This window comes from Anguilla rostrata, chromosome 8 (assembly GCF_018555375.3).
Source record: "Anguilla rostrata isolate EN2019 chromosome 8, ASM1855537v3, whole genome shotgun sequence".
NCBI lineage: Eukaryota > Metazoa > Chordata > Actinopteri > Anguilliformes > Anguillidae > Anguilla > Anguilla rostrata.
This window is the reverse complement of record NC_057940.1, coordinates 9413634-9537838: the sequence shown is the minus strand read 5'-3', so window position 1 is coordinate 9537838 and position 124205 is coordinate 9413634. Positions and strand designations below refer to the sequence as shown.

At 43.9% G+C, this 124205-nt stretch overlaps 1 protein-coding gene across 16 annotated transcripts; it reads right to left on the bottom strand.

The window, feature by feature from the left end:
- Positions 1-40477: 40477 nt before the first annotated feature.
- Positions 40478-98671, bottom strand: LOC135260748 (amphiphysin-like). Of its 16 annotated transcripts, none has more exons than XM_064346254.1 (26): positions 98533-98671; positions 86348-86428; positions 78537-78591; positions 78010-78104; positions 75205-75300; positions 74038-74145; positions 72839-72924; positions 70152-70227; positions 65709-65791; positions 63244-63370; positions 62697-62831; positions 62200-62289; positions 61720-61743; positions 61206-61232; positions 58158-60152; positions 57790-57822; positions 55252-55311; positions 53319-53453; positions 51370-51429; positions 48295-48345; positions 47821-47874; positions 47149-47190; positions 44839-44904; positions 43858-44022; positions 43252-43353; positions 40478-41775 (listed from the first exon to the last, which is right to left on the bottom strand). In XM_064346254.1, exons 1-26 carry the CDS (start codon positions 98599-98601, stop codon positions 41671-41673), a joined length of 4020 nt encoding a protein of 1339 aa, XP_064202324.1. In that variant the 5' UTR covers positions 98602-98671; the 3' UTR covers positions 40478-41670. The 16 variants fall into 16 exon arrangements, with proteins under 16 accessions (XP_064202324.1, XP_064202327.1, XP_064202325.1 ...); XM_064346257.1 differs by having other exon boundaries at positions 58158-60062; XM_064346255.1 differs by lacking the exon at positions 47149-47190.
- Positions 98672-124205: the final 25534 nt, after the last annotated feature.

Below are 124205 nucleotides of genomic sequence, written 5' to 3'. Positions count from 1 at the left end.
TGTCCCGGGCCCTGGAGGAAGGGAGAGGGGGCCCAATGGTCTTTTAAGTTGTGGTAAATATTATTGTCCTGGGCCCACAGATAATATAATAATATCCCCCCACAGCCCCCGCTCCCACCCATCACCCCATCTAACCCCTTCTGGCCACCCCACCCCACCCCACACACACCCTCACCCGCACCCCACCCCCCCAGCACCCCACCCACACCCTCTCCTGCACCCCACCCCCCCTAGCACCCCACCCACACCCTCTCCTGCACCCCACCCTGCCTAGCACCCCACCCACACCCTCTCCCGCACCCCACCCCCCCTAGCACCCCACACACGCCCTGTCCCGCACCGCACCCACCCTAGCACCCCACCCACACCCCACCCCCCTAGCACCCCACCCACACCCCTGTCCCACACCCCACCCCCCTAGCACCCCACCCACACCCCTGTCCCGCACCCCATCCCCCCTAGCACCCCACCCACACCCTGTCCTGCACCCCATCCCCCCTAGCACCCCACTCGCACCCCAGCAGCCCCCTCCCCCAGGCCTGGCATGACCCCAGAGCCTGGAACCCGTGCTCCTCCACCAAACAGGCAGTAAGAAGAGGAGCAGCTCTGTTCGTCCCGGGGCTGTTTGTGTTCCAGCCAGCCCCACCCCCACCCCCGCCCCCGCCCCAGCGTCCCAGCCCCAGCGTCAGCGAATCCAGCCCTCCTGAGCCTTTTCCAGGCATGCCTCTCGCTCGTTAATTACCACCTGAGTCACACTTTAATCACCTCTTTTTCGCACTGGCCCCGGGTCCGGCCCTCCGCGCGGGGGCCCTTGTGCGATCGCACGCGACGGCTGCGCGGCCCGCGTGTGATGTGTTACCGTTACCGCCAAACACGCCAAGCCGCGCTCTCTTTAACCGGCGGGGAGAGTTCAAAGCAGACCGAACCTGAATCACCTGACCGGTCCAGGCAGGTGCAGAGGAATTCCTCCCTCTCCCTCTCTTCCTCTGTTTGTCTCTCTCTCTCTCTCTCTTTGACTTTCTCTCAACAACAAAGTTTGCGGCAAGTTAGTCGTGGACAGAGAGAGAGGCGAAACATAAGTACAATAGGAGACGAGCTGAAGAGCTCGACAGCTGAAACGCTGAAAGCTTTCACTGTGTTTGGGTTGGTTTGTCTGTTGTTTTCGTTTGTTGTTTGTGCTTGGGACCAGTGAAGGGGAAAAGTGAAGATTTTTTTTTAGTTTGTTTGTATGTGTAATGACCTTTCTCTCTCTCTCTACTCTCTTTTTCTTTTCTTCCCTCTCTCTGTCTATCTCGTGTCTCTCTCTTCCTTTCTCTCTCTCTATCTCTCCTACCTCTCATTCTCTCTGCGTCTTTCTCTCTTCTGCATTTATCTCTCTCTCCTTCCCTCTCTCTCTCTCTTTCTCTCTCTCTCTCTCTCTCTCTCTCTCTCAGATGTAAATGAAATTTCTCAGAACCCACTACTGTGGGCCTGCAGCCGTTTCCTAGGCCTGAGCCTAATGAACTTCTCTTTCCACATTAAAAAAAAAGAAGAAAACAGGCAGGGCGTGTCTCTGGGGCGAGTGACGGGGTCGCTTCGCTCTTCCGTGAGGACGCGCACAAGCGGGGCCTGTGTGCGCCCCTGCGTGCAAACTCCGAAAGGTCAGCGGCGGCGCGGTGGCGTTAAAAAACGCCCGAATCAAAGATGGCGCCACTGCCCAATTATCTCCTCTTTCCACGGCCAGAATGGAAGGAGGAGTGGGCTTTCAGAAGACTGTACGTCAGAGTCCTTTTCTCTCTGTGAGAACGCACGCAAAGCTCCGGACCAGAGCTCACCCCCCCCCCCCCCCCGAAAAAAGGTCAGCAGTCACGAGACGGCGTGGAGAGCAGGCGCCCCGGCGAACGATGGCGGCACTCGATAGCCGCCGCCGCCGTCGACAGAACCAGATTGTTGCGTAAGGGGCCGGAGGTGGTTTGCGGCTTCCCTCCTCCCTCCTCCCTCCTCCTCCCTGCTCCCAGCTCCCCAGACCCCGGCTCCCGGTTCCAGGCCCTGGCGGCTGCCCACGCAATCCTCCCTGGCACCAGCCTGGTCGGGACGCAGCTCCCGCTCCGGGGGGAAGAGAGAAAACTTTCCTTTGTTTCCCCAAAATAGAAGGCTTCTCTGGAGCGGCGCGGCCCTGTGGCATGGCTTGGAAGGGGGGGGGGGGGGTTAGGGTCTGTGGGTAGCCGTCACGGAGACCAGCATTGTTTGTGCGTCGTCAGCCCCAGAGGAAAACCTCACTTCCAGTATTGTTTTTTTTCAGGTTTTTCTTCTTTTCTTTTTCCTTTCTTGCGAGTGATTTTGACTTCCGCACGCTGCGATTATTATGTGTTTTTATAAAAAAAAAATTTTTCGCGAGGCTCAGGGAATTTCGGAGGGACGATTCCCATGGTTTTTTTTTTCCGATGTCCCGTCTGCAACGCGTGTGGTGAAGAAGGAAGTGGAGGTTTTTTAGCTGAGGGGGTGGAAAAATAAAGTCACCACTTCACTCGGGAAACTGTGCCTCAAACCAATATCCCAGAATTCAAAGCGGTCCCTCGCTATCACGCAGATTGATATCAGTCGGAATGATGAAATATTTATGGCCAGTTGATTGAGGAAATATATGTATTCCAAAATAAATCCTTTGAAAGTCTAATAGTCTTTCAGCTCTTTTGGTGAATTAGTGCTGAGTTTGAATGGGATTTGAGGCTCATATGGACCCCAGCTGACACAGAAATGTTTGGATGGAAAAACAGAACGTTCTTGTAAATATTCATTTATAGGGCTCCGGTTCTGAGGGATCAAGCTAAGTTTAGTTTCCACGGCCGTTCAAGTTTTCCTTTCTTCACTTCCAGGTTTTTGAACAACTGGGAAAGTAACGAGGGGGGTGGGGGGGGGCAATACGTATGTAAATTAATATCAACAAGCAAGTGATTTACAACATTTTGGGTGAAAGGCTTGATTCCAGTAACTGTGACAGTGCGCCAAGCTCAATAAGTTTTTTTTTACCTTAAAGATCAGTGGCCAGTGTGGACCTTGTAAACCGGAAGACATGCTATTAGTATTTAAGACATTTTTCATTAGAAAAAATGTTTCACAATACATAACAGTTACATCTGCTAGTCTAATTCTTGCATGTATACACAAACAATTTAGTTCAGTGTGCTATATAAACCTTGGAGTTACAACTCTAGTCTATCAGCCAAAATTACATTTTCTTCCTCACAGAACTTTTGTTACTTTTGTAAGAATGTTACTTTTCCATTCGTACACATCTGTGATTCCGGTTATCAGAAACCTCCGAAATTGTTTCCCAAATAAAAGTGAAGGTCGAAGGCGACAGATGAGCAGATTGGAGATTGGACACGGGCCCTTTCCCTCGGGCCTTTCTGTTTTCCTAAGCAATCCGCCTGTCTTTCAGGTTTGAAAATACCTCCGGATCTCAAAAAAAAACGGGCTGTTTTAGCACAGGAGCACCTCATTTGTCCTTAATGACCGAGCGCTGCCTGTGAGCTAATCTCCCCTGTCACCGGCGATCACCGTCAGGGGGCCGGACTTAAAAGAGCCCCCGTCAGCTCCCGTGCACTCGAGATGGAGTAAAAAAAAAAGGGGGGTGGAGGGGGGGGGCGGAGGGGATTTAAGATTTGGCTAATGCCTCATGGGCTGTGTGGGTAGAAGGGTGCTGGGGAGACCTTCTCCCCGTGTGCTGTGATAATGCCTGTGTCCGGCAGGTTTATAGACATTCCTTTATTTCATCAGATCTAATCGGACGGGATGTGTCACCTTGAGGTCCCCAAGGTCAGAAATCAGACCCCCATCCTCCCCCCCCCCACCTCAAACTAGGTCTGGGGCCGTCCGGAATTACTGTCAGAGAAGCTTGTTTTCGCGACCTCTCACTCAGCGGGAATCAAAGCGGGGTCACTCCTCCGGTCTCTGTGAGCATGCGCACGTGTTCCTGCACCCCCTGAAAATGAACTATGTCTTCGATCAACTCTGATGGAGTAGATTTTACACTGATCAAGTATATGTGATCCCTGCTAGCCTAATGTTAATGTTGTTAGTATCGAATCCTCTGCGCGTTTACCCGTTTGTTGGTGTCTGTAAACCTTTTGATCTTTATGTTGACCTTTTGTTCGCCGTGCTTGTTGATTATCTGTGTTTGCCGATAACCTTCCATGTTCAGACAGTTATTGTTATTCATTAATCAGCAAAACTGGTGGTTCATTTTTTTTGAAGCTTTGTTTGTTTTTCGTAAATACCCATCTATGTCTGTCCCTCATTTCTTCCCACAATTTCAAGTCGTAGCGACAGTTTTCCCATTCTACTCGAGGTGTTTTTGCACAGACTCTGAGTATGCAGAGATGTATAAACCCTTAGGTATTTGCATTAACACACACACACACAATTTACACCATTTTTGAGCTGACCCTGGATCATTTTAAAGGGGTTTGGAGGGGTTTGGAGGGGGTGGGGGGGGGGGGCGCAGAGAGGCACCCAGCAGCAGCAGCAGCTGTTGTGTCCGCTAAGCCTCTCCAGGCCTCTCCCCGTGCTCCTGGATTACAGACCATGATCTCATGACCGACGCACAAGGAGCTGCTGCACAGGAGCCCTCTGATGAGGGACCTTCTGTTTGCTCCCCGCCTGTCCAACTGGAGCTCTACAGAGGCTCACCTGCACCGAGGGCTCAGCCCCTGCCTCTCCAGCCCTCCTGCCCTCTGGCAGCAGTACGTTTGGCTTCGGTTTTCTTTCATTTTTTTCTTTTTGTTTGCTTGTTTGGTTTATTTATTTTTCGTTTGTTCTTTTGTACATGCTGCCGAAAAGCAGAAAGCAACCGTCGCTGCAGTGCAGATGTGAGTCTTCTCTCTTTCTTTCTTTCTTTCTTTCTTCTACCTGCAGAGGCCCCGGCAACAGAGGGGAGGAGCTAAAACAGTCGTTGAGTGCGAACGTCAAATTTCGAGAGGTCCTCGGTGAAATCTACACCCCTCTGGTTTCTGTCCCCGCAGTTTCACTGTGGGGATGCCACACGGGCCTGGACTCGATCCCCCATCTGTCACTTAAACATTAAAATCATTTCATCGTTGTTGTTTCCCAATGAACCTTTTTTTTGTTGAGAAAAGTCGGTGGAAATCACTGTCTAGCCGTTCAGGTGAAAACCCAGCTACATTTAGCTGAGAGGTGGAAGTGTTCTAGCCGATTAGGACGAAATGAGGCTATATCGTGGTAAAACCTGAGCTACAGTATATTGGGGGTTAACCAAGTCTATCTCTCAACTCTGGATTTCCACTCATATACTGTAGATGTCTAGATTCCTGCTTTTGCTCACCGGATTCTCTCAACAGACAAAAGTCTAGTCAGTGACGAAATCACAAAAGTAACTCATCAAAAGTGGCACCATCCAAGATATTATTTTCTATTAAAATGTTGTTTCAGACCTTTTTTAATTCCTTTACTTATACAGTATTTGCTCCATCCTCCTCCTGAACGATTGTAATGCTCACAACAATTAGATAAAGCCCTGTTCATGTGAGCAGGAGAAGAAAAAAAAAGAGATGCTTTTTCGATTAAGTTACCACAAACATTACCGTCCGTCCTGACTCCAGAGTTTCAGACAGAGCTTGCATAATAATCTGCAGCATTGTGCTCGTATGGGGCGTGCACCCTCATCACGCTCAAATTAGATTTGCGTAACTCGCTTTGGCCATTTGGAGAATTCAATTTGAGTGGAGACGGCAGCGCAGAGATGGCGGTTCGATATGACCGTGCGTTTGAGTTACAGTCTCGGGGAGGGAGATGTGTTCATGGGGGCTTCTGCAGGGGAACTGACCCCAGATCACTGTATCTTACTGGTTCATCTACTTACTTCTGGGTGGGGATCTCTAATGCTGCTGATCCAGGTTCAGTAAATATTTTAATTATAAAGAAAATAACTCTTTATAAATAACCCTAACCCTAACCCTAACTCATAAGAAGGAACCATTGGGCCCTTGACCAAAGCCCTTAACCCAAAAAAACTGCTCCAGGGTCTTTACCCCTTAACTTTTTCCTTAACTTCACTTATTGTCCTTAACTTTGGCAACTGTGCACAATTTACCGAGTTCAGCAAGTGTCAAGGCCAGCTGTGTTTTTGAAGAAAAGGTGCAATGCTTGCGTTTGCCAGTAACTTACATTTAAGGAAAAACACTGATTGAATACAGGTCACTATTTTCCCCCCCCAGCCTGTTTGAGCCTTACTGGACACCTTCGCTGGGTGTAACACCCCCGCCATAGTCACGTACTGGATGTCCTCTTCCCTTCCTGGGGGGGGGAAGTATTTCACCAAGAGGGGACAGAGAACGATAGATCTCCGTGTTTTTCTGCTTCTCCTGAGTGAGAACAGGCAAGCGGTTTCAGCTCTTCTGGGAATCCATGGCCGTGAGACGCTCGGGAGAGCCAGCGTCCGTGTGGGACCCAGAAAATCAGTTTGTCATCCAGAGACTTTGCCACACACAGGCAGCTGCGTGTGTGTGTGTGTGTGTGTGTGTGGGGGGGGGGGGGTTGTACTTTCTTTGCACTTTTTCCTTACTTTCTTTCTTTCTTTTTTTCGTCGATATTTTTTGTAGCCTTGTTGCTGAATTAACTGCTCTGTAACTGTTGTTTCAATGTAATTTGGCTAGTTTAGATGCCGTGTGTTTCGTACCAGGGCAAAACCTTTGGTTTTGTTCCAGTTATAACCCACAAAACCTGCTACGCATGATGCATTAGTCAGCTAATAAATCTATTTGTCATTAGAGCTAGTTCAGGCCACAGCGCATGACGTTCGGCAGCAAATGAGTCATGCAATTTCATAAAATAACATGGCACCCATTAAATGCAATTTCCTTTTCGCGAATACATCTGTAACATCGCAAATTAGTCATACAAAAATAAACTTCTACCCATATAAAAATAAGCAAACATTTTAAGCCGGGCTCTTGTGGCCGAATAAGCTGATATTGCACAAACCTGCCCCCAAAACACCTCATGTCCCACGTCATTCTTGGAGCCTTCTCTCCTGATTTTTTTTTTTTTTTTTTTTTAGCATTGAGAGCTTTCTTTAATCTGCATAGCCGGTAGTTTGCGCAAGTGTGTTTCTTTAATGAGAAAACAGAATCCTGGCAGTCTTTTTTTGCTTGTCATTACACTACCAGAGACATTATGAAACCCCAAATGGAGCTCTCATTTTTCTCACTAATGTCGACCAATCCCTGCGTTTTTTCACGGAGGGAAAATTGTTTCGATTGGTTCAAATGTGTCGGTGATTGATGGCTTGCTAAAGTTCCACCCATTATGGGGGTCAGTGCCTTCAGCTATCACATATCCAAGGCTGAACATTTTTAATCACACCATTTTTACATTCTGTCTCTGTCTCTGTCTCTCCAGTAGGACCCTTGTAAAGAGCCTCTCTCCGCTGGATCTTTTTCTTCTGGGACCTGCAGCGCTAATGTCGATGGATAACAGCGTCTGCAGGGGTCCTCTTCCCATTGAACACTTAAATTAGATAAATAAATCAGGGCCAACCAGCTTTTTTTTACCCCATAAGACGTCAAGACCAACAAAAACGTCTGACGCCGGGCTCAGCTTCTGTCTCGGACAATGAGGCGGCGTCTTGAACAAATGACACCAGGGAAGAGTTCATGGTCACGACAGGAGAGTTTAAAAGGCAGGTTCAAAAGGTTGCCCCATCAAACTACCCCACCCCCCCGCACCCCTTCCCCGCTCTCTGTATCTCTCTCTCTCTCACACGGACGCACACATACACACACATTAACAAACACGCACTCTCTCACACGGACACACACAATCACCCATGCACACACACACACACAAGCCAAATCTCATGCGCACACACACACACACACACACACACACAAGCCAAATCTCATGCACACACACACACACACACACACAAGCAAACACTCACGCACACATACACACACACTAACAAACAAGCACTCTCTCACACAGACACACACAATCACCCATGCACACACACACACACACACACAAGCCAAATCTCATGCACACACACACACACACACACACACACACACACAAGCAAACACTCATGCACACTCATACACACACACACACACACACACCATGCCTCTCCTTCCTACTAATAGGAGAATTGCGTTTTTACCTAAAGGGCCTGCACACAGTAAAATGGCGTTGCTGGGCTCCGTGCCCTGAGGCTGAACCTGATCAGGGAGTGAAGTGCAGGGTGAGGGCATCATTCAGAGAGCTCCAGAAGCGCATCACTCCCGTCTCCAGCCGAACCTCTCCGTCTGCAGCCAGACAGGCACCAGAGGATTCTTTTTATTTTATTTCTTTTTCTTTTCTTTTTGTACTGTAGATTTGCTTTGCTGCTGCTCTGATACTGCACTGGACCTTGCGGTCCAGGCATTTCCCGTTGTTATCGCTAATTTAAAAAAGGCTGTGTCGTTTACTGTTTTTATTATTTAGCCGTTTGTGCCAGGTTACCACGCACGACCCCCATATGACAGAGTGATTTTATTACCAAGGGTTTATTATTAATTTATCTTTTCATTGTTCTGCTATTTTTAAGCTCTTTAGGCAAAAAACAGTAATAAAAATACTTGCTCTGCTTGCAAGGTAGCAAACTTCCAATGGTGTTAGTTTTGAAAATATCACCTGCAAATGTGAATACCCATGCAGTTGTGAATAACAGCAATAGTAATGTATAACTTTAGAAGCAATAGGTAGTACTGTTTAAAAGATGCTTGGTTTTTTAAAATTCTTTGACCGGCTAGATTTAAGGTGGTTTTGGACTACGGTTTGTCCTGTGTTACTTCAGTGATCTTGCACCAGTGCGTGCCTTTATATCAAACTCATTGAATAACTGGACAATACCAGGAATTCCACTTCCAAATCTGGTAACAAAATTTTTGCACCGTTGCTTAGTTACCCCTTTCACACCAAAAGCGATGCCAGCGAGCAAACGCCGGGAAGCCTGCTGGCAATCTTAAGACACTGTGAGACAGGGGTTAAAGTTCACTCTCCTTGGTCACATGGGCAAACCCAGGGTGTTTCAGGCAGACTGGCGGGTAGCTAGCTCCTCCGTGGCACCAGTCAAGGGCGACCGAGGACAATCGCAGGCCTCTGTGGTTTCGCCCTCGGGAGGCCTGAACAATCTCATACTTTTCATCCTCGATCCGCTGCGCAGTGTGGGCTACAACAAAGGAACCGGTTAGCTTCTTGCTGGCCTTAATTTGGCAAGTGTCGGGGCCCGGTTTATGAGGTCTTTTGCGGGGGGGGGGGGGTGTGGAAATACCCTGGCGCAGTCACAGTCCACGTCAATTACACCGGCTCCTGTGGCCCCGGGCACCGAGGGCAGAAAATTTGGATAATAACCGTCGGTTGTTTTCGACGCGCAATTATGAGACAAAGGTGAGCTTTTCACGGGAGCACAGAGGACGCGGGAGCGAGCCGCGGGCTCCACACAGGGGCATTGTGGGAGTCAAACGCTTGGCCGTGGAGCCAGGCTCGCTTTATTACAGGGGGGAAGAGACGGCGGGAGACTTCAGAGAGAGAGAGAGAGAGAGAGAGAGAGAGAGAGAGAGAGAGAGAGAGAGAGAGAGACACAATGAGGGTTTGATCTGCGTTTTTGTGCCACAAACGATCCCTGCGGCGCATCGGAGGTGCGTTCAGAAACGTATCGCTAACAGAGTCTGAGGCACAAGCTCCACAAAAATCTGCAGTTTTTTAAGAGAATGAATGGCCGCACTTGTGCGTGTGCGTGTGTATGTTTGTATGTGTGCGCTTGTGTATGTCGCTTTGTGTGTGTGTATGTGTGCGTGCGTGCATGTGTGTGCGCGTGCGTGTGCGTGCATGTGTGTGTGTGTGTGTATGCGTGGCTGTGTGTGTGTGTGTGTGTGCATGTGTGTGTGTATGTGTGTGTGCGTGGCTGTGTGTGTGTATGTGCGTGTGTGTGCGTGTGTGTGCTTGCGTGCATGTGTGTGTGTGTGTGCGTGGCTGTGTGTGTGTATGTGCGTGTGTGTACTTGCGTGCGTGCAGCCTCAGTCTTGGCTGAATTGATCAGATGCACATGCAAAAAAAAGACAATACAGATGGGCAAATGGGATGCGATCTGATCAAAGGACACGGCATGCTGTGACAGACTTTGTTCCTCCCACAATGACGGTCTGTCTAAAATGTCTCCGCCCTTGTTGCTGTACTTATTTTTATTTCCCGAGTGAAGTATAGAGAAGATCGAAGAACAAATGACACTGTAGAATATGTCAGTTATATTTTAAAAATCATGAATGAATGCATTACAGATTACTTAAAAAAAACCTTGTGAAGGGTAATTAAACATTAATAAACATTAGTAAATGTGTTATTAAGAAAGAAGCAACACTCCGCGAGGTTACAGTGTGTTGCAATGGGAGCGTGTGTAACTACTGTATATAACAATAGTTCAGAATATAATATTCTGTTTGATATTTGTTTCATGTTGTAAATCTTGTTATTGTTTAAAGTAAATCATTTTTGCCCATATGTACTGTATTCCTTTTGGACAGAAGCATGTGCCAACAAATATATATTAAAGAAGATTGATCAAGTTATTAAGCTTTCTATCAATAATATAATAATTTATTTAATTTATATAAAGCATTGAGCTTAATATTAAGTATTTATAACTGCCCCATATTAATGCACCATATTGATTTACAGTGTTACGCAAAGAAAAAGCGAATGCTTTTCCCCTTAGTTTTTTTTTAATTTTTTTTTTTTACATTACATTACAGGCATTTAGCAGACGCTCTTATCCAGAGCGACTTACACAACTTTTTACATAGCATTTTTACATTGTATCCATTTTATACAGCTGGATATATACTGAAGCAATTTCGGTTAAGTACCTTGCTCAAGGGTACAACGGCAGTGTCCTACCTGGGAATCGAACCTTTTGGTTACAAGCCCAGTTCCTTACCCACTGTGCTACACTCCGTACATGTTTTAGCAGTGCTTAGTGAGGGCAAGTCATATTTGGGGGGAAATGAAGGGCAGGAATGTGTTATTTTAAGGTGAAGAGGAAGCCATACGGCTCTGTGGCCCATTCAAACTGGAAGACTAAAGCTAACTAGGTCTACCAGGGTATAGAAGTTTGATAGGAAAAGCAGGTGTTTTACTGGGAAAAAAGTGCTACTTTTCAAAATCAATATTGCAGTAAAGATAATATTAGAAGAGAATGAAAAAAGAATGAAATAGAAAAATTAAACCAGGCCAAAGAAATCCCTACTCCATCTCTGGTGAAATACATAGGTCTTATTGGTTTGCAATATATATATATATATATATATATATATATATATATATATATATATATATATATATATATATATATATATATACTTTTGAAATGTTACTTTGTTTATGTTTTTCAAAATTTTAAAAAGAATCTGATGCTGTGTATTATGCTTATACTTGTAGTTTCCAACTGAGCTATAGAAAACTCGCATAGTTGGTAATCACACCCTATGGTATCTCACTGTGAAAGACTTAATTTCCCAGAATACACTTTACTTCTAAAGCACCATTATTTTACTCAGCTGGAGTTTAATCACCTTATGACGTATGACTTGGAGTTTATTTCATCTGCATTATATAGTTTTAAAATAACTGTTCACCCAAATCAAGGACTAACCCTTGCATCTCCAAAATATGATCCTAATCTTGTGGCAACCTTAACAGTAATGTGAACCATTTATTTTGTAATCAGAAACTATAAATGAGATGTACACAGTTGATTAATGTCTAAGAGCGCGATCACCGTCTACTTTCATACTTGGGGCTGTGTGTGTGCGCACATTACACGTTTGAGGTTGTGCACTCATTTAGAGGAAGGGAGAAATGAAAAATGAGCTGCTGAAAAAGTGGAGTGGGCCTTACGAGGTGCCAGGTGTGAGCTCTACCTCAGACCCCGACGCGGAGTGGACACGTTACAGAATAAGTACGCCTCGACGGTCAATTAAAAAAAAAAACTTCTTTAATGCATTTCATTTTTCCTGGAAACGGTTTTCTTACTGAAACGAAAATACACGGAGAGCGGGAAGGAATTCAGCCGGATCCCCGGGTGACTCGCCGTCCGCCAATAAAAACAACGGGCCAGGCCCCGTAGATTAACCGTGAGGCAGCAACATGCCCCCCCCCCCCCACACCTCCCAGCCCCCCACTGCTCGTGACACACGGCCCCGATACTGCGCACTGCACTGAGAGGGCTGCTAAGATTACTCTTTAAGGGCTCTCCTCCAGGATAATTCCCAGGGCTTCGCAGATCCAGCCTCATGGGGGGGGGGGGTGGGGGGGGGTGCTCCTGCTGTTACTGATGGGCTATCACGCCACCTCACACATCACCACTTCAGTCTCCTAGCCCTGGATCAAGCCTTTCCCCTCTGGGCCAGGGGTATTCAACTGTGACGTGAGTGCGTACGGGTTATAGTAGGGAGCAGTGCAACATCATGCAACAGTGAAAATTTGAAAATACAATAAAAAACAATAAGGAGAAAGTTAAGAGTGACTGTCAAGCAACTATTTGTTGAATGCAGCTACTGCCAGGTGTGTGAGAACACACAATTGGTTCCCAATTGATGGCGTGTCATTGAGAAATTACACATGGGTTTAGTCAAGCCTAATTTAAACCATGGGCAATCTTCTGTCCTGGAAATATGAGCCAGTTTCCTTTCTTTATTGGAATGGATGTGGACGTATTGCAGTTCCAGCGTGATTGATTGTTCCTGTACATTTATTCATCAATGACTGCGACTCACATCCAGGCGCGGATTACAAAACCCAGAGAGCCAGTCGCTGCTCAGGCCCTGGAGGTACGTTTGACACCACAGGTAAACAGAATTAAACCCTCCGAGAGGAAGTCCAGTTTGCCTTCATAACTAAAGCTCCTTGTTAGCCAGAGGCAAGGTGCCAGGATGGTAAATGGACTGCATTTATATAGCGCTTTTATCCAAAGCGCTTTACAATTGATGCCTCTCATTCGCCAGAGCAGTTAGGGGTTAGGTGTCTTGCTCAAGGACACTTCGACACGCCCAGGGCGGGGTTTGAACCGGCAACCCTCCGACTGGCAGACAATCGGTCTTACCTCCTGAGCTATGTCGCCCCATAGGATGAGGATCTCACTCGTGCAACTTCCAGCTGAGCCCCGTGGCTCGGAGTGGACGTGCTGGTGGGCAATGGAGACCCTGTGGGACCCTCTCATGGGGAAGTGTAGGATAATGGTTATGGAATCGGGCTTGAGCTGGAGGTTGCAGGCTCAAATTCCAATTGGGGCATTGCTGTTGTAAGCTTGAGCAGGCTACCCGACCAGAATTTATTCAATAGTTATCCAAATGTCCAACTGTATTGTACTTAAGATAACTGTCTTTGAATAAATTAAAGAGAGAAAAAAGAATAATACTTTCTATGCATGGTCCAGCGAAATACTAATTCATTTTTTAAGTTTTTTTTTCTTTTCTTTTGCCCCTGCCTGTCATTACAAAGTCCAAAGCCTGTTGCTGCGAGAAAATGAATAACACTTTTTCTTATCCAGGAAAACCTGATACAAGTGTGTGTGTGTGTGTGTGGTGTCAAGCATTATGAAATGGTGTATGCATTTTCAAATTCTTTATAGTCATGAAATGTTCAGCATAATCCCATGAGCATACATTGATGCTTAGAATAAGTTCTTAGAAAGCAGAATACACAATGAAAGGTAATGATCTGGTTTTCTACGAATAGAGTGGGCGGAGTCAGAAAATGTTTGTTTTGTACGATGTTTCATTGAGTAAATACTGGTTTGTCACTATCGGTGCCAACAGTTCACACACAATATCACTGAACAGATTTTTCCTTTGACTCATTAACATTTATAAACTGTCGCCTGAACGCAGTCCAAGCAAAGCAACCAGTAGTGTTAGCGTTTGGACTGTAGTTTGACTTTAATACCAAGGTAAGGCTACAGCATCGTTTTTACATTAATTACCGAGGAGCTCTTAGACTCTCGAGGTAGCCCGATATACTCACCCTGTATAAATACAAACATTACAACTCCCTGTCGTTGGCAAATGTATGAAAATAAAAAGGAAGGATGTTAATAACTATTTCCCTTTGAGCGCACATAGTGAAAATATTCAGTGTTTATTGAAATGTGACATGGTTCATATGAGTTCAAGAGGGACCAAAAGTACTGTTTAATAAAATGTGCTCAAATGAACTAATTGGAGTCGATTTAATGGCCAACATTTTACTGTGCGCCTTTCTCAAAAGATAGAAGCAACATTATGTTTTATACAGCTAAGATACAGACTGAAAGCACGTACATAAAGTACGTCCACGCTCAATCTTGGACAAAACCTGGGCCGTCTTCTCCATTTTAGTTTGAAAAGTTGTCGGTTGCACTGCAGCCTGCGGATCCCTGTTCCTATTGGCCGTTGCTCTTTCCCGAGGCCTAATGAGAAAGCGGACTAGGAAAGGAGAAGCCGCAGCGGCTGGATTTAGCCGATGATCTCAGAGGGGGGGGGTGGGGGGGGGGGGGTTGATTGATCGCAGTCCCACGCCCGCCACATGTGCTGCTGATTTACGTTTCCTCCCCGTCGACGTGGGTGTGGCTGGTGCTTCTGCAACGTATAGGCCGTGTTCCCATAACTGCCGACAGCGGAACCCGTGAGCCGCCCTTGTTCGCACGTCCGGACTCTGAGGATCTCTATGGTAAGAGCGAGGCGTGCGCTCGATTATCCCGTGTCATGTCAGAACGCTTCTCCCGAAGTCGCCCTGTCATGTGGGAGAACTCTCTCTCTGAAGGGGTTCTGTATGTATAACGTACGCGGAATGAGGCGCGATTCCAAAATGCGTTTGTGTAAAAAAAAAAACAAAAAAAAAAACCCATTAAACACAACGAACTGAAATGACCTGTCAAAAAAAAAAAAAAAAAGAGAGATGGAAAGAGAAGCCGTATAAATGATATATGTTCGGGTTTTATGGTGCAATAAAAAAAATACATTTATTTGAAAACTACAGGAAATCACTCAAAGACTACAAGAGGTTCGGTATTTGTCTCGCGTGGGACCTAGATGTGCCTTGCAAAACCAGAGACGAGCCGATCGCAATAATTGAATAGTTGCTTTGAAAGTCGAAATCTTTGATCCCCCGCTTTGATGTTTAGCATTAGTTTGGAGAATATTCCTCTTTATTTAGCTGAACATTGTTGTGGATGTCATCGTGCTTTCCCATTGAAAATGACCAGAGAAAGCACTTGACGTTTGTCTTTTTGAAAAAAAACTACCATTGCCACTGTTTACCACATGCAACAGACGGGACAAAGCAGTGTAGCCAATTAAAACATCAATCGCAGACCTGATCAACCCCAGGCCTCCCTACACAGGCTAAATGCAATGGGGTTGTGAAAGTCTAGAGGAAAATAAAGCAGTTTTTGATTTTTGTACCACTTGGCTTGCATTGAAAAGCAGAATGAAATGCAGTGTCAACGGGCACGGCAGATCTGGTCCTGGGTGCTCCTTTCGACAGTGTGGTACTTTTCTAACTTTTTTTCATTTTTTTTTTTCATAAAAAAGAAAAAAAACTAAGTACTATAGCAGAGGATGGTTAAAAAACGAGAGAGAGAGAGAGAGACATTCATTACAGTTATATACAAAGACGTGCCAGGGATGTTTTTCAGAGTCTACCCTAACCACAGCAAATAGAAGCCTTCTCGACGGTCCTCCCTGGACCGCAGCTATCTTTTGGAAGTTTAATGAGAAGGATGGCCTCAACCAACCAGGGCCCGCATCCTGTGACAGGGAACTGGAACTGGAACTGGAGCGGAGATGGGAGCTGACAGGCAGAGAGAGCAGCTGCGGGAGTCAGGAGGTGGCCATTTTAAGTGCATCCCACAGCATTTATGTCATTTCCTGTGTCCTGCTTTGTTCCCTCAGTCATAATGACAACGTGGGCAAGGCAAAGGCCACGGAACTGAGCCCGGCACTGGAATCCAGAAAAACAAGACTGCAGGGAGAAAAAAGCAGTTAAATCCTCCTTGTTTGCAGTGAGTCTGTAGTTCATATTGATGTATTTAACTCTGATACGATCATACACCACACAGGCACAGACACACACACACACACACACACACTCTCACTTAACCTCAGATTATGTAGGTCCTCTAAAATCACGCAATGCTTACAGCATTTCCTACATTATCATTACCATTCAATTCAACTGTGCTTCAATATAAAGTCTAACGTTTTAGCTTCGTCTGATGAAACAGGGCACGGCTGAGTCTGAGCAGTCATTTCTCCAGTTCTCCAGAGATCTCCAGTTTGGGGGCCCCACTCGCTGAAAGACAGAAAAATTTCCACGGCGGTTTAACCATGACCAGTTACCTACAGACGTGAATGCCAGTGGGGAGAATCTGGTGACTGTCTGATATGTGGCAAGAAGCCAGTGGCTATTAAAATATATATCCTTTATATTACACAGAGAAAACAGACAGACCAAAAAAATATATATATTTTCAGAAAAGAAAACAAATGGAAGCTCTTTCCATGATGATGCTTAAAAATACACCAACCAGAGCTCGTTATTCAGTAGGGTGTTGATGATCGTATCTGTTGGGCATGGTGTATTTGAACAGACAGCCAGAGGACTGACTCATGCAGTTACGCCAGAGTTGCCAACTGTTGCACATTAACCAAGCCGTCCCAAGTTTTGGACTACCCAGATTCGGTTTACTGTTGGTTAGCAAGTACTGCAAAGGTAACACATTCACTAAATAACCAGCAGTTACTAGAATCTTTTTCTTTTCTTTTTTTCAAAGAGGACATGTTTTATGATGAGACTACCTACACTCAAAGCTAAATACTGGGTAGGAAGTCTGGCCAGGAAGTCTTAATGAAATAAAAACCTGTTCAGAGACAAACCAATGAAATATCACAATAACTTTAATCCTGGCGGAGGTTCTTGCTTTGAGGCAATCTCTTTTTTGTGATCATTACTGGAAACGGATTCGCCCAGGAGCACAATGGCAACTTTGTAAATAGTTGCCCTTCTTTTTGTCTCCTAAAGAATCCATCATACAGCACCGTCTGGAATTAGTCCCTCAAAAGATCATGTGCACCGCAAATACGCAGACATCGCTGGGTCAGATCTGTCCGTCTGAGCAGATAAAGCCCCGCAGTCCGCCTGACGCTGTTTTTTCCCGGGGACTCCCGACCCAACCCTTCGGTTCGAGGGCGTTTTTTTGTAGAGCTCGCCTCTCACACACAAAAAAAAAAAACAGAGAAGAATGCCTGCAGGGTCAAGCTATCGATAAGCATCGGGCGCGTGCTCGCGGCGCCAGATAGCATCAAACGTCTCCTCGGCGGCGGCGTGACCGCGGCGTCCAGATTAAATAAATCCCCACGGTTTCGCAAGATTAGGGCGCAAAAGACCCGAAAACAAGATGCATAGAGATGTACGATGTCGACACTGCCAAGAGAGCACAGATAGGATTGTAGAACTATTAAACAAAGAATAGCAAAACATTAGACAAATATGACACATGCAAGCCTTTAATTATGTGATGAAACAATATAATGTTAAATAATATATAAAACAAGATCAAAGCCATTTATAATACACAGAACAATACAAAAATATATCAGACTGGTAAGCCAGTATGAGCTAATACTGCCCGACTACCATGACCACAGGTAAAGGCTGTAACTATATACTCTTGTAAAGACATTTATTTTCTTTAATTGTTTGCAAATTTAGATCCACAAGTCAGGAAGTCGGGAAATCCCCAGAACACAGGCACTGCTGCATAATTTTGCATAATTCAGGCAAAGAAAATAAATATATATTTGAAACCGCAGTGATTTACTGTGTTTTCCTCAGAAGTTGAAGCCGTATCTGATCTTGGCTGACAGGCTTGGCACAGGCACGGAACCCGCCTGCGAGGCTTGTGTAACGAAGGCTCGCTTGGCACTGTCAGTGACAGGATACAGGCTGTTTAGGGCTGAAGGCTAGTGAGTGTGTGTGTGTGTGTGTGTGTGTGTGTGCGCATGTGTGCGCATGTGTGTGTGAGTGTATCAGTGTGTGTGTGTGTGCGTGTGTGTATGTGTGTGTATACGTGTGTTTGTGTGTGTGTGTGTGTGTTAGTGTATCAGTGTGTGTGGGTGTGAGTGTGTGTGTGTGTGCATGTGTGTGTATGTATGTGTGTGTGTGTACGTGTGTGCGTGTGTGTGTGCATGTGTGTATGCGTGTGTGTGTACGTGTGTGTATGCGTGTGTGTGAGTATGTATGTGTGTCTGTGTGTGTGCTTGTGTGTCTGTGTGTGTGTCTGTATTCACTATAAAACATATATATAGGGCTTTCAAAGGATGGTTATGATCTCAGTAGTCAACAGAACAGTTCTAAATGTTTATAAATTGAACAAAAATAAATTTAGTTTTGATCTAAAGTTCCTGCTTAGAAACATTTTTACAACTTACACAACATGCTTCCCCTACCCCTGGGATCAATTTATTCACTCTTCAGATATGAGGAGCGAAATTAGAACCCTACACACACAGATATCTCACGTCCTTTCAACACAGAATTCATTAGCGAATCAGAACGCCGGAAAGCAGTGAGCGAGCATGTGATATTCAACACGCGCGCCGAACGCAGCTCCTGATCCAACCAGCCTGAGGGTAACCGATGACCCATGTCTCTTCACTTCCTCTCGTCTGCGCTAATTAACAAAAACACATCCACCACATAGGGCCATGGACCTCAAAATATTGCTTTTAACTCCGCCCCAAACCTGTTTGTACAACGTCCGAAAAAATAATATCGCCCCGCGGTGACTGTTCAGGGGAAAGAACGCCACCGGAAGGTTCTCCTATTGTTACTGTTCCTCCGTGGAAACAGCTGTCTGAGGCGACAGGTTTATGCCGTGGTTTACCCCTTTCCCCATCACGCCCACACGTACGCATAGCGCGGGCCTGGACTCCGTTCTCATCCCCGTTCTCACGACGCAATGCAGCAATCGCTATCTCTTTTTTTTTCTTTCTTTCTTGGAATGTAAAAAGACGAGAGAGACAGATAGCAAACGTGGGAGAGACGGTTAAAAATAAAAGAAAGTATGATGGTGTGTGCGTGTATGTGTGAGTGAGTGAGGGAGTGAGAGAGAGAGAGAGAGAGAGAGAGAGAATGACTGGAAAGAGAGAGACAGGGAGGGTGCCTTCTGATAAGAAGCTTTGTCTGCTGATTGGCAAAACTGGCTCCAGAGTTGTTTTGGCTGCAGATTACAACACTGTGGTTCAAAGTCCTGTCCTTCAGAGCTTTGATAATGTTGCTGTCTCTAACTCAGAAAACATTACTGCTAATCACATTATGACATCTCTGTTCTCCCTCAGAGAGAACATAAGGAGGACTACCGTAAGATTGAAGATCCTCTCTAAATCTTGCCCCTTTCCATTGCACTGCTCATTACCATGTCCAACCACATAGAAACAATAATAATAAAAAATAAAAATAAAAAAAACAATACTAGTACAATACTATAGTCTGCATGGATGGTGCTTGAACCAATCACATGCCAAGATTTTATATCACACAATTCTTACACACTGCCAACTCTGCCATTATATTTTACTTGAGAGACTACAATTACCTTTTACATTGCCATTTTGAAGTTGAAAAATAGCATAAAAAGACAACTAATTGTATTCATGTTTGATTATGAACAGTTTCTCCAATTTATAAACTGATTCAAAATTTTCAAAGTCATTTCGAGTTGACACTGTCAGATCTGTGGTGCATGCGGTAAGGTTAAAAGGTGGCATCACTCCATTGGAAAGTTTTACCTCAAAACTGACCGCTACTAAATCATTTGAGCTCAATAGAGCACTAATTATGATTTCCCTAATTTCATATGAAATATGATTCAGAAATGCATGCATCATTTGCATCAAATACAAAAATAAACTCAGTGAATTGTTCACCAGGAAGGAAATGACAGTGAAGCAATTAACAGTAACTCCTCTCTGATCACACCGATGTCATTCAGCGAGGTGTCCCATTGGCCGAGCCAGCGCGGATGAGAAGGGGGGGGGGGGCGTCAGAGGTCATCTGGCGCGCCCTCTCGCTGAACTCTGCACGGTGCACCGCTGCGCTTGCCGGCCGAGGGGGGCGACGCGACCTAATGAGAGAGGGGCGGGGCGGGAGGGGGGCGGTCCTGTGCGTTCGCCGTACAGGATACGCAATGGCGGTTCCTTACAGCGTGTGCGTCCCAGCGCCATTCTGTGCGTTATCTGCTCCACCTGCGCTTTGTGACGGGCCACCAAATCCGGGCTGGGACCTCCCCGCCACACCGTAAAACGTCCAGAGTTAATTCAACTCTAGCAGTGTTAATTCAAATCTTAACGGAGAACACTGGGACCATATTCCAGGGTGGGACCAAACATGATCTGTTATGAGTTGAATTAACACTGATGGAGTTGAATTAAGGTTGAACATTTAACTGTGCGGTCTTCTACAGTAGTGTGGCCGACAGACAAGCAGGTGGCGGCGCAGAACTGCGTTGTGGGTACATCTTCTGCGTGCCTGGATGGGCCTGAATTGTGAAAATGAGCCCTCTCTTTCAATCTTTTTGCCAGCAGAGGCCATGTTCGCTGGAACGCACTTTCGCCCACCACATCATCCTCAGCTCGGTCCGGAGCTTTTTCTCAAAATACGGAGCCCACAAGCCACACAGCGGTGCCAGAGTTTACCTACTCCCCGGCCAGTGCGGTTTAAAGCTTCAATAATTGTAAATTAAAAAAAAAAAAAACAATAAATAAATGATTATGCCGTGTGTCACAGGACTGCTCCGTTCAGATGTGTGATAAACAAGCAGAGGTGGTCATGGCAGAAGCTACCTGGCAGCTACTCAGATCGGGACTGTGACAATCCTGTCTGTGAGGTAGCCACCATTATTCAGCAGTAAGCACTGTGCGGTAGCCACTCATTGATTTGAAGCACTCATTGTGTTTTTGCCATGGAAAGTGAACCATTTGATTTACTGAGACAACTCAGTGATTGATAGCGCAGGCTTAAAATCCGCAAGAACAGATGCTGCTTAGTTAATATAGGCTTTTAAAAAACATAAATAAAATCATTATTTTAAAAATATATTATTAGTTAATACATCTGTTGTAAGTAAAAAGTAACTCTTTATTAACAGTGGGTCTTATAGAGCATTCCTAATACTTCTACAATAAGTGCTACGTGATACATATTGCATTATAAACACTCATAGGGATATATGAACGCTATAGTTATCTTATAATTTTTTATAACGTGACATGCCATATCATTACTGTCATGATGCTCATCATTACGCATTTCATAATCTTATTTCTGTTATGATTTGGTTGTAATGTTTATTGACGCTTATGATAAGGGTTATGCAATCCTCAGGGGCAATAAAGGTGTTATGAAAACCCAACAGAGTTCAACCAAGTACAGAAAAAGATCATTCTTGTGGGCATGTGCAGTAGTGACTGTTGGCCACAGGTTTTACATGAGGGGCAGCTACAAACCGTGCAATGCAACAGCAGTCATTGTGATACCATGAGAACCTCTCATGCGTTCTTGCTCTTTTTCAGATGAAGTCCCTCTGACAGCACCGCTGGCCTGAACGGTCGCTCATGTCTGCCACCTGCAGGACAAACAGAGGAAATGTTTTTGAGCATCATGAATAAAAAATGTCCTGTCTACCATACTGTCCTACTGACACATATTACATACTACAGGTTTCAGCAAGAACTCATACCTAAATTCTCAGTGAGGCAAAGATGCATCTTTGTTCTCACGTCTTCTAAGATAATATGGCTAAAAGTATCTGTCAAATGCCAAAAATTGGATGTTAAATTCTGTAAGGCAAATATAGACATTTTCTCTTTCGTTGATCCCTTTTCTAAATAATTATGAGGGAAATACTCAATGATTACACAAGAGACATGTGGTAGCTGGCTTATTTACATTGGCAGGTGCAGGGCATCTGGGGGGGTTTTTGGGCTAAAAGTCGAAGCAGCCTGTGTACTCATTGCTTTCGATAACAGGACATATTCCCAAGGACTGAACCACAAACTTTCCACAATTACTCACAGTCCTTTCAGGCTGAAATGTCAGGACAGGGCGGTGGAGACTGATAAACCGTGCAGACTTGACCATGGTTGAATAAACTGCATGTTGTGTACACTGTGACCGTGATTGGTGCACATTCCAGTCACAGGGCCAAGGTTAAATTCTCTACTGGCGGGTGGCACTGTCTCCACAAGGGAGGGGGAATATCAGCTGTGTAATATGCTAAAAAAGCACACACACCACACACGAAGCACCGTACACTCCTCATGCTGCACACACCACATGCACATGCACACACACACCACACACACGATATGACTTGCGCATACATAATGCCACGCACACATTGTCAGTTTTAAATAATAACACAATCAGCTTGCATCTTCCTCCTCTCTGAGATGCACAGAAAATTATCCAGGTATCTGATATCATAGAATTAAGTACAAACATCAACAGCCCAGTATATAACACAAATAAATGTTGACACATTAAGAAGGAAAGTAACTAAAATGGTTGTTCCTGTTTGCTTACGAGCAACAGAGTACAGAAGCAGTCAGGAAACGGGACCAGCAACTATATTTTACCCTTCGAGGAGACCCTTAACCTACATTCACTCAGTAAATATGCAGCAGTGTGAATAGATGAGATGCTGAATTTACACTGTTCTGCCAGGTAAATAAGTAATTGAATGTAGTGATATTATAGCTCTAACATCCTTCATTTGCCTCTTGCCCTCTGACAATGGCTGTCTGCTTTAAGTGGAGCAGCAGGTGGCTCCTCCCCTGATTAAAATGGCCATTTTGTGAATTTGTGGAGGACGGATAGTCTACTGCAATGATTTGCAAGCTGCAGCCCTCCAATGTTTTCAACAGCTTTTCAACATTTAAGCATTTTAATTTAAAACTTTAACAGGCTAAGTAGCCCAGATATCTTGTTTCCTGGGCTGCTGATTAAAAGGAAAGCACACAAAAACCCTGCAGACCCTGTACTTGTTGAATCGCATTCAACCATTCAGCCTGGTCCAGCATGGGAGCCATTTTGTCTTTTCAGTTTTTTGTTTTTTTTTGTTGGTTAAATTAAGTTAGAGAATGGGCCCCGAGCCACTGAGTATTCTGGATTTATTTTGGCCAACAAATCAGCAACCAAAAAAAAAAAAAAAAAAGGACAAATTAACAGCGCGATAAACTGCCTTTACTGATGAATTAATAGATGATTAACAATGAAAACCAGCACACCCTGTGGCTGTCCTGAACCAGAGTTAGCCACCACATATTTACTGTCATGAGGTTTTAACAAAAGCTGCCCCTTTCAATTTAATGTTTTTCTTTCACTTTTTCAGACCTACCTTCCATCCCACAAGCCTCCACCCCTGTTTAATGGAGTGTAAGTCTGTGATTAGTAAGCTACAGTTCCCAAGGAGGCCCGACGGCTTTATTTCAAAGCAGCGGCTGAAGTAAGCCTCTCCTTCGCAGACATGTTTGAGTAATATTAGGCGGAGCGGGCAAAACACATTCCTCAGAAAATGAAACGGATTGGGCTCGGATCTGGTTAGCCTAGCGGAAGCGGGCACATGCAAGCTACAAAAACTCCCATTCACGGGCGATATTGTTCCATATATTTAGGTATGTAATCCGCTGAGGATTCTGGGAACAGGCGGTGGCACTCAAAGGCCCCCTGGTTGCGTGTACGATGGGGGGGGGGGGGGGTCGGCTTATTGAAATTAAGTCGGGGCCCCTGGGCCCGGTGAGAGGGGCTATTTGTTCAGAGAGCAGTGGGGCGCTGGCTAGCCTTTGATGGGCCCTCGTCTCTTCAGGACACCCTACGCCGGGGTACAACCACACCCGTAGATTGCGGCCATCTCCTAGCAACAGTCGGACCCCACAGAATTTGGGAAGGAGGGGGGGGGCTGGGCGGTGTGGCTAAGTTTGGAGGGTGAGGGGATTCCAGTCGAGAATAGAGACCTGGTACCTCTGGTCTATGGAGTGTAACACAGTTCTCAGGAAAGAGGTAAGTTTGACATAGAGTTTGCCAGTTTGATATAGAGCACATGGAGTATCAGTGGCTGCTAACTGCTGTACAGACAACCGTGATCTATCACACCATCACAAAGGTGGACAGTTGTGACTTAAAAGTGTGGGCCGTGACAGGGCAGGTCACATGACAGCTGCTCCACCAATCACTTCTGGGGAACGGACAGTGAAAGTGAAATCAACGTGAAACCGTGGAACCATAACAAGAAGAATGTTTTTTTTTTTTTCCACTCCACCAAACATTGCAAAATATAATCAAACAGAAGTGATAGAGAGAAAAAAAACATTTGTGTTTGCCCGACGGATTAAAAAAAGATCTCTGCCAAGGAGGGGTAATGTCTCATTGCTTACATCCAGCTCCGATGTGTTTATGACACAAATTGCTCATGAAATAAATACACGGTTTTGACCTTGGAAGAAAATAAACAGGCACCAGCCAACCCTGATGGGATTCTGTTCACATCAGTCACTCTCAAACTTTAAAACGGGCAAACTTTTGCAAACAAAGCCTCAACCCTTGTCTCATAAATGATATCCAAGCTTACACACAAACATACAGCGTGAGTATGAACAAACACACTCACACACAAACAGAAACACGCTTAAACACACACACACGCACACATACAGTAAGCTCCATAATGTCTGGGACAAAGACCAATTTTCATACATTTTGGTTTCACAGTGTAGAAATTAAACTTATGCTTTCCTATCAGAGTGATGGCAAGAGCGAAGTGTGGAGGCCAAAAGGAACTGCCCAAGATCCAAAGCACCCCCCACCCCCCTCATCTGTGAAACATGGGGGTGGGGGTAATATTGTTTGGGCATGTATGACTGCCACAGACATAAGCTCACTTGTCTTCATTGATGATGCAACTGCTGATAGCAGCAGTATGAATTCTGGATTCTAGATAAGTAATCTTTTTATTTCTTAAAAAATCCTGTCATACCTGATTGAACAAGGGTATAAAAAAACACACACACACGCACACACGCACGCTCACAGACATTGTGTCTGCTTTGGCTCGGCTGATGTTGTGATAGGTCTCTGTCAGGATCTCCGCAGGTCATCTCCTCAGCCCTCCAAAACAAACGTGCTTGTTCAGGACACCCCACGCCCATGCCTGGTTCGCTCCCCACCAAAAACAACAACCTCAGGCTGAGGCTTCCTTTCTTTGCTTAGGGTTGCCAGATTTTTGCCAAAACCGGACAGCAGCTTGGGAGCAGGTGGGGAGCCGTTGGAACCAATGGCGGACCGAAGGTAGTTATCGGAACGCATCATGGACCAGGGGTGGTTAAGACGTGAATTCATCACAAACCAATGGTAAATTAGACCGGGAAACTCAGACCGGGCATTATATTGTCCAGTCAGGGCCACAAACCAGACCTGCAGAAATAATTTGAAAACCGGACATTCCTATCTCTACTCCCAGCTTGCACAGCAAACAATCCACTGCTGCTTTCAGTTACAAGTGATCCACAAATGCCTTCTCTGTGTCAATTTTATTCCATGGGACCCACTGGAACAGTGCCTTAGCACATACCAGACCATGGGACCCATCCACCCACTGGAACAGTGGCTTAATACATACCAGACCATGGGGCCCATCTGCACACTGGAACAGTGCCTTAACACATACCAGACCATGGGGCCCATCTACACACTGGAACAGAGTCTTAACACATACCGAACTATGGGGCCCATCCGCACACTGGTACAGTGCCTTAACCGATACCAGACCATGGGGCCCATCTACACACTGGAACAGTGTCTTATAAGATACCAGGCCATGGGGCCCATCCACACAGTGGAACAGTGTCTTATAAGATACCAGGCCATGGGGTCCATCCACACAGTGGAACAGTGTCTTATAAGATACCAGGCCATGGGGTCCATCCACACAGTGGAACAGTGTCTTATAAGATACCAGGCCATGGGGCCCATCCACACAGTGCAAACAGTGTGTGGACAGGATGAACCACCCAGCAGCCCCTACTGCTCTTGTTTCTTGAGGAATCCCAAGCAAGCGCATAATTATCTCCACTGGATGGAATGAGGGACAAACGGACACTTTTTAAAGAGCCACATGCTGCTCTCTCTCTCGCTCTCTCGCTCTCTCGCTCTCTCGCTCGCTCTGTGTGCAGCTCAGAAGGGAGCGGGCCCACCGCTGGTCAGAAGCCTGCTTCAAAGCGCGCCCCAGCCCGTTCCCCAGGACCGCTCCTCCTCTAAAAAACACACGTTCTCGCGGAGGCCAAACAAAGAGGCGACTCTTGTCCGCCTCGCCCGGTCAGGTAGAGACCACCCGGGACGAGAGGAAGGGAAAGAAAAAGAAAAAAATAAAGATAGCATCCGAGGTTTGACAGCGAGGATGCGTTTGAAGAGCATAAAGACCGAATTATGCTTGGGCGTAACTGAAAAAAAAAAAAATGCATCACCGGGAGCAACTGAATTGCTGGCATTGTGAGGGGTGGACTCAGCTGGGTTTACTGGAGGGAAAAACGCAAGTGTCCTAATGAAAAACTGCTTCATGTATGAACTACAGATGTCAGTTATAACCCAGATATTACCCAGATATTACATCTGTTCCTCATCCCCCCCCCTCCAAGAGCTAATGAACGTGCATCTGGAACCTTCCAATCAGCGATGTCTGATTAACAAAAAAAATAATAAATGTCAGTCAGAGTACTTACCCTCTTCGTTTCCACTAATTAAAGCTTGCACCCATTCCATGTGGAATATACTAAAGCTGTGGGAAGGCTATGGGAAAAAAACAGAGTTGATCTACCTCCCTGTCAACTGGCTTCACATTGGCAGTTCCAGCCTGTTTTTTTGTTTGCTTGTTTTTTGTTCATTACCTATATATTTTGCACTTCATAAAATATTTTAAGTGGCCCATGAAATTAATTTGATTACACCAAGAGTACTTATCACTGGTTGAAAAATAACTGGGAAAAACTGGGAAAACAGTCAGTAGTTAGAGTGTTGAGCCCTCAGGTTGCCTGAACAAACCAACTTGCCTTTATGAAATTGCTTATTATTTAAAGTTGAAATAAAGCTGTGGCAAGAAGTTCACAAGGAACCGTTACTATGGCAAGGAAATACATTTCAAGTGCCATTATGTGCAGTCAGCCATCGCCATGCACATCCAGTGATGTTTTACACTTGCCTCTGTATCCTAGAGGTAAATGGTAAATGGACTGCATTTATATAGCGCTTTTATCCAAAGCGCTTTACAATTGATGCCTCTCATTCGCCAGAGCAGTTAGGGGTGAGGTGTCCTGCTCAAGGACACTTCGACAAGCCCAGGGCGGGGTTTGAACCGGCAACCCTCCGACTGCCAGACAATCGGTCTTACCTCCTGAGCTATGTCGCCCCTCCATGCAAGCTCCTCCAACTATGAAAAAGCAGGCCGGAGTCTAAAGAGTTTTAGACGGCGGATCGCATTGCTTTTGATGCGACGCACACTGAAAGAACCAGGACAGGCTGAAAGCCTCAATTTACCAGCGCCATCGCTGCCAAAACAAGTCCCGTCGAGCTGCCGGAGAATCTCGTCTACTCTCACCAGCTCGGAGTTAATGACTGAGCCCCTGGCAAAAGTCAGCCCGCGTGTTAAGAAACCGTCTGTTGGCGTTCTCCCCTGAAAGGGCTGTTTTCTGTCGCTCAGTCAGCGGCGGGGAATCGGAGAAGGTCAGAGCCCCCTTTATGTGATGAATGTCATACCGCTATTAAAACAAGTTCCCTCCTGAGGAGGCAGAGGGACCCCCGACTCAACTGGCGCTGTGTGTGTGTGTGCGTGTGCGTGTGCGTGGGTGTGTGCGCGTGAGTGTGTGTTCATTTTATACATTTTTTTTTTGTTTTACATTACTCTTCATTGCATGGCATAATCTCCATTTTAACTCATTTTAATTCAGGTGATGCTACAGTACACAAATCTCTGTGCGTGTTCATGTACGACAGCATACCCTGAGTTAAAATAAGTTAAATTGGAGATTTTGCCTGAAGTGTAAAAAAATAATAAATGGACACACAAGCGCAGACAAGTGTGGACACACACACACACACACACACCATTTTAGGTTTTGGCATGTAGAAACGGTAAATGAAACGGGCCCTGGCTCCTGAACAGGGGGATCTCTCAGCCCTGCACTGCAGAACAGGGCCCGGTGCACGCAGACTCATAGCAGGACTCATATTGAATCGGTGCTCCTGCTCTAACCTGGCTAGACGGACCCAGCAGGGTCCAGACCCTTGGCCCAGACGGCAGGGGGGGGGGAATGTGGGGGCCCACAGGGGACGCTGGTGGGTAAAGATCAGGCCTCGGTCAGCCACTGCTGGGTCCCAGAACACCAAAAAAAAAGGAAAACCACCCCTGGATCCCCAAACTCATTTAGTCACTGGACAAGTGACATTTAAAAGTTATGTGTGAAATGCAAAACAAAAAACGACCGTGTAGCATGTTCAAATATGGCTGCTTATAAACTGTGACAGGTGATTTGAATCAACTTCAACTGTATGCATTTATTATTAGGCGTATTTATATTTCTTTTTTAAATCTGGAAAAAAGAAAAATGTGCATTCATAACTGATTAGATTGTTTTAACAGATATTTACTGTAACAGATATTGTTTGGAGTCATTAGACTCCAAACAATGTTGCATTCAGGATGTGAATAGCCACTGGCTTAAATTTTGCCATTATTACAGTATCACTTGACTGTTTGCTGGCATGTGAATTGTTCAGCTTAACACACAGCTTTGGCTATTGTAATGTGCCTCTGTGGTGATTATTATTTTAAATTCATAATTTACCTTTGTGCACTGACTTCAAGCGCCGCACAATACCTCTCTGCGGTAAAGCTACGCGTTTAGGGTTTGGACCTTCGTGCGGTTGTACCAGTCGCGCTGTTCATGAACACAAACGGTCGTCTTCAAAGCGTTCGCGTCTCGCATGCGAAATGTCAGCATTTATTGAAACCGGGGGATCAGCACATTGAATGAAGAACGCGTTCGAGCTTTTTGAAGTTTTGGTGGCCGGGGTTCAGTCAAAGAGCATTATCTCTGCAGACTAACAAACGCCGTCTCTTTTTGATGATGTAAGAGTATAATGATCTCTGTCTCCTTCTCCTGCCTGGCCGAACAAAGCTGTGTTCAATAGCCTTTTCAATTCTTCGAGACGATTTCAGTGGCTTTTTTTTTCTCTTCCCGCTGTCACTTAGGTTAACAAGAATGCGTATTTAATTTCAAAAAAAGAGATGACAGCAAAACAAACAGAAAGGAGAAAAATAATTATAAGGGACACTACAACACGGCACCCATAAAGTATTAATGTTCTGCTTTGAAATGTTAATATGAGTGAAAAGTGACTTCATCGCTTTTGAAGAAAGGAAGGAAACAAGGAGAGATACTGAGACAAAGCGAGGTCAGGATTTGGGCATTTGAGTGGTTCGGTCGGTTGAGGGGTTGCCATGAGAGCAGATTGGATCTAACAGCTGAGATGAACCAGGTTTGAATGACCAGGAAGTGACATCACTGGCATACCATTTCATTACATTTTGCCATTTGCTCTCATCTGTATTACATTCTTTGCCAATTTAGATTAAGGACCTTACTTGATTGTACAACTGCAACACCGCAGCCATCAAGCCAACCACCACTGATTTCGGCAAGTCCGTGTCCCTAACCGCTATTCTACACAGCTATCCCAACATTACTGGTTTCCTATGACCATGGGTGAGGTGAGTTGAGCTAGCCAATCACAAGCAGTGACACTCACAAGCTACCAATGGTCTTCAGTCAGAGATACGCCTGTCTACCAATCAAGGGTCGCTATGGACTGTAGTGCTGAAAAGGACAGCACGTACGAAGAGTATAGATACGTTACCCAGTGCAGATGTTACACAATCAAGTCAAGCGACACAGTTGCCACTTGTCCGTGAAGGGCGTGCCGACGTTTATGAAATTTGGGCCGACAGCCCAAAATCAGGTCTACAGCGCACCTTCACAGTTCCCAAGAATGGCATGTGCCACTGCTAGGCCTGTGCAGACAGGGCAGGCTGGGGTAGACTGTGTGAAAAAGAACACCCGGAGAGGCACGAAAGCTTGCCCGCGTACGGTTTTGGTCTGGAACAACTGCCCCCAGTTTGACGCGAGGATTCTAAGCATGATGGCAACGATCCTTTAATCTTCCAGCCAATCGGAGAGCAGGAAAGTCACACTGGCGGAACCGTTTGATCTTCTACGTGAGGTAAACACTGCAGCCGTGGAAACACAGGCAGGGCTTTCAGCATTCACAACCCCACCCAACACCCCCCCACCCCTCTGAAAATTGACTAAAGCCACTGTGAATCAGGATGTCTACCACGCATAAGCTCAAAGATCCAAACACAAGGACAAGTCCAGATTAGCATTATCATTGAATGGGCCTCTTTTTGTATCTGAATTCAAAAGGATATCTGTCACTGGAACACTATTATATTACAGCTGCACGGTATGGCTAGTGTGATCTGAACTTGTTTCTTTACTTTGCATGTACAGCGCATAATAAATAATAAATAATTACTATAGTAAAAAATTATATTAATAATTTTGTTAATTAGCTGGGGAATAGTTCTTTATGTCCTGTCTGACTGGTTCAAAAAAAGAAGGTGTCCTCATTATAAAAATCACATATTCTTTTTGATCAATCAAACAAAAAAGCATGCACATAAACTTACATACACACATGCACATGCTCATGTACGCGGATGCACACATACACACACACACACACACACACACATGTACACATGCATACATGGAAGTTATATTATTTCACTCCTGATAGAAATATGCACTGGCACTTTCACATGTGAATGTAGGGATTTATAACCCCAAGAGCAACAATAAAATTTGATCGTCTTGACCTCTGTGATTGAGATTTGGTGGAAAAACAAAAACAAAACCCCACTTGTATAGGTGCTAACCTTCAAATCCAGAGTTTGCTAGCTAATACAACCGTAAACAGCAAGAGTCACTGGCCTTGCATGTACATGCATACATACCACCTTCAAGCTCAAGATTAGCTGCTACTCAAATCAAAGTCAGGTTATTTTGGCAAGAGGACAAGGCCTTTTCTGTGATATAAGAGCGGGGGGAACAAACCTATATCAAGAGAAGTGTGTTTTCAAAGCACTGGTTTACATAACCAGGCCACTGCAGGGTTCTGCAATAGGATGAAAAAAAAGGCTGCATTTATAACATGTAGCGCTTTATACATAGCACATGTTCATTTATAAACACCAGCCCCCTCCACCCTCACAGGCTCAGCGGGGACATTTAATCTATTTTTACTTTCAGATTCTGGCTCCTCGACTTTAAAGGGAAAGATTTAATAACCTAAGCTAGCTTCCTGCTGCCTGACTTACTTGCCAGTTTTGTGTAAGTAGCACAGGGGATTTTTATCTTTTTTTAAAATGTTTTTTTTTTTTTTTTTCAGGTTCCCTCGCGTTCCCCTCGGCCTTGGCGGATCACCGGCAGGGGGCTACGTTAAATAAACGGGTCCGCAGAGCGCCTGCCACCAGCGGTACCGCAGGAAACATTGTGGCGAGGGTTGGGGGGGGTGGGGGGTGGACCTGTGCTGAGAGTGACCGAACGGATCCGCCCACGGGCAGGCCAGGATGGCGGGAGCCGCGGGATTCTTAAACCCAGCGAACCCCGGGCGCTGTCGGAAGACCGATTAAGGACGTGGAAATGGATTTTCACACAACCATTTCCATTTATTCGTTTTTCCCCCATTTCCCAAAAGCAGAATGGTTTTGGAGGGAAACTGAATAGTGAGTAATATATATCAGAGCGGGCACCTTGAAAAAATTTGAGTGACTGCAGAACAGGAAGAAAAAGAGTTTTTTACGGTTAGTTAAAATAAAAAACAATTCATTGCATGGAAAAAAGGTCCATTAAAGTCTGTCATTGCTTGTGGAAAAAATGCTCTAAAGAATACAGTGATCCTTGAATCATGAATGAGTAGATCAGAATTGACATCTTGGAAGGCTGTTACAAATTTCATGGGAACACTTCATTTCATGGGAGCAATTTTTAAGGCTTCAGCTGTTCCGTTATTATCCAAAATTATGGCACAGAAATCCACCGCATGAACTCTTCCTCTGTATTACATTTCACATCAGCATTCTGCCTGTCTGCCATTTGTAATATTTCACATGACAGGAAGCTATCATACCCTCAGGGGGCTTTTTGGTATTTGGTATACAACCATCAATTTTGTGTAAGCTAAAATATATACTTTTCTGTTGTGTACATATTGATGTAAACTGAATATTTTGTGCACATTTTGTGGTTTCCTGGTTTTGGCTTCAAAATAAAATATTCAATGAATACAGTCGATTCCAAAGCTGTGTGTCCTTACTGCCTCTAAATCACAATGTCGACAAACACATTCTGTCAGTTTCTGGTGGTTTCATCTTCCAACTTGTCTATATTATATACAAATATCTGTCGACTGTGACCCAGAGGTCAGTCAAGTGTAAATGTGTGTGATATGAGCAACAGCAATTTTCAAACACAGTTTACCACTCTACTATTATCATGCAATTAATTGTGCTTTTTAAAACCCAGTTGCATGGACATTTCCTATATTTGTGCCTACTAGCGATTTTCAGAGACAAACTGTGCTCCAAGAGGCAGGTCTCTAATGTCAGGAATCTGCTCTGGGAATCCAAATATAAAATCTGATTGGATGCAACTGTGTCACCTGGTCCTGCCTTCAGCAACCTCACTGGAACAGGGAATACTTTGAAGTGTATTTGAAGTGATTTTTTATTTTATTTTATTAAATCCGACTAACACTTAAGCTAACCCTTATGAGGTAAGGATGGAAAAATAAATAATCTACAGTACTGGAGGTCACTCTGTCAGATATAATCCAGACTTCCATGGGATACAATGCTGCTTGTTAACACGTAGGGAGTAAGGAGTAAAATAAATGCAATGGCATATAATTATTATTTAAAAAAATTTGGTTTAGTTTAAGAATTATTTAAGCTAAAAAGAAATAAAAATTTTTTTGCAACTTCCTGTTTAGTTTTAAAACTCCCATAATGCTGTCTTTTGTCCCCTGCCTGCAGCAATACAAAAAAAATGTGTTGCATTCTGGGTAGTGGGAGAAAGAAAATAATCGACCACTGTCTGTCTTACACGAATTAAATGAAATATGGATGTCATCGTCGTAATGTAATGCTATTTTTCATCACAGCCAGTTGTGTACCTTCGAGGCTTTTAAAATGTTATGAAACCAAAGCACTAACAAAACGCCATGATGAATCTGCGTTTTACACCCTGCGGGAAAAAATAAACCAGATCCCAATGAAACAGCGCATAACTGCTGTCAAGCCATTAGATCCAAGAATTCATCTCATGGCCACCAACTTAGCGGCAGAGTTTTTGTACGTTAGCTTAATGTTTTTTGGGGGGTTTTTTTCCCACCAACTTGGAATTCTGTAGCATGTATGATCAATGATCCATCGTACAAATGACTGCTGAAAATCAGCAGTTGGTGTCAACCGATATTTTCTTTGTCGACCAAAACCGCTCCGGAATGCCTCAGTCGAGTAACATTCATCTGTAATACTCGGTGGAAAACGTCAGTTGTGTTTATATTTGTGTGTGTGTGTGTGTGTGTGTGTGTGTGTGTGTGTGTGTGTGTATGTGTGTATGTGTGTTGGGGGGAATATCATAAATCCATAAGTAGGCCCTACCAGGCAGAAGCTCTAAACAACGTGCCAAAATAACGGTTTTGAGGAAAAATGAAAGCTCTGGAGGAGGGGGCCCCCCAGTAAAAGCGTCTGGCTTTTATACATGCCCCCCCCCCCAGATCCGTCCGCCTCCTCTTTGGGCGCGCCCCCTTCCTGTCAAACCTGCAGGCTGGGGTGGCGCGTCAAAGGGGTAACCCTGGGCGTCCCGCTATCTCGCCGAGGTCAGGAAGCCAAAAAAAACGGGGGGGTCTGGTATGGAAATAATATCCCGCGCGATGCCGGGGACAGATAAAGCTCGAGGAGGAAGGAGAGACTTCAGACCGTGTCATCTCCAAGGAAACCGCGCTAGCGTTCATATTCTGCTTTCTTTTTTTAGAAAGAGAGAAAAATAAAAGAGTGAAAGAAAGAGCAAGGAAGAAGGAGAAAGAGAAAGAAAAGCAGCGTTACTGAAATAAATCAAAGTAAATACCTGACTTTTCATCGGTATACATACACGTTTTGTGGATGTGGGGCACAGGGTCAACCTTGAAGAGAAAATGAACAACCAGAACAAACTTGCCCAGTTTGCTCATTTTTCTTCATGTTATTTTAAACAAACACACGTTGAGAACGCCCCAGAACTGGGGTCTGAACTTGTGAGTGAAACTCTGGGAACCTCCAGGTCACATACATTCATTGGGCCCAGTAATGAATCCATTTTGTTTTCTGTGGTTATTTACTGGCCCTAATGGAACCAGTTCCAGAAAAATCTGTGACTCCAGGGCCAGGGCTGGTAGAATTAAAAGATATTGACGACAAAGATGGATGATTTCAAGAGCCCTTGCTGCCTTTGCTCTGTCTCAGCTGTGACAGTATTCCACACTAAAACTTTGTCCATGATAAACCGCACGTATACAACCGCACATGATACGCTGCACATATATAAGCCATGTCACATATAAAGGCATCACAACCATAGTCTCAACAAAACCCCCCTAAAGAGGACACCTGGAAATATATCAAGATTCCAAATCACAATTTAGGCTTGATGACATGCCGTATTATGCGTCTGTCCTTCTTTGTTTATACTTTTAGCTCATATAGACTTTTAAAAATTTTATGTGGCTTGGGATATATACAGGCGTGTTGCATTGTTGTTTTGATTTGAACAAATCTTAAGTGTGAGAGTATGAGCAAGATGTTTCAGGGTCTTTAAAAGCCAAACCTGTGAACGTCTCCCACCAGAACATTCCACCAGACGTGCTCCGTGCGTCTTTTCAGCGAAAGATAATTAAGAGAAAACTACAACAGAGTGCCGCGTGTGTGTCGTCGAAACAGAGGGGCAGGGGTCTGAGCAGCGGTTATCTCGGTCCTGACAGGGGGATGAAAGGTGGGTCAAAGTTAAAGGATACGATGGTCGTAACCCCCCCCCCCCCTTCCCATCCCCATCCCCCAACCCTCCCCCTCCGAGGTCAAACTTGACCTTTGCCTGAGTTAAACTCCGCCATGTTTTACCATGGTAAACTGCAGAGACTCTTTATTGGATGCCCCCCCCCCCACCCCCCCACCCCCGGGGAGACTTTGGCTCCGAGCCGCCATGCCGCGAACGCGCGGGAGAGATAGCGGCGGTCGAGCCTCGCCGACCGAACGGACAATCAAAGCGCCAGGGTCAGCAGGAGCGTTTGAATGACCTGCGACATTCCAGGAAGCACTGTGCGCCGCCAGGACCTCCCCTCGGGCACGACCAGCGGGTCAGGAGGGGCTGGACCCGGCCAAATACTGAAGCAGCTAACCGAGTTCCCAAAGAATCCAAAATGCGCACACGTACCGTATTTGTTCAGTTACGAGACTCTCCCGAAGTGTGACTACATCTTCTGAAAGGAAAGGAAACGACCCCTGAATTAGAGCTCTGTCTGGGAAAACGAACATTGTTCACACATATGCTGACTTTCAGAACGCCAGGGCATGTATTTTAAAACACTGATTTTTCAGAAAGAGCATCAAATGGACTTGAGCCCCTGTTCCCTTGTATTCCAATCAACAGACAACCAGGATTTAATTTTATTTGGTGTAAACATAAACACTTTCTTTCAACTTTCCTTATCACACTTTTAACAGCCTGGGGACTGTATCACAAAGCAGGGTTACTGAGTTAGCTGGGTAACTGTACTGCAGTAAAAGGACAGCCAGGACGGCCATTTTTAATTCAGTCAATGTTCCAGGTTTGGGAGGACTCTGGGTTTTACTCAGTGCAGTTATCCAGCTCACTCGGTAATCCTGCTTCATGAAACAGGCCCCTGGACATGGAGTCTAGTTTGGGCAGTAACCCTTCACACAGCTGCTTGTGGTCTCTATCAAACCGGCAAACGTTTGGTGTCGCGTTTCTTCAGAGAATGGGACACATAAAGGGGGAGACAGCCGGAGCTTGCGCAGAGGTCAAAGGTCAGAATTAATCAGGCTCATTCCCGTGTCACTGCTGTGGTGGGTACCCTCATTTCTGTCCCGATTTCTTGCCTTGTTACTCCTAATGGCTGTCCAGACTCATTCTAATTGGATGCCTTGTTAATATGATTAACCTACACGGCTTCTTTTATCAACTGAAAACAGATGTTTCGTCTTAAAGGATGTTTACCATATAGCTCTAAATGCCAAAGCTGCAGCGTGTAACTGAAGCATTGTTAATGTTTGATCTCTGGTTTTTGAATAACTGTTTTTATTTTACTTCCTTTGATGCCTGTCTTTAACGAGAGGACTTTAGGTTTTAGAGAGCCTGCTGTATACAAAAGGGGCATTTTCGCTGCCTGGATAAATCACTAAGCACCATCCTGAAATGTCAAGCATCATGCGGTGCATGTGCAGGTTTTTTATAGCATTTCTGCGGCGTTCCTCGACAGACCCGCTAGCTATAAGAAGGCCCTGGTTTACGCGGCTGTAATGCAGAAAGGGCTGACTCAGGGTACAGCGCTCGCTGTGTTGACTCTGCTGGGGAGAGCTGGCAGACTCTTAGGCTCTGTATGAAGACACAAACCTGACCCTGTTTCTCTTTCCCCCCTGGGTTTCAGGGGTCAAAGGGTCAGTGGAGATGAGCTAAGGGCTAGCGCCGCCGTGGTCGATGTTGGTTTTCATAACCGACGTTTCAGCCCGGAACCTCTGTCACGTTCCCGCAATAGCCCTGGGGTGGGGGGTATTTATTAGACAGACAGACAGACAGACAGACAGATAGATAGATAGATAGATAGATAGATAGACAGACAGATAGACAGACAGACAGATGTGCCTCTTCAAAATAACATTAAAATCACCCATTCTAAAAATATGAACAGATGAAACCCATGAAGTGTACACACTTTGCTTCAGAGAAACTGCATTGATCTGCGCCTAACAGTGCAGAGACTGAATGCTGATTTTATCTGACCTTGACATCAAGTGGACACAGGGGTGTTTTTTTTAAATGAAGCTGTACTGTATTATATGAAAATTTCACATTAAAACAGAAATGTAGACTCTCAAGGTAATGGTATCTGCCACTGGCTTCACATCCAGCTTTCCTACAGGGTACGTGCTGAACCGGATATCTATGGTCCAATAAGATAAGGGTAAATTAAATGAGTCTTACAGTTTGTTCATCTGTCTCCAGTGATATTTCCCAGAACCTGAAAGTCAAATAAGTCAATGGGCCCAAAAAAAAACTAAAAGATACAAAAGAGACCAAATGAAGCAAATAGTTTTGGATTGATTAATTAGATGAAATGGTGTTTGCAAATGTTGTAGTGCCAGAATTAGACACAAGGCGGCAGAAGAGAGCACCAGAACTTCCACCACCCTCTGTGTTGGGGAAGACTTCTTAAGGAAGTTAAACTGGTGGGTGATGAGGTGGCAAGCCGAAAGAATCAGTTTGGGGTTTTGGCTAGGACGCTGGGATACCCTCTGCTCACTGTGACCAGTGCCACAGTACCTTTAATTACCACAGCGAGTCATGACTTTAGTTCAACATCTCGGCAGATCTCCTGCCACACAATCCACACTGTCCCTTCAATGCATCGGGATTAATTTGGACCTTTGAAATGATCGCCCCCTACTGGCCCACTGACACCAGCACAAACCATATATATTTATGTGCTTAGCGAAAAAGAAACGTTCGGCAACGGTGGCAACATGAAGGAAACAAGTTCAGGAAAATTAAAGACATACATATGTTCAGATGTGAAATGCTGAGATATACTGGTGCTTTATCACCACCTGCTGGAGGTTAAAGGAATTAGAATCATAATCACATTCATTGATCCTGAATCTCTTTTTATGATTTGAGTCCAGTTTCTTCTGTTGCTGTTCTCCATCTTCCAGTCCAGTCTCCACTGAATATAGGAGAACAGAAACACGCCAGACAAAGTTTTAAACTTCATTTTGCATTTTAGTTTATGCATATTATCCACACATCTTTGGCTATTCTGAGGTTATAAGTGGCCCTGGATTTGTATCTATTCATTGCTTGGACAATGTGAATATAACCGTTCTCTACCAGACCAACTATTGTATGCATTTGAGTAGAATATGGAGGAAGTCAGCATTTTAGGTTGAAATTTAGAAACTGTAATGTAAGATTATTCAGAATTAATATGTCTCATGGCCTCATATTGACTTTTTTGTAAAAAGCATTTTTTTTTGCAGGGAAAAATACTTGTCAAAAGAAATAACTGTCAACATATAATTTTACATTTGTTATATTGTATTTGTGATATTTACTATCGTTTTCCTTTTCAACGAGTAATCAGATGTTTTCAAAGGTACCTATGGCTTCAATTAGGTTTCAGGGCTCAATTTCAGTTAGGTTCAGTTAGGGTTAGGTTTAGGCTTACAGTTAGAATTCGGGTTTGGTTTGGTGTCAAAATTATGGTTATTATTGATTTATTTTATCATTAAAAATATTTTTTAACTTTAATTTTAAACTGTAACATTTGTTTGCAAATATTTCTACATATTAGTTTTTTCTAAATCTTCATAATGTGTAAATTTGAAAAAAAAAAATCCATTATAAACTTTTTTTCCCCTCAGGTTAGAGCATCATGCACATATTTCAGTATTCAAAGATTTTTATTTTACGTTAAAACATGCAGAGATGAAAATGCTACCAGGGTTCATACACTTTTTCACCAATGATTTTCAATGACTTTTCCATGACTTATCCACAACCTTTAACTGAATTTCCATGACCAAAACAAATGACTTTATCTCAGCGAGACGATTTAAAATTATTTATTGTAACACTAAGTAAAATTAGGTCTGCATCTGAAACATATGGTGCCTCTCTAAAACAAATAAACACCAGACAGACACACTTAGATACATTCTTTCATATTTTAATTCGAATAGTTTAACATTTTGTCAATGTCTCAAACAGGGTTAGAAATTGCGACCATTTTGGTCGCATATGCTCCCAAAATTTAATCTGTGCGACTTCGAAATATAATTGGGAGCATTTGTGCGAGTGCAAATAATTGTTCTGGTGCAACCTTTTTTTTTTTTTTTTTTTTTCAGTCGAACGTCTCTTCCTCTGTACATTCGCTAGTTAGTACACTCAGTATGTGCCTTGTGAGCTGACGGTGACCCTTCTAACCAATCGTGAGCTTGACATTCTTACCTTTAATGCTGATTTTAAATTGCTTAATGTTAGCCTTCAATCACTCCCTTTTGCAGCACTCCACTGTGACGCGACACAGAGAGCTAATGCGTTTACTTATGTTACCTGAAGACAAAAGTTTATGTTCAATTTATTTATTTCTCCGATGCAGTTTACTGGCGGTTGATTTAATTAGCGGTATTAATGTGACGAGAAGCGCTTTGTCGTTTGAATGCATAACACGCAATTCCTTGAAGAGTTGACACATTTTAGGCGTGACAGTTTAACTGTTACTTGTAAACCGTACTGTTATATCGTCGTTTTTTATCAATAAAAAATCTATTGCATATATTGTTGGTGCTCCTTACATTTTGGTGGGTGCTCCTAACTTTTTGAAATTGGGAGCACCAGTGCTACCAAGTAAAAAAGTTAATTTCGAGCCCTGATATATTATTGAAGCTGCACTTCCCTGGCATATTGTTGGCACAGTAGGGGCTACGTTTACTAACTGCTACATTAGCAGAAGCGTGCCTGTTGGGCGTGCCTATAAACAGACTGAGCCAGACCGAATTAACTTCTCACACCACCAAAATACCGCGAAGGTTACGTGCCAATTTACGTTTTATTACTATACATACCATTTTTATGATTGGATTAATTAGCTATTGCATTTGATGCAACTTTAGCTATATTTCCATTACTTTTCCAAAACTTCTCAAAAAATATTATTTTCCATAACTTTTCCAAGGCCTGGAAATTGCATTTTAAATTTCAATGACTTTTCCAGGTTTTTCATGACCGTACGAACCCTGTGCTACACATACCTTGCTGGAGACTGTAATAACCGCTATTGCATTTCTGGCCAGGAGGTGGCGGTAAAAGAAAGCGGAAAGCAATGGCGACCGATAGCTGCCGTAACAGGATTCAAAAGAAGCTTCAAGTAACTTAAAACCATCAAATTAACAAGATGATTGTGACACGTATAATTAGTAACTATTCTTTATTTACCTTTAGATAAATAACCACAGATATGTACATTACAAAAAAAAACAAAAACAAAAAAAATCTAATGTGAGCACTGACTGCACGTACACTGAAATGCCATTGGACTTCTTGAAAACTGAACAGTGCAACTATGGAAACAATATCAATGGTTACATGTATTGCATACTTGATTTTTCACCCTAGCACCATTCCTGTGATCTTTGACTTCAAAGAAATGCAAAGGTGAATATATTATTATGCATAATTGCTGTTATTCATAAATGAATGCCTTTATACAATTCCATAGGATGACCCGGTTTGAATTATATATTTCATGTGCTGGTAAATATTTATGTGAAGGTATATATATATTTTTTTCTCTCTCGTGTTCAGGTAAGGAGCTTGTATTGAGATTATGTTTGAAAAGTTTAATCTGCTTGGTCCACATTTTTTCCTCTCAAAGATATTTCGTTAACAGCTTGGTTTATAATAATTTTTTTGTAAATTTCATTTCATAATGTATATATATATATATATATATATTTAATTTTTTTGGCAAAAGAGTAGCAAGTCTTGTCCATTAACAAAATCAACACCAAGTGTACCAAATATCATCTTAGCCGTACACATTCAGCCATGAAACTACAGAGGAACGTTAACAATGATGCAACAATGTAACATTGATGTCAGAAATAAAACACTGAAAAAAATTCATGTAACACTTTCAAACTTTTTAAATAGGTCGTACCACTACTCATATCAAGGGCTGAAAAAATCCGCTGCATCCTCGAACAACCAAATTTATACAACACACTTAGTGTAGGGAAGATAAGGTCATCGTTTTTCAAAGAAGGAATTTCACTTTCTTGTTTTCCTTTAACAGACAGGGATTAAATGTGGACGTCGTCGTAGCTCCAACAAAGCACACACCAAATTTATTCGCCGCTTACAGGTATACAAACGAAAACACTCAACGACTTGTTTCTGAGGGCGGTTGGCCGTTAAGTCCACACAGCTGGTCATTCTCTTTGATCACTGTTCATTTCCTTTACAAATAAAATAAATTAAAAAAACGAACCCGCGTCTGCCTGATAAAGCCTTTTCGTCTGTACGGGCGGTAGCGGGCTGAAATGCCCGGTCCGGTCTGGAAGTCACTGGGTTCTCGCCAACTGCCGTTTCGCGGCTCGGCTTCTCACTCCGAGCGCTGGACGAAATTTTCCGGAAAAAGTCCTTTTGGGGCCGTGCCTCCCTGCTGGAGCCAATCAGATTCCTTGATTCCTGTGAGCCAGCCGGCATCCTGGAAGTGAATAAATGATCATCTCATCACAGCAGAACACTTATAACATCCTTATTTTGTCTGCAACGTACAAAAAGGACAAAATTGCAAGTTTTGCTGCTGTAGACAACAATAAAAAAATGGGCACAGAAAGGAATGCCTGCTTCCACATCACTGAAGTGAAAGACAATATCCAATATGAAAGACAATGTCCCTCTCCAACAACATTGCAGCAGTAACCCGGGCATGCAGATTTTTCCTATACAACATCCGCAGAATCCGCCCCTTTCTCACCACCTACTCAACCCAGCTTCTGGTCCAAGCAATGGTTCTATCCCGCCTGGACTACTGCAACTCTCTTCTGGCTGGACTACCGGCATCTGCCACCAGACCCCTGCAGCTCATTCAGAATGCTGCGGCTCGTCTGGTCTTCAACCTCCCCAGACACTCCCACGTAACTCCCCTGCTCACTACCCTCCACTGGCTGCCTGTTATAGCTCGCATCAAATTCAAAACATTGGTTCTAGCATACTAGGCAGTCAAGGGATCAGCCCCAGCATACCTTCACAAGATATTCAAACCCTACATGCCAGCCAGATCCCTCCGTTCTGCTACCTCAGGACGCCTAGCACCTCCCCCTCTTCGCACCTGCACTTCCAGAACACGTCTCCTGTCTGTTCTGGCCCCACGATGGTGGAATGACCTCCCTGTGGAGGTCAGAACAGCTGAGACTGTGACCCATTTCAAACGACGACTGAAGACCCACCTCTTCAGGCTGCACCTCTCCCCATCCCTCCCTTCCCCCCCTGTAAATGACTAAACTTAGGGTTGCAACTAGGCAGCTGTTTAATAGGTGACTTAGTTGATGCGCCAGTCTTAACGACTACTTGTATTTTTATTTATTTTTATTTTTCCATAGATTGCGTTGTTGCCGTTCTCGTTGTTAGTGTTAATCAGTTTAACCACCAGGGTCCAGGTTGAACTATGCGGTTGTTCCCTGTACTTGGACCGGTACTTCTCTCTAGGGGTTTCGTCATACTTGTTCCTGGTTATGATTATACACTTTGTTGTACGTCGCTCTGGATAAGAGCGTCTGCTAAATGCCTGTAATGTAATGTAATGTAATGTAATATACAGAGGACTTTGTATGCTACAAGATAATTCATTTAACAAAGCTATGCTTGTTCTTAACACTGAGTATCAAACAAAATAGTCACTTCACTTAAGGTCTTTAATGTTTTCATACTGTACATGCCATGTCACTCATTTATAACCTGCTTAACCATTTCACACAAAAATGTGATTAGAATGTCCTTAACTGAACATTCTAATGCTGATGTAACATTGAAAGCAATGGCAATGGCTGTCTTAATTTTTTTTTGTTACTTGCTCTTCAAAGGGGAAAATGTGTTTCTCAAAGCTAAGGATTTGGCCCACTGTGGATACACGCAGCAGACACTCCGATCGCAGCTGACCAGGGGCTGGGCCATGTCCTACCTGATCTTCCACGTTCTCTGTGGGGAGCACCAGCACCACGTCCCCCTTCTTCAGTTCTAGCTCGTCGGAGTTGGCCGCCTCAAAGTCGTGCAGCGCCTCCACCTGGCGGACATGGCAACCTCAATCAAAACCCCGCCTCCTAACCTTCCTAACTTTCCTATGGCAACGGTCTACAATCTTGGCCGTCACAAGGAATCTCTACCAAGGCACTGTATTTACAGGTACATCATTGTGGTGTGTCACTTACACTAGTGCTAGTTTTTTCCACTGTCCATGAATCAGTCAAAATCCCTTACCTTTATAGCACCAATCATGTAATTAGATAACTGATATCCCATGAGTACATTTTAAGCATCGTCAAGCATAAATATTAACCATTTTCTACAATAAATCACAGATCAAAAGTTCAGGTTATTTTTCTGAATGAGAAATGTATTTCTTGTCGAAAACCTCTGGGCTTGCACTGGAATATAGTGTGCTGTGAAAAACTAGATAGGACTCTGGTCTTCCACAGATTCACAAATGAAATGTGGACACAATAAGTTCTCATATTTAGAGAATGACTGACATCGCCTGCTGGGGCCTGTAGCAGGGGGCGAGCCCTACCTTATAGAGGAATCCAGGGGGCATCCCAGGGGGCCCTGGCTGACTCTCAGGGGTCACCCCATTGCCAGTGGACACAGTGGGGGAAGTGATGTCGCCGTCGCGGTCATCGTCACCCTCGTTGCTGGAAGCAGGTTCGATCACCACTGATGGGATAGGCATCTTTTCCTTCACAGTGAAACAGGAGAGAGTAAGCACACATGCACACACACATGCATGCACGCACACACACACACACAAGCACCCACATGCACAAGCACATGGACGCACACACACACACATACAGACAGCTGCCTCAAAGACCACGTGTACATGACACATTTTATGGGCCGCATGTCCACACATTTTCCAAGAAAGTATAAACATACATACTCTATAAATAAACATACTCATACAGTAATATATACATTTCTCAACATGCTTCACAGCCCCAATACAATTTTAATACAGTATCACCGTATATGAAAAATGTTTAATCACCTCCATAAACACTGAAATCAAGAATTTTAACTTTATACATTTCACATTTTGTATCTGTTACACCACTTAAGTTTCTAAATCCCTTCATCATAAACAGAATAACAGTAACAGTAGTGCACAGTAAACAAAAAAACACATTCTACATAATGAAATTATTAAATTAAATAAATAAATAAAAATGATTTCGATTTCCAAGCAGGAAAACAAGGATATCCTCCTGAGACCCAATAGAATTTATATTTTTTGACATGACACAAGCACCGTGAATGACAAAAACCTGTTGCTGTGAAAAGTTTTTCCAAAATACTATTTAAACTTATTGTCTGTCCCTTGTAGGACAGGTTTCAGCACAGTAAAATATATGGTTTTTAAAAGAACCTCATGGCCACTACAGGGGACAAATATGAATTTCCAGGTCTTAGGAGGATATGCACTGCTTAGGTTTACAAAGGCCGTTGCTACTGGTGATGCGGAGCGAGGGAGAGGACGGAAGTGAATATCTACCTCCTTTGCCTCAGTCTCTTCAGCCCCTTCCTGTTTGCTTTCCTCCCCCCCTTCTGGCTCTACAGTCTAAAAGATTGTTTGTTAAGACGTGAGTACTAATGTTGGGGTACCACCACAGCCGGGGGGGGGGGGGGGGGGGTGTAGAAAGGAACAGTATACATCAGGGCTACCCAGCTCTGTTCCTGGACATCTACCGTCCTGTAGGTTTACATTTCAACCCGCACCCGATTCTACTAATTAGCAGCTCAGCGAGATCTCCAGCTATTGAATGAGGTGTGCTTTGTTAGGGTTGGAGTGAAAAACCTACAGGACTGCAGATCTGCAGGAACAGGGTTGGGCAGCCCTGATATGTATGCTCCAGTGCACCACAGGTTATGACACTTAGGGAAAGCAGGTTGTGAAGTGGGCTAGGTTGGCTACTGGCGCACAATACACCTCTCACAATAAACAGAGAATGCGTACACTTTACCATCGTGAAGCCGACTTTCAATGCATTTCCCCTTATAAAAATGTATTATAACATTATTGGGGGTACTAGTATTGTAAATTAATAAGGAAATGTGTGGTAGGTCTATAATAGCTAATGATATTATGTGTGGTAGATCTATAATAGCTAATGATATTTCATGCATGCCAGTCGTATAGCTACCTCAGTCCGGCCATCTAACTGCATGCCGGTTTAAATATCTATAATAACTAGATATAGCTGAGGACTGGTGACATTCAGTCCAAAATGGCTGCCCTGCTTCATCCAGGTGAACGTTGATTATTTGGTATCTCTCCAAAAAGTGGATGGAATGTGTCACATTCATGTACAGGGTGATTTAAAAATAGTTCAGTATTCACGGAATGAGGTGTTGCACACAGCTCCGAAGCGCAACAACCGATATGTGCAATGTTCTAGGCCAGTGAGTCACTATAACCTTGATCTGCCAAATTCTCGATCTGCAAAATCTTTCCTTTAGTGTTATCAGTAATTTTCCTCTGTGCATTTAAAGTCTCCGTCTTCACTATTCATGTAAAATCTCTCTTCTGAGCAAGATGGTTCTTTTCAATACCAGACCCTGACTTTATAAGGGGGAGGCTTGAAAGACTGTGATGTATGAGTGATGTCTTCCACAAAAGGTCAAAAGCAGAATTGTTTTTCTCCTGACAAAGCCCCTCCCACCAGAACAATCAGCTGATACATAACTGTGGGAGGAGTCTCTCTCTTCATCAGGCAGATTGTCCTTTTTTTATAGCTGGGTAAAACAGCCTCACAATGACACTGCAATGTCACTTCCATGCCAATATTGTGAGAACAGCATTCTTAGAGCTCCATGTCGTATTGGGGGGAGAATATTCATGACCATGGCTTTGGCCGGCATTTCATTTGTAAGGATGATAAACACTTCAATTGACCTTGTGTTGAACTAAGTGAACAAAATCATTTGGTCACATACGTGAAAGGAACCACTCAGTCATTACAATTACAGAAAGGCACCAAAACAACGTTAAAATGTGTTTGATATGGATTGCCATTCCATAAAAAGGAAATTATATATCATATACTTATAGCATGAGGTAAATGACCTAATGAATTGATTGAGACTAATCTTGGCATACAAACAACAAAAACAATATTGCAATAGAATATCAACAAATTAGGATATGAAACTTAACAAATTAATGAGAAGAAAATACAATTGAGAAAACAAAAAAATAAAGCCTAGTTAACACCGAAATTGCATTTTTTGGAATATTGTCTACCTGCTTAAAAATCTGCAGAATATGGATATACAAGTCAGGATTACAGACATAATTTCATGCTCAGAAATAAGTACCCTCAAAAGCAACAATGAAAAAAATGCTAGAAATATACTGCGAATGGTCCTTTGGGGAAAATATTACTACTGCTACCCTGCTGACAAAAAACCTTCTCAGAATTTTGCTGTTGCAATCAACTACAGCATACTTATCTCAGCATTCCAACAATATGGAAATGTTGTTATATGCATATTAACAGTTCTTAACCGTTAAACAATTAAATGAATATACACCATAAAAAACGGCAGCAATGTTACCAGTGAAAAAATAATAACAATGAAGAAAAAACTGTTTAAATCCTGTTATTTAACTCTATAAACCCAGTGTCTTTTTTCAAGACATTGTCAATATCATACAGAGCAAGAGGAATACTGTAACTCATTTAAGAGCCCTCCCATAAAATAACAGGGTTTGTACACTTTCTTCCCCTGTCATTAAGTGGTTATCTTTTATTAAGTTTTACAGGATATGTTTTTCCAGTGTGATTAATCATTCATCATTTACCAGAGTCTGCTCTTTTGGGGACTCCTTGTCCTCTGCTGGGGCCTATATACAGTACAAAGCAGAGTTATACCAGCAATGACAGACAACAAAGTTTGCCAGGGATCAAAAAAAGACAGGAAAAGATTGGTTGACAGGGAAGGAGGTAAAGTACATGGCATCTCCAAGTGCAACTTTTTCATTTTTTTCCAGTAAAAAGAAAGATCATTACCAAACAATATATTGCAATATTTACATTTACAAAAAAATGATGTTTATTGTTTAAATAAAAAAACACACAGCATATTAATAATCCATACAATAAAATATAATTCATTAAATTAAATACATAAAAATAAATATCACAAGTACCACAAACCTGGTCAAAAATGAAACACAAAATAAGACAGAACCAGTTAACTTGATAAGAAGGAAGTAATTTGATAAGTGCTGCCATCAAGGCAATGTACAACTGAGCAAAACCTTTTCCTTATAACGAGCTGTGGTCCTGTTCAGTTTAACCGACTCCCTTCAACACAAATTACAGGACAAAGCTGTCCCTAGAAACTGAATCCACACGGATTCACAAGCATTTGCGAATAGAGCCTGTGATGCCAGGCTTGGATAAGCCCTGTGATTCGCTAACAGAGAGTGGGCGGAGGCTAGGACAGCACCACAGCATGCTGGGATAGTTACCGGAGCCTCTGCGGTAGGGGACCCCACCTCGACCTCCTCGGTTGTAGCCGTTTCCTACGCGTGTAAAGAGGTTATTGACACGTCCGCCCGCCAGAGGAAAGAACACTTTTACCTTAACACTTACTTACAGGTCTTACATCCCAGAAAAATCCTGCCCCACTCATTCATATAACATTGTAAAACATGTGTCTGCCTGCCTGCCTGTTAATATCAGGCAATAGTGTAAAAAGGCTGAGGACTAGAATATCAGCAGATCTTGATTGTACTTCCTGCGCAGGGACCGCTGATGTAAATAGGCTTGATGCTTGCTCTGGTTCAATCTTATTTTTTTTTAAATTGTGAATGGTCCCTGCTAAATAAACAACTATCTAAAACATGTTATGTCATCTGCCATGTAAGCCAAGCTCATATGGGCCTTTAAGTCACATATGGCTTCAGCTTCTCTTATGCCAGGCTGACATAAGTCATATTTACCAGGGCAGCTTCATCACAGGGCTGTTTCTCAGCGTCAGTGGGCGGAGTTATCTACGTACGGAGAGAGAGCGGGGCCATTACTTCAGAAGCAGGATATCAGGATATACGTGTGGGGACAGCGTGTGGGGAAAGTGAGGCTCTTTAAACACGGCCGATAACTGTTCCCTAACATAACAACAAACTTCTCTGCCCACAGTAGAAAAGCTGCTCCACTTTAGCAGCAATGGTGTGATCCTTTGCGCCATCTAGAGGCTGAATTTAGCTAATTCATGAGAAAAAATTGATAATTGGCATTTCACATTTTTCACGGTTCATGTTGTATTATACCACCATTTGTGCACCTCATTGTACTGACGTATGTATGTGACAAACAAATATATGCATACATAGTATGTATACATGTCATACAATAATATTAGTTCATACAAACATGTTTTTCATAATAACAACAAAACATAACAATAACATTGTCATATGTGGTAAAAATGGAAAAGTATATATAATTGCATATGTAAGAAGCCACTGAAAGAGAAATCGGTGAGCAAGGAGAAGTGACACCCACTTTCAGCATCTATGCTTTCTGTTATAGAGGCTCTGTGCCTTTAAAGAGCAGTGTGACATCACTCCATCAGGAGCCAATCAGCGCCTGGTCTAAATTGCTGCACTGCAGTGATAGGGATTCTGATGCAATGCCAATGGCAGGGCATTCAATCCAAGCAAAGTCACCAGAGCTTGTAATCGCCAGGGAGCCCTTATTTTCTGGAAAACACTTTGCTAGCTCAGTGGTGTCTGCATTAAAGCTGGCTAGAAATGGCAAGCTAGAAAATGTGCTCTGGGATTGCACAGAGAGTACAAGCATTCTTCCCGTAGGGCCAAACAACTGTGACTCATAAGCTAGCCCATCACGAGAGCTGTCTGCTTGCATTTATCCAGTCTGATTAACTTTCTGTGGTTCATATTCATAGACTTTAAATACTTCACTTCAGCCGAATGGTGTATGCAGCATTATGAATGACATCTCCAGTAACTTGTGATTCCTGTGTCTTAAGCATACTTTGCCTAGGTGAAGGCCTCTGGCATGCCATTCAAGACTTACAATGTTTGGAAAGCATTAGTGGGCATGGACCCACTGCAACAGACCCCTGCAGGTTAGACTCTAGGGTGGAGGAGATGCCATTGTAGTCCTTGACCTAATTTGCTTCAGTAAATATTCTGCTGTCCGTGTGACATGTGAAATGAGATTATGGTGTGTGCTCATCACATTCACAGACAGATAAAAACCCATCTGGGTCTACTGTTGAGATAAAGGAGAGAACACAAGCAGGGGTTTCACAAAGGATGATGGGAGCTGAAGTCTGGCGCTTAAGGTTCTGAACTGTGTTTGATCGACTGCGGACTCCAACTCCCATCAGCCCCACAAAAGCAGCCTTCACGAGGCACAATGCATCACAATAGTTTCACGCATGCGAACACAAAGTAAAATAACACCTAAAAAATAATAGAACATATCACACCTTTATCAGTTTGTTGATAAATGAATGTTCATAGAGAAAATTACAGTCACAAAACCAACGTAACCCAATGTACAATTTTTCTGTGGGCCACAAGAACTGATTTTAACTGAACTTTTTGATGGTTTGCCCTTTCACCCATAAAAAGGACAAATGATAGAGTAAAAGGCATAATTAATTGCTTGAAACAGAGCGTGACATTTTTTCCCCATACGTTCAAAACCTTCAAAAAGAAAGAGCACCACAGAAATGGCAAATGCATGAAAATAAATACATCAGCTTTGCATCTGTGATGCAAACAATGCAATAAAAACCTGAAGGTAATGAAACCAAACATACAAACATACAAGACAACCACAAAGACAGTTAGCATGCAACATTATTGCTTGCATTTCATTCAACACAGAAAAGGCCAAAAACTGGAGTGACTATGTAATTAAACACAAAATTTATAGGACGTCCACTCATTATCTACCTTACAACAAGAAAACAAATGTATTTCTCAGGGGTACATCTGTTTTGGTCACAAGCCCGGACACATTTCACAATGCAGTCGCACTTTACAGAAACTAATTAATTGCCTGTCATTACATTTTGCAAATTACAAAACATTTTGTAACGCAGTGGGAGATGTAAGCATTCATAAATGTTCATGATATCTTCTGAAACGCATGCGTGATATCAGGTATCTTAAAAAATATTCATGAACATTCAGGCATTATGAACTACTGCCCACACACTGTTCATTCTGCAAGCTCTCTGTTCATACTGCAAGCTCTCCGAAGGCAGCATAACAATTTAATAGTGTGTTAAAATCAGTACTGAAATTAAATGCTTCAAAGATCTCATTAAGATGTCCAAGACCTGAGATTAGAGGTTAAACGGCTCTCTACACATTGCTAAATGGAGTCACAAAAGCCTCAGTTTACCCGTGGGAGAAGCTAAAAAATTTTCACAGAGGACAAAAAAGTCAAAATCATAATTTTCCTTCTGCTTTTTGAAATGCTGGATCAAACCTGCCATTACAAATCTTTCTGTAATGTACTAAGCAGGGGCATCATGCCCATTGACACTGAGCATGTGCAGAGCATGTGCATGTGCCCCCTCAGATTTGTTGACACCACGTTTCACGATCGAGTCCACAACATAAACCACCTACATTCTGCTTGTTTGAGTTTGTGCCCCCTCAAAGATTTTGGGTGCACTATGCCCCTTGTACTGAGATAAAACTGATTGTATTTTCACCTTTTAGTTTTACTTTAAAAAGTTTTGTATGTTGTTTTTTTTTTTTTTTAAGTTCAGCCATAGGAGATGGATTCAATGGTGCCTTAGATAGTAATTCAGACATGTTTGCACATGCTAAGACTTCAACTCCCATAAGCCCCTCGTGGCCATGTGACCCACAAGGTGTCTTTGCTCTGTTTAAGGGAGGACATTTCAACGAAGCTTCTTCAGAGATAGAGGGATGGCAAAGCACTTCGCAAGGCCCTAACACCCGCCGAGTGATGGAGAAAGTCAGGTGGTATGACGGGGGGGTGGGGGGGAGGGAGGGGCTTGAACGTACCTCAGGGGACTCTGCCTCCGGGCTCACCACGGGCTCTGCTACCTCCGCCTCAGTGGTGTCCTTCACAGGGGGAGGAGGAACGACAGAGACGCATTTAAACTACAGCCAACCGCCTACAGGTGGGATCAGAGATCTACAGACACCGAGGACAATGCCTGGCACAACCTAAATTTAACACTTTTTTTCTTTTCATTTTTCGAACAAAACAATACATACACGAAAAATATACAGCTGCTTCACTAAAATCTGTCTCAGAGCTCCTTCCATTAAGACTTAAAGAAATGGAACTGGACATATATGGTAAAGCAAAAGGCACACCCTAAAAACAGGCTGCCTTCGTTTTGAAGCAGATGAATGTATCTGTGTCAGTCTTCACTATTAATGCACCACAGCCCTGTATCCTGTTAGTGTAATGGATCACTTCTCACAGTGATCTGGGTGACCTGACTGCGTACTGTGGCATTTAGGCTAATTAATCTGAGTCTGTACAGCACCAGTGAACATTTCTGTGGCGAAAAGTCGGTGAAACTCTGTCTAGTGAGAGTTTCTAGCCGGCTAGGACATAGCCAGGCTATATCTGGGTAAAACATTAGCTGCTTTGGGGTTAACCTGGCCCATTTATGTCAAAAAGTCTATCACCTGAGATTTCAATCCCTCTAGACTTCCAGATTCCAGCTTGTGCTCGCTGAAGTGGCATTTAGGCTAACTCACTACAGCGTATCTGTGACAAAGGCCACTGTACCTATCTGGTCTGCAGTTTTATACCATGATGAAAGAGACAATGCCTAATAAAGAGGAAATACTTGCTAGAACATCTCTGTCATTCAACAGGACAACGTTCTCACCAGTCGCCACACATGCCAGACCACTCGAAGAGTTAGTACGTCTGCAAACCGCAACTGTCCTGACCCTGAAAGTCGGGCTCAAAGACAGAAAAAGCGTACTAAAGTCGATCGACTATCTATCACGGTTTCAGAGGATTTAATCTGAGCATCCTGTGTGGATTACGCTTCAACGGAAGAAGGCGATAACCCGGGCTGACCCCAGGCTCAGGTAAACTCAATTTCGCCCAGGAGTGGGAGCAATCAGCCGCCTGTTGGAGCCCAGAGTCGAGCCCGGTGTGATGAAGCCCCACAGCCACTGCGGTGAACGCAGGATATCGAAGGCTTCGGAAGGGATAACAGGGGATTGTTGCGTGCTTCCTGATTGGCCGATTGCCTTTTCAGTGTCCCTGTCACTCCCTCTTCACCTGTAGCACACATCGCGGTGGAGATCTCGGCCTTATGAGCAATCGCCACGGCAATTTCTGCCAGAACTCAGCCCTTCGCAGCGACAAGCAATCGATACCGCTCCATTCATGTCCGTACCCCGTTTGTGCAGCGCTGAAATCTAAAGGTTTAACTCTGAAACTAAGACAGCCTGGTGACAGCATTGCATTTAGCTCCACAGGAGTCTGCTGTACAGATCTCGCTTCCATAAGAATGACTGCATTCTGATCCTGACCCAATTCTTACAGTACATTTCACTCATAGTTACGATTTCATACAAACAGAGACCTACGCCTGGCTGCATCTCAAAAGCACTGGATTCACAAAATGAACACAGTGAACACGGAGAGATAAATGCACATGGTTACAAAACAGCAGCAGGTGAGGGCTTAACGCATCAGCAACAAGTAATTATACTGCAGTCGAGTACATGCTGGTGATGACAATGATGATGATGATGTTGATCATGATGATGAAAATAGCAGTGATAATGATGATGCGATGAAGATGATATTGATGATAATGACGGTGATGATGATGATGATGATCATCATCATGGCAATGATGATAATGATGTAGATGAGGATGATGATGATGATGGTGACGATGATGATGATGACGATGATGATGATGATGATGACGACGATGATGATGATAACGATGACGACAATGAGGACTCACCGCAGGTTTTTCCGCGGTCGGGCTGGTTTCAGAAGCCTCGGCAGCGGCCGGCGGCTCCTGGGCCTCGCCCGTCTCGGACACGGGTTCGGGCGCGGCCTCTGTTTCGGCCTCAGGGGCCGCAGCCTCCGGCTCAGACTTCGCAGGAGACAGGGAAGGAGGGACAGCATTAGCGGCCCTCTCCCGTCCTCAAAACCGCCCAGGAGCTCCACAATACACAAAGAATAAACCACCCGTACATCTGAGCAAGTTCTGAACCTCCCTCGATCTCCACAATACACACAGCACAGAATAAACTACCCGTACATCTGAGCAAGTTCTGAACCTCCCTCGATCTCCACAATACACACAGCACAGAATAAACTACCCGTACATCTGAGCAAGTTCTGAACCTCCCTCGATCTCCACAATACACACAGCACAGAATAAACCACCCGTACATCTGAGCAAGTTCTGAACCTCCTCGATCTCCACAATACACACAGCACAGAATAAACTACCCGTACATCTGAGCAAGTTCTGAACCTCCCTCGATCTCCACAATACACACAGCACAGAATAAACCACCCGTACATCTGAGCAAGTTCTGAACCGCCCGCAATCTCCACAATACACACAGCACAGAATAAACTACCCGTACATCTGAGGAAGTTCTGAACCGCCCGCAATCTCCACAATACACACAGCACAGAATAAACTACCCATACATCTGAGCAAGTTCTGAACCGCCCGCGATCTCCACAATACACACAGCACAGAATAAACTACCCATACATCTGAGGAAGTTCTGAACCGCCCGCAATCTCCACAATACACACAGCACAGAATAAACCACCCGTACATCTGAGGAAGTTCTGAACCGCCCGCGATCTCCACAATACACACAGCACAGAATAAACCACCCGTACATCTGAGGAAGTTCTGAACCGCCCGCGATCTCCACAATACACACAGCACAGAATAAACCACCCGTACATCTGAGGAAGTTCTGACCCACCCCGCAATCTCCACAATACACACAGCACAGAATAAACTACCCGTACATCTGAGCAAGTTCTGAACCGCCCGCAATCTCCACAATACGCACAGCACGGAATAAACTACCCGTACATCTGAGCAAGTTCTGAACCGCCCGCGATCTCCACAATACGCACAGCACAGAATAAACCACCTGTACATCTGAGCAAGTTCTGAACCGCCCGCGATCTCCACAATACACACAGCACAGAATAAACCATCCGTACATCTGAGCAAGTTCTGATAACATTTACAGTATTGGGCTGTCATAGGGAACCATTGGCTCTGTACATCTCATTAATTTTGTTAGTACAGTACATTGGTCTACACCTGTGTCATCTTTAGAAAAATGAGTGAATAAGATAGACAGTGCAGTAAAAAGTTAAGTGTATTCATTATTCCACCAGAGCAATAACTTTGGTGCCAGACTAGACACTGACAAGCATGCATCTGAAGACTCAGCAAGACTGAAGAAGCTAGATGACAAGCATCACGTGCATCATATTTAGTACAAAACCATAGAAACATAAAAAAACATACAGGAAAAAAAAATTGGCTACATACAGACATAGTCGAATAGAATGAACAGGCACAATAACATTACAAAAAATAAGAACAAAAATAAGAACAAATTATTTATCAATAACATTTTAAAATAAGGTAGAAAAGGCAAAAAAAAAAAGACAAGAACACAATGGCACAACACATTCAGCACTAATGATGACAGAATAAAGGCAAATCAAAAAATAAAAAAGTAAAATGAGGGGGGAAAAAAAACATGGCGTGGCAACAGGGTTACATGCCTTCACATTCTACAGTACATGGCCACACTCCCCGATGGAGACCACCCAACAGCGAACTACTCTGTTACTCTGAGGGCGGGGCCAGTGCGTCTCTGATAGCGGGAAGGTGGACTCACCGTCGCCTCGAGCGCACCCTGGTTAGAATCGGCAGAGACCGCGGCGGCACCCGCCTCAGGCTTAGCGGTGAGGGAGAGAAAGGAGGGGTGAAGATTGTGCAGACGGGCAGCGTTTTAAAAAAGCCTCTCACCCCCCCCCCCCACATTCTCCAACCTGATTCCCATTCCCCTCTTCCAAATCTTCTCCTATGTATCCTATCCTATTTCCTTACCATCCCCCCCAAAAAAAACCCTCTACTTTCCCTTCCACATGTTAATTCTAGTGACAATTCAACTATCGCTGGAGCATTATGGCCCAACCATTGCACTCAGTAATTGCTACTTGGAATGTAGGTGATTTACAAATTAAGATCTTTTCTTTCCACCTCATCCCAACACAAATCTTATGACCGAGAAAATAAAAATAAAATTAAAATTAAAATTAAAACTGTTAATTCAATATTATTACACGGTGAGCTTCTGAACCGTGAGCTCTGAACATGTTTGTCCCCAAACTAGCCTTCTACAGCCGAGATTAGTCATCACAACGACTCACACACAGCGAGGGCATAATGAGAGCTTGCCTGTGAAACGTGCCTGGAACAGTGAGGTCTTACATTGGCTTCTGAGCTGAAGAACTAAATTATTTAAAGCGTATATGGAAAATTACACCCTGAATTAATATAGCATACTACATTAAAATGTATCATGTAATATTTCTTAAATTGTACCCCTTTGCAATTCAGCTTGAAAATACTTCACCAAAACGTTTACACAAGGATCAAATATATTAATTTGATCGTTGAATCCATGCTGGAAGGTGCTGATATACATTTCATCATGAAAGCCTTCTAAAGTAAGTGTATTGAACATATTAAAATTTGATATTTTTACGTTTCATCACAGCATTCACTAGTAAACAGTGTACTAGATGTCACAATACCAACGCTATGCAAAAAAAAAAGCTTATCGAAATGCCTGCTGTAATGTGATCACATGACAAAGGTGTAAACATTAAATAACACAACATAAAAGTCAATAAATTAATAACAAATAAATAAATAAATAAATAAATAAAACATAAGAAAAAGTATCCATTTCACGGACATATGTGAACCAAAAAAATCAGTTGCACTCTTTAAAAATAATAAAAAAATAAATGTCATTTGTTAATAGAAAAATATATATCAAATCTATTAAGCATAAATGTGCAATGCTGTTTCCTACGCTTAGGTAGACTAGTCTCAAAGTCTCTGTTCAACCTACCCACAATGGGTTTATATTTACACAGATTTAAGTAAGTGGAATTGTTGTGTTCATTTTACCAAATTGAGAATTGTTCCAATTCATAATATGGATCGAAAGGGGAAAAAATGTAAAACATGTTTTACGAAAAGACAGAGGATTTGTGGCCAGAATGAACAGAGTTCATAGAAACACTATTAAGCAGTAATAAAAAATCACCTGTAATGGAATGCGTATAATCACTTGTAACGGTGTAATAAACAATACGGTAAGCAAAGAGAGAAGACCGGCAGGAAAATCATTGAGGAAAAGTGTTAGTAAGAGATTGTAGCAAATTGTTAAAAGCAAGCTCGCCAAATGAGGCTTGGGAAAAGCTACGACAGAACCACTGGTACTGGAAATTCCATGCACGTCTGCATGCTTCTATCATTTTCTTGCAGCTTGTGTGTGTAGAAACACAGAGAAGTTTTCGTCTATCACTGATCTTGTGTCACGGTCCTTTTCTTGGGCATTCCAGCATGCACGACATAAAAAGAAAAGCATGCTGTGATTAATGTTGCTTATGTGACTAGTTCACTAAATAAATTCTGCTCCATTCTCAGATGGAATTAAACATTGTACCTGGGGTATAATTACACCTACAGTGGGTAAGAGCCATGTAGACATGACATGGTTGGTCCAATGTTGGATATTCATGAATATAGTGAGCGACGGTCACCATTGGAGGCCAACACATTTTTTGGTTGTGCCACAATCAACCAAATGTCCCAAATCAATCAGCACCCGCCATCGGTCCAGTAAAGTCACACCACATTCCCCAGTATTGGATCAGTTAATAATCAATATTTATATTCGGAAGGGCCCCAACAGATGACATTGGATCTGGAGGCAACTGTGGCTAACCTTTTAGACGATCAGATCGGTCAACTGCACACATTAGCACACAGCTGGGTAGGCGTGATATGGTCATTATAACCAAGCATAGCCAGCAGGCTGTATATAGGCCAGATTAGGACAAGGTTCAAATAGCCAAACAGATTGCGTAATGCCGTTTGTTGAAGTGGAAACTACTCTGAAGGCCATCTTGAATGATTTTTGTTGGGCCATTGTTATTGGCCACTGTTGGAGCGTTCTAGTGGGCCACCATCAGGTTGCTGATGAGCAAACATTGGCCCACTGATGAAAATGACACAAGGCCAACATGAGGTTAACTCGCTCAACATAACTGAAAAGAAAATGTGCTCAGATGATAAGTGGTCAGTAATTTCTTTTTCATTGCTATGATTAAAACAAAGTTTGGGAAGGTGTTATTACCTGCGTGACTCCATTAAGTGCATTGTTGGACACCTATGTTGAATCAGAAGAGAAACAATTAGCACATGAAAGCCTGAGCAGAGAAAGTAGAAGTGGATGCTTGGAATACGTCGCAATAGTGCAACAGACATGTAATAAAGGTGTAATAAATGTGCAATAGTACTGTGATGAAATAAAAAGAGAGAGAGAACACGGTCAAGCAGAGGAGGAACAGGAAAAAGGGGGCTAGGATTTCAGGCACTGCAGGAAGGTCCTGGCGGGGGCGTCGCAAGGCACTTGGTTCTTTGTCATTGCAGGGGAAAAGGGAGGCGTTCTTGGTCCGGCTACTCTATGCTACGCTAGGCAAAGGGGGAGAGAGAGTGAGGTACCTCTTCCTTCTCCGTATCTACGTCTTGGTACAACCTTCCCAATCTCCGGTTTGTGATCTCGTCTTCGGACAAGTCCGAGCTCTCCGTGTCCCTGTGCCCGGGGGCGGCTTCGGTGGCGTTGATCCAGGAGCCCTGGGCGTCGAGCTGGGCTACAGGGCGGCCTTTCGCGGGACCCCCAGCCTCCTTCTCCCCCCGACCCGGCCCAGGGGAAAGGGCAGCGGAGGGGTCCGGGTCTCCGTCGCCCCAGTTGGCGGTAAACTCGCCCGGGCCGCTGCTGGGGAAGAAGCCGCCGCTGGCGCTGACCTCCTGCCAGGGGCTGTCGCTGCCAGCGGCTCCGCCCTCTCCGCTGGCAGGGGGGTCGGGAAACGCCCCCCACTGCGCAAAGCCGTTGGGCTGCCCGTCCGAGCCGCTGGGGAAGGCCCAGGTCTCCCCGCCCGCCGCCGGGGCCCAGTTCTCCGGCCACATCTGGCCGCCTTCGCTGGCGAAGGGGTCGGAGGCCCAGCCCCCTCCGGCCCCCCCTGGGGGCTCCGCGAAGGGGTCGGACACGAAATCGAGCACCAGCTCGGCGCCGCCGGCTTGGGAGAACGGGTCAGCCTGCGGGTCGGCCTCAGAGGGATCCGCTGAGCTCTGCTCAGCCGGCCCTGGGACAGTACTGGGGACAGCTGGTTCTGATGCCTGAAACCGGGTCTCGTTCGCTGGCCCCAAGTCCTCTTCACCGGCTTGCTTCTGGAAGAGGTCTTCCTGGGTCTGGAAGGGGTCTGTCTGAGTCTTAAAGAGGTCTTCCTGGGTCTGGAAGGGGTCTACCTGAGTCTGGAAGAGGTCTTCCTGGGTCTGGAAGGGGTCTACCTGAGTCTGGAAGAGGTCTTCTTGGGTCTGGAAGGGGTCTACCTGGGTCTGGAAGGGGTCTGCCTGAGTCTTAAAGAGGTCTTCCTGGTTCTGGAAGGGGTCTACCTGAGTCTGGAAGAGGTCTTCTTGGGTCTGGAAGGGGTCTACCTGAGTCTCAAAGAGGTCTTCCTGGGTCTGGAAGGGTTCTGCCTGGGACTGCAAAAGGTTTGCCTTGTTCTGGACAGCATCTGCCTGGGTCTGGAAGGGTTCTGCCTGGTCACCCGCCCCCCAATCCCCAAAGCCCCCCTGCCCCTGCCCCTCTGCGCTCCCGTCTAAGCTCGGCTGCTCTGTCGCCCCCCCGGTGGTCAGCCCTGCGCTTTCTGGCGATTCGGGCTCCTCCTCTGCACTGGCCCAGCCCCCGTTCCGCCCCACGCTCTCCGCCCACTCGTCCGCCGTCTCGTATTCCGAGCCCGACCAATCGGAGCCCGCCTGGCCCGACAGCCCCCAGTCGAGTTTGGAGCCGTCGGCGGCCCCCTGAGCCGCGTACAGGCCCAGCTCGCTCCCCTCCGTCACGTCCTGCATCTCCTGCCCGTGCTCGTCAGTGAATATGATCCCCGGCATGGCCTGGTCTCCGCCCTCCTCCTCCTCCTCCCCCCCTCCTCCTCCCCCCGCGCTCGGCTCCTCCCCCTCTGGCTGCGGCTCCGCCTCGCCACCCCCAGCCCCGGAGGGGTCGGCGCCCGGGTGTGGGTCGAGGCTCTGTTCGGGGTCCCAGCGGCTAACCTCGGCTTTGGCGGCCTCGACCTCGACGCTCGCGTCCTCGGCGGCGGTCTCGATCTCTGCGGTCTCCGCGTCGGCCATTTTGGACTCGGCGGTCTCGGCGATCTCGGCCTCGACGGTCTCGGCCTCCGCGGTCTCCGCCAGCGGCGCCGCCGCGGCCTCCGTCCCCCAGCCTTCCGCCGGCGGCCAATCCGGCGCCTCCGCCGCTCCGGCCGCTCCGTTCTCCCCGGCGTCGGCGGCGGCGGCGGCGGCCTCCTGCCCCGCCCCCAGGCCGCTGAAGTCGGCGGCCCAGTCGCTGGCACCCTGCTCGGGGAGGGAGTGAGTAACATCACCGCCACTGTGACCCGCAGAGCCCTCCTCACCAACCACGCCACCCAGAGACAGACAGGCAGGCTTCACAACAGCAGGCAACAGGAGAAACAAAAACAAGGGAGGAACAGAATGAACATTGAAACGAGAAAAACAAAACATAAGGGAAAAAGAAACAGGAGAAAACAGAGGACCGACAACTGCAACCGATGAAACGGAAATGTCTACAAAAAAAGCCACAGTTTCTGAACAGAGACACAGACAGTTTTTAAAGATGAAACCCATCGCAAAAAGAGGTGACAGCAGGACATTCAAATCTGGCTCATATGCGGAATTACATTTCTGTACTGTCGGATATCTTGTTTTAGATTACTGCCTTTGAGCACCAGACAATATAATTTGTTCTGGCAAACTTGCTCTGTTCTCTCTATCTTCTTCCCCGCACAGGCATGGGAAAGAAATGTCTCTGGCCAATTAGTCACGTTGAAGGTCTTGCAAATGTAAACCCGGGTTGTCCTTAAAGGAGCTACCTTTCCTTTGAAAGTTTCATCACTTTATTACCTTCTGGAGGGAACACAGGACACCCAAACTATTGGGGGCCAGAGATCAGCGTGACAACAGAATGCTTTTCAAAGATCATGTTCCTGCTGATTTTAAGTTCAAAGGATATCTGTGACATTTAATTGAAATCACTGATTTTTAATCTTTCAAGCGGAAACCAACACAGTGTGACTTGGTTTTGTTACATGGAAAATATTTTTCCTGAAGGTGGAGATCACCGTACAACTGTCTAGCTTTAGAAATTAATTATCACCTTTGTTGTTGTTAGCAGCAAGGCATTCAGCTTGCTGGATTGCCTCCTCACATATGAGAACAGGCCATTCAGCCCAACAATGCTAATTTAAACCCTAATTTGGCACACCTGATGCTACTAATTAGCAGTTCAACAAGGTCTCTCGCTGTTGAATGAGGCGTGCTTTGTTAAAGTTGAAATTAAAACCAACAGGATGGTAGCTCTCCAGGAACAGAGCTGGTTACCACTGCTCTGGCACTATGTCAGGACATTAGCGCAATAGAAGTGGCGCGTTTCACTAGTTTGGTCTGACGTACGGTCACCTCCACACAGTCACTACTTACAGGCTGGACAGCCTCAGCAGCGGGAGCCTGCAAGAGGAAAAGAAGCATTTATTCAGTGGGTGGAATAAAAACAGAACATCTGCCATTTCCTCATTTATTTCACATCTTTAAAATGAATTTGGAATATTGTATTGTTTCTTATATAAATGAATTCACTAATAACAAAAAATTACCACACAGACAAAAAAGACAAAGTGAAGTAAATCTAAACTGAATGCCATGGAGCACAAGCCCATACACAGAAATATTTAACACATATGCTGCGTATTCAAATGAAGACACTATTTTTTCTTTCATAAAAGAAATGAACCACAATTTGAGGGTTTGAAATTGAGCCGATGGACACCCCACAGACACGAAGCCCACCGCTCTTTGAACACCCTTTAATAAGAGCATCTGCTGTTTTTGATCTGGCGATGTTCATTACTCTGTTAACTGAACAAATGACAACCTGCCAGGCCTTACAAATAATTACTCGCAAAAACAGCTCTGTAAGCAACAGAGAATGTCTTACCGTCCACAAGTCCCAGGGCAGGGTCTGTCGAAGGAAAGATCAAAAGGTTAATCAAGCTGGCAGTGACATATGTAATGCAGGTACTTTTCTTAACTCTGGTCTGTTTATTGAGAACATAAAAGTTACTTCATGATGAGAACAAACAGCTGTGGATTCAACTGTATTACACAGAAGCACAATTAAATTATAATGACTGAGTTGCAATACCAAAAGTCTACAAATGTAGCTACAATTCCTGGGAAAACTTTCAATAGCTACCGTTAAAATGTTTCTGTATAGCAATGGGTTCTAAGCTCTTGTTCATGAGCTTCCAAACAAACAAGCACGGAAAGTAATTAGCAGACCGTCGCGGATTATCTTTCTTTCGGTGTGGACCGTTTGAAATTCAGCGGCCAGTAATCAGGGATTACGGCTGCCTCCCTGGACAGATTGAAAGACACCTGTTCCCTGTCCCATTACAGGCACGGAACCAAACAGCACCTGGGACATGGGTGACTGAGACTGTCCAATCGGGGCGGCGGAGTCAGGTTTGAACGGGTCGAAGTCCATATCCAGCAGGGAGTCAACCGCCTGTGGGAGAGAAAGACAGCAGCTGACTGACAGAAGGCTGCCCTTTACCCACAATCCACTTGAGGAACTACGTCAGTAGTTTAGCATGCGGTGTCATTGTTTTAGCACTGAATTGTCCCAGTTTTGACACTACAATAGTACATGTAATTAAAAGGACTGAGCATTTAAATTAAGAGAATACTCATTGAGAAAATAAAAATTTGGAATGGCAGGGAAAGAAATCAAACTTATTTTTGGATGCAGAGTGTTCATATTAGAATAAACAGGGCCATATAGAAATACAGGCAGCAGCGTGTACCTGTGTACCCAGCAAACCTTGCCACCCTTTGAAGAGCAGCTCGTTCGTTGCCATGGGAACGGCGCGGAATGTTACCGGGAGGTGTGTGGGGATGGGAGGCGGCACCAACCTGTGCGGCGGGGGCGGGGGCGGGGGCGGCGTCGGGGGCGAAGTTGTTGTCGAACAGGCTGATGATCTGCTCCTGGTGCAGCTCCGTGGTGGGCGTGATTTTGGGAGGGGGGGGCACCGGCGGCCCCTTCTTGAGCTGCGAAACCAGGGAGGCACCACGTTAGTGCAGGGGGACCGGCGGGGGGGGACTGCACACTCATTTCATATCTTAAAAAAAATTCTTTATGCATAGCGGAGGGACTCCTCGCTATAACAGAGGGACTGATGAATTCACAACAGTTTTTAGTGTTGTACAAATCATGCTACAGTGCAGTGGTCTTTTATTGTTTTCTGCATTAGCCTTGGATCTAGGACCAAAGCAGGATTACAGAATTAGCTGAATAACCGCACTGAGTAAAACCCAGAACAGCTTTTTTTTTTTTTTTTTACTTCAGTCCATATTCCATATTTGGGAGGGTTCCGGGTGCAGTTATCCAGCTCAGTAATCCTGCTTGGTGAAACAGGGGCCCAGGTCCACTGAAGGGATAAGAAGAGAATCGGCGCAGTACCAGTGAGGGGGACTTGGGTCGGTGCGGGCCGGGCGCCAGCGTGTGGTTGGGACTGTCCTCGGGGCTCTCGGGCGGGGACTCGTCCGGGGGCGTGGGCGTCCTGGCGAAACGCAGGGGGCCGGAGTCGCTGTAGGGGGGGTCAGGGCAGAGCAGAGGGAGTCAGACCCCTGTGGTCAACCACCCGTCTCCTGGGAGGAGAACTGCCAACCCCATTACTTCTGCTTTTCCATTCTCACAATCAGCAGAAACACACAACTATTACAAACGTTCTGTTCTTAAATGAGAAATTCTCAACATATCAGGTCTAAAGCCACATGTTTGGCTGTGACCAAGAGCATTTAAACAGTTGTCAAGTAGAGTCGGGGCACTGCTAATACTGTATGTAGCTCACCTCTACTCATACTCCTAGAACTGGGTCTTATTTCACATCAATTTGCCCAAAATTTTGCAGTAAACTAACAAATGAACAATTTGTTGGAAGAGGAGACTACAGTTGGTCTCATGAGGTGCTCTGGAAAGGGAATGCCTGGCTGATTTTTTGAACTCTACCTGTTAGAGGGAAACCTCTTCCAGAATAGAACGCCATTTAATAATGCCCCTGCCATTATACGCCACTGACACCAATGTTGGCCCGGTCACAATATTATCCACAATGAAAACGACTGTACTGAAATTTGTATGACATCTATGATCCCTTACTGTCTGTGTTGGTATGTCACCACGGCAACAGTGCATCTTAGATTTCAGTCACATGACACAAACATGTAGGAGAGATCAGGGGTGTAGAGGGGAGACCCAACACAAAATGGTTCCCCACAAATACAGGGAAGCACAACAGGAAAGTGGAAAGTATTCTGTTTAAAATGTGTTTTCCCCAATTTTAGATCATCAAGGTAGATGGCCAATTTACTTGTAAGTTATAGAAGAAAGCTTAAACATATTTCCATAACTGATACAGTATACTGACTATATATTTACTGTATGCTATATGATATCTGGAGTAATCCAGTTTCAGGTTCATCTGTTACATACTCAGCAATAGTTTATGTGACATCAAACCAAACAAGAATTGTTGACAAGACAAAATATTATTTGTTAAATTTAGAATCGGGAAAAAAAAGAGGGAAGCACAGCATAATTTCAGTGCTCAGATCTGTAAAAAAAAAATGGGAGTATTATTAAACCATTCAAGCTTGTCAGCACTAAAATGAATATTGCTGAGGAGCAATAGAAGCAACATTATACATTATACATTGGAGTCTACATAAAACATTGGGCTAAGCTGTCAGGAGCTACAAGGGGCTACTCTGGTAACTAGGTTCAGGCTGCTAGGATTTCACAGACGGCTCAGTGCTCAGTCCTGGCTTTCGCGGTTGCAGTTTTACTCAAAATGCATCATCAAGAAGGAAGCACGCACATCCACTGAAAGGCTGGCACCCGGCAGTTCTGCTTAGTCACTGCGCCACTCATACAGCCGGTTGTAAGCAAACAGCCACTCCTGAGTGAGGTGGAGGATATGCTGCCAAATCAGGCCATCCCTTGCTGGGAAAAGCTATGGCACATTCAATATCCAATCCCCAATGAACCTCTGCATAATGAGCTAGTGATTTATTGGGGAAGGCCATTGCACGGTTGCCTTTATTTCACTGTGCGCAATACTTTACAGATAACTGTTCTCCACCTTGTCAGTGGATTTGTGCATCCCCGTTAATCAACCCTGAAACGATGTCACAGCATTGCAATAAACAACCAACCAGGACAGAGTTTGGGACGAGAGCCAGCACCCAATCACAGCTTCGTACGGAGGGCCTACACAGCAATGCAGCTACTTACCCTCGCAGTCTGTCACATGCAGAAGAAAAACAATGGGAGAGTTACAGCTGACATCTATTCTGCGAGGTCAGTCTCAGCCTCTCAGCCTCATAAGGTTAAGAACAGTTACTCATAAGGAATATCGCAGACAATGCCTCGCTTTTTGAGATTATGTGAATGTTTTTCATTAGGATTTTTAAAGGTACTTTTTTCCTTATAGCACCTAATTTCAAGCTAAATCCAGCTAACACAACCCATTCCTGCAATCTTGCTGAGGTTTTGCAGATGTTCAGCTGCTTCTTCGATATCAGCTTTGCAGTACTGCTAAATATTTTGCATACAGGAGCTTAACCGAACAGAAAATTCCTCTTGGGTCACAAAGTGGCCATACATAACTCAAGACCAGGTTTCTTATCTCATAACACACAAACATGCATACACATTCACATACACATGCACACACTCACATACACACACACACACACATTGAGTGTGCCAGACGTCAGTTTGCTCCACACCAGAAGGAATCAGCATTTTACTGCTGGACTGTGATAAATAACCAAGAAAAAAAATACCAAAAAGCAAAGATGTGCATGTGAGGGTTCACTCAGCCCCCTCCCCCCACCCCTTCGTGTTGGCCTTGGCACCAGTACCTAGGAGCTCCCTGGATGGTGAACATCTTGTCCGAATGCTGCTCTGCGAGTTTGTTCATCACCTCGTACAGCTTGTGGCAGAGCTGCAGAAAAGAAGGACAAGAAAACCAGCATTAGAAAGCATTGCGACCCAGACAACAGCAGGGTTCCTGGCACACCGGTGGTTTGCTTATAACTGTGCTCCATATGTGATCTGTAAGAAGCCCTGCAGCCTTTCTGTGCTAGGTATGGGCTAAGCCACATGGTCTGAAATGCAACTTCACAGACGACATGCCAGTTACACCAATTATTTGAAAAAATTAAAAATGGGACAGGAAGGTTGTTTGACTGAAAGGAGGCTGAAGACACGGAGGAGAAAGGCAAGGTAAGCCGTAAAGCCGAATCACGCACGGACCGCCCTCACGGAACGGTCCAGAAAAATAATCCTCCTGCACTTGTCCCAGGACAATAAAGCAAGCAATAACACTGACTTCATTGCCCCGCCAGGGTCTCTCAATTAAGGCCTCTCTCCCTGCGTTCGTCCCCGATTCTCGCCTTACAAACCTCAATCTCAATAAATTTTACAGTGCAGGGACACGCGGGCGTTTTTAACACATCGGTGAAACCGCAGTGCGCTCTGCCTGGCGGTAAATTTTCCATTTGGCGGGAACGGCGAAGAGCGGCACGGTCCCGTTCCGAGAGCTCGTGCCGAACGACCGGAGTCTCATCAAGTTTAATGAAGCGAGTCCAATATGGAGAATCCCTATGTCAATAAGACACTGAAGTGCAGGCTCGGGTATAAGGCTCAGCTAAGAGCCCTCTATATTCGTCGTCCCCATGGAAACAGTCCACCCCTTTTTCTCATGCCAGCATGAGACAGTGGCAAGGCGCAACCCACCGAAAAACAAAAAATGTTTCATCAGATAAACATGAAATGTTTTCTTCAATTTGTTACACTTATTCAATTCAATTTGTGTACATTATTTAGGTTTTCTCAATTAAATTTTTTATGAATTGAAAGCAATGGTGTTCTAGAACACTTGACTTTGAATACTGAAAAAAATGTTACTAAATGTACTACACCTACTCTTCAAAGGGTCCAATCCCCTGGCTACCAATCAGTGTACTAAAGTGTGGACGGTACTGGTCACACCCTCTCTGCCCTGGAGCAAGCAGCACATTAGTGTCCCATGTGGGGTCTTGCCCTGCCGGTGAAGAGCTGGATGAACTGGCGACACATCAACGTGACTGGTGCTACTCTTAAAGTGCAAAGGATCCTCTTCTGCAGCAAGAATCTCCAATACAGCTGTGTTTGTATATTGGCAGCAGAGGCTAATCTTCCTTTATATCAATGTGCAGCATTTTCTGAAAACCAGCATATCTTCATTCCTAAGCTGGAAACATAACCTCCATTAATTTCTCATCCTAATTGAAGATCCAGATCTCTGGCACGGAATATGATAATGCTCCAGGTAGCAACAGATTTCTAACTGTCCAAAAGAAAGAGAGAGCCCTGTCATACTGTTAATGCACAGGAAGAGCATGGATGATTACAGAATGTAGTTCCTGTTTTGGCCCCTAGAGGGCCGCTGAAGAATGTGCACTCTCGGTGATGTAGCAGCTCTGTTTAAAAATGAAAATAATGCTCTCAGCCTCTGGAATAGACTTCAGAGTAAATCTTGTTGCCGCACTGCCCTGCAGCTGATACAGCAGACATGACAGATAACAACAGTTAGTCCCAGTAAGACCCCGCAGAATACATTTAATATTCATACTGCAATCATTAAATCAGAAGTCTGGCTATCATCACCGATGCATGGTGTGTGTGTGTCTTTCTGCATTTGTTTTGGATACATGCATAGATGCCTGTGAGTGTGTATGGGTATTTCTGTGTGTGTGTGCATGTGCGTGCATTTGTGTATATGTGTGTGTTTCAACAGCATGACCAAACCATAAAAACACATCCCTTCTGCCACTTGCAGTGGGGAAAGGTGCATTCTGGGAGATCTGCCAAAAACTCCTTCCCCCTGGACACACACACACACACACACACACACACACGGTAAAAGCATTGTAAGGAAAAGAGGTGAAGGACACAAAGAAAAACACCCTGCAGGATCTGTCTCTCCGTTAACATGAAGCTGTGGTCAGTCCACAGAAGGCACGGCGCGCTGTGGACAAACACAGCACTCGCTGCCGTCCACAGCCTTCTGTGCGTTTGGGCAGCATCTGCGTTTGGAGCTCTGAGCCCCTGCAGGCTTCGAGAAACAGAGGGGCGGAGCAAAGTGGGTAGTGGCTCGGACAGAGTGGCGCTTGCTCAGTCAGGCTCAAAGCCTCCTGAGGCCAAACACAGCAGCACGTGCCAGAGACTCTCCTGCTCGCAGACGCAAAGGCAAAGACTGCAGCAGCAGCAGCACCAGCGTAGCTCATATTATAAAGGCTAAAAGCAAAGCATCAGTCCCAACGGTCACATTCCCGCTAAGCATTTAGCTGTAGCGGGCAGTTGTGTCGTGTCTAGAGTTCCGGCCTTTAATCACAATCGAGACGCGACCAAACATCCGGGACACAGGTTCTGGATATCAGCCTCCACGTACACAACCTCCAGAGTATCTCATTTTCTCAACAATCCAGTGTGCGTTTTACCACCTCCCAGCCATCACTCCGCAGTAATTTTCTCTCTCTCTCTCTCTCTCTTCTCTCTCTGCACTTCTTTTCTTTCTCTCTCTTTTGTCTCTGCAGTTCTTTTCTCTCTTTTCTCTCAACAGTTCTTTTCTCTCGGCAGTTCTTTTCTCTCTCTCTCTCTCTCTCTTTCTTTCCTCTGCAGTTCTTTTCTTTCTCTCTTTCTTTTCACTATGCTCAGCTGTTTCCTCTCGTCTCTCCATCATGCATTTGTCTCCACTGTTCTTTCCTCTCTCCACAGCCCACCAGCTGGGCTCCGCCATTGCATCGGGGGGAGTACACAAAAACTCGAGGCGTCGCTCTGGAGTGCTGAGACGTGGGTAACTCGCCCACCTGAATCCTTCCAGCATCACGCTACCAGGACCCATAATGCACCGCCCTTCTGGGCTGCAGGCCAAGGTGGCACTGGCATGATCTGGATCCAGCACCAGATCGCGTGGGCTGCGTTACATCGCTGCTGCGAAGCGAGACAATTTACCCAGGCTCCCCGGTGGCTGATGTGTCAAAGCAAAAGGAACAGTCAGATGATAAAAGGGGAACTCCCCTCAGCTCCTCTGAATGCAGTCCCCACAGGGCCTGAGTACACTACCACACGTTATTCAGGTGTGAGGTCACCAGTGTGTGATTAGAACGTTCTAGACTGAACATTCTAATGCTGATGTAACAATCACACAGGCAACTGGAAGCAATGGAGTTCTAGAACATTGTCTTAGAATTTTGATAAAACATTCCAAAAATAATACTCTTCAAAGGGTAGTTTAGTGAAAGGTCTTATGCGTGCTGACAGCTGACATGTAAATGAAATGCAGCTGGATATTAACCGCAGGAAGACTGAGACTGAAAACTGTCCCCGTCTGGCGTCTGATCCTGCATCCCTCTTTTGAGCAGATCCTGAACCAGTTTCATCCCATAAATCTGGCACGGCGGCCGACGCTACGCGGACCCTGCTGGAGAGCCAGGGTCGCCGCGGGAACCGGGACCCCCCCCGGGAGAACACCGTTACCTGCCGAGGAGAGCTGTGTCACATTAGCCACATGGGTCATTTAATACACAGCAAGACGTCCCCTCCACCCCCTCCATGTCAGGGGGGGCTGAAATATCCACTGATTCAGGAGCAGCAGCCATGGGCAGGCACTGCACAGAGCTACCGCACGCGCTCCTTTGATCTTCATACCACTGTGATGGGCTTCTGTTGTACACCGGTGATTAGTCTGATTGATCCACACGCCGTAGGGATTAGTGGCTTTGGTGTACAGCCGTGTTTCTACACAAATAGACACGATTACACTGAAATATGAAAATACTGAGTCACTGAAAAGTGTTTTAATATGACCAGAAAACCTGCATGTGGAATGTTTCATGGCATGTTTGAGGTTCAACTGATTCTGAGGGTCATCTTACCCAGGACAGTGTTCACCAAGTTGTCAGGCCCCCAGTCATGCTACAGGAGCCATTTAGGAAAAGAATATAACGCCTGAACTGGCATGGAAATGCACTGGTTAAAACAAACAGGTGCGGTCAAACATGCATGCATGCACACACACACAGGCCTCTCGTAGTCTCCCATTTGAACAACAAACACTCATTTATTTATTTGCTTTTTATGTAGCCATTTTAAATGAACACCCTAACAATTTTGCTGTTTGCTGTTTGAGTAGTTTCTCGAACCAGCGGGTCAACCAGTGGTTGAAAACCAGTATAAAATGCGAAACCCAACCCAAACCACAGTAGCGCTGGGTCCTTCTCCGCCTTCGCTTGCAGCGGCCCAGTAGCGTCTGTACTCACCACGGAGATTTCTCTGTGGAACTTGGCCTCCAGGTGCGTGACGTTCTTGAAGGTGCTCACATAGAAGCCCACTCGACTGCGAGGGAAAGGAAGGGGGGAAAAAAAAGACACTCAATCTACCCGTACAGAAGAGGTACTTATTAATATTCATGAGCTTATTCAAAGCCAATGACTCATGCGCTATGCTATATCTATTCAAATGAGCCTCGCGGTCGCCTTCACTAGGAAGCTGGCACACTGCAAGCGGAACGCAAACCGAGAGACCAGATACAGTCCTTCGGAAATTACTGAAATAGCACAAGCTGCTTCCGAAATCTACAGAACTGAAATGCACGCCCCTCATAGAATTACAGCATAGAGCTCCAATAATGAGTGTTGTATGCCTCTTAATGCACTTAACAATCAGGCTTTTACATGACTAACGTTCAATTTTTTATTTTATTTCTCCAGTTATTAAAGCGAAGACCAACACCTGTTTTTTTTTCACTCCCCAAAATCTTTTCCACTGCCCAAAAATAATTTAAAGGGACTGCACATTCGTAGAGGTGGATTAGAGACACGTGCCCTTGTTGCAGTAAAGGTGTATGTGCTAGCCATCAGCATACTGAACCGCCATTTGCCCTCAACGATGCCAATGTGGATCACAGTCACAAGAACAGCGGTTTAAAAAAGCAGCAATGCCCCAATCCCGACCCCCCTCACCACCACCGCCCCCACACCCATGTGCATGGAGCAGGGCTGGAGACTGAGGGAGGCTGTGGCTTGTAGGATGGGAAGCAGAGGAGGGGGGTGGGGGGGTTATGTAACTCCAGTGAAGCCCAGCTGCAGTGCAATTCCGGCATGCTGCCTGCACACTGCCCTGAGCTAGCATCACACGCTCACGATGCGTAGCGTTCACAGAGGCCGTCAGTAACACTAACGCACTGCTGCAAGGACGCGTACATTAGGATTTAGCCTAGCGCCTGTATCCATAGCACTTCTGGGTTAGGAGACACTGTCTCTTTAACCACCAGAAACCATCAGATTTTGCTATAAAAGACGGCATGATATCCGCTGTGTGGAGTAATGGTAAGATCACTGAGGCTGGGTTCCACAGAGAGTGAGTTTACAGCCATTGTCCAAGAGTAACGCTCTCCGACAGTGCTCTTTAAATTCAGTCCTGGAGGGCAACCAATCAGGCTCTACGCAGCCGTCTGCACTTCCAGCTCATTACTTGGCAAAATGGCTGAAATGAACCAACACCCTCGTTATTTTCACAGGCTTTGCCTCGGGATGTAAACTGGCAAACAAACCAAAAAAACTCTCGAAAGCCCCTAGGATGTTGCTCATTGTTAATTTTTGCCACTATGTAAAAGCTTGCTACTAAAAAAAGCCAGAGTGCTTGCAGCCCAGACACATATCCTTGGGAGCATACGTGATGCTCAGAAAAAATCTAAAATGAAAACTGTGCTGCTGTGGAACTGATGCACACCATGAAAACAAACTTCAGGCACACTGGACCGCATTGCACTTTCAATCACACTAAATCAGGTTGGTTACATGGCGGGACAGAAACTACAATACCCACCTGTGATCTACCGCATAATTGGGGTCAAAGGGTTAACGCTACTGGCGATTAGCTGCGTTACGCAAGAGGGCGGGAAGGCCGCGATCGATGGCGTCTCGGAGTGAGGCGAGGACAGCGGAACTCGGGGAGGAGAGTCGCTAACTCACGCCGCTCGCCGTGATTAAACGAAGGTCGGGCGCGTCGCCGCGGAGACCGAAATGACCGGGCGTTATTGATGTGGCGTGTAATAAAGCACGCTGTCAATGAGCTGCTAACTGCTGGGAGGAAGGTCCTCCATAGTATCAGTAGGCACAGCTATCGCTCCAGGGGAATTTACACAGCCCTGCTCTTTACTGTGTTTTTTAATTTATTATATTATCTATACAAATATATTAGTAAATAGGTAACATCTTAATGAAGTGACCACTTGTATGTCATTCAAGCAATAATTAAATGTTACACCCTTAGTAAAAAGCAATGTCGAATTTTGAAAAATGATGACATACAAGTGATGAATTTTTGAAGCACACCAACAAATGGCTTGTGAGTTTGACTCTGTGTAATCACTGTTTGAGCTGACCTCTTTTAACCCTTTAAGGTGCAAGAGAAAATATATGTATATGTATAATTCCTAACTGAACATTCTAATGCTGATGTAACAATCACTACTGGTAACTGAAAGCAATGTAGTTCTAGAACACTGAATTAAAACGTTTTGAAAAAGACTCCAACTCTTCAAAGGGTTAAATAGCAGACCACTTTAAATATCTCAGCTGCACCCATCACACCCCAAAAAGCATGGTATCAATCCATTACCACTGTAATGAGTTTTTGTCCGTACTGCACGATGTCTACAAGAATGAAAGACATACAATGTGTGCAAATATGAACGTGTGCCAAATGTGTCAATGATCATGGTGTCATTTATAGGTTTATCTGTCCCAAATCGAAGGATGCTGCCTTCTACCCATGTCCACCCATGGCAGAATTCTACCAAGTTAACAGGAAAACATTTGGGAACCCGCTCAGAAGTCGAAGTAGCATCAACAGTAAGGAGAGCGCACAGAACAGATAACAGCTCACCCAAAATAACCCAAAGTCCCAGCTCGCAGATTAACCTGACTCGCTAGACTGATCTCACCTGTCCCACAGGGTCGGCAGCTCCTGCTGCAGGTCCACGTTGAAGTCGTCGAACACCTTCTGTGCTTTTTTAAGCTCCTCTTCCGCCTGAGGGCAGAGAGAGAGAGAGAGAGACAGGTGGCATGGTGTGGGGCACGGGCCTAGACACCATCTGCTCATCTGGTGCTGTTTCAGAGTCAAGAATTACGGCTGAATTAATACTGGAGGTGCCAGGGAACAGGAGAGGAGTGTACTTATGTGTAAGCGTCCTAAATCAGTGGTGCCTAATCACGCACCAGGTTTTATTCCGACCGACCCACTTCACCGGCTGATTTCCCAAATTACTTCCCTCTTCTGTGGGTGAAGGTGTGTTAGTGAAATCAGCAGGGGGTAGCGATTGGTTGTAATGAAAACTGCACAATCTCAGCCCTCCACCGCACATGATTGGGCCCCATTACATTACATTACATCACATTACGTTACATTACAGGCATTAGGCGAATGCTCTTATCCAGAGCGACATACACAACTTATTATTTTTTTTACATGGCATTTACATTGCATCCACTTGTACAACTGGACGTGTACTGAAGCAATGCAGGTTAAGACCAGCTCCTTACCCATTTATACTACACTGCCACTGCCTGTGTGCACCACTGTTCTAAATAACTGTCTGTGCACCACAGCGAGTCAACTGTGGGGTCTAATCCTAAATGAATTTCAGTGAATTTGCTTTGAACAGGAGCACTTCAAGGCCTCTGGTAATATTTCTCCGTGCTGCAGGGAGGAACCACTGCTAGCCTTCACTTTCTCCCGATCAATTCTGCAACAGACTGAAATCGAGGACGGGGATATTCATATCTGAGATAATGTGCTTTTAAAGGCTCCAAACACACGGCATGATCTAAATATAACCCATAAACTCAAAATATTGGCATTTTATATATGAAATAAATCAATTAAATGAATTTGCTGGCGCAAACATAAGCACAAGGACATATTTGAAAGGAATTAATTTCCATTATGCGGTGAAGGTGAAAAATCTATGGTAAAATGATGAGAAGCAAAGTATAATTAATATAATTTTTATATATTTCTATTGGGGGGTGTCTTCTCAATGTCTGTGTGCGTATAGTAACTATAAAAATGAACAGCCTTCAAATCACAAGCATCACAATGTCAGCATTGCATTGACTCCTTTTCTCAGATGAAAAATCATACCTTGGACACTTTACGGTCATTTCTTATGGTGGAAGCCTGCAGGGTCTCTAAATGGTGTCGGGCGCTGTCGTAGTCGATGAGCTTCCTGCTCCTCTTCGAAACGCGGGTCTGTGAGCGAACCGAGAAACGAGCAGCATCAGCAAAGCCGGATATTCACTGAAGCTGTTCAGATTCAAGGGTACAACTGGCAATACTTCACCTGGGAATCAAACCTACAACCTTGGAGGTACACACCTCCCTAACCTTTGCAGTAACTTGAACACAGTTATAACTTATCCTATCATATAAATCAGATTATAGTGCACCCATGTATTGGTACAGCTCAAGGCTATCACATGGTCTAATCCTCTCCTTACACATTCAGGTTAGCATTTCCTGCACTGAAGATATTGTAAAGGGTAAGGAATAGTTTACAGGGGTGTTTTGGCAATAATTCAATGGTTATGTATTTTTAGCAATCTGTACTTTGTTTCACCTCCAAGGAAGTGAAACACCAGTCACAAGCAGCAGTTAGCTAACTCTGCTCAGAAGACAATTGCTTGCATTTCCTGTCTCTTCCCCTTTGTTTTCAAACAAGGCCTAGAGACCTAGATTTAGCGACTTTAGGGGCTGGACACAGCAGCAGGTATTTCTCAAAGGGAAGAATCTGACAGGAAGTAGGCCAGGATGAACTCCTACACTCTGCAAAAAGAGGGGGAGGGGTGGACTGGGCGGTAAGAGGGGAGGGGTGAACTGGGCGGTAGAGGGGAGGGGTGACTGGGGTAAGAGGGGGAGGGGTGGACTGGGGGTAAGAGGGGGAGGGGTGGACTGGCGGTAAGAGGGGGAGGGGTGGACTGGGTGGTAAGAGGGGGAGGGGTGGATGGGCAAGAGGGAGGGTGACGGGGGTAGAGGGGGAGGGGTGACTGGGTGGTAGGAGGGGGAGGGGTGGACTGGGCGGTAAGAGGGGAGGGGTGGACTGGGGGTAAGGAGGGGGAGGAGGGACTCGCTAGAGGGTGGACTGAGTGGGGTCAGGGAGGAGTGAGGGAGAGGTGAGGGAGGAGTGAGGCAGAGATGAGGAAGGAGAGAGGGAGAGGTGAGGGAGAGGTGAGAAAGGAGAGAGGGAGGAGTGAGGGAGAGGAGAAGGAGGCGTGAGGGAGAGGTGAAGGAGAGCTGCGTTCGCTGCAGTACTTTAATGTCGGGGAACTGCGACAGGTAGGTGTCCAGGGTGATGAGGGACGAGTCGACCAGCTTCTGATGGAAATCCTCCCAGAGTGCATCACAGCTCTGCAGCGAACAGGGGAGAGACCCGCCATCAAACACACTCTTAAAGGCATCCATAAGCATGGCTTACAGTATGGCTACAGGCACACGGCCATCACAAAAAGAGCAGGGCTGGGTGTGTCATACATACATCACAGATCTGGGAGGTTCTCTTGCAAAAGCACAGCAGATAAAAAAAGACAAGAGACTGAACACTGGCCGATGGGCTCTAGATGGGAATCAGAGCATGCAGTTCTGTTATGGCCCACAATACATTAAAAAAAGGCTGCCATTGCATGCTATTCATGGGGCTCATAAAGGTTAGATTTTTCCCAGGGACCACACCGAATCACAACAACGACCTTCTGGCCACCGAGCAAATCGCAATCCCGATATTAATGCGCCGTGAACAAGATGAGCAGCGCGCCGTCCGCGGCGCCAGAAGGGCTAACTCAATTAGATCCGGTGGTTTGATTTTATTGCGGTTGCGATGGGACCCGATGGTGTAATGATTCTATTGCCAAACAGCGACATGGCCACCCTAGAGCCGGCTTGTAAGAGACTCCGTGCCATCCAGAGGGCCTTGGTCTTTAGGTGCCTACAGCGCAGCTTAAATGTTCTACTGAGGGGTTTGCATTACAATGTCACCCTTTAAGCACCAATAGCCTGCCGCACAGCACAGCCAACGCAACTTGCAGCCATTTGAAATCTTTTTGACAAAGTGCTTTCTAGGCCCCACAGGAACACGGTGCTCAGTTTAAACCTCACACACAGCAGTGAAGATGTGCACCACAACGCATGAAGCTAAACCAGAGCGAATCCCTGCCAATACAAACTGAGCAGCCATCGCTTACTCTGCACTGGTACTTGCACTGACCTCGCATCAATACTCTATTACTCCTGCCTCAGGGACAGAGCATGGTGCATGATCAAATAATCTCACACCAGTACAGCTGAACTAATGCTAACTGCTGGACAGATAGCAGGACCAGTGCCCCTTCACCAGAAACTGAGCAGGTGCAATTTTGTCCCCTCTATTTACTGAGCAATACCAGTGCTAACTGCTAGATGGTGAGCAGAACAATGTGGTTCTTCACCAGAAACTGAGCAGGTGCAATTTTGTCCCCTCCTGTTTCACTGAGCAGTACCAGTGCTAACTGCTAGATAGTGAGCAGAACAATGTGGTTCTTCACCAGAAACTGAGCAGGTGCAATTTTGTCCCCTCCTGTTTCACTGAGCAGTAGCAGTGCTAACTGCTAGATGGTGAGCAGAACAATGTGGTTCTTCACCAGAAACTGAGCAGGTGCAATTTTGTCCCCTCCTGTTTCACTGCGACAGCATACCATGCTAACTCAGATATGAGCTTGAACAAATGTGGTTCTTCCCAGAAACTAGCAGGTGCTCAGTTTCTTCCCACGCGTGGTTCACAGCATGTACCAGTGCTAACTGCTGCAATGAGCAGACCATGTGGTTCTCTCACCAGAACTGAGCTGTTGCAATTTTTCCGCCTCCTGGGGTTTCACTCAGCAGTACAGTGCTAACTGCTAGATAGTGAGCAGGACCAGTGCCCCTTCACCAGAAACTGAGCAGGTGCAATTATGTCCCCTCTATTTACTGAGCAGTACCAGTGCTAACTGCTAGATTGTGAGCACAGCCATCATGGTTTTGTCACTTATTGAGCGGAACCCGGTGCCCCGTCGCATTCAGCTGGATCCCGTGCGCTAGGGGCATTACAGCAGGGGGTCCCAAAACGTCCGACTGCAGCGAACCCCTCTACGTGGCTGTTCGCGGAGTCTGCCCGCTCGCCCTTGAGCTCGGGGCGGAATTCTTGGCCGGGACATTCCGGAACAGTGTCCTCCACCACGGGACGCTCCCTGAGCACTGTTAAACACCCTCTTGGCGGAAAGGCATCGGTTTTTTTTTTCCTCGCTCCGTGGAGATCAAATCGTCTGGAGGCTGGCTCAGACTCACAGATGACTGCCTGCCGCAGAGGCACTGCTGCACAGGCCGATCGATAAGAGCGCATCCAGTCCGCCGGCCCTGCCAGGGACAGGATCTACTGATATTAAAGTTATAAATGACCCCCTTCCTTATGGCCAAGGCTGGCTCCTCTTACAGGAATGTTCTTTGCTTACCGCCACAACCTTCAACCCGAGTGGACTCAGGAAACAGATTATCTTTCAAATGGTCATGGGGAAGGTTCTGGAAATACCTTATACTGTATTAGTTGCACGACAGCTATGTGCAAAAATACATTCCTTTGCAAAGTATTTTATATGAAACACAAGTTCATTTGTGTTTTATGTCATGTGAATATCCCCCTGCCCTAATCGTAGCCATGGACAAACTCCTACCGTACCCCTAAATTTCAAAATCATCAGTATCCATTTTAAATTTTTATTTAAAAAAGTAGTATTTAAAAAGACATAAACAATGGTAACGGGAAAGAGCATAAAATAAATATAGGAATATTTTGTTAGTACTGGCTATCTAACTAGCTGCACCAAGCACATGCTAAATGACAGTCCCTTACAGGACCTATTGGAAAAGAATGTATTTCAATAGCGACTGAACAATAACTTTCACTGTTACACTCAAAGGCACGGAGACTGAGGGTAACACAACTCCATCCACTGAAACGCAGAGATGCTAAAGGGGGCTCTGCTGAATTCTAGGCCCTGAATCAGTGAAAGCTCCCAGGAGGGGAGAAGAGCGCGAACGCGCTGCCTTTACCTTCCCGACGGTCATGACGTCATCCTTCCCGTACCAGTCCGGCTCGTACACCTCATGCAGCGACTCGGTCAGGTTCATGGAGGCCTGCTGCATTCCTGCAGGGCATGAACCGCGGTCTATGATTGGTTAAAGGGCTCAGGTGTTCCCTGAGTCGACCAGCAATGGACTCATTATTATTGTCTATGACATCACAATCCAGATTTACTTACACAGTAAGCATTATAGGTATTACAGATCATTAACATAGATATGCTATCTGGATATATACTGAAGTGACTCATACTCATATAGGATCATGCCTGAGGGTAAAGCAAGTATCCCCACCCTGGATTCAAACCTGCAACCTGGTCATAAGTCAAGTTCTAAAACCAGTATTCCAGCTACTGTCTTATGGTTATAATAGATAATGTGTGATTTTCATGTATAATGTGTGCATGCATGTGTGCATGTGCATGTGTGTGCGTGTGAGTGTGTGTGTGCGTGCGTGTGTGTGTGTGTGTGTGTGTGCGTGTTCTTATCAGGGTCACCTTTCACAGCTGCCAGGTACGCCTTCATCTCCCTCTGCAGCCGCGATCCTTCAGACTGTGAAAGACACAGGGGGTGAGGAAGAATAACTGTTAGTGTCATTTGTCTTATGCAAAGAAATTCTCCAAAACCTATGACTTCCCTAAATGTGGAAGTAATTCAACTGATTTTTTTTTTAAGTTACATTGAATGTAACAGTCACACAAGACAAGAAAGAAGGCGGGTGTTCAAATACTGCATTTGAACATAGAGTTCTCTTGAATAGCTATACAATGTTCTCCCTGCACTGAAGTCCTGAAATGGCCTTATCAAAAAGAGAGCAGCTGCAACCAAGCACTCTATTGTGCAACAGCCACAATAGCTGTCCATGGTGCTGAAATTACACCAGCAACAGAGACCGGCCACTGCTGTCCCAGGTCCTGAAAGCTGTATAAAAATAAATAAAAGTCACAAGTACCGAAAGGACTGCTGAGTTGCAGCGTAATCCTGCCTGTCAGAACCTGGCATTTTCTGCTTTCTATGCAGAAATGCTAAATGGTTAATTCTAGAATATCTAATGGGAAAGCTGAGTTTAAAAAATGCGACTCTTCGCATGAAACACAATTGAGACATTAGTGCACTTCAGCAGGAAGTGAATTACAAATAGTCACAGCAGAATCCAGTTGGGTTTAAAGAGGCACTCTGATGTTCCCTGCTGTACATCCAAGGTTTTAGGTCACATGACTACTCACCCGGATAGATGTGGCTTACAATCACATGACAAACATGACATAATAAAATCCTAATTAAACACACACGCAGCTGCTGATCAAGTAGTCACAGATCTTGTCTCACAGATTAATATAATTTACATTAGGTCTATATTTATAAAACTTTGCTCACATTACAAAAACCAAAAAGGAAATCCTTGCCGTACGCAGTGAAAATAAGGAAGAGCCCAACGCCAGAAAATGTAGCTATTTGCTCAATTACATCTGACCACATGGACAAAACACATTTACACCAGCCTTTTATTAAAGAGAATAAGAATGCTGCCGTCCTTAAGCAGAATATAAATCTCTAACTGGGCAGTTTTGGCCTGAAGAGATAGCTCAGGCCTGCTAGACAGGAGCAAATGAATCTGCCAGCGACCGCTTTCTTCACTCCGCCCACTGAATTATAAACAGAACACTGCTTGCATTGTTATTAGCATGGCATTTTATCATACGTTTATGCAACTCGGCTTGATGGCTTCAGACTAGAACCCATAATTCAACCGCATAAACATGACACTGCATGCTTCTCCCCGCTATGTGATAAGAATAATAAAAACGTCGACGATGCACTACTCAGAATGCAGAGGCGCTTGCACTGACCACAGACGTGGCAGGTGATGTCACGACCCCGGGTTATTCATTAGCCGACAATAAATATGGATAAGGCAGCTGTGACGTCATCTCGCCGGGGGCAAACAGAGAGGAGCCAACGCCAACAGGAAGTCGTCTGTTTCACATGCGTAGGGAGGACATCACAGCTGTCGTGTCTCTATTGTGTTATCCGTGGCTGTGACTGGGAGACCAGACTCTCGCGCAGAGCACAGTTGGCTTTGCTCCAGGGATAGAGGGGCCTTCGTTCAGCTCCGCCCACCAGCACGCCAGGTGCACCCAGGCTGACAGCTGTCATCAGCGAGCGATGACACTCTCTCCTCTAATTGGCATTAGCTCTCTGCTATCATACTGTGTGCTTACAGGCAGTGAAATCAGCCAATGACTGCAATAGGTAGCGGTAACAATACAGTGACTATGCAGGCTCAAACCAGGATTCCAAATCAACGATACTCAAGTTATTTAAAAAAAAATATATATATATATGCTTATGTTTTGTCTTCTCCCAACATAATTGCCCCGGGTTAAATGGATCTGAATACATATCTGGCTCTTACTTTCTGTGTGCAAAATATCTTGTGGGCAATTAGCCAGGAATGGAGTCAATCCCAAAGAAACTGCAATTTTGTCAGCTGCGGTAAGGCAATCGTATATAAATGCATCTCACAGCGTGCAACATTCCAATGACAACTGATCAGCATTCAGAGAGAACACCTCCACAGCCTCTGAGAACCTGCCAGCATGCATAATGTGCATCCACGGGCTGGGTGTTGAAATCGCTCCCCAGCATCAACAAAGGGACTTGGCCTACAACAGCAGAGAGGTCAGAGTTCAAACCTCTCTTCTGTAATATAATTTACCGATTTGAAATTCGGATGATTTAATTTTTAATTAAAAATTTAAGTACGCTTGTACCCTGGTTTCTTTTGTTGATTGTTTTCTTGATTTCTCTGTGTCGTAAAGCGTCTTTGAGACTGTGAAAAGCGCTATGTAAAATAAATGTATTATTATTATTATTATTTATGATTTACTTCATTCAAATGGATCACTTAATCCTTAAAAAAAAGCTCTTCAAACTTTGGATTAGCTTAAGTTCTGTGAGGTGGCAGTTACTCTGCTGGGTTCAGGATCAGACGATTGTGTGTTCAAATACTTGGAAGAAAGAAACTTCTCACAGTGGGACTTCCTGGGAAAATGCAGGGGTAAATTTAACAAGCAACATGTTTGAGTGGTACTGCAGGGAGGTGGAGCGCTGGGCTATTGACTGCTTAATGGTTGGGTACTGTATGCACATTAACTGCACTGAGGGGAAGTTCAAGCATTAACAAGCAATGCAATTCTGTTCCAGAATAAAAAAAGAATCCAGGACTGTTTCCTAAAATAAAATATACTGACCAGTTTATCACAGAACAGTGATTATTATTGAAGATACCTAAATGGAAAATGATATGAAAATGATTGAATTTAAATTATTTATGAAATGATTAGTTAAATGTACAAGGAAGCCCTTGTCAGACATGTATGTTACAGTTGACAAACTTGACGGCCATTTCAGGGGCCACCTGCTTGGCACAAAACTGATCTATTTCATACTTGCCCCCCAATGTTGCTCAGTACTCAACCGCCGCTTTACCAGATTTTTGGCACCATAGGTTGTCCCCTGCTCTGGTAGGGGATCACAATCACCCATACGGCAAAAGCAAAGCTCAGAGAGGCCCGGAACATTCCACGCGACAAAAAGGAAGGTGTAGAACTCGAGTGTGGCATTGAGCCATTGACTTACCTACACTAATACAAGCTCTGATGAAACAGCCAAATTTTACCTAGTGAGTCAGCCTCTTCATAATACACAGACGGAAGTGGAAATTTGAGGGCAGTGAATTGGGAAGCTTGCATGACTCTGCCAAGGTAACGGGCAGGAGGACATAAGTGGTGGGGAGCAGGATGGAGGGGGTGTAGAAACCAAAGGGTGCCCACAATGACACTGGGCCAATGGGCTTCTGAAATGACTGGCACAGTCGTTCATTCATGCTAGCATGTCGTCGCTAAAAGTTCAAATCGATGTTGGCTGGATCTGTCATGATGGCGTGGGAGTTTCTGCACGCGGTCCCCCGTTGTGTTCTTTACCGTTCGAGAGGTCTGCCCTACGCTACGTTCCCAGAGAGATTATTACGCTGTCATTAGCAGACCTCAGCAGCTTCCGACGCTTCGAGAAAAAAAACGTAATTTCAGCACGGCCGTGATCCTCTGATTCAGGGTTTGAAATGACGAGCGTCTGACATTATTATAGCGGTAAAAAGAGAGCTCGGTCGGATATGTCAATCACCCACCAGGCAGATGGGCCTTGTGATGCTGATTCATTAACGCTCGCCACAATAACGAAGTGACAGTCAGACATTTATTTACAGAAGAAAATAAACAGTGCCTGTATTTCTGAATCCTTCCGATGCTACACTGTCAGAACAAAATGTGCGAAAATTGTACCTATAGGAGTACAATGGCTTGTCACTGGGGCAGTGAGCTCAAAAGTACACAGATTCTTCCCTTTAATCTTCTATATTAGTATATTAAGGTACAAACATTGAGTAAATATCGTACCTCAGAAAACAAAAACTGCTACCGTACCATTTCTTCTAACAGTGTAGTACCAAAGTATGTCATCATCATTGTATTATTTTTTTCCAATGCCTTGGACATTAAGCAAGCAAAACAACATCCAACCAAAGAAATTATCTTGGTTAGCTCTTGTCAGAAAGGCGTTCACACAAGTACTGAATCTAAATCTGCACACTGACATACATTTTCTCAGTTTAGAGCATGCTTGTCACCATACACATCATCAGGCCAGGGAAATGGCTAGTGTACAGTGCTGCCCTCTGGAAACATGGTAAGTGTATTAGCCAGCGCCATGGGCCATGTCGCTAGTGTACAGTGCACTACCACACTCTGAAACAACCATGGTAAGATGTATTGGCCACAACACTGGGTCCTTGGTAGCTATATGCATTCACACTATCACAAGCAATGTTAAGCCAACCCTGCAGTGGTCATGCATGTAAAAACATGGGTCCTGGTAACAACTAATGTGTGATTGGATTCGAACATTCTAATGCTGTGTAACCACACCACTGGTAATGTGAAGCAATTGGGTGTAGCCCTTTCAAACTTGCAAAAAAGTGATTAGCATGTTCTTGAACATTCTAATGCTGATGTAACAATCACCACTGGTAAATGGAAGCAATGGAGTTCTAGACCATTTCAAATTTTGAAAAAAAAAAACATTCCAAAAAAACCTGCTCTACGATGGTTTAACGAGCATCTGGGAACACGGGGAACAGATGGACCGTGTGGTATCACCAGAGTAGCTATTAGGTCTGAGCAGATAACCTGGCAGCTAAAAGCTACAAGCTGGTCAGTACCAACAGAACCCATCCTGTGGATTCCAGATTCAAAAGATGACGGAGTGACGGTTGTTGTTGTTTTTTTTTCTTCTCTTCCCTCTGCTTTCCCAGCAGTAATAATCCTGAGATGTCACCAGACCTGATTAGGGTAATGGGGTTTACAGCTTCCTCGGGGGAGCCGGGAGCAGTGGAGGACTCTCCTGGGCAGATAAAGCTACTCTAATCAGGATTAGAAAGGACAGTCGGGGGCTGCCGGATTATATCGCCTTTCCCCGCTCCACACATGAGTTTGCTAAAAGAAACAGTCTACCTCTAAACCAAGATTTGCAGAATGCCCTGCATACGCTGGGGTTTTAAGGACTTTAAGGTACTTCATTAGCACACTCATATTCCTTTATTTCCTAATGAATTCCTGTTTATGTCTGTAAATGCTATGAACAGAAGAGAAGGAGGTGAAGGCTGATTAATTGGTGGAAAGCTCATGCATCAAAGTCAGTTCACAAAACGGTGCATCACAACAACAATAGCAAGAAATCACAGAGCACAACTTGTATCAACATCAGTTTTGCAAGAAACTGGGTTTCTGCCAGACTGATATATTTAGATGAGATGACTCCAAGGGAAAAGAAGAACAAGAAGCAGGCACAGGAAGAAGACAAAAACTGGAAGAAGAACAAAAACTAGAAGAAGAACGAGAACAGGAAAAACAAAAACATGAAGAAGAAGAAAGGAAGAAAAACAGGAAGAAGAATATGAACAAAAAGAAGGAAGAAGAACAGGAATAAGAAGAAGAAGAAGAAGAATAAGAAGAGGAATGTCTGAATCCAATCCTGAGTTTCCCTGTTTCACTGTACATGGTACAGCACAAGCATAAGAAGTGTGGCTCAATGTGGGGGAAGGGCTTATCTCCCGGCAACGTCCTGTCATCAGGAAGGAAGGGGAGCGGCAAAGTGAAAACACATTCTACACTGACAGCAGAAGTGTGATCAGAGAGGAAATCCATGATTAGGTTTTCTCCATCTTTTTCTCACATCTGGAAGACTGATTAGGGGAACAGGAATTAGCAGTGCCGAAAATGCTAACATATGCACGCTAAATGAATATGCATTTCTGTGGGGAAAAATGCATATCATGTGGATAAAACCAAATTCTGCATATATTTATGCGTATTTATTTAGGTACAAAGTGCGGAAAAGCCGGCATAAACGATCTCATTTTAAAATGCGCTGCCAGATTTCCTGGCTCTTATCCAGCTCGATGCTGCATCTGTAACGCTGGCGTCTCCTCCTCCTCCTCCTCTCTCCTTCTTCTTTCCTCCTTTCATTTTCTCTCACGCTCCTTTCGCGCCCGCGTCGCTGCTTCTCTCCTCTCCTCTCCTCCGCTCCCCTCCCCCCATGGCCCCGCCCCTCCTTCCCTCCCGCCTCCGCAGACGCTGGCTGATTGACAGCTGTCCGTCTGGGACACGCGCGGCCAATTCAGGCCGCGGTAGCGACGCCGGGCCACAGCCGGATAATCCCGGTCTGTAAACACTGTGAGCAGGGAGGAGAATACACAAGAGCGGCTCGCTTGCGCTTCCTCAACACGGGTAAATATTTCAGGTAGAACGAAAACCGCAAGCACACCCAGTCTTAGGCTGAAAGGGTCTTTTGGTATCTGTGTAAAATAGTAAACCCTGTACAAGACGTGACAGTTCTTCATCACGTAATACAGAGTCTGCATGAATTATACCCAGGGATAGCCACAAGGTTTAAAAACAATGCACTGATACATCGGGTGGTACAGTACACTTCCTGTGGAAAGCTGAAAAATAAAATTCCTTTTTCTTTTTTATTCAATCAAACCATTAGACTGTGATTTATCAAATCTACCAGTCTACTTGACCTCCTCACCCTCAGCAATTTGAGATAATTTGTTTGGAGCTTCAATGACAACAGTGCCACCATGGAAACGTAGCAGTTCCAAACAATCCCCACCGATGACCACACAGAGAAAGCTGATATGAAATGCCTGTTAACTGTAACAGCCACAGTCATGGCGGATTCCAACGGCCGAAAGAAACCAGCGGATTTCTAAGTGGACAGTTCTCTCATACTGTCAGCACACACACAGCCCCAGGTGTTCTTATTCTGCTGCCATCTATCAATACAGAGGCCTCTCCCCCATCCAAAAAAATCTCTGCACTTAAAGAGGGCCTGAACTTGGGACTGATAGCATGTGTGCCTGACTAGAGCTTCCACCGAAGTTTTAACTGAATTTTTTTTTGGAAAAAACTGTTTCCTTGGACGCCCATCAAACGCAGATTTATAAACACTTTTGTACGGACAAACAGAGTTGCAGAGCTACAGCAGGTGCCTTTAAATAATTTTCCGTGAGAAGCACCAGGAATAACGTCAGACTGGAAGGAAACAGGCTGAGGCAGGAACATGGAAGTAAGCTAGCTGGGAATTTGATCTGCCATAACGGAACCCTCTGTGGGATCGAGAGTAGAGCTTTGCCGTCAAAACAACCAGGCCTGAACCTGCTACTGAAACAACGTGGAATCACACATTCTGTTGCACAAACGCACGCTTAAATAAAATGTTAATATTTGTCCAAATTATATTCAGATAAGAATACACATATAATAATAACAACATATCAATAATGGCTTTAATACTAATATTATTTTTTCATTACCTATTGTTTTTATCATGCACGATGTTAGACCTTTTTTTGAAGGAATTCTTATTCGGAAAAATCCTGTTCAGAGCTGACCTACATTCTGGCTAGCGCTTCCATTTTGGGACGGCCTTGTTTAATCTGAACAGATCATCAAAGCCTGCTATAAAAGCCTGCTCTAGGGATCAAACACACAGCGGTCCCAGCATTTCTCGCCAGACAGGAATTATGCCCAACAGGAATTCTGGTGGCAGCAGTGAGCTAAATTTGAGCAAATCTTAATAAACAAAAAAAAACACAATAATTTGTTATTTGAGTACCGGAGGCCGAGTCAGATGCATTCCGGCCAAACAAGACATTACGAGTCGATGCCTGTGAAAGAGGTCTTACCTCCTGCCTCTTGAAGTTCTGGACGCACTGTTCAAACTGCTCATCTTTCGTCTCGTCGGCCTTCCCGAGTTTCTGCAGTACCTGGAATAAGACGCAGAAATAGATAAGACGCCAAAAAGAAACAAAAAACACTTTTTCCTCTGGGAAAAAAACCCTCCTTACAGTAAAACTGAAACTGGACACATACTACTGATCCGAAAAAGGCATTGGTACATGAAAGAGCAGTGTAATCCCACCATAACATCTCTGTACTTTACAAAAAGAAGAACAATGTACTACCTTCATCACATCCCAGGAAATATTTTTGTGGTGAAATTTCAGTGAAAAGTCAAGTCGTTCAGCTGAAAAAGACGGTTACTTTTGGTTTATAAGTGAAAGTTTTCTAGCTGACTGGGGCATAGCCAGGTTATTTCCAGGTAAAACCTGAGCAATACTGGTTTTATCCCAGTCTGTTTACAGTATGTCAAAACATCCCTCAACCTAGATTTCCAACCCTTCAACATTCCAGCTTTTGCTCACTGGGATGTTCTTGGTGATGCAGTAACTTGTTGACACTTTCATGCAACTGTCTAGTGAAAATGCCAGGGGCTAAACCATGCCTCTCCTCTCAACACTATGGGCTCGATCTATTTCAAGAAATATTCCGTGTGTAGTCTGGTTAGGTCTCCTGCAGTCCTTAACTGACACAAGCAGCAATGCGGGTATTAATAAATTGTGGCTTTTGTGAAGATGAAGACTGCAGAGCAAAATGGATGCATTGACAGGATTGTTTTTTCAAATGGGAAATAGGTATTTGCAAAATAGGTATTTACCCATGGTTCTTTGCTGTGGTGCTGATATTCAACACTCCCAGCACAACCTAAATATAAATTCCTTTACAGATACCAATACGTTATTTTTTTGTTCTCATTCATTGAACTTCAACCTCTGTGACCTCACCACAGCATGCACCTTTTCTCCGAACCGCCACGTAATTCCGAAGCGCCTCACTTCCTGTCGGTTCGGCGTTTTTCCGCTCCTCTAACCTCAGTGAGAGTTCGGCGGCCGGGTGGCGCATGACTAATCGCGGGTTCTATCTGCAGCGGCCCCTCGGCGGTGAGTCAGCGGCAAAGGGGACCTCAAGCCTCCCGGAGCGTATATTAATCACTCTTCTCCCGGTGCATTGTGGGAGTAAAAATCAATAACGGCACGGCCTGACGGTATGGGGGGTGGGGGGGGGTTGGGGGGAGAGAGCGGTCATACCCGTTGCTACGTTTCACCACATCCTGTCAGTCCGGTCACGGTTGATAAGATTTCGTGTTGTACGCGTCCTGTCCTTACAGTACACCGCGGAGTCCTAACGGGCCCAAAGCCCTGATGCGTATGCAGGCAGCCCTGGTGTTTAAAAGGGGCGGGTCTCAGCTCACGGTGACAGAACCAATCACATCGCACCCAGACACAAGAGCACACTCTGGATAAGGAGGTCTGTTACGTCTAAGAATAATAATAAATGAGCACACGTACTTTCAACACCAGTCTCCCCGTGTCAATCTGCATGGCAATTCAATTCATCTACAATTCATATTTCACACAAATGAGCTTGTATTACTGCCACTAGAGTGTGTTAATTCAGTGGAAGGTTAAAAAAAGAGGCTAAAAACAGGCATAGCTGTTCTTCTGCGGCAGGCAAATTGACATTATGTGCTTTGGCAAATCTGATTAATGTTGAATGAAACTCATATTGTGAAACAAGAACAGAATTTGTGAGCTGGAGGAATTTTAATTATGCCTGTGAGGGGAAATAATATAGAGGTATGAGAAACACACTCCTTGTTGGGTTATAACAGAAGATCAGTTTCCAAATGTTTCTGTCTAAAATCTAAATTAAATATTCATCCCAACTGTCATGGCGTAAGATCAGCACTGTGATCCAAAGGAGCCATGGTAAACGAGGGGTTGAGGTTGCTGGCTGACGTGCTGAACAGAGGCTTCTATAAATAACCTCCGGGCGTCTTCCCCGCGTTTGCTCCCGGAAGCAGCGACAAACCCGGAGAGCGAGGAGGCCTTACGCAAGACCATTCCATCACAGCACCGCTTCTTCACTGGCCCGTGACACGAGTGGACAAAATGACTGATCCACCGTGAAATCTCAAAGCAGCCAGAACGAACATGATAGCATCCTAGGCCCTGGTCCAAACGTAGGCCACTGTTGAAGAATAAGGGCCTGATTTACTTAGATCTTTAATATGTGCAAAACCTTAGCACATGAAAAGCGAATAACACAACCGATGATTGGTCATGGTATTTGTTTTGCACCAATCGTTGGTTGTGTTGTTAGTTTTGCGTGTGCTAAAAGGTTTTGCACATGCTGAAGGTCTCAGTGAACCAGGCCCTAAGGCTTTGAAGACAAGGGCAGGCTTGACTTCAAGGACAACTCCAGCCCATCGCAATGGGGGGTGGGGGGTGGGGGGGGTGGTTGTTGGAAGGAGTCCCGGGTAATTTAATGCCACTGCAGCAGATCCGCAGTGCTTAATAATGGGATGTCGATCGAGGTCAAGCAGGGCTCTGCAGACACACGGTGGAAGAGGTGGAAGAGGGATCTCAACACGTCTTATCGCAAATACACTGTATACATAACAGCACACAGAACCAACCGCCATCATTCTCCTTCCTTGCCCTGGGGCGAAGCTATTCTTAGCCTGGCTTGAAATGCTGTAGCGTGCAATTACTGACATTGGCACGAGAAAAACGCATCCAAATGCCCAGAAGAAGAGTTCGAATTATTGTACTTGCTGCAAAGCGGGAGACACCGATGAGTGACTTTAGGTTGGACCTTTCTTTATGGTTGAAAGAATCAAACTGGAAATTTGGGTGTGAGCTCCCAACCCATGGGGAAAGAAAGAAAAGGGGCATACAGATAGCAGAGCTGACTGGGGAAGAAGGAAGAAGCCAAAAAAGGCCTGTCGCAACTGTGTGGAACACGTATGCTAATATGGGGTAAAGTTTTGCGGAGATTTGAAAATCGCTTATTCCACATATTTAATTTTATTTCCTTCTGTCAGTTTTTGTGCAGAAATCAAAAGACAGAAACACTGAACTAGGCAGGCTAACGAGGTGCGCACAGGAAGAAAAAAAAAGAGGCGCCTATTCTCATTCCAGTCCACACGTCTGACGTTATCTCCAGCGGTTCATTGTGGCGATAGCGCTGGCGAAAAGAATTGTAGCTGAGCTTTACGGTCGTATTCGCAGCGGATGTATGATTAATACAGAAACCGCAGCGGGACCCGCCGGTTATAAAGGGAACACATAATTTAGGCGCAAGCAGGATTTCCGATCCGCGATAATTCTCCCTCACCCCTGCGCCGGTGCGTCACGCCGAAGCCTGCCAATATGTGCTCTTCTGATTAAATCAGCGAGCGTTAAATACTATAGTAAGCATTAAATCATGATTTATGCAGTGGGACTGTGAAGACGACAGCGGCATTAATATATTAACGGTCAGACTGTGGAGCGACGATTTCACACACGTATTAACCCAGCATGGAACGTGTCACGGTACACGGCACTCCTACCGACTACAACAGCGTAATCGGCTCTATGTGCAGGCAAATGGGGCTGCTCTATCGAATGCTAATATCTTAACGTGGATTACCTTCAATTGTCTGCTTTTGACGTTATAATATATTTGATGCTGATCGTGATAATGCCTAGAATATAACAAACCACATCACAATGTCAGCGATACTATGTTATTGAGGGGGGCTGTTGTACTACAAATTGCTGCGCGTTTTATTTGAGTATAAAGGGGAAACCATTTTCTGCAATATGTTCTCATTTCAGACAACAGGGTATGAGCACAGAATCATTTTCGTTATGGTTTCATAGGTTCTCTGTCAGTCCAACCTATACCAGAATGGCACATGGAAAAAAGTATTAATTCAACTCTCACAGTTTATGCAAGTCCAAAAGGGAACAAATGTACTCTAAAAGAGTATAAAATACCCCATCAATGTTAATTAAACACTGAATATATCAGTGTGCATCAGCACATGCCATTAAAAACGCAGCATCAACATGATGTGTCAGTCCTTACTATCACTACCAGTACTACTGCTGGCGGCTACTTACAAGCAAGGTACTTGCATTGCTTCCAGCTGTATAATTGGATGCAATGTAAATGCTATGTAGAAAGATATATGCAAGTCGCTTAGGATAAGGGCGTCTGCGAAATGCCTTTAATGTAATGTAACTATCGAAAATGCCATATGATTAAAAGTGTTAAAAAGACAATGCTCTGTGGAATCCATCGCCATGGTCACGGTCACGATCACTATAATTATTCAGCAGACGTCCGTCACAGTCGCTCATCATCAGTCACTGTGACTTCTCGTTAGCGGAGAGGAGGAGACGTTTTTCAAACCTTCATGTCACAGCAGTCGAATGGCTTGTACTCTCTAGCCCCGGGAGCTCCTGTTTAGACTGCAAACAAATGCTTTCTAAAAACATATTTTTCTGAGGAAACCTTTAATTTTGACTGGAGCTGTTTGAGGGAAGTGGTGCAAATTAGACATTTTTGCTACTAACCATAATAAGGCACTAAAATAAAATAAAACAAAATATTCCATCAGGGATGCGGTAAACTTGACAGTCTTCCATTTATTAGACTTTGTTTAGAGCGATCACTTTTTTAAAAACTTCACTGCATGAGCCAGTAACTCTCGAGGGGCAGTTTTGCATTCCAGATTAAGCGGAACAACATGTAATGATGGTAACAAGCCGCCCCATAATAAATATCAAATTATGCATCTGATTATTTTATTTATTACTTCCATTACGTAATAGTGCTCACCAGTGTGTGCACTTGCACCACTGCAGTGCAATTGCATTCCCGTGACAGTGCAGCACCTGCCATGCATGCAGAATTCATTAAGAAAGGTCACAATCTGTTCAGAACAGCCCGGTACAGGGAGCACTGCAGTTTACTTAAATCCCTGAAGGACCCACAGCTTAATGGAGCAGGAAGTGAGCATCATCTCACTGTGTTGGCAATCACATACAGTGATTGCATGTGTATGGAGCAATAGACGGTACAGTATATTTTAGTGTGAAACGCTTTAGCAAGATAGCTAACATTCTAATGCAAAGACATGTTCCCCCCATCCCTCCCTACCTCCCTGTAATCTCTAAATTGACTGTAAGCTTAGGGTTGTAACTAGGTAGCTGTTTCGTAGTTGACTTAGTTAATGCACTCGTCTTAACTACTGCTTGTATTTTTGCATAGACTGCGTTGTTGCTGTTCTTGTTTGTGTTAGTGTTAATCAGTTTAACCTACAGAGTCCAAGTCGAACTATGCGGTTGTTCCCTGCACTTGGAACGGTACTTCTCTCTAGGGTTTTCGACACACTTGTTCCTGGTTATGGTTATACACTTTGCTGTACGTCGCTCTGGATAAGAGCGTCTGCCAAATGCCTGTAATGTAATGCAACATGTTCTCCAAGCTAAGCACACAGCACAGAGCTGACACAGCTAATCAAACAAAAAAAATGCACAACATAACACTGCAAGCAGCTTCAGAGCAGACATTTGGCCAGAATATGTCTTCATGTTTTTCGCACTCTAGATTTTCCATAATTTCACTGGCTTTGCGTAAAACGCAAAAACTATTTCAAATAATCCCTGGCTTGCCTAACAAGACTAAAAGCACAAGTCTCGCTCTTCTGTATTTGGCAACCCAATGAAAAGAATATGGAATATGGTATTAATTCGCTCTACGCAAATGCCACCTTGGCATTCTGGGAGATCGCTGGGTAAAGACATCGTAAACAGGACTGTAAAGAGGTTGACACAGATCTGTTTGGGCAGCAAAGCCCTGATGCACTCTGCAGGATGCACAGATATAGCAGAGCATGACTGTGTTCTGCAGAAGGCCTTTCCTGTAAGAGGAGAGGCTCGTTACCTCGATACGCACTTCTCTCAGTACGTCAGCATTTCTCCTGGAACATCAGCATATTCACATTGTTCATAGGTTTTCTATGGCACTCAGATTTAGGCAATTAAAATACCAGCGATGTAGTGAGCGGGTCAATGCAGCAATGAGCTCATCTCCCTGGTGTTCAGTGCCCTTCACCGATTCACTGATAGACGCTTGGCCCAAGGGGTGCATCACGTCACGTGAGTAACGTCAAACCAAAAACACACGGAACACCGACTCTAGCAACAGCCACTGCAATCTATTTGCTGGGCATTTAGACAAGCCAAGGTTCTGCGTGACTCCTCAAAACCTCCTGTCCAAACCCAAAATGAAAGACATGTTGAAATAATTCTTGAAGACAAATATAACACAGTGGATATTGAACCTGAAACTGGTGGAAATACTCTACATCTTCAGACCAACACCCTCCAAAGCAGGACTGCAAAAAGGTTCTATTATGAAGCAATATTACAATACCGAACTGGTCGTGCACCATCCTGTGTTGACTCCTGATGGAAATTAAAAATGCATTCTGTAATCTGGCACTCGATAGGCTATCCAACAGCCAAGCTATTAAACATTAACCCCGCAGCAAAGCTTGGCTAGCGTGGTGTAAGTTTCTAACTGTGGAACTACTATTTAAACAGTGTGGCCAGACTTTCTCCTGCCGCCGTGGTAACCTCAGTCATACACCGTTGATTGTCTCTTTTAACTGGAATAATGGCTGTGACAAACCTGCAGATGGACCCAGGAGGTCAGATAATAATATCGGAAACAAAGGGGAAAATTCCATTAGACCGGGGACATTATTGCACGTCCTCAGCTAACAATTAATTATACATCATGACCTCCGAAGCAGAACCTCCCTCAGCCCAGTAGGGGAGATCTGTTGTTAAATGTCGACCCGCCGATGGATCTGCGAGCGCAAAAGACAGAAACGGGTGTGCTGCCCGTTTATTTAAGGAAACCTGGAGAATCAGCTTCAAGCTGATTTAGATTCATGCAAGCGGCACTGTGTGTGGGTCACACCTACAGTGTACTGCTTTTGTGATGGCAGGTTTTTAATTAACAAAGATTTTTGCCACCTGAATTTCACCGTGCTTTTTTTAAACAGCTCGGTATCAGAAGTGAGTCTTTGCCAGCAAACTGACATTAAAGCAGTGCTAATTGCAATCTGCAGCGAGAACTTTCTGCAGAGACCCGTGAAGGTGTCCTTATTTAGATTAGCCCGAAAACATGAATGTTTTATGAAACCTTTTTAATCTTTTAGGCTGATTTTAACAATGCTAACCAGTGCTGGAAAAAAAACTCAATGTTATATGATTAAGGCTCGACAAAGCATACAGAAATAATGAAAGAACAATGACAACGACCAAAAACGTTTACTTTGTAAGAACCGTTCCGCTGATTATGTTTACAATATCACGCATTGAGAAAGCAGTTTGCCTTTCGTTCCGTAACGAGCTTAGTAACGTGATCCTCCGCGCACACAGGACTGTGTGCTCCGTCACCCCAGATCTCAGCTCACAGGATCTCTTTCCCTCTGCGTCATGTGATCCCTTCTTCCTGTGGATCTCGGGTATCCGTGACCGGATAATTCAGTCCTCCCCCCCCCCCAGTTTGAAACAGACCCCGCCCGCCTCCCTGATCTTTTTCGGGCCACGCGTAAGGTGAACTGCACCCCACGCTGTCGCAGGTGAGCCACAGTCCTTCGTTCGGTCTGAAGCCAGGTGCAGAGCCAGCAGAAAGGGCCTTCCTGAACATGCAGCTGTCCTGTCTGCCAGCTCGCACATCAACTTCAAGTGTCTTACAAGTACTATTCCCTAAACACATCTATTTGAGTGTAATAACCAGGGGGGCCAGAAAGGGGGGGGAGGGGGGGGGCTAAGGGGCCAAAGTTCCTGCGCTTTTATTTGTACTATGAGCAAGTCTCTCAGTTTACAGCTGATAATTGAATGTTATAAATAAAATGTTATATTTTAGAGAGAACCGTGCCCTCCAACCAAGCCCACCCCCCCTTCCTTGTGAAGATTAATTTTGCTTCTCGATGTGACGCTCAACAACGTGCCCCCAGAGACAGGGGCCTGATGGGAAAATTACATTTGTTGAAAACACCGGGTGCCTGACAGCAAAGAGCAGATGGCCCGTCGAGCCGTTTCCCGCGAATGATGAAGTCGTTACCCGCCCGTGCCGTCCCAAAATGTACTCCACGAGGCGCGTTCTTTTCCACACAATCACTCCCCGTGAATGTACTAAGCGTCTGCGAAGGCACGGCGTGGTATGTCTGCCAGGGTCGTCTGCCAAATAAAAATCACGGTGGTGATGGTGATGATCATGACTATGACGACGACGACGATGATGATCATCATCATCATCATCATGATCACGATGAAGACAACAACAAAGAATGAAATCTTTTGCGAGGGCAAAGCAGTTGATGGAAACTGAGATGGAGAAGTACAACGCTGTAAATGTGAGAATCTATTAGCCCACACCGTGCATAAGACCCAGTGTCTGTGGTTTGACACCCTGCCGAATTGAGACAGGCGAACTTCACAGCCACAGCCTCCAGTGAAACGCTTCATTCGCCACAGCTTTCTTATTTTTAACTTGAGTCGTCTTTTTCCACAGACCCAAGTCCCATCTCTTCAGAGAGCATTTGGACTAAACACTGTCTGATCTGCCCTGCACTGACTCACAATAAAACCAAAGCCTCCCTAATCCTGACTTCCATCAGGGAGGAATTAAACTAAGTTCTGTCCGTTGACCGCACCGAAGGCACAGACGGAGTTCTCATTTTCAGAATGGCTTTTCCACCAGGAGGTAATAGACAGGAGGAGGCAGAAAGAGCTCACATTTTGAATGTGTCTATATTATTTATATTGTTATACTGAACGTATCTATCTTCCAAAGTATCTGGGGCCAAAACAATCACTGAGTACATAGATTGAAATTATATATCACAGACGGATAGACAGACAGATATATAGATAGATATAGATAGACAGATAGATTTTTAATTCAAAATATACACCACTGTATACCATAATACTGCACAAATTAATTGCATAAATACAGTAGTAATCTTGTTGGTACCTACAAAGGCAATGCCCCTTTACTTTTCTTGCTTTATAGACAGTGATAAACAGTAGGCCTTGTTCAGAAGTAATTAACTACAAGCAAACTCCAGTAAGGATTTAAAAAAAAAAAAAAACATAGGAAGTCCATCACCAGCTGAGTAACTATCACTCTCACGCACGTGGAAGTAATCCAATGGGGGAGAAGTGTAAAATTAGCATGCTAATTGGTTCCGCTGTAGTTGACAGACTGAGTGAGCTGCCTCGTTGTCGACGACGGCTGCAGATGTTCAGCCTGAACCGATGCGCACGTGACCCTGAGGCAGGTGTGCGAGCGTGGGGACTGTTTACCGACGGAAGCCCACGCTTACAGGCCGACAGAGAGGTTCCATTAAAACCGAATATGCACTCGGTGCCACTGTGGAGTACGCTACAGTGAGTCACTGACTCAAACCAATCATTGCATTTCGCTGAACCTTGTGATTCCTTTGAACATGCCAGCGACTGGCAGCTTACTGCTGTTAAAGTTACAAAGCCCTGGCACAGGCCTGCAGTAGAGGGGCTGTAGGCCCCGAGCTTCACTAGCAGGAGCACCTTTGGGGGCCCTTCATTTAGAGATTTCATCCATCCATCCTTTATCTATACCCGCTTATTCCGGGCAGAGTGGTGGAGGCCTGGAGCCTATCCCAACGGGCACTGGGCGGGAATACAACCCGGACAGGCTGCAAATCCATCGCAGGGCACACACACCATTAATTTAGAGATCTGAATAGGCTAATAATTTTAAGGATGACTAATCCGTGGAATTGCCTGGTTGCAAATTACCGCCAAGCCCGAGACCGGTTTCGGCCGATCCAAAACTATGACAAAAGCGTTCGGGGTGGAACAAATCACAGCGGGATTTTAAGAGTTATTTTGAGCCGAGGTTCTGGGGGGCGCTGTCGTGACGCCGGGCGAAGTCATCCTGTTTAGCGCGGCGCATCCTGGCGAGAGTTCCGTCCCCCCGGCGACGCTCCCCGCGTAATTATTTGTTCTATTTCGCGTGCCCCCGGCCCGCGCCAAAAAAAATGGCCACGGCGGACACGGTAAGAAGGGCCAAAGCTAATCGATGGCGCGGCGAGCGATGCGGAAGTCAGGCGCCATAAATTACGGCGCTCGATGGGGGCGGCAGCGGCGAGCCGAACAACAGCGCAAGCGAAACTGCGTCGTGGTGAGAAGCAGGCTGCCGGCGGCGTGTGAAACAGGGAAGTACAGACACCACAGGTGAAACAAAGTGACCTAGATACTTCATGAAACTTACTTCAAAAGGCCTGTGCACACCACTGTGATTGATGGAGGCAACTTGGAATTGAGGATGGTAAGAATCTCAAAGACTAAAGGCGAAAAAAAATATTCAATTCGAGCTAAAGTGCTTATAAGTGTGACAGCAAGGTAAACCTATGGGAAAAAAAATGTATTTGGGATGTTCTAATCTGCTAGTTTCTACTGGCCTGCACAAAACTCAGATCCTGGGCCAGTGCTACCTTCTGAGGAGATCATAGCAAAAGGGTGGCCAGAGCTTGCTGGCTTTCCCAATGAAATCAAGTGCTCACTCTCTCACATTCGTCAGTAGGAGAAGCTGAGCTTCAGACGATGCGTATTAAAAGAACATCAATCCTCTTACTGCTGCCTGCTGGCCCAGGGTTTTGGTGAAGGCTTGACTGGGGTTGTCTGGCCTGTGTTGCTTACCTGCCAGCCCGGATGCGTGAAAAGTTGCCCGGAAACCACAGCTAAAACAGGCCTGAACCAGAACGAGACTTCAAAAGACCTGCCGTTTTTGGTGGTTTGTCTCTGTCAGTATGCCGTGGGATATTTTGCAGCATAAATAACTAACTCATATGGAAGCTGACATATGTTAACCTGTTCTGCATGACAGTGCCTTGGTATATAAGCACTTACGTTGTCTTCTTGTTCATCTTTAAATGTGATGTGGTTTTCATTGCTAAGCATAATGTTTCCTTACATATATATCAGAACCGTATGTCACTCCTCGCCAAAGGGTTGCAAAGACAGTATTAACGGATTGCTCAATCCATGCTGTAATGAATGAATGAACTGATGGAGGGACAATTAAAATAAATAAATAAATAAATAAATGATGAAAGGATACAATTTCCCCAATATAAATAAGCAACAAAATTCTGACAAAATGGTAAGATGTAGGAAAAATATGAGGCCACTTCCGTTTTGTAGAAGCGGTACATCACAATAATAAATTCACCCTTTTAAAATCCGTTTATTTCTTTCTAGGTAGGCAGCAGTTGTATTCTTGTCTATTTATAGCCATTTAAATATAGCAAGGCTTTGCCTAATGCATTATCTCCGTGGTTGAAGCTCGTTCACCGTTACCGTTACAGAAACGCATTGGTCAGGAAAACATTGCCCACCGTACTGTATGTTTTCGACAGCGTTCCCCTCATCTCCCCTTCTGCTGACCTTGCAGGAGAAATACGCGGTAAAGGGACATACCTAAACGTTCAAGTAACGTACCAACGTCGTTAACTAGGCTAAGGACGCTTAAAATACAAATGTGCTTTTTGTTAAACAAACAACTCAAAGACTTAGCTTCAGGCAGAGCACATTCTTACCAGTGCATAATGGTATGTGGGCTGTTATAAAATAATAGCATGACTAATACAATACGACTAAGTCTATTTCCAGGCTTAATTTTCCGTAGTCCGGTCTCAACATATTGAGAGTGATTTCCACATCTATGGTCACAGTAAGTTCAGTTGATTATTATTATAATACGAGCCATCTTTACAATGTCACACTCATGTGCAATGGCAACGACAGATAACAGCACATTTACATATTCCACTGAAAAATTGAAACCCATACATACAAACTGCGGCTAAAAATGAATACACTGTCAATAATGCAAAACATCATAGCTGTGCGCAGACATCAGGTTTAAAACAACTGCAGCGGACTCGCGTACGTTAGTCACCCACGTATTACAATTCCTAACCCCCACCCCGCAGTCGAAATACACCTGCTCCTCCCAGCCGAGCATAAGCATCCTATTTTTGCACGTCGTTCTCCATGCAAGAACAAGATTCGCTGCGAAAACCAAAATTGGTGACCCTGTAACGGCAAAAAAATAAATAACTCCTTACCTTTTCCTGCGCTCGATTTAGCCTTTTCTGGACATTTTTAGCGAAGATGCCTGTTTTTATCTCGGCCATGGCTGCTGGTACTGAGGTGAGACGAGAGGCTTCAGGACACGGAGAAGCGCGTGAGGGAGTCAGAACAGGAGGTGGGAGGAGCAGCTCTTAAAGTCACAGTGTTCTTTTTTTTTTGTTTTGTTTTTTTTTTTCTTGTCAACAACCGCAGCAATATTTATCAATCACCAGCAATACACAATGGTCTTGCTTATTGTGATAGGATATTTGACACGCAGGTTTCATTTGAAATATTTTGTATAATTTTCCCACACAAATGCGTGTGCATACACACAAGCGTGCAATTATGTTTGCAGGTGGGTAGCCTATGTGGTGAAAAATAACATCGTTGCATTTTTCTTTTAGGCCGTGATTTCGTATCACACTGATACAAAATCATGAGTACATAACATTTTTTTTCATAATTTAATTAATTCCGCAATTTTTCTATAATTGTTATTGAGTCAATAGATTGTTCTCAATCCTGAGCTGAGATGCAAACATGATGTCTCTCGCGAGAAAAGAAAAAAGCGTCAAAAGGAAAAGGTATTATGTTCATCGAGTTTTATGGGTTCTCCTTTCAAGGTGGTTAGGAAAGCCGGGGCCTGGGTAGGCTGAGTTACTCTCAAACAGTAATTCCTTCACTAGCCACGCCTCCTTATGGCAGGGAGCACCAAAAGAAGCATTAATAGGATTCATATTTTGTGTAGGTTTCATATTTTTCAGAGAACAGCCATTAAATAGATTAAGGCCCATTTGACTGGCAGCTATATGGGCCACAACATAATGAAGCAAGGCATTGAAACAATTAGCTCACAAAATCAGGCCTGCTATGGTAGTTGGACATGCATGGAAATAGTATGCAGCTATTTTTTTTTATTTTATTTTTTTTTTTACAAATGTTAAAACTCAGTCAGTCTCTCTTTCTGCCTGGTAACTGAAGACTGTGCAGAGGGTGCAGCTGATTGGCTGCTGGGTTGGTTTCCTTTGTCTAGCGTGGAACTGAGGGAGCTCTGGGTCAGTCTTCAGGGGGGCCGGAACTGGTTCCTCATCTTTACTACATTCCAGTTGGATAATAAAATACTACCTCTGGTGATATCAGATCATCAGATGTGACACACACACACACACGTTGTATTATTATTGAGAACAAGGAGTGCTTATTCAGGATGGCATTCCCACCACAGTCACCAGACCAGAACCCAGTCAAACATCTGTGGGAACAGATTAGGGGGTGAGATTTAAATGAGTTAGTCATTTATGCTGCAAAATATCCTGCGGCATACTGACAAAGACAAACCGCCAAAACAGCAGGTCTTTTGAAGTCTTGTTCTGGGTCAGGCCTGTTTTGGTTGTGGTTTCCGGGCAACTGCATCCGGGGGGGGGGGGCAGGTAAGCAACACAGGCCAAAAAAACCCCAGTCAAGCCTGCAGTAAAGCATGACAAATTATGAACGCACCTCCTCAGAATTAGACACCTGTGTAAACTGATTTGAGAGCATGGACCTTAGTTTGTAGAAACGTGCTAAATCTAGTGAGTGAAGGGCAAGCAGAGGCTATATTTGGTAAATGAGCGCCATCTGCTGGATGTTAGTGGTAAAATGCTCTAAATGCTTCAAGATTTAAATTGAGAGCAAGTCTTAATTGTCAATCATTCTACAGAAAGCTGCCTCCCCCCCTTCTGCCCCTCTCCATATTGGCAGATCAACAGTCCAGGTCAATATACTGCACGCTGTGTAATATCTACTTGATTTGTCCCCTCGGTCTTGGGGCGGGGGAAGGGGGTTGTTGCTGAAAACGTTTTTGAAGAAAACATTTAAAGAAGCATGAGACTGCAATAATCAACAATTTTAACGAACACATCAGCCTGCTTCATTGTCATACAGCATCATTATTGTTGCAGGAGAGCAGAACCTTTACCATGAGAGTGTACTATATCGCAGTTTATATGATCTCCTGTAGGGGGCAGGCCAGCATAGGGTATGCGTAGCACTGCACACATCCAAATCCGAGTCGCTTGGACCAGTCTTAACCAATCTCTAAGAGAAACAAACCCTCTAGGCCACGAAATTCTACAGGCCATAGGAGTGGTCACCTCCTACTTGACTATCATTGTGCCCATCCCCATTCCCTATCCATAAAGAAGATCGAGAGGACCCCCATTCCTCTTCTCAGGCACCTTATCCTAGCCCCAACATTAACTTATCTGTTGTCTTTCAAAATCCATACCTCCTGGCCATTGTCGACAGAGGCTCGGATAATGTCTTGGAGTCAATCATAGTGTTTCCAGCCCAAATCGATCTGTGGGTGCTGGTGAGAAAGCTCTCTGCACTTGTGCCTTCCCAGAAAGACATCCCCCCCCCCCCCCCCCCAGTCTTTGCAATTAATGACACCTGCGATTTTCTGGTGTCATATTCACACCCCTGCTTAGATGGCAACAAGATAGCATTGCTAATCACTGCCACAATACCAAGCAACGGAACAGCAAGAAACATGAACAAAGATTCAATCTTCTTCAATGTTGTGAGTAAGGTAAACCAACCTCCCTGCTTCGATAGCTTTCCCCGAACGTTAAGGTAGATATTCCCTAAATGTATATTTATATTTGTCTGGTTTTCTGGACTCAATTTTTCTAGCATTTTTAAGTGACCTCTATCATCAAATATGGTTAAAAGAGAAAATGGCATTTCACTTTTGGAATGTAGCAGAAAGGTCTTTCAACAAAATTATATCTATCTTGGGTTTTATCAATATGTGACCACAGAATGTGCTAAATATTTTTCTGTGAAGAGCATGAACAGTAAATGCATTTTTAAACGGTTTGGGGAATAATCCCATAAACAAATCAGAATTCGGCCAGAAGTTTTCCAGAGATCCTGAAACATTCCTCGGTAGCTGGCTTATAGGAGGACTGTAGTAACCCAGAGCACCCATTAAAGTTCATTTATATCAGGGGTCCTCAATCTTATCCAGAAAGGGCCAGTGTGGGTGCAGGCTTTCATTCCAACCAAGCAGTGACACACCTGATCCTACTAATCAACCACTAGAGTCTTTGCTAAGGACCTTGATTAGGAATCAGGTGTGTAACTGCTTGGTTGGAACTGCACCACCGCTTTGGACAGTTGGGACTATATATGTTTATTTTCACAGCTTCTGACAAAAATTTACCTAAGTTGTGGCACCTTAGCATTCACAACTATAAAGGTGTCATGTTTTTTTGTGTTCGTTACATTCAACTCAAGAATGTCTGGATTTTAGGAATTGTGGGTAAAAAAATAGCATTTTAACATATTATGGACAGTTAAAATGTGCTAGAATCACTTCGCAAATAGCCTGTCATCACCCTGTTAGCTACAGGGCAGAAATATGCAAAAACGCTGTGAGAAAATGGCAGGCATGAATCAGTTTTGAATCCGCTAAGCGGGTCCAGGGTGTGCACACAAGCCTATCGTGAGAGCGCGCACGCAGACGCAGGGGAAAGAAACAGCAGGTTCGTCGACTGTGTTCTGTGGATCTGGGAGAGAGAGGCGCTCCGCATTTTTGTAATGACTGCTTTTTTGCTGCCCGCTGGCAAGGCGTTGAGCCTGAAATTCCTGCTGAATACAGAGCGCTTTGTGAGAAACGCGCTGTTCTTCACCCGAGAGCTCTCCAGAAGTCCTGTGACAGACTGCATTCACGGGATATGCACGAGGAACGGCCAGCCAGCTTCTGTAATGCTGTTATTAATGTATATTATAATTGGGATGCGAGGCCCATCTTGGTGTGATTGCATATCTCTTGTAAAACAGTAGAGGTTGTTCATATTATCACTTTATATAGCATTTTTCCCTGAAGGAAAAATATAAAACGACCATCAAACCCCAAAAGAAAATGTGTGCGTGTGTGTGTGTGTGAGTGTGAGAGAAAGAGAGAGAGAGAGAGAGAGGAGACAGAGAGAAAAGAGAGAAAGCCCTTCCTTATGACCTTCAATTCTACTCTACTGTGTTGCCATCCTTGTCCCAGATCCAAGGTGCCAATTACAATCATCTGCAGCAGCAGGCTAACATACCAGGAAGTATAGCACTGCTGTGACCAGCCAATGGCTTGGTCCATATCCCCCTGACATAAGAACGCTTCCCCTGTCCCGAGCCCCTCCTGGACCCAAACTGATAGGGCGCGATATGTCTCGAACCGACAATGAACAAACCTCTCCTCTGGCTGCTTCATACAAGCGTGTGTATGAAAGTCATAGCAGCTATACGCACACTTGCCGAGGCTGTTAAAAATGGGTTTTTAACCTGTGAAAGCCCCACCCACTGCCACATGAAGTCAGAGTCTTAAGCTGAGTGGCAGTTCACGGAGGACAGTAAAGAGTAGAGAGAGTGGGGGGGAGAGTGTTTCTGAGGTTCTCCTTAAATACTCTGGGCTGAGCCTTTGTCTGGCCCAGCAGAGCTTATCATCTTGCCGCACTCACAAATTCACACGCAACAGCCATTCAGAAAAGACGGAATTCATTGCGAGAGAAGACAATAGAAGTGGGTCACATTAATTTCTGATGCCTTTATGCCAAAAAATACTAAAGCTTCATTCTCTCTCTTCCACACCAAAATATAAAAGCTTGTCCCGTACAAATTGTGTCAGAATAAAGGCCTTCTCTGTGCTCTTTGCTTCCCTGAAGAAACCTTTAAATATCTTCAAAGAAATGTATGGAAAAGGCTAATGGTGAATGGGTTAAAGACAGTGGCATAAATCCGCACCACGGTTCAGCTCACAGTGTGAAGAACAGCTGGACAAGAGACCTATGGAATCAATATATACATTGAAAATGTACCAGAGAGATTTGAAGTTGGCAGACTCTTACGGCCTGGCTTGGTTGATTGAAAAAAACTGGACTTCCGGAGGAAGTGATGCTGGTTGGCCAGCAGGGGGCTCTTTTCCACTGAACCAAATAGAAATCCCACAAGGAGTCGCAAGAACAACAGTGAATTCACACTGTGAAGAGAAATGAAACGTGTATAAACATCAATGAAACATGTATACACAATCCATCCATCAATCCATCCATCCATTATCTATACCCGCTTATCCAGGGCAGGGTTGTGGGGGGTGCTGGAGCCTATCCCAGCATGCATTGGGCAAGAGGCAGGAATACACCCTGGAGAGGCCACCAATCTATCGCAGGGCATGTATAAACAATGAAATGTGTAAATATTAAGACATTTTTTTCTGTGGAGGTAACTGACTGAAAGGAGGTGGGATGTTTCATGTTGTAGCTGACAGGTAGCGAGAAACATCGGGCTGCCAGGTCTGCAGGTTTTGCTTCAGGCACACACGTCAGTACTCTGAGGGACCCCAGTGGAATCCCACAGCGCTTGAACAATGGCCAGCACGAACACGTCCAATGATGTCAGCAAGTTCATCTCCGGGGTGTCCGTTTGATCAATCGGTCGCCTCTGGCAACCATCTTACTGACATGTCCTCCTGGAAGGAAAAACTCATATTGCCCACAATTCCAGCCCATGTCACAAAAGAGTGAACAGGTGAACGGGAACAAATTTAATTATTGTTTTTTTTTTTTTTTTTTTCTGAAAGCACAGCGAGGTGTGACTGTTCATTCATGTCCAGGTGAGCCGCTGCTAGCCTTTGGGCCGTGAGGCAGAAGAGACTTGCTGGGAAGGTGTAGTTCATTTTCACCTGGGTGCCGATCGAAAACTTGAGAAAGCTGTGACAAATTTTTTTTCCCCAACTTGATCGATTGTCGATATCCACTGTGAACTCAAGAACGCCCCTCCGCTCCCCCCCCCCCCCCGACCCTTGTTATTTTCCATTCTTCCTCATCCTCCTTATGTTAAGAAATCAGAAATCAGGACCACTGTTATCAACCATGAGATAGCAACCATGCTGGCAAGATCATGGCCAGCTGGTAGGCCAGCTTGGTACAGACAACAGACCATCACCAAATTCCAGATGGTATCCAAACCCTGATTTAAGAAAAACTTGTTTCATCATTTCAAACAATTCAGGCAGCACTTAAAAAAAAAAGCTAAATCACTTACATTGAACAATGAGTTAAAATTCAGAAATTAAAGCCTAAAAAAAAGTTTTTTGATGTTCGCTGATTGCTGATTTGCGGATTTCTATGACTTCATTTTGTACCGACAGAAAGTTCCTTCCGTATAGAGTTTTTCCTAGAGAGTGATTCTCCTAGTGGGACTTCAGGTGGCACTGAGCACTTCCAGTAGTACTTCACCAGTCCTCAACACCAGCCATTCCAGTGACCCTGACCAAAGGCACACAGAGACTACAGTGCACAACAGCATCATTAGTCAGCGAGCCATTAAGGAAGAGGAGTGTGGTTTCATCGTTCTGTCACTGAGGTTTCACTATGGCGAGAATGCACTTTGGGTGAACCACAGCATGGCGCTAATGGGCTAAGAACTGAAATCAGCTCCACTGAGCTCCCTGTGCTGGGGGAAATGGAGAGCTGACAACTTTTTAATGAAAATCAAAGCGTGGTGAGGCCTTTTGCTACTAAATTTACTGAAACCAAAATAAATGTAATGCATCCTCTGTTCACTTGGAGGACTCTATTTATGACCTCTGTTTAGCCTGTTACACTTAAGCCCTTCTTCATTTGCACCCTTTCAGGGAAAACAGTAAAAAACGTAGCATGCGGGTCAGCTATTTATGCAGCTGTGTTCTATGACCTACGAGAGGTCTCATTAAAATCAAATCGCTAATCTTTCAAAACCATGTGAAATGCCCCTGAGCTGATCTCATTTGTCATAAAAGCCCCCTCCCTCCCTCCTCCCTGTTCCTGGGGGGGGTGGAGGGGCTTCTCCACAATGGACACCGTGGAAACCATCAATCTTCATCATCACCCATCAACGGTGCGTGTCCATGGACAGCACGTTGGATTATTTTACATGCAGGCCCTGCTCTGAATCTTTTTGGCTAAAAACCCCCTCTGGCTCAACACTTCTCCCAACCCAGCAACTGCATATAAACCATCAACAGTAAACATGTTTGATAAAATAAACAAAATAACTTCAACAGAAACATTTCTTTAATCAAAATTGGTCATGAGGACTATGCTACTTTTCTCATTTCTGCTCATTTAAAAAGCATGCAACTTGAAATATGCCTAATAAAGTACTCATAATTTGAACACTCCCAGAATTTGATCAAGTTAGAAGGATCTCGCCGAATGGCACTGGTTTAATGGAATTTCAGCAGATTTCAGGTAAACAGCAGACAGGCAGGTAGGGAAGTTACCAGGGGAAAAATACACACTCTCACACACACACACACACACACGCATGCACGCACGCAGCACGCCACATACACACAGCGCCCCCCATCCCCCCCACCCCCTCATTAATACAGCCTTTCTTCAGCAATAAGGGGGGTGGGGGGGGGAGAGAAGTAAAATCCCTGGGGTGAAAAAAATCAATAGTGGTTAATAAAACATCAGGTGAGGAGCCATAACGAGGTATGACTATTCCTCTGAGCGAGTGGGCATGACTGCACAGGTGCCATGGCGATTAGCCATCCACAGCAGACAGACCCCCCGAAAAACACCACGCGTGAAAAACGCGAGGCCTGAACTTCAGAGGAAATAAAAAGCAACATAAATAAAGACCCTCAGCAAGAGATATAGGTGAAAGGGATTATGGGGAGGACATACTGGCTTCTAAATTTCGGTCATGTCCAAATTGTGTGTATGTGGCGTGTGTGTGTGTGCATGTGGGGTGTGTGTATGTGGGGCATATTGTGTGTGGGAAGGCAGGGGGGTGTGTGAGTGGCAAAGCATCATTGTTATGTGTTATGTTTTCATGTGACTATTTTTTACAGACAAAAAGTGTTAATGCCCCCAGGTTGCTGTGCTGGGCCTCATTCAGTCCCCTCAGGTGCTGATTTTTCACCTGCGTCGGAGGAGAGAGGAAGGAGTGAGTGATGTCACACCTTCAGAATTCTGAACTCAGGTTCCATGAAGACTGAGACCTTTCTTGTGTAATAGTAGCCTATGTACGTTATTTTATGCTGTTTTACGACACATTACTTGCCTCTCTGTATATTTAGCAGGAACTCACTCTTGACCTATATGTAGTCAGAGTGTGCTGTAGTGATGAGTGAAGTAATGCTTGAGCCTGTATATTTATGTGCAGTGACAGTATAAGCCATGTTATTCCCCTCTTAAACCACCAGAAGACTGTATAAAAGCCTGTAAGAACTCCTATTGGTTCACTCTGATTACCCAATAGGAAAGTCTCACATCTCTACAATATTCTAGTCACGTGAGTGTTCAATCACGCCCTGCATGGGTCAGTGAACACATACCCAGTGGATTAACATTTTGCCTACATAATGAGCAGGTTCTCACGCCAGCACAGTCTATCTTCAGGGTTCAGTGTCAGCACGTTCAGCTCCACAGAGTTGCCCCTGCACCCTCTAAAGCCTCTTCACAGCCCTTTCAAAAACCTGAGCTGGGACTCCTTCCTGCTCACTCTCTAAGAACAGCTGCTCATCCCTATAAGTATAAATGGCCTAGTGTTGACAGTGAGCTCTGAGCTCACCCTCACAGTGCAGTACCATTTCCTTTTTATTAGCACATGTCGTTTGCTTACTGCTCCCCGAGTTAAAATATGGGGCTATCACACCTCCGTCTTATGAGCCATTTCATTTTATGGAACCGTGGATACAAGATGATTGTGCTTTCTGTGCAACATTCCAATTAAAGTGGATGTAATGCTGGAGCAACAACTCCAAAATCCTAACAAAACCACAGTCCTTACGCTGCCCACTTAGCAACTAACCCCACCACCCCCCCCCCAACCCCCACCCCCACCCCCACCCCAAAACCCTCCAAACCCTCCACCGCTACGTCTTACAGAAATAACATTTCTCACACTTGAACATTTTTCATGGTCTACAAAGCCATTACAAGTAAAAAAAAAATGTCTTTGCAGGAAGAAAAATAATAATTTAAAATCCTTCGCTATCCCTGAAGTCCAAAGCCCAGATTTTCCTCCCGTGTCAGTGTTCGGTGTGTCTGTTGATGTGAGGTGAACTGCCATTTCATACTTCCTAACAGTTTTAATTAGAGCCCAGGGGAGCAGGTTGTTTTCCAGAAAAATCTGCCCTCTCAGAAGCTGCTGGGGAACTGAATGGAAGGGCATTTCTCCTTTCTTTTACCCCTGAAGTTAAGAATTATAAAACCCAACTGTGATTTTCAAACAAATCTTAAACATTGCTATTATGTCCATAACACCTGATGTTACAAAAAGAATTCTAGTCACTGGTGGACATTTTATAATTTAATAATCACCAGAAACATTGTTTTTTTATTCTAAAAATTAACAGCAGTAACTTTTGATACAAATTTTGAAAATGGATAAAGGAATTCAAATGATCAAATCGGACAGTTCACACTAAGCATCAGCAGCAAGAACAGAATAACTCCCCAGTAGCACTTGTCATCTGAATTTAGCCTTTTTTTTAAATGTAAGAATTCTACAGTTTTACCCAATTTAATGTTGTCAATTTGGCTTTAATGAAAGCATGACAAAATCAGAAACAATTACATGTCCACACAGAATTGCCCATGGCAAGCAGAAGAATTGACAAAATCAATATATTGCTTAAATTTTAATAATGCTGTGAAAACTGAACCATTGTCAGATTGAGCATAGATGACAGTTAGCCTTGTTTCTATGACAACTGTGGACATCATGGACATTTCTGGACTTCAGATTTCGATATGAACAGAAGACATTTTGGTTGACCCTGTTTGAAAAAACACTGGTAAAAATCTGTTTCTTTCTTCTTTAAAAGTTATTAAGCCTTTCTTCGTGATTAAAGGTAAAGCATTGGTGCACTGTAAAATTAATCATTAGTGTGATGAAAGGTTTAAGTGAAATTGAGATTAAAGATGAAAGATTATTGTTAATACCATTCAGGCCAACACACAAAAGGTGGCATTCTCTTATTCACAGGACATTTTTCACAGGTGGATCATCGTGTACAGCAGCCTCCAAACTTAGTAGCATCTTTTCTAACAAAATAAGGCTATAGAAGAAACAACACGGGTAATGAGTTATAGAAAATAAACAGCTAAAAAGCTGTATTGTATGCTGAAAATGTGAAAATGATATTTTTTCATGTAAATTAAATTGCTCTGGGAATATAAGTATGGAATGGAAAGTAATCATTTTATTTTTATTTTAGAGAAAATTCTTATTTTCAGAAAATGGACTCTCTTCACAAGGATAAACCTACCGAGTTATCTACAGTAGTGTTTTTATGGCTTTGGTGAATATAGTGTGCGTGGGGGGTGTCTTTGACCATTCCTCTATGCATCATTTTTCAAGATCCTTCAGTCTGCTTTCGTCCACTGCCATCTTAAGTTCAAACCACACTTCAATCTAGGTACTGCAACTGCACAAAAGTAATTTTGTGGTTAAGGAAGCATTTTTTATTGACTTTGAGGTTCAGATCTTATGGAATGATCCTTTTGCTTTTTATCGGAGCAATCTATCTCTGAAAACTTGTACAAAATAAAATAAAATTCTCATTTTTGAACCATACAATATAACGTATTACCTATTGCTTAATTTAAAATTTCTTTTTTGGTCGTCTTTATCTTGGGTGCCATTAATTGTGGAGGCTACTGTATTCCTCCTTAAAATTACACCTGTGTACATTATTAATTTCAGATATATCTGCTGCTATTTGTCAAACCCTAATTTCCTACTGACTAGTTCCTGGGTCAGGCAATGCCATTTATTTCCCTGCAGTCTACAGGGAAGGTATCCAGTCATGTGGACTTAATCCAACTGGACAATAACAAATCACAGACAGGTTACCAGTTGTCAGTTGCCCTTCCTGTAGTACGGAATGTGGACTGTTGCTTCAAAAAAACTGACTTGTGCCTCTGGCACTGTGGATGGATGTACAGTACAGTACCAGAGAGGCGTGGGTTGTGTGAGGATGAGGATGCCAGGACATGGGCAGTTGGAGATTTGAGAGGTCGATGAAAAGAGGAAAAAGACTCCCCATACACACCCATCCTCACATTACTACTTGTGACATCACTCTGCAGCCAAATGAGGTAGACAGGATAATGGATGGAAAGTGTGCATGACATCAGTTATTACTGATTCACTGATTACTCAAATGAGGCAAACAGGATAATGGATGTACAGTGTATACGGCATGAATGATTACTGAAACCGATTCAATGATTACACAAATGAAGCAGACAGGATAATGGATGAACACTGTATGACATGAATGATTAGTGCTATCGATGATTACTGGACTGCCAAACTGCCATTAATATCATTGGCTTTGCTTTATTGGCCCTTGAAGCATTTGAGTAAGTAACTGACTCAGAACAATGTTCAACTCTGGAGACTGGTTTATCATTATGCAGCTTTCTTGTCAGGAAATAAATTCAGGCCTAAGTAATACATGCATATTAAACTGTAATTACAAGTAATGTGCCAGTAGATTTTCAGAAAGAACCCTTTAAGCACAAATACTGTGGTCACGTTGGGAGGTCTGGTGAGACTGATATCATCTCGAAGGAGATGAAGGACAGTGGAGACACAACAGGAGGGGGGAAAAAAACTAGTGGGTGAGAATGAGAAGTCATGCCGGGCTATAATAATTTCATGGGCACATCGCAAAGCATGCTGGGAAGGACCCACGGTGACAATCATGTCCAAATTAGCCTCCCCGGTGTCAAGGTGTACCATTGAAACTGATTAAGTGTCACCAATGGCATGCTGCAGCCAGCAGGGTCAACAACACTGCTTTCAACTGCTCTTCAGGCTTCAGGGAGGAAGAGTATGTGCTTCACATCGCTTGGAGGGGGATTCATTCAAACTCAATCATTCAGAGGTCTAATGCAATGTTACTACACAATAAATACTACACAAGTGTAGCTGACGACAATGCAGGACCTCCTTTAATATAAGAATGAGCTGGTTTACATCAGTTGTATCCTTGAAATTGTAATGGTTTGTGGAGAATTAGGCATCTTTTATACATAACTCATACTTTCAAGAGGGGCATTTTCACAAAATTGAAAGTTAAGTGCATCGCACCTAGTACTTTTAATATTATTTGTCTGGTCTGTACAGACACATTCCATTGGGACATCGTAGGCCAAGGTTGTAAATTATATTACATCATGAATTTTAGGTACTGCGGTTTACCGAATTTAAAATAAAAAAAACTGACAAGAAGCCAGACTGCGAACATTGGAAATTAGTTATGGCTGACAGATGTGCTGTTGTTCATCGTGAGCTTGATATATTATGTTTAGATGAATCCGATCGAAAGTCAGCAACAGTGAGAAAGAGGGGGAGAGAAGAGAGGGGGACTCACCCATCCATCATATTGTTGCCCTTGATATCATTTGGTGACAGCGCCTGTTTGAGGAGAGGACGAGAAAGCATTTTCAGCACCAATCTGAAATAAGGAAAAGAAGAAAGCAAAGAAGAAACCGATTATGATTGGTAAATTATCAGTGAAATAATTAAACAGGGTAATTTCTCCTCGATTTATTTATTTTTGTTCATTTAAGTTTAGTCAGACAATCAGGTTTTATTAGTTTGTTAGCTGGCTACTTTATTTGCTGAATCTCTCTCCCTCTCTCTCTCAATGGAATGCATTGGAAAAAAATGTTTTTTAAATATATTATTTGAAATAAACTATATAAATGTATTGTATTGCATACAGTGCTCTCCATAATGTTTGGGACATCGACGATTTGGGTCTGTGCTCTACAATTTTAGATTTGTTTAATCAATTCACATATGATTGAAGGGCAGGTTCTCAGCTTTTATTACAGGGCATTTTCACATTTTGGTTTCACCATGTAGAGACGCGTTTAAAATAGAACACACTGTACATTGCTGCAGAATTGACAGTACTGTATAAAGATGTGTATGGTGTAACATTTGCACCATTGACAAACCTTGAATTTTTACACAGAAGTGGTGATGCAATAGTGAATGGGAGTGTTTCTTCACCATCCCTTGACAAAAGCACGGACAGAACGCTCAATAAGATTAACTCATGAAAGACAGATTTTGATTGGTTGACGACTACCGTCAAAAACGATGCATTGAAGAGCCGTGTAAGGCAAGCTGTCAATACAGATTGCATCATTATTTGACAGGGACGCATGACGACAGGACAGGCGCACATAAGATTCATGAAGGCTCGGTGTCCATGGGTGGTGCACAGTAAGCAGGGTTCAACTGAAAATTGAATTTCTGCCCCGCCTTGAAAATCACACACATTTTTCAAAATTCATAAGACCCAAGGTGCAGAAGTATCAGTGTCAGAAGTACGGTCGGTCGGAAGATTTTAGTGAACTTGGAGATGAGACTCAAACTTGTGCAACCCATGTGGGGTGCTTTATTTACAAAAGTGCCTGCTATTATACAAACATTAATGTGGAAAACAAGACAAAACTCCCTACATCATTTATACTTACATAATTACAGCCGCACTACTGACAGCGAATGACCTGCTTATATACTATCCATTAACCGGACTATACCACTTCCATACAATATTCAATTATCTCACAGAAGAAATGACAGTATATTTTAAAATATAGAACTCATTACACATATATTATCAGTTGCTAATTTATATATAATAATCACATATCTAATTGTGTACTAGAATTCATTGATAAATACACTTTACGATCTCACCCGTTTAAAATAGCCAATTATTCTTGTCCAGCGTTTCCAATAAAATTACACAGAATCGTGACGTTCGGTTTACGTCATTACAGTTTGAACATGGAACGAACTACGGGTTAGTATCAACTCGTAACATTGTTTATTGAACGTGGTATACTAAAATAAATCAATTTAATGTTTGAAACCAGATATGTGCATGGTTAAGTTACTTGCTGTACATTATGGTGGTGAACAGATGTAAAGTAGCGAATATGTTTGAGTTGACAAACCGACAAACATTAATGGTGCGCACTGCATTGATGAAAACGACGTAGGCTACTCGCGCCCAACAACCGTTAGCATGAGCAGGTACACCGTTAAAACCCGATCGTTTAAAAAGAATAGTGTTCTAGCAGGAACGGAGGGTTCGCTCCGTTACACACAGCTATATTCAACTGTACACATTTGCTGCAAATACTTTCAAATTTGGATGTGGTCAATTTTTCGTTGTATTTGCTCATCAGTATAAATATACACCTGCAGTGTCTCTGAGGGAAAAAAAAAGAAGAAGAAACAGGGAAAGTTTAGGGCACAGTGCTTTGCTGGTACATTGAGAAATACTTAGCATTTACTGTACCTTCAAATATAGATTCGCCAATCCAGAATAGATGTGTCTTCCTTCTGTTTATTTTTTATAAACAGCTCAAGATTTAATTTAGAGGAACAGCACAGTGAGAGCTGGTTACTCTATGACGCCAGTCTGCAGAGGGTGACGCCGACACTGATTATTAAGTATTCCTTTATGGAAAATGCAACAATTGAATTTTTCAATTTGACCTGTGTGTTCCCGGCTAGATGGGGGGTGTACATAATTTATACTTCTAATTTATAAATTAGTGTATAAATAGTTGATCAGCCCTGCGGTGGTGCTGTGACATTCTCTCTGTCCTTGCACTTACCGGGTTAACACTGATAAGAGCCACTCTAATTTTCGAGTGGACTGAGATCCAATGGCTCCCATGAATATGCCTTTAGGCAATTATTTAATTATTAATATGACTGGTAAGCCTAAAGACTCTTAATATTATAGCTTTTGATTTTTTCAGCATGTCCCAGTTAACCTTGAGCAGCCCCAGCTTTTATCCCTGGCTGGGGATGTATATTCAGCCCCACAGTGTGTACGGAGTGCATTCATGCCATTTGGGTACATCTGGAGAAATTAAGCTTGCTTCACTGTTAACACCACCTCATTACATGACATATACTGCTCTGTGAACAACATGGCTGATTGTTTTAACTCGAGGCTAAGCAATGTACTCAACACTGTTGCTCCTATAACGCTAAAGAAGACATCTCGCCCGGCTGTATAGCTGAAAAATGAGAATGAAAAATGTTCGCAAATTGAAAAGATGTAAAGCTGAGCGTACCAGGAGAAAGACAGAACTAAACTTAAGGGAAAAAAACAAATAAATATGACAAAACCATTCATAAAGACAGACATTTTTTTCTAAAATAACAGACTATGGGTTGTAACAATTTCAGACACTTTGCGACAATTAACAGCTCAGAGTCCTTCTTTGGCTGTCGACTACAGCGATCATTTGTCAGTCACTAGGTGTGAGGATTTGTCCCCTTACTTTCATTTGAAAATAATTAACAGAAGAACTGAAACTGCTAAGATACCGCATAACTTGCTGCCTGACTTGCCGAACATGACATCAGCCTGCTTGTGTGAGTTTAAAACTATTACTAGTACTGAGCATGAAATTGTTCATTGTGTGTGATGAAAATCTCTGCTTGCCCCCAAGACGTCATTTCCACTGCTGTCTTTAAGAGGATCTATGAAAAAAAACTGCGGTACATTCATTTTTTATGAATGCTTAAGTCCCCAAACTAGGCCTGTGAAGAAGAAAACTAACATTTTCTTTTTTTTTAAAGAGAGTCAAATTGTAGTGAATATTTTTGGGGAAAATCGATTCCAGGGCCTAATTTAAATGCTAAACATCAAGGAGGGTTATCTTGTCAAATTAATCACCCAGTGAATCATCAACTCATTTTTTTTCTTTTATTACAATCATCGATGTGATCATTTCACAGATTCTTTCAATTCAGAAAGAAAAAAGAAAAAATCAAAACAGCGAAATAGACCAGCTAGATCAGGAATCGGAACGTAGGGCAGTAAATCATGGAGATGTCTAACAGATCAGGTATCGCTACAGCATCTGGACATTCGCTCCCAGGTCCTCACTTGCCCGAGAGCAGCAAGAATTGTGTATAAGGTGTTATTTTCATCATCGGGTCCTGAAAGGGTGTCGCAAGCTTTAGGGCCAAGAGCCACACCTGTTCAGCCACATAATTTTCACAAGCTGGCAGAAGTGTCTAGAACAAGCTGCCTCATGCCTAAACCCTCCAAGCCTTGGTCTCTCTTTCCACTACGAGACCGGCAACAAATAGGGCCCAGTGGTCAATGGCAAGTAGCATCACGGCCAACAGCAAGCCCCTTGTTCATTAAAGGTCGATGTGAGCTTTAGCATCATCGAAAATCAATTAATTATATCTTTCGTTGTTTGCTAATTTTTCTCTATTGCTTTTACAAACCATTCTGACGCATGCAGATAGTGGACAAAAAAAAGGATTTCGGGAGGTTTGATAATGCCAAAAGAGATCCAGCCAATCTCAGTGTTCTGCTTTATCCCTCTTTAACCCTTTGAAGAGTAGGTTTTTTTGGAATGTTTTTTGTTTTTGTTTTTCAGTGCTCAAAATTCTAAGTCAGTATTCTAGCCCTCCATTGCTTACAATTACCAGTAGTGATTGTTACAACAGCATTAGAATGTTCAGTTAAGAAAATTCTTTTTTTTTTTAATACTTATCTTTATTGAATTTTAACTTTTACATATTAAACATCTTTTCTAACATGAATTCCCTTGAACATGACCCCCGCCCACCTCCCTCCCTCAGCCACCTATGAATTCTGACATCGTTTTGAAAATAAAAACAAAATACTAATTGACAGACAAAATAGCTAATTGTAACTTGGTTACAAGTCTACATCTATTTTCATATGCCTCATACATAATCAACCCTCATTTAATAGAAAATAAACATAAATAAATTTAAAAAACAAAAATTATATGTATATAAATGAATAAAGTGGGATAAAAAAATAAAAAGTATAATAAAAATAATAATGATAATTATAATACAAATAAAAAAGGGGTGGTTGGTCTTACTTCGTAGGTTGCATCCTAGGTGATGGTTTCAGGTCTTGATTCTAAAAAGTTGAGAAATGAGTCCCATATCTTGTGAAAGGTGTCAGTTTTCCGTTTAATTGCATATGTGAGCCTTTCAACAGCTATGCAGGCTGAAAGTTCGGCAATCCATGAATTCACCGATGGACAATGAACACTTTTCCATTGTCTAGCAATAAGACGCTTCGTATGTATTAGACAGAGGTTCACCAGCTTACTTTCATGAGTTCTAAGTGATAAAGTTTCTGGAATAAGGCCCAGGATACAGATCTCTGGGCATATTGGGATTTTTTTGTCTATAATATTGGAGATTATGTTAATTATCCTTCTCCAAAATTCTTGTATATGTTCACATTTCCAAATACAGTGGTACAAGGTACCTCTTTCGGTTCCACATTTTATACAGGTGTCTGGGATATTGGGGTTGAATTTGTTAAGTTTTTCAGGAGTTATATAGGTTCTCATAAGCCAATTATATTGAATCAATTTAAATCTGCTATTAATGGATATTGTTTGTGCCAGGGAGCATGTTTTTTCCCATTCCAGTTCTGTAATATCTGATTTAAGGTCATCTATCCATGCTAATCTTTTATAATTTGAGGACTCTTTAGATGCGTTTACCATTTTTTTATATATCATAGAGATCTTTCCCTTACTATAAGGGTCTGATGTTGCCATTTCTTCTAAAATATTTAAAGGAGGACATTGATAGGATTGCATTCTGGAATGAATAAAACTACGAATCTGAAAATATTTAAACAAATGGGTTTGAGGGATCCCAAATTTTCTTTTAAGAGTTTCAAAAGACATAAGAACATTATCTTCATAAAGGTCTGAGATCTTTTGCAATCCCAGCTGCGCCCATTGCTTGAATCCAGGATCAGATTTACCGGTTTAAATAATGAATTGCCCCAAATAGGAGTAAATTGTGATATTCCCAGTTGTTCTCCAAACATCTCCTGTGATTCATACCAAACTCTAATTGTGGTTTTTAGAAATGGATTAATTGTTTGCTGCTTAAGCCTTTTCAAAGAATCTGAATAGAGATACCTGTCCAAAGTAAGTCCCCTGGCATTTTCCCTCTCTATCTGAACCCAAGGTAAGTTGGAGGGTTCAGAGAACCAGAAGAAGGCCGATCTAAGCTGGGCTGCCCTAAAGTACCATAAGAGATTAGGTAGCTGGAGACCCCCCCTGTCATATGGTAGATATAGTAGTGTTAAGCGTAATCTTGATCGCCTTTTGTTCCATATGAAATTGGTGAATGTTTTCCTTAAGCCGCAGAAAAAGCCTGGCGGGGGTGTAAGAGGGATTGATTGGAATAAATATAAAAATTTTGGGAGAATATTCATTTTGATAATGTTAATTCTACCAATTATTGTCAAGGGAAGGGACATCCACCTATCCAAATTATCATTCACTTCAGCAATAATGGGATCATAGTTGCATGGGATTATATTTTTAATCAGAGGTGTAATAGTAATCCCTAAGTATTGAAACCCGTCCTTAGCTACTGAAAAAGGATGTTGGATTATTGGGTTATTTCTTTCTTGTTTATTAAGGAAAAGTATTGATGATTTAGACTGATTGACCTTGTAACCTGAAAATTTTCCAAATTGTTGGATGAAATCAACTAGGGCTGGTATTGAATTCTTCAGGTCTGAAAGATATAATAATATATCATCAGCAAATAACGAAATCTTATGTTCTTGGTTTAAGCTATGAATGCCCTTTATCTCTTTATTGTTTCTAATTGAAATTGCCAGGGGTTCAAGAGTCATCACAAATAACAAAGGGGATAGTGGACAACCCTGGCGCGTGCCCCTTGACAAACCAAAGGGTTCTGAGGTCATATTATTTGTAATAACTTCAGCTAATGGTTCACAGTACAGTAGTTTAATCCACCGACAAAATTTAGGGCCACATCTGTAACGACACAGTACATCAAATAAATAAGGCCATTCGACTCTGTCGAATGCCTTTTCTGCATCCAAAGACAGAATGCAAGTATCCTTTTCATCCCGCTTTTCATGTATAATATTTAGTACTCGCCGTATATTATGAAAGGCTTGTCTATTTTTCACAAATCCATTCTGATCATTGTTAATGAGTATTGGCAGGTGTTCCTCTAATCTTAATGCCAAAACCTTTGCCAGAATTTTCGCATCAGTGTTAATTAATGAAATTGGCCTGTAGGATTCACATTTGATTGGCGGTTTATCTGGTTTGGGTATAAGTGTAATCAATGCTTTTCTTAGTGACGGAGGAAGTAAGTCATTTTCCAATGATTCTTCAAACATGTTCAAAAGGGTTGTATCAATTTTTCTTTGAAGGCTTTAAATATATCTATTGGTAGACCATCTGGTCCAGCGGTTTTCCCATTTTTCATAGTCACTATGGCCTTCAGCACTTCTTCTGCCGACATTGACGAATCTAATTGCTCTCTGGCTTCATCGGAGAGAGTAGGGATTTGAATATTATCTAAAAAAACAGTTTGATGACTGGTATCCCCATTGGCTTCTGAACTGTATAGAGATTGAAAGAAATTAGCAAAGGTTCTATTAATTTCCATTGGATCTGCAGATATAGTCCCTGAGACTGTTAGGATGTTATTAATGGCCCTGCTCGACTGTAATTTCTTAATTTGCCAAGCCAATAGTTTGCCAGATTTTTCCCCCTGTTCATAAAATGTTTGTTTTAGGAGGATCAAGTTATTTTCAGCTTTTGAAAGCGATAGTTCATTGTACTGCGCTCGTAGGAGAAGTAGTTCCTGCTGGTGTAGTTCTGTATTTACATTATCTTCATATGTTTCTTTCTCAAGATTCTTAATCTCATCCTCAAGTAATTTTAATTTTAAGTTGGCTTTGTTAGTAATAGAGCTTGTGTAACTAATCATTTGTCCTCTTAGGTAGGCTTTAAAGGCTTCCCATCTAATAGAGGCAGTTGTTTCATTTGTATTTGTATTAAAAAATTCATCAATGCTGGCACCAACAAATTTCATGAATTTTGTATCATGTAACCATTTTGGATGCAGTCTCCATCTATAAGGACCTTTAATGATTTTGGGCATAGCATATGTCAACTTAACTGGACCATGATCTGAGATCACAATAGATTCATAAGTAACATCATGTATTTGCGAAAATAAACTGTTTGAGACCAAGAAATAGTCTATACGTGAATATGACTTGGTTGATGGTGAGAAACAGGAATATTCTAATTTTTTGGGGTATTTCCTCCTCCATGGGTCACATAAGTCTAAATCTTGCATAAAATTAAGCAAAGTCTTCCTACATTGAGTATGAGTGTTATCCGTACCCTTAAGTCTGTCAAGTTCTGTTGAAAGGGTTGTATTAAAGTCTCCTCCGATAAGAAAATAACCTGGCATCTGAGACAAAAGTAAAAATAACTCTTCAAAAAATTTAGGGTTATCAGTATTTGGTCCATACAGATTTACAAGATTTATGGTCACATCAGTCATCGAACCTTGCAGAATTAAGTATCTGCCTGCCCCATCCTGTGTAACCTTTGACACTTTAAATGGGATTGACTTGTGTATTAAAGTTATAACCCCCTTGAATTAGATGCATATGATGCTGAATAGACCTGACCGGGCCACCTTTTTCGTATTTTCAGTATGTCATTAGATAGTAGGTGGGTTTCTTGTAAGAATACAATAGAAGCTTTAAGTTGTTTAAGTCTATGCATAACCTGTTTCAATTTAGTTATTTTGCCTAACCCTCGTACATTCCATGATATGTATGTTATCTGGGTTTCACTCGTCATTTACAATCATTGAATGTTCACTAAAGCGTAAGACCATACCCAAAGCTAACGTAAACAGAAGAAAATAAACATCCATAAATGATAAAATTAACATTTTCTCATAGCGTGGCCCCCAAATGCCGTTAACCCGAACATTACGGCGCTTCCCCCTTAACGTAGAAGATACATCCATGGCATTGACTGATCCTACCAAGAGGAGCAATCCCAATGCAAACATACAAACTTGTTGATTAATTATCACAGCTGCTTCCTTCCTACAAACAGCTCTATTAATTAAATGTTGATAACCAACTCACCCGCATCGTATCTTAACCAACATTACCGTCGTTAACTAAAATAAAACATCGCTGCACCGTATTGGTAGATTAGGATTAAAATGAAAATAACTATCAAGCGTTTTTATAACACAGTGTTATTACATAAAATTAGAACTTCCTTAAATGTTATCTAATAGAGATTCTTTCCAGTCTTTCAACTTATCTTTGTTAAATGGCTTCCTCTCGTCCACCGGTTTCGTTACGATTACCAATGAGTCTCTCCACTTCTTCTGAAGTGTTGCATATCGTCATCCGCCCCTCGCATCTGATGGACAGTTTTCCTGGGTAAATGAACCTGTATTCCATGTTCAGTGCCTGTAGACGTTTTTTCACACCGTCAAACTGCCTCCGTTGTTTGCGCACCTCCATAGAAAAGTCCGGAAAAAACATCACTTTGTGTTGTTGGTACATCACCGTTTTCTTCTCTCTGGCGGCATCCATCACTCTTTGCCGGTCCCGAAAGTTCAAAAACTTCATAATCAAGACCCGGGGAAATCGCTGTTAGTTAAGAAAATTCTAATCACATATTTGTGGTCTTACACCTAAAAGGGTTAAAGCCCTATTGTTTATACGTATAACAAATAAACACATATAACAAATATCAGTCTGCCCGTGCCCATACTTTTGTAGGGCACTGTGCATCCTATAGCGTCTGCATACCAATGCTGTGTGTAATACACTTTTCCTTGGAGAGAGAATTATACAGGCGTTGTTCATGGGCGTCACATCTTTGCACACTCTCCATTACATTGAAACAGATTTACAAGGAAGTCGCCTTTGAGTCCCTTGGCCGCGTATGCCTCTCTACACTGCCTCTGTTACTCTGCGGTAGCAGTGTGGAGAGGGTCTGTACAGTTTCGTGCCACGCTCTGTATTGCTCCAGAAGTCAGGCCGTTGGAAACACGTGATTTGAGAGTGCAGTCATGGGTTTCTCACCTGCTGTCAAGTGCTATTTTCTGGATGGCAGTATCGATTGGGTTTAATCTCCTGGCCCGATTCCGACTGCGGAATGTCAAAAGGGATGTGGTGGCTGAAGAGCAGAGCTGCATTAGGAAATGTGGACCAAACACACATGGGGGGGGGGGCTCTGCGGGTTGAGGGCTTACAAGAGTAGTTACCATTTTCTTAAAGGGAATCAACAGCTTCAGAGAAAATATATACTGTATGTATGTGCCAAACGTATTTATTTTGCTATATGATTCTGTTGTTCATTATGGATTACAGAGGGGATGCCATGGATTGGACATAACCTCTCTCTTTCTATCTCTCTCTCTAGCTCAATCTTTCTTTCTCTTTCTCTCTCTCACTCAATCTCTTTCTCTCTCTCTCTCTCTCTCTCTCAATCTCTTAATACCAGGGTCTGTCTAGCTCACCAAAGGCTTTGAAGCTCCAGAAAATAAGACTAGGGGGATGGGTTACGGAAAAAACTAATGCTCACTTTGGCCACCGATCAATACATTTTTATATTTATCTGAGTTTGGACCTGCTGGGTTTCCAGGTTTCGCAGCTTCAAAGAGATGTTTAATGTTGAGCGTCGATAGACAGGAGGAACAAAGAGAGACTCTTTTCTCTGTGCAAGGTGATGCTTGGTGACACCAGCACGGATTCGCATTTTAAAATCAGCAGACGTACGGAAGCCCAGGCAATCACATGGAACCCCTGTGATCAATGCACAGTGCATCAATGCACATTTTAGTGTCAGAATTTGATAGATAAAACACCTTAGTTTGACTAGGCTATACATCTTCTTGTCTTGACTTGTACAGTAGTAGCCTATAGTGGGCAGTGGGCCTCAAAATGAAAGTTTCATTTTGAATATCAATTTTATTATGTTTTTCGTTTCCTTATCCTGCTCCAATGATATTTAGCTGTCCCAAACATTATGGAGCTCACTGTATATTTATATGTCTGTGTGTAATAATAATAGTGCAATCAGACTCAAAATTTACGTTGCATCATCGACCCTAATGTACACAATCAATGTGCCATATATAGCCAGGTAAACGTGGGTGTATTAGGTGTATGTGATATTTATGTGGTAGATATAAAGATTGATTGCAGTTTCAATGTTTGTGTAATTGCTTACGATAACCCAAGGGCAAATATTATGGACCCGAACCCCAGATGACGAATCGCAATGAGGCATAATACTAGAAACGCACTGTTGCATTATAAAGACGTGTTATTCTGACAATAATCTACGTTTGTGTTTCACAAAGTCCCCCTAATGGCTTTCCGTTTGAATGTGCTATGCATTCACTCTGCAGGAGAGCATAATAAGCATCTGATTATTGTCCTGCTGCTAGTCAGCCTTGGAATATTATTGTATTGATGTTTTTATTGTGCGCAGACCATGGATGAAACGAAAGACTGGCTTATTGTCCCCTTTCCATTAAAATACCTTATCGTTATATTTGCGTTTCCTCTTATGTATGGAGGTACTTCTGAGAATGTGCGCAAAAAAATGTGTGAGCAAAGTCGTTTGCTTTTTTTTTTTGTCCCTGTTTGACTTGACTTGAGTCATTGTCAGTTTGGAATTTCTCATATGGATTGAATTGCCTTACATAAATAGTGGTGATTGAAGGCCCTGTGCATGCTGCCATTCGACAAGAGAACTCCATTATGTGTGCATATAAAAAGCAGTTTGGGTAACACATTTTTTTCACATTTCAAATTAACACGGGGTTAAAGTGATAGGTCACCCGAATACTGCATGTTCAGAATCCTTTTATTTAGTCGGATGTCTTCGTTTGACCTGGCATTGGAAGCCCTTCGAGGCTTCTACAAGGCTCAGCATTCTATAATGCAGAATGTTCTACAGTATTCTACATTGTTATGATTAATCAGAAACACCAAGTTACATAATTATTCAGTGTATAATGATTATTGAATTGGCATATTTAATAATGGAATTGTCGGAAATTGTATTATTATTATTATTATTATTATTTAGAAGATGGCTGAGTCCTGGGGGAATTCACAATGTATATGCCATTACATTATTTATTTTGTGGAGGGAGGAAACCAGGGAACCATCAAAATTTTTGCATTGCTATAAAATTATATCTATAGTTATGTTTTAATTTCACGAAAAAATATCAGGACATTTTCTTGAGTATGTTTCAGACAATCTCAAAAACAGACAATCCTGTCACAATAATAATCCTTACTTTGCTGTGATGTCCATGACAAAAAAAAATAAAAAATTGTCACGTCTTACTGGTATTAAAAATAATAAATGGGATGTGCCCTTTGGCTGCTTCCGCATTATCGCTGTCGGTCCATCGTCGCGAGGGGCAGAAATTCCCTCCATGAGGTGCGTTATGATTTGCCCCGCGATCGATTTCGGTTCCACTCCTAGATAACGAGGTCCGCGGCAGTCCTCACTCCCCCTGTTAGCCGGTGCTGGGGGGGCGGGGGGCGGTGCGAGCAGCGGGGTGAAAGACGAGCGTTTTCCCCAGACGTCCTCTTAAGGCGGCGCTCGAAGCCGCCGGGGGAATTCAACTCTCATTAGAACCCGGGAACGTGGACAGTGCCACTCGCTGCTCCGCGAGCAATCAGCACAGCCAATCAGGACCCGGCAGGCTGCCGAGAGGGCGGACCATAATGTGGGAAAAAAAACAACAATTATTTACAAGAGATAACGAGAAATGGCTTTCTAACGATGTCTGAAGGAGTAAACCAAAAGTGCTCTAAACGCTCAATGAATTTAAGGCACGTGCACCTTTCTGTAAAATGAAATTTGTTTCCATCAAATTGAATCAAAAATAGGCAAAAAAAAAAAAAAAAAAAATCTTTGTAAAAATAACAGATTTGCCCAATGCCCGTTGTGAACCACAACACTTTGTCCACATCGTCCACAACTGTGTCATAACAGCAGCGGAGGTGGTTCACATAGTATTTATTGAAAAAAACATGGTTCTATTATTATTATTATTATTATTATTATTATTCGTTTTTTCGTTATTCACAGTTGTTGTAGTATTGATATCCTCACATTTCAATGGCTGTTGTGATTTCATATGATAATTGTCCGTTTCCAGTAAGATCATTGGCACGCACAATCCATACACATAAATCACTGTAAAGATAAAGGAGCGGCCTGTAATATTTCTCAGAAGGGTAAACTGAAAAAATTATGTAGGTTAAAAAAAAATCCAGCAAACCAGACAACTAAAAAAAACAACTTAAACCGCCCAGTGACAGCGACAGAACTATCGGTAAGAACAGCGCAGTACAGTGGCTACTGCACCTTGCTATCGCCGCCCTAGGGGTGAAAGCCCATGCCCGGGGGTGCGCACCGTCTGGGCCATTAGCAATTAGCACTCATATCCAATTGGGTCAGGTCTTAGGCTCTGGGGGGAGGGTCGGAGGGGGGGTTGGAGGCGGTTGGAGGGGAGCAGTACTTTCCCCCATTTGTGCAGTGGTGGGAGGGGTAGGGGCAGGGAACAGGGGGGAACCCTTCCTTGGGGGGGGGGCTTCATTTTGTTAGGAATGCAAGCAGAGTATTTATTTATTTATTTATTTATTTTTTATCAGGATAATTAAGTTGTGGGGCACGGGCTGAGTAGCTGTGTGAGAGGGGCTCGTCACTTC

Bases quoted from the DNA above. Each gene is read 5' to 3' on its own strand.
- LOC135260748 (XM_064346254.1), bottom strand. From the start codon at position 98,601: ATGGCCGAGATAAAAACAGGCATCTTCGCTAAAAATGTCCAGAAAAGG. The intron at 51,430-53,318 runs GTGAGTCCTCAT...CCCCCTGTGAAG, and splicing joins CGACCGCGGAAAAACCTGCG to GACACCACTGAGGCGGAGGT. The intron at 43,354-43,857 runs GTAGGGCTCGCC...CATGTCCGCCAG, and splicing joins CCCCTGGATTCCTCTATAAG to GTGGAGGCGCTGCACGACTT.